The 143508-nt window shown below is 46.0% G+C and overlaps 1 protein-coding gene and 1 long non-coding RNA gene across 3 annotated transcripts; one reads left to right on the top strand and one right to left on the bottom strand.

Annotated features, from left to right (window-relative positions):
• Positions 1–63106: 63106 nt before the first annotated feature.
• SPRY4 (sprouty RTK signaling antagonist 4) lies at positions 63107–77156 on the bottom strand. 2 transcript variants are annotated; one of them, XM_058733163.1, is made up of 2 exons: positions 76953–77156; positions 63107–67737 (listed from the first exon to the last, which is right to left on the bottom strand). In XM_058733163.1, the coding sequence occupies exon 2, from the start codon at positions 67686–67688 to the stop codon at positions 66789–66791; it is 900 nt and encodes a 299-aa protein (XP_058589146.1). In that variant the 5' UTR covers positions 67689–67737; positions 76953–77156; the 3' UTR covers positions 63107–66788. The 2 variants fall into 2 exon arrangements, with proteins under 2 accessions (XP_058589146.1, XP_058589154.1); XM_058733171.1 differs by lacking the exon at positions 76953–77156 and adding an exon at positions 76000–76900.
• A 1988-nt stretch (positions 77157–79144) lies between these two features.
• Positions 79145–120975, top strand: LOC131513854 (uncharacterized). The gene is made up of 3 exons (XR_009262849.1): positions 79145–79472; positions 99354–99430; positions 120793–120975. It is a non-coding gene; the product is annotated as an uncharacterized LOC131513854 (long non-coding RNA).
• Positions 120976–143508: the final 22533 nt, after the last annotated feature.

Genomic DNA, 143508 nt, shown 5'->3' with positions numbered 1-143508 from the left:
ACCCACTCTCCAGTTCTTAGACTCCCCCTCTATCCCTACTTGCAGAGATACTTGATGCTGTTACCTCTGAGCCCTTTGCCCAGCTGCCTGCTTAGGAGTCAGCTTTCTGGGTCCTGCTGAATTGGTGACCATTCATCCATCTGCTTTCCATCTTTCTTTTTCTTTGTTTTTTTTTTTTTCCAATGTAGTTAACATGCAGTGTTATATTAGCTTCAGGTGTAAAATATAGTGATTCAGCGCTTCTATACATTACTCAGCGCTCATCAAGATGCGTGTACTCCAGCTTTCTTTTTCTTGTTGATACTGGGATGTTGTTTTGTGTTGTTTTGCGGTTGTCCCTCAGCTTTATGTATTTCCAAAAAAAAAAAATCCCATCTTATTTGAGTGGGCTTTGGAATGTTAAATACATGTGTTCAGTCCTCCATCTTTTACTGGGTGGGATTTATCCAGTTGGTAGATTTATCCCTTTATCAATCATCCAAAGCTTTTGGCTTTGGGTAGCAAAATGTTGTAAGTCCTGGCCCTTAAACACATTTCAGTTTGCAAATTAATTTTGCAAACAAGTCAGTGCACATTCTTTCTCTTCTCTCAGCTCTCAACATCTTTCCCTACAAAAACATTGGAGCCCAAAGCCCAGCACAGTGGTAGCCCTCCTCAGAGCATGGAGCATGTGTCTGTGACTGATTGAATGGCTTTGACCTAGCCAGCCCATATCACATGAAATCTTTCATCTGAGGAGAAACACTCAGCACACTGGCACAGTTAATTTCCATAAGCCTAAACTTCGTTAATTAGTTTTTATTATAAATGATATCGAAGATACCATAAAATCTATACAAGGTACATATAGAGTGGAAAGAAGAATAGTAGAAATACCACTGTTGCCAGCACCCAGCTTAAACCCCACAATGTTAGACACCCTGAGTGCCTCTTTCCAATCACCTGTCCCCCCGAAATAATCACTGTTTTTGTTAATCACTTGCTTTCTTTATAGCTTTACTATTGGTGCATGAAAACCTACATAATCCACTGTTTCCTTTTGAAATTTTTGTAAATGGAATCATATGTACAGTTTTCGTTGATTTGCTTCTTCACTCACCATTTGTGTTTCACTCAAATTGACCCATGTGGTTACAGTTCATTCGGCTATAATGTTCCATTGTGAGGTAACACCACATGTTCTACTGTTAATGAAAATTAGGATTATTGCCTCTTTTTACTCTTTCAAACAACAGAGCTTGGACTACAGTCAGGCAGGAGAGACACTATTATTTTCCTGTAGCTGTCTTAGTAAATGACCACAAATGGGATGGTTTCAAACAATAGAAATTTATTCTCTCCCAGTTCTGGAGACCAGAAGCCTGTAATCAAGAAGTCATCAGGGCCACGCTCCCTTCACAGGGTCAGGAGAGGATCCTTTCCTGCCTCTTCTAGCTTCTGGTGGCTCCAGGTGTTGCTTTGGCTTATGGCTTATGGCTCCCTTGTTCCAGTCCCTGCCTCTGTCTTCACATGACCCTCCCCTTCTTTCCCTGTGTCTCTCTTCTCTGTGTCTCTTACAAGGTTGCTTACCACTGAATTTAGGGCCCACCCAGATGATCCTGAATGATCTCATTTCCAGATCTTTAAATTACATCTTCAAAGACCCTTTTTCCAAATAAGCTCGCATTCACAGGTTTCAAGACAAGTGCATGTCTTTTGGGGAGCCACCATAGGTACAGGTGTGATATTAGAGGCACCAGCCTACAGCCGCAACCCTTGGGGTGATTGCAGCAGCCTGAGCTTTTGTGGCCCCATAGCCTCTCTTCCTCCTTCAGGCCCTGGATCTGCCTCACAGCCCTGTTATGAATATCTGTGCACATCACCTAGAACCTTCAGGCAGGAGTTTGTCTGGGATACATAACACAAATGGAATTGCTGGGTGGTAGAAAATGTGCGTATTAATTTTTGTCAGGTATGGCCACACTTTTTTTCAAAGCAGTTGTACGAATTTGTTACCATCAGCAGTGGATGGCAATTCCTCATGCTCCACGTTTTCTCCAGGACCTGGACTGAGCACCTTCCTGATTGTAGGCAGTCTGGTAGATGTGAAGGATTTGGAGTGATAAGATGTGGTGTGAGAGAATATCTCATCCAGGTTTTAATGTAAATTTCTCTGATGACTAACAAGGTTCAGCATATTCTCACGTGTTGATCGGCCATTGGTGTTTCATCTTCTGTGAAATACCTCCTTAAGGCCTTTGCTTATGTTTATAATTGATTTATAGGAGTACTTTATGTATTCTCTATATTAATCCTTTGTTAAATTGTTCCAAATATCTTTCCTCCTTTTAAAACAGTTGAATTTATCAGTTTCCTTTATGGTTTGGGGTTTTTGTTCTTGATTAGGAAATCCTCTCATTCCTTGAGCATATAAAAATATATCTCTATGTTGCCTTTGTTTTTATATTTATTTATTTTTCCTGAAAGAAAGAGCACGAGTGCGGGAGGGGCATAGAGCTAGGAGAGAGAGAATCCCAAGTAGGCTCCTCGCTCTCAGCACAAAGCCCAGTGTGGGTCTTGATCCCACGTGAGATCATGACCTAAGCTGAAATCAAGAGTCAGACACTTAACCGTCAGTCACCCAGGCGCCCCTCTCTCTATGTTGCCTTTTAAAGATTTTATGGTTTTGGGGTTCTCACTATGGAACCTTCTTAGCATTCTCTCTCTCCTGCCTCCTCCCCTTCTCATGCATGCTTTCTCTCTCCCAAAATAAATATGTTTTTAAAAATTTTTAAAAATACAGATTTTATGTTTTTTTCTTTCATACTGAAGTCCCAGGATGGATTTTTTTGGTGTATGGTGTGAGGCAGGGATGCAATTTCAGTTACTTCTATGTAATTAACTAATTCTCTCAGCACCATTTATTAGTCCAGGCTTTATCCACTATCTAATACAACTTCTTGGTCATAAATCAAGCTTCCATATACACATGGACATTGTTCTAGGTTCTCTGTTCTATGCAGTTGGTTCATTGGTCGGTCCTTGTTCCAGTGAATACTATCTTTATTATCCCAGTTTTAACAGTAAATCATAGTATCTGGTTGGGTAGGTCCCCACCAACCTACTCCTTTTCAAAAGTGTCTTGGCTTTCTTGGACAGTTGTTCTACTATATACATTTTTGAAACAACTTTTCAAGTCCTTAAAAATACTTGTTGGGTTTTTTATAGGCTTTGCATTAAAAGTATAAATGAGTTTGGCAAGAATTGATGTAATTATGATTTTGAATTTTCTTACCTGAGAACATTGTATTTGTCTCCATTTATTTAGACCTTTTAAAATGTCATTTGAGGGGTGCCTGGGTGGTTTAGTCAGTTAAGTGTCCGACTTCAGCTCATGTCATGATGTCATGGTTTGTGAGTTCAAGCCCCGCGTCAGGCTCTGTGCTGACGGCTAAGAGCTTGGAGCCTGCTTGGGATTCTGTGTCTCCCTCTCTCTCTGCCCCTCCCCTGCTTGCACTCTGTCTCTATCTCTCTCTCAAAAATAAATAAATATTAAAAAAGTAAATGTCATTTGGAATTTGATCGTTTTCCACAGAAGGTTTACATATCTTGATTTATTCCTACCTACTTAAAATTTTTTTTGGTGACCTTTAGAAATGAGTATCTTTTAAGACAATTACATTTCTAACTGATTATTGCTGATGTATAGAAATGTGTGATTTTTTTTGTGTGATTTTTATAGTCAGCAATACTACAGACCTCTCTTATTAGTTCAAATATTATATCTGCATATTATTTTGGGATTGTAATGTAGCCAATCATTTATTCATTCGTCTACAAATAATGACATTGTTACTCCATTCACCCTTTCTTCAGTATCTGGAATGTGTAATGAGACACTGTTAGTCCTGCAGGTCTAGTAAGAAAATACTAAGTAACGCTGAATTCAAAATGATCATTTTCCCGTTTTATATAAAGTCACCTTAGTATTTTAGAGGACCTAATCGAGATTTATAGCATCCAATGCCAAAATCATTTGGAGCGACAGATCTGAATGCCCGTTTATGAAACACATAGAATTCTGGGCAGAATTAGCAAACAGCCCATTGACTTAGGTCCTGAGGTTGTAGCGGCAGATCCTTCACTATATAGAGCAGGTCTGTGCTGCAGTGAAGTTGGCGGTGATACTTGCTGACAGAATGACTGCCTTGCAAGTTCCTCTCCTTTCTTCTAGCATGGTGGAGGATGGTCACGGGGTTTGGAATCAAGCAGATCACTCTATGTGGCCCTTAGTAAGTGGCTTAATTTGTCTGAGCTATAATGACGGCTCATTTGTAAAAATGATGTAAAATGATGATGTAAAGCGTCATCTCATGTGTAAAATGATGATGATAAACATTCCTCATAGGGTTTGGGGGAGGATTGAATGGGTCAATAGATATAAAGCCTGGAAGACAGCCTGGTTCCTGGGAAATGCTCCATTAATGTTGGCAACCAGAACTGCTCCCAAGCCTTGGACCCTTCAAACTAGGCAGGTCCTTGAGTCCTGTCAGTTGATAAGCCTTCAGCACAGGTGATAGAATACTATCAGGATGGCAAGCCTGAGCTTAGAAATCCTTCAGTCCTGGGGTTTCAAAAAAACTATTCATCAAGGAAACTTCCTTGAGACAAAACAAAAACAAAATCACAACAACAACAAAAAAAAACTTGAACAGCAATGGAAAAAAACAGCTAAAGTTCATGCTGGTTCCAACAAAGTGAGGAATGCATGATCAGGAGTCCCATCTCCCCAGTCTCTGCACAGCATGTGAGGCATCTCTGATGTACCCCTGCCTCCACAGCATTGATTCTGTCTGCCTCCTCCATACTCGTCTGCTTATATTGCCTTAACAGAATGCCACAGAATGGGTGTCTTAAACAACAGAAATGTATTTTCTCACAGTTCTGGAGGCTGAGATCCTAGATCTCAGACCAAGGTGCCATCAGGGTTGGCTTCTGGTGAGACCTCTCTTCCTGAGCCTTTTTGCTGTGTCCTCATATGGTCCCTTCTCTGTGTGCACACAGGAAGAGAATGAGCTTGGTGTCTCTTCCTCTTCTTACAAGGATGCTAATTCTGTTGGAGTAAGACACCACCCTTATGGCCTCATTTAACCTTTATTACCTCCTTATAGGCCCTGTGACCGAGTACAGTCACACCAGAGGTTAAGGATTTAACAGGAATTTGTGGGGAACACAGTTCAGTTCATAACACTTTCCAGTTTTCCAAATGGAGTAATGGAAGCTCCTCAAAAGTAGATGGTTCCTTCAGGCACATGTTGGAAATCAGGAGCTAAGGTTAGACCAGAGGCTGTAGCACTGGGCACAAGCACAGATACTCTGGTGACCTGGTGGCTAAGTGAAGTCCAGAGCTTAGCAGGGACCTCCTAGCCTCTGCTCATAACCCAGGACTCCACCTGTGTCCTAAGATGGGTCGGAAGCTCCAGGAGCACCTGTTTGAAGCACTGTTGGCATGGACATTGGCATGGATGTTGGGCATTTTTTACAAGGGGCTTTGTGAGCTGAAGCAGAAGAGCTGAGGGGATCCCACGTGGTGACTGAGGTCCATGCACTTGGGATTGGGAGACATTCACAGGGACCAGGGAGCATTGCGACTCTGCTGTTGCAGAACAGGGGAGTCTCAAGGTAGCAGACCTTTTGGGTTGGCTGCAGCCACTCACATTTATCATGTTCTGGCCATGTGCTGGCTGCCTGTGCCAGCTGCTTTATAAACTTAACTTGTGGGACCTTGTGCCCACCCTGTTAGATAGGAGCTCAAGTCAGCTCTAGTAGTGACATAGCTAGTAGTGGCGGGGGGCGGGGGGGGGGGGGCAGGGAGGCTGCCAGGGCTGTTTGCGATTGGCTCCAAAGTTTATGCCCTAATGCTGTGCTCCACTGCCTGGCCCCTCCCCATCCCTCCCTTCTTCTCTGAAAATAGAGAACAGCCTCTGGATGATGCTCCTGGGTTGGTCGGGCTTCTTTCCACAGTCTGGTCAGGCTTGGATGTTTCTCATCTCCAGGAGGAAGAATAGGGAAAGTAAATGTATGTTGTAGTTCTGCAGGCCCATCCAGGAACCAAGCAGATTGAACAGGGTGGGGGTGGGGCCTGCAATGTCCCAGGCTGCCTTTTCCCAAGTTGAGGAGCGGAAGCCATGACAGCTAAGGGGATTTGTGGAAATTCCTCGGCACATTGTTACCAGGCAGAGGAAGTGTTTTAGAGTGGAGCTCTCAATTTCTGCCCTGGGGAGCCAGGGCTCGTTTCCGCTTCTGAAACTTGATTGTGGGAAACTGAAGGGGCTGTTTCAGGTCCTCAGTGTGGGGGGCTCCAGGAACTCCCCATCTCTCTCTTCCAGAGGTGAAGGGGGCAAGAGAGTCCAGTGAGCCAGACAAAACAGCTCCGGAGTCTATTGCTCTTCTCTTTCCTTCCAGTTTGGGGTGGATGGCTCAGAGCCGAGGCAAACGAAAGAAACATTTTTTCCAGGCCTGCTGGTATTTGTTTCTGGCACAATCAGCACAAGCAGATTAGAGGAATAAATTGCATTTTTTAGTCTGTGTTCCCCCTCTGGACTGGACCTCCTCATGCTCCATCTGTGTGGCCCTCCACGGCTCACCAGTCAGTCCGTCCTGGAGAGATGGTCAGGCCTGACATCCCTGGCATGGCTGTCCAAACTCTGCCAGCTGGTGGGTCAACTCCCAGTGTCTTGGGAAGGTCGTAATTAACTCACCAGGAAAGATATACATGCCTCTATACATGTGTCTACATATGGAGGCTCCCAGTTACAGATGTACACGTGCGTATACTTAAGTGTGTCAGATGGCTGTTTCCTTTCTGTTGCCGTCCCAGCTTCCTCTGGCTCCGCTCTCTGATGGAGGAGCCCTCTGTGAGAGTTTTCGTCAGGACCCTGGAGGAAGGGGAGGCTAGCATAGGTCCCCCCTGCCCCCCCCGCCCCCCCCCCCCCCACCAGAAAGTCTTGCTGGGAGCCAGATACTGAGGACTGGACCAGGCTGCTCCACAGGCCCTGCCAGGAAAACGCTTTCCCAGAAAACCACCTTTGAGGTGTGACAGAAACCTGGAGGGGAACGAGGGGCATGTAGGCCCACAAGGTCTTTCTTAGCCCCCACACCGTCTCCGGTTGGAAAGTGAGGGTATGTCAGCTTGGCTGAACAAACCAAGTGGGAGTAACCAGCCTGAGAAAGAACTTCTACAGGATCACCTAACTGAGCAAGAGGTGCTCCCATGCCTGCCTTTCTTTCCTCCTCCCCTCCTCCCTCTCTCCCACCCTCCCATCTTCCTTTCTTCCTCCCTCCCTCCCTCCCTCCCTTCTTTTCTCTCTCTTTTCTTTTCCTGCCTTCTTTCTTTTTCTTTATTCTCTTTTGGAAAGAGAGGGCCAAGCACTCATCCCTTTTATTTATTGTTTTTAAAAAAAAAATTTTTAATGTTTGTTTAAACATTAAAGGACAGAGAGACAGAGTGCCAGTGGGGGAGGGCATAGAGAGGAAAGGGAGATACAGAATCTGAAGCAGGCTCCAGACTCTGAGCTGTCAGCACAGAGCCCGATGCGGGGCTTGAATCCATAAGCTGTGAGATCATGACCTGAGCCGCAATCAGATGCTTAACCGACTGAGCCACCCAGGCGACCCTGTTTTGTTTTGTTTTGTTTTTATATAAATGTTTTTATTTGTTTTTGAGAGAGAGAGAGAGGGAGGGAGAACGAGTGGGGGAGGGGCAGAGAGAGAAGGGGACAGAGGATCCAAAGCAGGCTCTGCACTGACAGCAGAGAGCCGAATGCGGGGCTCGAAGTCATGAACCATGAGATCATGACCTGAGCCGAAGTAGGATTCTTAACCCCCTGTGCCACCCGGGTGCCCCCCTCCTCCCTTTTAATCTCTCATTATGTCTGGCTCAGTGTGAGCACCAAGGTTGGAGGATGTGACAGGCCACAGCCCATGAACCCAAGGACTACAAAGTGTCTCTTCCCTTCAGAAAGTCCACCTCTGGGTGAGACTTCAGGATGGCTGGAAATGAACCTGTCACATGGTCAGCCTCCAGCTTTGTCCTTCTGCAGCGAGGAAAAGGGCACTGTGGAGCCCAAGCAGCAGGCTAAGGATGAGGATACCTAAGAGAAATGGAATTTGGGGTCATATGTCAAACAGCATATTCCACTTGGACAAATTATTATTTCAGAGTTAACAGAGTTTGTGTGTGTGTGTGTGTGTGTGTGTGTGTGTGTGTGTGTGTGTAATGGTTTACATCCATAAGGCTTCTGGGAAAGGGACAGTTTCCCAGCGTGTAAAATAGGAATTTTTCAGAGTCAACATTCCTAATGCCCAAATACACTTTAGGACTATGAAAACTTCATGTACAATGATATGTTCTTATGAACTAAATCATACTGAGCAGTTAGTTGTAAGAGGGCATTTTATGTTTTATTTTTATTTCCATGCGCGGTTTATTTTTGCACTGACATTTTATTATAATTTCTTCCTACAGTAGGTGAAGTGCTTGGGAAGTTAATTTAAACCAGCCTGACTCTCTGTGTGTTTTTTAATATTTGTTTAAGCTTTTATTGAGCTTGTCAGGCCAGTCAGTGTGCAAAAATGCAGCCGAAAACCCCTTTTTCCTTCTGCGGTGCCTGCCCATTAATACTAGGTGGTGACAAGATTCGCGCACACTTCAAATGGGGGATTATTCTGGGTTTTCAAGGAAATTTGAGCCACCTGTTTCAGAAACCTCTTAGTGACTTAGCAGGATGCTGAAGAGTGTCTCCCTGCTCAGCTGTCACTCAGAGTTCCAGCTCCCCGACCCCCTCTGACCTGGCCAGGCCCTGCAGGGGCAATTTGCATCACTGGTTGGCAGCCTGTGCTTGAGATGTCCTCCCAGCTTGTGGCTTGGCCTCAGCCTGGGCAAAAGAAACAGCTGCCATCTCTGCCTCTGGGGAACTTTCCAGATCCACGGCAGGCTGGCTTCCCTCGCGTTTGGGCTGCCCAGTCTGGAGCTGTTTATCATGGACAGCAGAACGACATGGGATCACCTTGAGGAAGTGGGTTGTGAGAGCCGATTGTGTGGCCTACGTGTCGAGGAGCCACGCTACCCACAAAATTTGGCCAAGGGAGAAATTAGAAAGTCAACATTTTCCAGCAGGCTGGGAAGCAGCTGGGCATCTCTGGAGCCCAGGACTGGCTGGTAAAAGGGTCTTTGTGGTGGCAAAAGCAGCAAGGTGGTTGAGGGGGCACAGTCTGGTCTCGGCTGGGCTCGGGAAAGACCTCCTCCCCAAACAAGAGGTTTCCTGGCCCACAGTCCAAACTCTCCGTCCAATGTAAGCCAAGGAGTAGGCTAGACTCGTAGCCTGTTACAGCTGGAAGGAATTTTAGTGAAGAGCAGGCCAATGGCTCTCAAAGTGTGGTGCCAGGTCAGCAGTGCAGCATCATCTGGGAACTTGCTGGAAATATCAGTTGTCAGACCCCTTCCCAGGCATTGCCGACTCAGAAACTCTGGGGGTGGGTCCTAGTCATCTGTGTTGTAATAAGTCTTCTAGGTGATTTGGATGTAGGGGGTAGTTTGAGAACCAGTGGCCTAATTCAGCCCAGTCATTTGATCAGTGGGAAAGCTGAGGCCCAGGCGTGATTGGGAGGACAGACAGTAACATGTATACTGTCACCTAGTCTGTTTGTGACAGAATCGGGACAAGTTCTGCCAGGCTGGATTTCTTTCTGTCCCTTCTCCTGCTGGTCCAGGTAGGAGAGGCTGAAATTTCTCAAATCTCACCATTTCCCATAGTTAGTCTGCTTATCTCTCCTTGGGGTGGGCTTGGTCCTCTGCTGACCTTATCCCCATCAGCAAACTCCAGGTGGAATCTCTCCCTCTTCTTTCAGGCATGTCAGTCATTCAGATTGCAGGTTTTGGCTTTTTGGTCAGTGTTGTGAATAAGAGAGCTAGAAGAATGCTCTCTGCCTTTAATAAAATACCAGGTCCCAGGGAGCATGGATGGCTCAGTTGGTTGAGTGTCTGACTTCAGCTCAGGTCTTGATCTCATGGTTCATGAGTTCAAGCCCTGTATCTGGCTCACTGTTGTCAGCTCAGAGCCTGCTTCAGATCTTCGGTCCCCCTCTGTCAGTCCCTACCCCCGTCACACACTCTCTCTCAAAAATAAACAAACATTTATTAAAAAAAAAAAAAAAAGAAAAGACCAGGTTCTTCACAAGTTAAGTTAGCTAAGTTCTGGCTCCTGCCCCACTGCATTTTCTTCTAAAGGAGGGCTCTGTGCGTGTCCCTTCTGTTGAGCGGACGACACATTCTGCTCCATATAACAGCGTCCCATGGTTGTGAAAAGGATCCAGGAGTGAGCTTCTGGCTGAAGGGAAGGGGGCAACTACAGGCTGGCCAAGAATCTCCAAGAGTCATAGACTTGAAAAGATGGTCTGAACCAGTCAGATTGATTCCGTGGGAGTTCAGAATTGGAAAACTTAGAAGCCAAGGCCATTAGCAATGGGGACCGAAGCTGAAAGGCTGTTTGGGATTGCATGATGTAGAAGTCTAGGGAGCCCTGAGGAACCATGTGCAAGCTGAGGGAAGGCAAAGTAAGTTGAGGACAGCAGGCAGTGGAGAGAACAGAGAAGAGACAGGGAGAAACAGAGACCCCTAAGAAAGATCTGCAGTTGTAATTTTAGTTCTACCAAGGCCTGATTTCTCTGTGACTTCTATCCCTGGCATCCAGCACATTCCCTCTTATGTCCTGACCACAGACATCCTTTGCTTGAGCTAACCTGGGTGGGCCTCTTTTCTTTGCAGCTCAAGGTGCTAGATCAGGGATTGGCAACTTTTTCTGTAAAGGGCAGATAGTAAATATTTTCAGTTTGCCATCCTAATTTTAGTCTTGCAACACAGTATCTGTTGAAACTCCTCACTGCTGCCTTCCTAGAGCAAAAGCAGTCATAGACAATATATAAATAAATGGGGATAGCTGTGTTGCAATAAAACTTTTTTTCAAAAACTGGTGACCAGCTCACAAGACGAAGTTGCCAAACTCCTGTGCTAGATTAAAAATTTAGCGTCACATAGACCTGGGGTGGATGAATCTAATTCTTTATAAAGACTGAAAATGTCCCCTTGTCCCTTTGAGTTCAGCCCAGGTCTCCTTTGACTGTGGATTTAGAGTAAGTACAGAGGTGCCTGGGTAGCTCAGTTGGTTAAGCTTCTGACTTCAGCTCAGGTCATGGTCTTGGGGTTTGTGGGTTCCAGCTCTGCATCGGGCTCTGTGCTATCAGCGCAGAGCCCGCTTTGGATCCTCTGTCCTCTCTCTCTGCTTGTGTGCATGCTCTCTCTCCCTTGCTCTCCCTCTCTCTCTCAAAAAGAAGTAAACACTAAAAAAAAATTTTTTTTAAAGAGTGAATGCAATATGGGCTTCATATTCCCCGTGTACCCTCTTTACTCATAGTGCTCTGTCACTTCTCCTGGCTGGCCAGTTACCCCAGACCCCAAAAGTTTGTAGGAGTCAGGATTACCCAACTGGCAGACCAAGCATATGGTCAAGGGACCTGCAAAGCAATTGCTCCCTAGACTCAGCTTCAGCGAACTATGCAAATTTTTACAAAATGAAAATCTAGAGGGAAACCTCGTCATTTCAACATACTTATGAGTGTTGTAATATTCTGAAAAATCAAATAAAATATTTAAATTACATTTCCATAATTACTAACATGAAGTAGAGTTTAAAAAATAAGGGAATAAGGGGCTCCTGGGTGGTTCAGTTGGTTAAGCATCCAATTTTGGCTCAGGTCATGATCTCGTGGTTCGTGGGTTCAAGCTCCACATTGGGCTCTGTGCTGCCAGCTGGGAGCCTGGAGCTTGCTTCAGATTCTGTGTCTTCCTCTCTCTCTGTCCCTCCCCTTCTCTCTCTCTCTCTCTCTCTCTCTCTCTCTCTCAAAAATAAATAAACATTAACAAAAATTTTTTTAAAAAATAAAGGAATGGTTGGGATACCCGGCTGGCTCAGTCAGTAGAGCCTGTGACTCTTGATCTTAGGGTTGGGAGTTCAAGCCCCACGTTGGGCATAGTGCTTAAAACATTTTTATTCTAGGGGGCCTGGGTGGCTCAGTGGGTTGAGCATCCAACTTCAGGTCAAGTCACTATCTCACAGTTGGTGAGATGGAGCCACGCATGGAGCTTGCTGCTGTCAGTACAGAGCCTGCTTTGGATCCTCTGTCCCCGTCTCTTTCTGCCCCTTGCCCGCTCATGCACATGTTCTTTCTTTCTCTCTCATAAATAAACATTTTTAAAAAATTAAAAAAGGGAACGATAGACTGGCAAACTGGTCTGAAGAGACCTGCCCATTCTAAAGTCAGTGACAGCCAGTACTCAGCTCTAGTTCACTGTTCCCTTGAGAAATGCAAGCCATCTGACATTGCCTGAGTTGTCAGTTCTTGGTATCAGAATTTTTTTTAAATGTAAAAACATGTAGATTTTTACAATTAGCAGCTAATTTAAGTTGGGAAGAAAAATTGTTGTTATTGAATAATGTCTACAAGTCAGTTTGAGCCCCTAGAGTCCTCAGAGCCAGGTTGTGCCTGTCCCTGTGCCCACGCTGGACTGCACTCCCTTGGGCACGTTCGCCTCTCCCCTTGGAGAAGGAAGGCCCGGCATGTGTGTTTGAGCTCTTGGGAAGGAAACGGAGTCCAGAAAGAATAGGTGCCTTGCTTTTTACTCCCTGAGCCAGAACCAGAGTTGAGCTGCAACCATTCAGGCTCCTGGTTTCTACTTGAAAACTGACGCGTCCCAAACTGAAGCCGGCCTTTCAAACATTTCTCCGCTCATTCACTCTTCCACATCTGGGCTGTGTTCACAGTGGTATCCGCCTGTGGTTGCTACAGTTGGCAGGAGGGGCTCTGACAAACCAAAAGAGTTGGATACGTTTAATAAGTCAGAACACCGAGCTGGGATCTTGTCCTGAGACGTGAGCAGCTCTCCGCTTGCCCTTCAAGCACGTGTTGGGGAACAGACCTTTCTCTGGTCCTCACGTGGAGTAGCTCCAGGGTGAATCATAGGTTGTTTTTTCAAATTCAAGAATATGTTTCCTCCATAAGGCCACAACAGGAAGAAATACTCTGTTTGCCAAACAAATGTCATGAGAGTTCAGTAAGATAAGTGACTTAAAAACAGGGACACGGCTTCCAGAGGTGTGTGTGGACATTCTTTTTTAGAGAATCTTAAAGATGCACTTTAAGATGGTTATCAGGGCAGCTTGGAGGACAGGGGCTAGATCCTCTGAGGATCTCTTCCAGAGAATGTCAAGCCTGGTTACAGATTGGGGCCAAGTCCAGATGGATTGAATGTAGCTGCTTCTCCAAGAGTATGTCTCTGGCTATATGCCTGAGCCAAATGAAGGTTTTGGGATTATGCAGGGTTTTTTTTTCCCTTTATTTAAAAGTTTTTTCCTAAGTGAGCTCCATGCCCAGCATGGGGCTTAAACTCACAATCCTAAATTCAAGAGACGCATCCTATACTGACCGAGCCAGCCAGGTGCTCCTCCAGTGTTTTTGTTTTTGTTTTGTTTTAATTTTTTAATGTTTATTTTCGAGAGAGAGCGAGACACACACAGTGCAAGTGGAGGAGGGGCAGAGAGAGAGGGAGACACAGAATCCAAAGCAGGCTCCAGGCTCTAAGCTGCCAGCATAGAGCCCAGTGTGGGGCTCAAACCCACGAACTGTGAGATCAGACTCTTAACCGACTGACCCACTCAGGTGCCCTCAGTGTTTTTGTTTTAATACAGGCCTCCTCTTCCTTCCATGAGGCCAGGTCAACCTGTTATCAGTATTGGTTCAGTAACTGCAAGTTGTCAGTCTATTTCTCTCTGGCCATTGGCGGTGGTGTTTGGAGTCAGACAGTCTGGGTTCTAATTTTAATTCTACCACTGTTAGCCATGTCGCTTTGGCATATTATTTAATCTCCCTGTATCTCAGCTTTCCCATCTGTAGCATGGGAACAATAACAGTGTCTACCTCTTAAGGTTCTTGTAACATTCAAATAAAAAATGCCTTCTTTCAATCCTAAATATTTATTGAGCACCTGCTTCTTAGGTGCTGGAAATAAAATAGAGAATTAGGCAATGCTTCTGCTCTCAAGATGTTAATATTCTCAGGTGTGCTCAGCAAATGTTAGGTGATATTCTTATTTTTGATGTTTTGTTGATGCTGTTGCTATCGATGTTCTCACTACCTAACTCACAGGGAGATGGAGAGAGAATCCCCATCTGTGGCTGTTAGTTTTCCTAAATAAGCATGCTGTGTAAGATCCATCCTTCACTGATACCCATTTCTTAGAGCCTGCTCCGTGTCAGACACCAGCTCCCAGAGTACCTGGACATTTAAAACGTGCCCACAAGTTATTTGATGCTTCTTCCTTCAAGAAGTAGAGTTGAACTCCTCTCCCTATGAATGTAGATTGTGCTTAGTAATTTCTAACAAATGAAATGTAGCCTAAAGGTTGGGGTGTGTGACCTCTAAGAGCAAGTCACAAAAGGCGTTGTGGCTTCCCCCTTCCTCTGGCTGGGATCACATGCTCTAGGGGGAAACCAGCTGCCATATTGTGAGGAGGACCCTCCAACAGCCCTAGGGAAGGGCTCATGCGGTAAGGAACTCAAGCCTCCTTCCAACAGCCAGCAGGGAACTGAGGTCTCCTGATAACAGCTGTGTCAGTGAGCCTCTTGGAAGAGCACCCTCCTTCCCCAGTCAAGCTGCTGCCTGCATCTTAACCACAACCTAATGAGAAAGCCTCAGTCAGAACCATGCAGTTTAGCTGCTTCTGGATTCCTGACCCACAGAAATTGCAACAGAATACATGTTTGTTGTTTAAGCCACTAAGTTGTGAGGTCATTTGTTACACAGCGATAGATAATGAAACATTGCCTTTACCTTGAACAGACTTTGGAGGAAGATTCTTTCTAAATACTGGGGTGGAAGTCTATAGAGTTATTTATATACCAAAATCTCAGTGGATTTCTGTGTTAGTACAAGGAGAAAATAAGGTAGGGGAAGCTGGAAGATCTTGAGTGTGGCTACAGACATCATAATTTCACTGGTGTGGAAGTCACCACTCAGATTGAAATCAGAATGCTACAGAGTTTGTGCATCAGGACAGATTGATATTAATTACATATTCCTGAGCACTCCTGCGTGAGCTGGAGATATAGAGGAAAAGATTTCAAAGGTTCCATTCCTGTGTGGGAAGATGGTACCCAGTGAAATCCAGCTTTGCAGTGTTCCAGTTGCTTGGTGATAATGTTATCATAGCCAAAGGACTCCATCATCAAGAGAGGAAATTGCCTCAGTAGTTGGCAGAGAGATACTTTTCTAGGGATTAAGGAAGATAGAAGCTGCAAGAAAGTGATAGGTCCATGCTAAGGCAGTGATTCTGCTTTTTTCTGCAACATCGTGGCATCCGCCAGCCTCTGGCTTCTCGGAGGTCTCCCGTCTCCACCCTTGTCATTTGGTCCTGATGAGACCCCTCATCATGAGCATGAGACCCCTCATTCCCTTCCTCTGTCCCTTACTCCCCACCTGCAACGGTGAATTTTGTGTCACCTTGCCTGGGCCACAGAGTAACCAGACATTGGCCAAACATCCTTCAGGATGTGTCCATGAGGGAGTTTTTGGATAGGATTAACATTGAAATTCATAGACAGCAGATTGCCTTCCTGAATGTGAAGGAGTCTCATCCAGTCAACTGAAGACCTGAGTAGAACCAAAAAAGCCAGGTAAAAATGACCTCCTCTTGCCTCACTGAATGAGCTAGGACATTGCTCCTTTTCTGAGCCTTTTGACTCAGACTAAGCATCAGGCCTTCTTGGGTCATGAGCCTATCAGCTTTAGGACTGGAATTTGCATCAGCAGTTCTCCTGGCCCTCAAGCCTTCGGACTCAGACTAGAACTACACATCGATTCTCCACTTGGCAACAGAAGATCATGGGACTTTTCTGTCTCTGTAATCATTTGAACCAATTCTATATAATTAATCATATATATATATATATATATATATATATATATACACACACACACACACACACATATCTATATATACATATATATGGGATTAATTATAAATACATATATATACATATATATAATTATATATATATACATATATATAAAATTAATCCCTGTCTATTTCAGTATACACATCCTACTGGTTCTTTCTCTCTGGAGAAGCCTAATATGCCACCTACCCAGGCCTTCTACTTTTCTCTGTTTCTACAGTCACTTCCTGTCTGGGCTCAGACAGCTCTCACACAGCCAACCCCGTCCCTCAGCATGCTCCCGTTACAGTCACTGTCTGAAGTACACCGAGCCCTCTCCTCTCCCATGTCTTTACAGTGGCCCTTCCATTTTGGTCCTTTGTCATCCTTCAGGTCTCCGTTTAAATGTTCCCATCCCAGAGAGAACCTCCCTACCACATCCGAAATGCTCTCCACCAGCCCCCTGTACGAATCACACCGTCACCATGTTTGTTCCCTTCATGCCTCCTGGCACTGTTTGAAATGAACTCGTTTGTTTATGTGTTAAATCTGTTCCCTGCCCTCACCATGGCGGTGAGGACTGTGTGTGTTCTGTTTGCCGGTGCATCCTCCACATCCACAAGAGTGCAGAGTGGCTTTTGACAGATGCTTGTAAATACACTCTTGCGTGACTTTCTTGTTTCTTTTCAGTCAACAGATGTATATTGAGCACTCAGTTTGTGCCAGGAGTATACCACAGCCAGTCTCAGTGACAATTGTCATGTATTTTTCCTTTTAAATTTAAATTGTATGTATTTCTTAAATTAGGTAATGCTGTGAATGGAATAAAATTCCAGAAGTAACCCAGCTATTCAGCTAACGCCTCTTTGCCAGGTATTCAGCTATTGTCTCTCAGGTCTAAACTTTCCTGCTCAGTTTTTGGATGCTGCAGCTGGGGCCTCTGCATGAGGCATTTCTGCTTTGGCAGCTGCCCCAGGTGAGACTCTCCCCATAGCAGGGACAGGGCCAGAAGGGGGCTAAGAAGAAACTTGCTCCTTCCCTGGGCTTCCTGTCTACTTCCTACACTGGGAACATCATGCAGCCTCACTTCTTCATCTTGGTATCCTGAAGCAGCAGCTGAATCCAATTTGTGGTTTCTCTACCACCAGCTTCATTGTATCCCTCCCCCTGCCCCCAAAGACACCAGACATCAGTGCCCCTCCTCAGATAGCACATGATAGGAGGTCCCCTGCCCCCCACGCCCCTGCAACTGCCATCTCAGCACATGATAGGAGGTCCCTTCCTCACCTGGGCCAACAAACCAGTTTCTTGTGTATCGTTCAGAGATCCATGTGTTTTTGAATCAGTGTGATTAAATATGAAATGAAATAAAATAGAAATCACCAAACTTTGCCAGTAATTAAGATAATAGCTACTAACTTTGTTGTTAATACCAGACTGTGTTAAGAACTCGGGATTCATCAGATGGGGAAACTCAGGCAAAGAGAGAGTAGGCATCCCATCCAGGTCACATGGGTAGTAAATGTCAGAGCTGGTGGTTGAATCCAGGCTCACTGGCTCCAGCATCCTGACATTGAACCACTCTGCAACATTGCCTCCCCTGTGGTGGTGGTGTCCAGAGCTTGGACTTTAAATCTAAGACAGGAGCCTTGATTACTATATGCTGGCTTGTATCCTTGAGCAAATTATCTAATGTCTTTGGCCCTTACCCAACATGTATGAAATGGGTAAAAATAAATACCTCATAGGACTTTTCTAAGATTAAGCAAGACAATGTATGGAAGCGTCTAATATAGCTTGTGACATATACCCCATAGAAGCTCTTATAATTAACATTATCACTATACTTTCCTTATTTACTGTTTATATCTATCGTCTTCTCTTTTAACACCTGTAGGCTGTTGTGTGCTGTTAAATGTTGAACAGTGAACTTTCTGAAAGTAAAACAGAGCCCTAATTTGTGATTTTTACTTACTGCTGTATTGTTAATACTCCCCGCATGGCCAATTTCAAGCTACCAGTATGATGACAACTGGCTTAGAAATTTCCTGAGAATTTTAAGATTCTGCTCTTGAGAGCTGGTACAAAAGGGTCTCACACAGCATGCTATATAGGGTTCTTGGTGAGAAACCTAGGATTGGAACATTCTTTATTTAATGAGAGCCTCAAAAACATCCATATTACAAAAAAAACCCAAAACAAAACACATTACCACTGCTTAGGGGTCAGGTAGGTGAATCTGAACCGCTGAAGAGCGCCTGTCTTTTGTTCATGTGTTCAGCATGTACTGCTGAGCTCCTGCTGTTTGCTCTCTCTGGAAGCACTTACTCAAGAATAAAAACCTGCAGCTGCCCTGTTGAATGGGTTTTGTCCTGGGCTGTGTTCAGATTCCTGTCCAGAGGGTGTCCTTTCCCTCCTCAGCCCACCCTACCCCCTTCCTGTCCACACCCTAGCATCTGTACAGAGAGCCTCAACTGTCCCCCATGGGCTCCTCTTTCCCTGCACATGAGAGCTGTCCCTCTCAACTCCTCTGGTGCCCAGGTTGTCCAGGTGGCTCTCCTGTTTGTCTGATGACCTGTTTGTTTACCCGGCCACCTCTTTCCATTTGTCTCTACAACCTTTCCCTAACTGTGCTGTTGACTTCTCTGCCCCAAGTACAACATCCCCCACCAGATGCTGGGTCTACTACAGATGAGATGAAGATCTGAGAGGCTATTGTGGTGGTGCGTGGTGAGTTGTAACCAGTGTTGTGGAGTCAGATGAACCTGGGCTCAGAACTCAGCTCTGTCATTTGCCAGAGTTGTGCACTTGGGGCTGGCAAGTTCGCTATTTTAATTTTTTTTAAGTTTTTATTTTTAAGTAATCTCTCCATCCATTGTGGGGGTTGAATCCACAACCCGAAGATCAAGAGTTGCGTGCTCCACCGACTGAGCCCTCCAGGTGTCTCACAAGTTAACTATTTTATTTTATTTATTTTAATTTTTTTTCAACGTTTATTTATTTTTGAGACAGAGAGAGACACAGCATGAATGGGGGAGGGGCAGAGAGAGAGGGACACACAGAATCGGAAGCAAGCTCCAGGCTCCGAGCCATCAGCCCAGAGCCCGACGCGGGGCTCGAACTCGTGGACCACGAGATCGTGACCTGAGCTGAAGTCAGACGCTTAACCGACTGAGCCACCCAGGCGCCCCACAAGATAACTATTTTAAAACTTGATTTTCTTTCTCTCTTCCTTCACTTTTTCTTGCCTCCTCCCCTCTTCCATGCCACCCTTTCTACCCCCTCTCTATTCCCTTGAGTTGCTGGCTGTCTTAGTCTGTTCAGGGTGCTGTAACAGAATGTCACAGATGGGGTGGCTTATAAACAGCAGGTATTTATTTCTCACAGTTCTAGAGGCTGGAAGTCGGAGATCAAGGTGCCAGCATGGTGAGGGTCTGGTGCAGGCCCTCTTTGAGATTACAGATGGATACCTTCTTGAGTGTCCTCACATGACAAAAGGGACTAGGAAGCTGTCTCTGGGCCCCCTTTTTTAAGGGCACTATTCATTCCCATTCATGAGGGCTCTACCCTCATGACCTCATCACCTCCAAAGGCCCCATCTCCTAATACCACCACCTTGGGCATTAGGATTTCAGCATATGAATTGGGGGGGGGGGGGGGCGCAGAAGTTACAACTGTTGAGACCACAGCTGTGGCTTTACCTTTATGTTTTGGTTAGTTTTTTGAATTAGTTTTTTAGCCAAACATGGTTTAGAGTCAAGTACTTCTACAAAAGTTATTTAAAAATGCCAGCTCTCCCCTCACCCCATTTTCTCCTCCCCAGAGGCAACTACTTTGAAGTTAGTTAAGTTATTTCTTCCGGTAATTACCTCTGCCTATCTAAATAACATAATTAGCTTGCTACTTTTGTGATTTCTGTGTTTCAGGCATTATCTTTGGCTTCTACCATGAAACAGGACCATATATATAGTAATATACACTGTGTGTGTCTTTCCATTAGGCAGTATTTCACATGGACTAAAATGAGAAGGTCAAAGGGTTAGCTTAGGTTTCTAGATTAGAACATGAGGATTGCTCCTTTGGCACCTTCATCCCTTCCTCTTGATTCCACACCCCCTGACCCTTCCTCTCTCCCAGGATAGTTCTATCTAATGTTTATTAGATCAGTGTTTAGCATGTGCTCTAATACTGTAAGTGCTCTGGAATGCTGTTCACAGCTGAGCCATGTAGTATCTGCATATATTTTTCCTTTCCCCTGTAGTTGCTGTTGTTTTCCCTGGTGTTAACACTTGTCCAGATTTCTTTGCTCAGTATTTAATATGAGTATCATAAATTCAACTCAGAGAATCCCTAATGTGAATTTCCTCCTCTCAATGCATTAAAATACACAAGACATTTTGTCAGCTCAGAGAAATGCCTGACCGTTGGGCCTGCCTGGCTTTGTTTTTTTCTGGGCCTCAAGCACAGTTATTGTCTCGGGTCTTCTGTATTGTCATCCAGGGTTCCTGTCACCTCCCTCTGCTGTTAGACCCACCTTTACCAGAATCTCACACCTACTGGTAGATCACATCATTCGGCAGCTTCCTCAGACCTTGTGTGTCTGAAGGTGCCTTATTCTACCCTTACCTTTAAGTGACACTTTGGGTGAGGAATTCTAGGTTGGAAATCATTTGTTATCAGAATTTTGAAGACATGGCTTTGTTTTTTTCTAACTTTGCAAATTGCGGTTGAATGACATCATGTCATAATGATTCTTTGCTGAAATATTTTTGGTCTCTGGAAACTTATTTTTTCTTTGTCTGCAGTTTTCTGAAATTTCACAGCAGTGTGCCTTGATGTGAGACTATTTTCATCCATTATTCAGGGCACTCTGCAAACTCTTTTAATAAAAACAATCTTATGGGGCACCTGAGAAGTTCAGTCCATTAGATGATCTACTATTGATTTCAGCTCAAGTCATAGTCTCATGGTCATGAGATCAAGTGAGCCCTGCGTTGGGCTCCGTGTTTGGCGAGGAGACTGTGTAATAGTCTCTCTCCTGGGGCACCTGGGGCTCAGTTAAATGTCCTTCTTTGGCTCATGTCATGATCTTGTGGTTCGTGAGTTCAAGCCCCACATTGGGCTCTGTGCTGACGGCTCAGAGCCCGGAGCCTGCTTCGGATTCTGTGTTTCCCTCCCTCTTTGCCCCTCCCCTGCTCGTGCTCTCTCTCTCTCTCTCTCTCTCTCTCAAAAATAAATAAACTTAAAAATATATATATTCTTTCTCTCCCTTTCCCTCTGCCGCTCCCCTGCTCATACTTTTGCTTTGTACTATGTCATCTTAGCTAAGCTAGAGCTATGTCTCCGAGAATTCCCTTCTTTTATGGTGTCAGTCTAGTGTTTGGCCACAAAGGACATTTTGTTCCGCTGGAAGGTGGAAATGAAGCAGCAGCCGTATCTATATGCTCTCGAGGTTGGTGTCCATTGCCAGGCACTGAGAATGTTCTGGCTTACCTGGTTGTTTTGGGGCAGCATCTGGACTCTCAGCTCCATTAGCTCCCACCGTATCTGCTCCTTCAGCTTCTCCAGCTTCTTTGGCTACGTGTGTGTAGCTCTCTGGTGGTGAAAAGGTGCCAGATTCTGCTGGAGGTCACACATGGCATTCAGGTGGGAAGTAAGAGAAAGACATGGGTACCAATTTGCTTTCTTGTGTTCCACATTGTCTTTGATCTTCTCCACATCCAGCTTTCCTTCCCAACTGCCAGTCTTTAGAAACTTTAGGCTCAGTAGAGTTGCAAAGACAACAGTCTGCATAGACAATTCTGCCAGCTCCACAACTGTGTAAGCTCTCAGCCCTGTAACAAATCCCTTATCCTGTATCACTTGTAGTTGTTTTACATCTCTGTGTGAACCCTGATTAATTTCTTTCATGATTTGTTCTCCTTCATTTCCTCTGTTCTTTCTTTCTGGAACCCCTGTTAACTGAAGATTGCCTTCCTGGATACGCCCTCCACTTTTCTTATTGTTTGTCTCTTATTCTTCACCTTTGTCATTTTACTCTACTTTGTAGGGGTGTTCTTCAGTTTTACCTTCCAATATTTCTGCTGAATTTTAAATTTATGCTGTGTATGTGTAATTTCCAGGAGTGTTTGTTCGTTTGTTTGTTTTTTAGTGTTAGGATCTTCCTTTTTTTTGTAGCATACTGTTCTTTTTCCGTGGATGTAAGAATATCCTAACACACAGAAAATAGTAATGATAGTTTGTAAAAGAGATTTCTTCTTCATGCACTCTAATTCCTCCGGAAAACTTTTTTTGAACATTTGTGTTGCTCTCGTACCTTTCATTTGCCTTTCCTCAAATGTCTAGTGACCCTTGTCTATTCATATTAAAGAATGAGGTCCCTGTTGCAAACTCTGAGTTTGTGGTACTTCCTGGCTGTGATCTTTACTATAAACTAATCTGGCTGGCTCCTTCATTGGGAAACTCTTGATTTTAGTATTTTGTATCATTTTTCTTGGGCTAGTCAAATTCTCCAGAGAAGGGGTTTCCATCTCTTGCCTGGAGAGCGCAGGACTGGCTGCTACCTCTCTGGAAACCAAAGTAGGAAGGAGGGGGGGGGGGGCGGGGATCCTGAGCATTCAATATGTCAGTGTCGCTTCATCCCTCTGTTTTTCCATGGTATCCTCACTCTCAGCTGTAGGGTTTTCTCTAATCCAGACTCCTCCTGTTCTCTCTCCTGAGAAGAAAGCTCAGTCTTCTGCTCTGCTCCCAGTTGGGGAAGTAGGAGTCACAAGGCGGACTGGAGTGGAGTAGGGGATCTGGGATCCCCTCCCTAAAACCAACACCACCCCTGTTTTTCTCTCCACCCCACTCCCACGTTAGGAGATGGATAGTGTTCCCTATCCCAGGCCCTTGTGGGGGAAGTCTGAGCTATAATCTGGCATCTGCTTGGCTTTCTCCACAGCTGATTTAGCATTCAGCTTTCTTGGGTCTGCAAAGTCCGTTAACATTCATTCCATCTTCTAAAGTTTTGTTGGTGTGAGCTCAATGTCTATGTTATTTACCTTGTAGGTTTTAAAACTTTTTTCATTCATCACTTAATTCATTTATTCCACCAATATTTATGAGTCCATACTATGTGCCAGACATTGGTTTGGCTTTTAAAAAAATCAATTTACTCTTTTAATGGAGTTTTGGATGGGAGCAAGCACATTTATGTGTATTCAATCCCTCATCTTTCCTTGGAAGTCAAAATTTTTTTTTCTTTAATTAGTTAAAAAGGAGTAATAATATTTACCCATGGGGTTGGTAAAGGATTGAAATAATGCATATGAAGTATCTAGCACCGTGCCCAGCACATAGTAAGGACCCAGTAAAATGTAATCAGTATGGTTATTTTAGTTTTTACTGGCCTCAAATAGACCCATTGTGGATGTTTAAGAATTATATAGACATTCTGTTTTGTTGAGGGCATTTATGGTCAGGTAGATTATGCACATTATGGATTGCATTGCAAATTTTCAATTTTTGGCTGACCTCTCATTAAGCCATTACAGGTGTGCTGAGAGGACACAGTCTCAGCTTAAGGCGAGCCCCCAAGCAATCTCGGTGGTGACTGTGCAATTTGGATGGAGAACAAATCCTACATGATGGTCCAGAGTCAGGTAGACATCATTTTGAAATTTTCACTACTGGTCTTCTCCATTAACATGACACTGGATATTTCCTCAATAAGTGATGCTCTACAAAGCACTACCACAATTATTCTCATTTTAGCCCTGACAGGTGGGGCTATTCCATTTTATAACTTGAGAATCTGTGTCTCTAAAAAGTGATAGACCTTGTCTGTTGACACATAGCCAACAAGCAACTAATTAAGCCAAGATTAGCGTACAGTTTTGTTCTTTTTTTTTTTTCTCTCCAATTCTACTAACTGAGAAGAACCCAAGAATCCTGAATTTCCATTGTGTATTCATGATGAGGTCTGGGAAATAAATGGTTTCTGTAAGTCAGGAATTTAGGAAGGTCTTGGCTGGGCAGTACACACTTCTTGGGATCTCTTGTGCAATTGCAGTCACATGTCAGCCAGATATGCAGCCATCTGAAAGCTCGATTGAGGCTGGAGGATCCAACATGGCTAATTCACATGCCTGGCACTTGGGTGCTCGCCGATAGCTTAGTGTCTATATTTGGCTCTTGTTTCAGCTATCTAATGCTGCATGATGAATGACCCCTAAATTTAGAGACTTAAAACCAATCATCTTTTTTTTTTTTTTTTAAATAGGGTGGGGGAATAGGGTGGTTTGGTTGCAAGATAAAATCTTTCTTGGAGGGGCACCTGGGTGGCTCAGTCAATTAAGCATCTGACTCTTGATTTCAGCTCAGGTCATGATCTCAAAGTTTGTAAGTTTGTGCCCTGCCTCAGAGTCTGCACTGACAGTGTGGAGTCTGCTTTGGATTCTCTCCCTCTGTACCCCTCCCCTGCTCTCTCTCTCTCTGTATCTCTCTCTCTTTCAAAAATACATAAAGTTACTGGGAGTGCAAACTGGTGCAGGCACTCTGGAAAACAGTATGGAGGTTCCTCAAAAAATTAAAAATAGAACTACCCTACAACCCAGCAATTGCACGACTAGGTATTTATCCAAGGGATACAGGTGTGCTGTTTTGAAGAGGCACATGTACCCCAACGTTTATAGCAGCATTATCAACAATAGCCAAAGTAGGGAAAGAGCCCAAATGTCCATTGATGGATGAATGGATAAAGAAGATGTGGTGTGTACACACACACACACACACACACACACTGGAATATTACTTGGCAATCAAAAAGAATGAAATCTTGCCATTTGCAACTACGTGGATGGAACTAGAGGGTATTATGCTAAATGAAATTAGTCAGAGAAAGATAAATACCATATGACTTCACTCACACAAGGACTTTAAGATACAAAACAGATGAACATAAGGGAAGGGAAGCAAAAATAATGTAAAAACAGGGAGGAGGACGAAACAGACTCTTTTCTTTTTTAATTTTTTTTTAAGTTTATTTATTTTTGACACAGAGAGGGAGTGTGAGCTAGGGAGGGGCAGAGAGAGAGGGAGACAAAGAATCCGAAGCAGGCTCCAGGCTCCTAGCTCTCAGCACAGAGCCTGACCTGGGGCTCGAACTCACGGACCGCGAGATCATGACCTGAGCCAAAGTCGGACGCTCAACCGACTGAGCCACCCAGGCACCCCAAGAGACTCTTAAATGTGGAGAACAAACAGAGGGTTACCGGAGGGGTTGTGGGAGGGGGGATGGGCTAAATGTGTGAGGGGCACTAAGGAATCTACTCCTGAAATCATTGTTGCACTATATGCTCACTAACTTGGATTAAAATTTTTAAAAATAAAAAAAAAAAAAAAAAAACTTAAAAAAAATCTTTCTTGGAAACAGCCTGGATGTCCCTGAGGGCGCTGACGGCATCAAATCCTGACAAAGATGCAGAGCAACACATACTCCCATTCACTGCTGGTGGGAGGGCCAAAGGGTAAAACCACTTTGGAACACAGGTAGTTTCTAACAAAGCTAAATACACTCTCACCGCATGATCCAGCATTTATACCCTTGGTGTTAATCCAAGTGAATTGAAAACCTATATCCACACAAAAACCTGCACATAAATGTTTATGGCAGCTTTATCCGTAATTGCCAGAACTTGGAAGCAACCAAGATGTCCTTCAGTAGGTGAGTGGGTAAACCAACTATGGTATGTCCAGGCAATGGAATACTATTCACTGATAAAAGGAAATGAGCTATCAAGAAAAAAATAAAAATAAATTTTAAAGAAGAAATGAGCCACCAAACCATGAAGAGACATGAAAGAAACTTAAATGCATACTGCTTAGTGAAAGAAGCCAATCTAAAAGGCTACAGTAGGATTCCAACCATAGGACATTCTAGAAAAGGCAAAACTACAGAGAGTACAAAATCAGCCGGTGGTTACCAGGGTTTTAAGTAGAGAGAGGCAGGGATAAATGGGTGGAACACAGGGGACTTTTAGGGCAACGAAATTCTTCTCTAAGGTACTGTAGTGGTGGATACATGATATTACACATTTGTTAAACCCCATGGCATGTACAACATTCTCTGTGTGACAAAGACTGAACCTTAATATAAGCCATGGATTTTAATTAGTAATAACGTACTAACTATTGGTGCACCAGTTTCAGCAAATGTACCTCACTAATGCAAGATGTTACTTATTGGGACATGAGGAAATAAAGCATATGGAAATTTTCGGTACTTTCTGCTCAGTTTTTCTGTAAGCCTAAAATTGCTCTAAAAAATAGTATCTATTAAAAAAATTATGCGAACACGGAGTGGGTTGGTTACAAGATAAAACCCTTTCTAGGAAACGTAGCCCAGATGTCCCTGCAGGCTTTGTGCTGCATGTTCTCTGCCATTCATCAGTCCTGAGGTAAAGATGCTTAAAGGATAATGATGTATTTAGGGTAATATGTGCACCGTTCTGAGGTGCAAATGAGGGTCTGATTTGGATGACTTTGAGACTCTTTGGAGATCTATATTTTTAATACATTTGAGCCAGAGCAAAGAAGAGAAGCTGTTCATGTCCCTAAGTTTTTCTCCCGTTCTTGTGTCTCTCTCTCTCTCTCTCTTTTTAAATTAACATTACAATATTTTGTTTGGGAGCCTGTGATGTGAAGACCCAGAGACCCAAAGGAGACTGGAAGCCTGTTCTAAAAAGGCAGAGTGAGTCATGCTCAATGAATAGCGATTGTCACAAAAGGGCATTATTCTGCAAAGCCGGTGTTGATACCTCCAGCCCCCGCTCCCACCTTGATGACTGGTGCCATCACCTTTAGATTGGAAGTGCCGCTGAGGGCACCATGCACACAGAGACTCTTGGGAAGCAGACTCCTCATAGAATCCAAGTGGCCATTGACATTTGTCACTGTCCCATGTAAACCTTGGAGGAACTGTGCCTGGCAGTGGCAACAGGACCAGTCCTCGGCTGGGGCAAATCTAAAGCCCCCTCCCTAGACATAGTGCTCAGTGGTTTATAGAATACTTCCATTTAAAAATCTTCTCACGGGGCGCCTGGGTGGCGCAGTCGGTTAAGCGTCCGACTTCAGCCAGGTCACGATCTCGCGGTCCGTGAGTTCGAGCCCCGCGTCAGGCTCTGGGCTGATGGCTCGGAGCCTGGAGCCTGTTTCCGATTCTGTGTCTCCCTCTCTCTCTGCCCCTCCCCTGTTCATGCTCTGTCTCTCTCTGTCCCAAAAATAAATAAAAAACGTTGAAAAAAAAAAAAATTAAAAATCTTCTCACTTGTTGAAAACTTCCTTGTTCACTAGAGAGATACATAATGTGCTTCTATATCAGAAGTTGTGCTAGACAGTGGGACACAAAGATTAATAAGGAATGTCATTGTCACCAAGGGTTTACTCCTTTCTGATGTGCTTGCAAAGTTAAATGGGGTCCCACAGCTGTCACGGGAACAGTGTAGAATTCAGTGCCAGTATGGTGGACATTTTATGCTTGTGTCTGTAGCATCTCTTCCACTATCAGTCCCCTTAGTCCTTTGGTCCAGTCATGCCTGCCCATGCTCAGCTTTGGGTGGAACTGACCTCCAAACCTAGCTCGAAGGGTGTGTCCTGACTGGTCCACATCCATTAGTATATCCCATCCCATGACCATGGTTATTGTTTGGAAAAGGGCATGTGTCGAGAAGCAAAAGTTCAAGCCAAAAGCAGAGAAGTAATCTCAACCTGTGTATAAGTCACTAGAAATACCCTCTTCCTTCTCCTAGAATCGGAGGTATAATGGCATATAATTTGAAACTGTAGTGACCAAGTGGTTACCATAAGAGGATAAAGATGACACTGTGAAAGACAGAACATAGAGACAGAAAGAAATGAAGTTTTTCATGGTAATCCTGGAAATGCTGGATCAAACCTCACCTGAAGGCAAATTCTCCATGACTTTTTAGCTTCCTCATTCCGTAAATTCTCTTCTTTGTTTGAGCTGGATTTTCCTAGCATTTGTAATGAATATGTCCTAACTTATGGTGAAGAAAGAAATATAGGGAACAGGATAAGAAAATTGGTGGATGATATTCCGTATGTCCAAGCACAAAGAAATTACTGTGCATAGGTAACCAAGGAGTTGGGGAAAACCAGCGTGTGATTGTGATAGAGTTCCCTGGGCTACCCATTACATGAACTGTCTCCCATTCTTGGAAATCTCTCACTATAAGAATCCTGGTGGAAGGATCTACCTCCCACTCCAGAAGTCCACCTCACCGAGGTTAGGGTGGGGCCGAGTGTTTGATGCTCAGCCAATCATATGCTCCCACTGGGACCCAGGATCCAGGATAGGCAATGTAGACCAGCAGGAAAAGTTGCAGTGGCAACTAGGTGCACTTCCAACAGCAGCAAGACTGGTGCCATTGTTCAGTGATGTAATGACGGCATTGATGTCCTCACTTAGTGGGTGCCTGGTTTCCCTTGATTCCAGCTTGTTTTCCAAGCTTGATTCTTTGCCTTCTTGGCAATTTTGTGAGCTGCCTACTAACTGCTAAATAGACCTCTTTTCTGCCAGAACAATCAGAATTGGTTTCTGGTGTTTACAGGTGAGGACCCTCCCCCGCCACCAAGTGACTAGCCAAGGTGGAGGTCAGTACTGCTAGACAAAGAAGAACTGGTCAGGGGAGAAGTTCGTGAAGGTCTCCCAGAGAGAAGTAGCCTTCATGTCAAGTACAGGGGATGTGGGAACAGATATACCGGGATTGAATCCCGGCTCTGTCATTTATTCATGTGACCATGGCAGGTAATCTGACCTCTCTGAGCCTCCATGTCTCACGTGCAAGAGCACTGTGATGGTAGGACCTAATGGACGGCACCTTTGGGGTGGCATTCCTTAGTCCAGATTGTGGCACAGACCTGGTCTTCAGAGTAATAGCTGTTCATGAGGTGACCTTGCTCACAAAGAGCCCCATTGCACCCTTTTTTGAGTATACTTGTCCTTACTCTTTACTCTTCATTCCCAGCAGAAAGGAAGAAGATATTCCCAATGTGTAGGGAAGAAATTTAAGTTGGATCGAGACGCATGTGTGCTGGTCAGTGTTGAACAACCAGCTCTCCAGGGAAATAAAAGCACTGATTTGTAGCATTTGCTGATTTCCACGGTGTAAAAACTCTCACCGTGGCTCATTTCAGGCAGCCAACATGCTGTCGCTAACCATGGAGGCGGGAAGAGATGTTCTCAGTCAGCTCTCGTGATCCAGCACTAGCACACCACTGGACCCAGGGAAATACCTTGAAATGTTGGAGAGTTGAGGGAAATAGGTGGTTCCTGAGCCCTGGGGCAGAATGGCAAATGAAACTCCATAAGAACTGTTGACAGGACAAGGGTGGCCACATAGTGTGCTTGGCTTAAAACTTGAGAGTTGTCTTTAAATGGTGCCCTTTGACACCCCCCACACTTCAGCTAGTCAGCTTATAGGGCCTGACTGTTCCTTCTTTTTTTTTTTTTTTTTTTTTTTTTTTTAACGTTTATTTATTTTTGAGGCAGAGAGAGACAGAGCATGAACCGGGGAGGGTCAGAGAGAGGGAAACACAGAATCTGAAACAGGCTTCAGGCTCTGAGCTGTCAGCACAGAGCCCAACGTGGGGCTCGAACTCACAGACTGCGAGATCATGACCTGAGCCGAAGTCGGCTGCTTAACCGACTGAGCCACCCAGGCGCCCCGACTGTTCCTTCTTTAAAATCTCTCCTGCAGAGGGGTCTGGGTGGCTTAGGCAGTTAAGCTTCCGACTTCAGCTCAGGTCACAAACTCGTGGTTTGTGAGTTCAAACCCCGTGTCAGGCTCTGTGCTGACAGCTCGGAGCCTGGAGTCTGCTTCAGATTCTGTGTCTCCCTCTCTCTCTGCCCTTCCCCTGCTCCCACTCTGTCTCTGTCTCTCTCAAAAATAAATAAACATTAAAAAAAAATTTTTTTTTAAATCTCTTCTGCATTTGGGCACCTACATGAGTCACTCAGTTAAACATCCGTCTCTTGGTTTGGGCTCAGTTCATGGTCTCACGGTTTGTGAGTTCAAGCCCCGCATCAGGCTCTATGCTACTAGTGTGAGACTGCTTGGGATTCTGTCTCTTCCTCTCTCTCTGCTCCTTTCCCACTCATGCTTGCTCACTCGCTCTCAAAGTAAATAAAATTTTAAAAATCTGCCCTGCATCTGTCAATCTCTTCTTTTTCATGCCCACTGTGGCCCTGCCGCCCATGGGCTCAAGTTTTCAACTCTGAAACATGACTCCCTTTGTTGTACTGGAGTGGACCCGTGTGCCATCCCTCAGCTGACTCTCATTGTGCCCTCCCCACTCAGGGTTTATTGTCATATGGCTCTACGTTAGCTGTCCCATCCACTGTAAATGCTGCTGCATGGCTGGCCCCACTCAGTCTGGAAGTGATGTGAGTGTGGGTCTCATATCTACTTACTAGCTATGAGTTCTGGGGCAAATTACACGACATTCCCTGAGCTTTAACTTCCTTACGTCTAAGATGGAGATAATAGAAGAACTTGCTTAGGGTTGTTCTGAAGACTAAATTCTACAAAAGGCTTGGGATGGCCCTTGGGCCGCTGTGCATGTTGAAGTGAATACTGGCTCCGTGACGATGACGATGATGGTAACTGCTCCTCTGATGGTAAACGGTGGCTGGTGGAAGGCTGATCTTCCTCCCGCCGGGACTTCTACCCTACTTGCCTTTGCTGTTTCAGTGCCACTTTTCCTTCAGCTTTGGTTCTTTTTTGGTCCGATAGGGTTTTTTTTTGTGCACTCATTAGCTGCTTTTCCTCTGAGTTTTTGAGGCAATTACACCCCATCGTGAAACATTAAATTCAGTACTGTCCCTTACTGTTCTCTCTTGATGTGAATCCTATTTTCCTGCCTCTTCTGTAATGGGTTTGTGGGGTGTGGCCTGTCTCCCTCTCTTTCTCTTGTGAAGGGTCTTGGATCAGCAACCACAGAGCAGCAGCCAAAGTGATAAATGTCATGAACGACCTGGGACTGTGCCTGCTATTGTATTTGCATCCTCCCATTTTATTGTTGCCATTCACCCAGGGTTGGTCTGTGCACCAGCTATTTGCTAGGCGCTGGGGTTACACACTGAGTGGGACAAGAGCCTCTGTCTTCCACGAGCTTACGGTGTCCTGAGGGGAGCTGTGCTGAAACATGTGATCACCCAAACCGGGGTACCGTGACGGATGGCACCGGGTGCTGGGGAGGGAAAGAAGAGAGTGTGACAGGAGAGTAAAACAGGAGCCTGATGTGGGTAGGGGCAGAGGTCAGGGCAGGGGCACTTAAGCCAGCACCAGAAGGAGTCGCTCAAGGAAAGAGACTTTCTAGGAAGCTGGCTCGCTAGGAGCTGAGTGCAGTGGCTCAGAGTGCTGAGGACCCGAGATAAGATGGAACAGCAGCAGGTCCCAGCAGGAGGGACAGAACAGCCCGCAGCAATGGGCAGGCAGGTAGCCCCGGGCCTGCTGGGCTTCCTAGGCCGGGTTGGGTATTTCTGTCTCTATCCTAAAAGTGGAAAGCACTTCATCCTCTCAGAAATCTTATGAGATAGTTGCTATTATCAGTCCCATTTTACAACAGAGGAAACAGGGGCCCAGAGTGATTAAATAACTTGCCCAGGGTCACACAGCTAGTTGGCAGCTCAGTCAGAGTGCCAGTATGGCCCAACATGGCCAGGACCCTTCCAGCGTTCAGTAGCCACTCCCTGAGTGACTGAGAGCAGCACTGACCACTGCAGTACCCACCAGCCTTGTCCTTCCCACATGCTGTTTGGAAACGGCCCTGGAATTGAGAATTTTCTCAGGGGTTGGCGGGGGACAGTCTGGGGCCTCCTGGGAAACACAAAACTAGTTTGGTGGGAATGAAGATGTCAGCAATTCTGCAGTCATAGCTGAGGGGTTTACAGCTGCCTTGCCTTCTAAGCACTAGGTCCCACGGTCACATCCCGGCTCATGCTCTGCAGAGCTATAAAGAAACTCCCCGTTCTGTTAGTCAGAAGTCTGAGGCTGTGGTGCCAAGAAAAGGAGGTGGCGTTTTATGGGGAGCAGTACCGTCTTGAGGAGTTGAGCCTGGATGGTGTGGGCGAAGAAGCCCAGGCACAAAGGGGCCTGAGGAAGTCTGGTGGAGACAGGATGTGCCCAGGAATCTGAAATAGGCAGCATTTGTCTTCCCAACTCCTCTAAGCCCCCTCCAGTCTAAGACCTTCTTCCTTTCTCAGCGCCGCCCCCCCCCCCACACCCACCCAGGGAGAGGTGGTCTGGAGTCCCTTCCCTGGGCCCCATCAAGGTTCCCAGCCTGCCTCCAGGACCCCTCCCAGAACATTAAAACTTACTTAAGATGCTAATAGGTGATAACAACACCTCCCAGGACCTGGGACCCAGGAGGTAGTTAAGAGTGGGAATTTCAGGCACCAAATGGAGGTGGCCTTTTGGCCCCCCTCAAGTCACCCTGTCACCCCAGGGAGATAACTCCTTTTATTTCCAGTCTTCTATAGTATGGTGATTTCTTTTCATCTGTCATTCCCCCCCTCCCCCTCCCGTGTTCTGTGGAGAGCAAAGAGCTCACAGCTCAGTGAGGCAGAAGAGCCATTGGACCAATGAGAGGTGGGAAGAAAATGAGGGAATGAAGCCTCTGTCTGCTTCCTGCCAAGGAAGGTCCCTTTGTTTGCCCAGAGCCTGGCCCTTCGGCCACAACATGACCAGAGGCCCTTGGGTCAGGAGGCTTGCCCCCTTTATGGCCTTCTAATGGACCTTCCTTCCGGGACGCTTGAGCAAATGCCCCTGCCTGCGGGGGAGGGGCAGCCCGTAGCTGTCCTGTTGGTTTGCCCAAGGAACCCTGCCCCCAGCCTCACTCGTGGAGAAACTAGCACCTCCAGGGCTGGAAGTGGAGGATGTGCCCAAGTTCCCACCGGCTCTTTTGTCCAAAGGGACGGGAGGATTATCTGACTCCCCAACCTTAAGGAGATGCCCTCAGTGCCTTTGTCTTTGTTGTTTGGTTATCTATGGGGTTATGGTATCCCCATGTCATGTGTTTTAAGCTCCACCATCATTTTGTGAGGGAAGCTGGCCTGAGGTTTCCATAATGCAGAGTGGTATCCACAGGTGCCAGGACCACTGGACCCTACACACACACACACACACACACACACACACACACACACACACACACCCCTACCTCATACAGTACCTTTAGCTCACCCTGACTTCTTGCCCCCTTTGCATCCATTTACTCCCTACCATGCACCTTGTATCCTTCCCTCTTTTTTTGTGTCCTCTTTGCCACACTCTAGCTCACTGCCCTACTTGGCTAATCTCGGACCTGTCTCCTGCCTCTCCATTTCATCCCATCAATGGCTAGCACATTCATTGACATAATAACAATTGCTACCTACAGTGAGTACCTAATAATTCTAGCTCACATTTAGTGACAGCGTCCTGTTAAGAAGTGTCCTAGAGGCTTACATTAAAGCTGTCCAGTATCGAGGCCAGGGCACAGAGGTGCCAGAGCACGTGGCTCCGGGGCATCCGGGACAGACCAGGTTCAGTCGCTTGCCACTGAAAGAATCCAAAGGCAGGGAGAGGAGTGGTGGTGAAACAAGACAGGAATTTAGTTCAGTGAGGCTGACACCAGGAAGACAGCGGACCAGTGTCTCAAAGACTGTCTCCAGAGTGCTGACAAGACTTCCAGGTTTATGTAGGGAAAATGTGGGGCAAAGGTCGGTGGGTGCGTGCAGGTGGGCAGTGAAGGTTGAATGATCGCCATCTTGGGGTCATAGCTACCCCAGGATAGTCTTGCTAGCTACCCCAGGATAGTCCGTGCTGGAGATGGTTAGGGTTTCCATCAGGGGATGCTTTGCCCTCGGGGTCTCCTGTCTGAGCCAAGAGACAAGCTGGAAAGAACCCAACTGGAAAGTTTTGAGGTGAAAATGGAGGCAGCCAAAGCCCTCTTTCAGTATTGCTGCCACTTTGCAGCGGAAGAAACAGACAAGGAGAGTAATTTGCTCAAAGTCACACAGGTAATAAGTGGCAGAGCCAGGATTTGAACACAGTCAGCTAGACACGAGCCTGAACTCCTAACTGTCATTAACATGGAATTTAAAAATATTTTTCCTAAAAATCTATTATGAAGAAAGCTATCCGGTAGGCGCTAAGAGCATTTAAACAGGAGTAGATGAAACTTGTTTCCTCCTCATGTCCTAGCTCAGGGAGTTAAATGATAGTAAAGGCCACCTAGGGAGATGAGTAAGACAAGTCCAGACATGACCTCCTGCCGGAGAGGGCAGAGTACGTGCCACGGAGAAGATACACAGAGGGCCTTTGGTACAGAGGACAGAGAAGTCACATCCGTTCAGGAGACTCAGGAAGTCAGGAAGAGTTCCAGGGAGGCCGTTGGGTGGGGGATGGTTTGGAAGGACAGATGGGTTTGTGGCAGGGTCCTAGGAGGTGAGGAAGGACTAGATTGGAGCAAAGAGGGTAGATACTCTGAATACTGCAGAACAAAGATCAAGAGACACAGAGCCAAGGTAAAAGCACCCTGACCACGAGACACAAACCCCTGAGAACTGAACCTGGTAGTTGAAGACTATATGAGTTCTAATTTCTTTTCTAGCACTTAACCAGCTCTATAATCATAGCCTCCCCCATGTTTCGGTCACCTCATCTGAAAAGTGGGTGTAATTCAGGGCAAGGACCAAGGTAAGGTGGATGAGGCATTTGCCTTGAGTATGATGCAGGCAGGCCGAGTTGAGAGGTGCCCCCCAAAAAGCTCTGTGATACGAAACCATATTGGAGCCTAAAGCAAAAGGAAAAATCAGTAAAATTGATCCTGTTTTTAGTTAAAATAAAGCCTCCCCCCTGGTCCTGGCCCTGATAATAACACCAGGCATTTCTTGATTGAATCAAAAAAGAATATCAGGCAGGCATTAATATTTAGGAGATATTTCCATGGGGCAGTAAGGCAAGTCTTCATGGAAAAGGTTGAAGTTAAGCTATTAGTTTATCAACATAGTTTTTAAAACATCTTTTATCTGGCACCAGAGAAATAACGATACATATGACATACACTACCCTTACTTTCAAGGTGTTTATACTTTAGCCGAGAAAAAAAATAATAACAAATACTTAAGAATAATTGATCAGCACAAGCATAGTAAGCATTAGATAGAGGTGCCACGGGACCATCAACTCCTGGAAGACAGGGAATGTCCACTGGATTTTTCTTTCTTTTCTGCTGTACTTACATAATTAAGACCTAAAGGATGGAAGTTTTTAATTTATAGATAAACTTTAAGCTTTATGTCTCTCTCTTTTTTTAAGTCCTTGACTTTTTTTTAAGTTTATCTATTTTGAGAGACCCAGAGAGAGCACGAGCAGGGGAGGGGTAGAGAGAGAGAGAGGGAGAGAAAGAATCCCAAGCAGGCTCCATGCTGCCATCGCAGAGCCCAATGTGGGGCTTGAACTCAACGAACCATGAGGTCATGACCCGAGCCCGAAATCCAGAGTCACACACTTAACCGACTGAGCCATCCAGGCCCCTCTGTGCCTCCTTTGAATAAGTGTTACTCACGTGTGGTGTATAGTCTAAAAAACACAAAAGGGTATATAGTGAAAAGTCTCCATGCATCCCTTCCCAGAGGTGAGTGATGCCACTGTCTCAGGTATCATCCCAGAGATGGTCTAGCTATACATAGTCAGGTAAACTCCTGAGTAAGTACATAAGTGGGGTCATGCCATCGTCACTGACTTTTGTCACTTACTTTTGTCTTGATGATTATTCCATATTAGTATGTGATTTTTATGACTGCATAGTACTGTGGTGGGTGATTCTGTCAAAGTTTCTTTAACCAAAATCCTATTGGTGAACACATTGTTGGTATTTTTTTTTCAATTAACATACTTTATTTTTTGAAGCAGTTTTAGGTTGGGGCGCCTGGGTGGCTCAGTCGGTTACGCATCCGACTCCTGATTTCGGCTCAAATCGTGGTCTCATGGTTTATGAATTCGAGCCCAGTGTCAGCCTCTGCGCTGACAGTGTGGAGCCTGCTTGGGATTTTTCTCTCTCCTTCTGTCTCTCTCTCTCTCTCTTTTCCTCCCCCACTTGTGCTCCCTCTCCCTCTCTCTCTCAAAATAAAGATAGATAGATAGATAGATAAATAAATAAGCAAGCAAGCTGTTTTAGGTTTATAGAAAAATGAACAGAAAGTACAGCGTTCCCACATTATCTCTCTTCCAGCCCATGCTCCCTATTAACATTTAGCATTAATGTGGTACGTTTGTTACGATTGATGAGCCAATATTCATACATTATCGTCAGCTAAAGTCTGTAGTTTACATTAGGGTTCTCTCCGTGTTGTATATTTTGTGGGTTTTGACAAATGTCTAATGACCTATATCCGCTGTTACAGAATGGTCTCCCTGCCCTCAAAGTCTCCCTGCCCTACCTCTTCATCCCTTCCTCCCTCCCTGGTGAAATGTCATTTGTAACATTCACAGTTATTTGTAGTTCAGCTTTCAGAGATGTGGGGGAGGAAAAATAATTTTCCCTCTACTCTTCGAGGTTTTTGGCAGAGATACTCCTCCAATAATAATTTTTAAAAGAGGATTAACAAGAGAAGAACAAAAGTTTAATAACATATAGCCCTTTTATCTGCATGAGAGACACCCAGGAAAGTCTAGTAACTCTCCAAAATGGCCCAGGCCATCACCTTAAATGCCATCTTTGGCTAAAGACAAAAGAAAGGTGTTAGGGGTGGTGGGGGAAGGCCACTTATGGAAGGTCACCAGGAAAGCACAGTAAATAAGCATATGGTTGTTATGAAGATTTAAATCATTGCCTTTGCCACCATTAAGAATTTCTAGAGATTTAGGGGTGCCTGGGTGGCTCAGTCGGTTGAGCGGCCGACTTCGGCTCAGGTCACCATCTCGCAGTCCGTGAGTTCGAGCCCTGCATTGGGCTCTGTGCTGACAGCTCGGAGCCTGGAGCCTGTTTTGGATTCTGTGTCTCCCTCTCTCTGACCCTCCCCCGTTCATGCTCTGTCTCTCTCTGTCTCAAAAATAAATAAACATTAAAAAAAATTTTTTTTAAGAATTTCTAGAGATTTGGACATCACCCTCTTCCTGGTACAGCAAGGGAGACAGCCTTACAAATGGGGATTTCCCTTATCCGTGTAAATGTTTGTTACAAAAGTAGAACCTTCTACCAGGTTTTCAGAGCATCTCCTGTGTTTGTGGTCTCTTAAAAAGAAGCAGCTTAGATTAATCCTTATGCCAAAGGGCATATTTTGGGGTGACAAATTCTCCCCCTCACTCCTTTCTTTTAAACTTTAAACTAGAAGTTTCACCGTCCAGAAGCTAAATTGATAGACTGCTCCCTATCTCACTGCACCAGTCACTCTGTCCTGAGATTAGGTCAGTTGAGTCAAACAGTTGTGTCACATTTCAGGAAGTGATGATGCAACTAGACTGCCAAAGTTAGGCCTAAATTGTGTGAGAAATCAGGAGTTTAATAATACATTTCTGTGCATACAAAAGAAAAACAAGTGTTAATGATTGGAGTAAATTGGACCAGTCTGAGTCCTAAGGGCAGTCAGTCAAGATTTCTAGATGTCAGGCTCAAAACATCTTTGGCAGTTTGACCATTTGCGATGGTCCCTGGGCGTTCAGATAAACTTTCTGAGTGGCCCATGCAGCAGCAGACCTGAAAATTGTCTAAAAGTGTGCTGGTGTGGCATTTGCTCTGAGGTTTATGTCAAGTCATTTTACCTCCGGGTTGCAGGGCTTTGGGGAAAATGGCGGTTTTTGGACTTAGTGATTCCAGTCAAAGAGGTGAGAGAAAGTTCAAAATGTTAGTTTGGAGACTTGTAGTCAGATATTTGAGGAAACTCCAGTTCAGGATCTGGTCCAGTTTACAGGTAGAAAATGGAAACTTCAAAGACAATTGACTGGAGTATGTAACCCCAAGTGTGTATTATGATTTCTAGTGCAACATAACTTCGCTTTCTAAAATGAACATCACTTCTACCAAAGATGGCCAAATTGAGACTGATTTCTTTGCAGAATAAGTCTAGTCTCAATAAACTTGGCCTGATTATTTACATAAATGCAGCAAGCATAGTGCTGGACCATATAGGCTTCTTTAAATCTGCTTTGCTGGAACTTTTCATAAGGACTCTCAGATCGAGCTTTTAAAAGCCTCTCCATGCTGGGGTGCCTGGGTGGCTCAGTTGGTTTGCATCCAACTCTTGGTTTTGGCTCGGGTCATGATCTCAAAACTCGTGAGTTCAAGTCCTGCGTTGGGCTCTGTGCTGACAGGGTGGAGCCTGCTTGGGATTCTCTATCTCCCTCTCTCTCCGCCCCTCCCCCTCTCTCTATCTCTCGCTTTCAAAAATAAATAAATAACTTAAAATAAAACTAAAAGCCTCTTCATGCTAAGAAACCAAGTCAAGGACTCACTATCGGATTTTGCCTATAGTATGTATAGATTTGGGTGAATTTTTCCCTTCTCAAGGTCCCCAAAATATCCTGAGTTTCTTGCATCTGCCCAGAAGTGACCTTCCTTACTCACCTACTTAGGGTCCTTTTTTTTTTTTTTTAAATATGAAATTTGTTGTCAAACTGGTTTCCATACCACACCCAATGCTCATCCCAACAGGTGCCCTCCTCAATGCCCATTACCCACTTTCTCCTCCCTCTCACCCCCCATCAACCCTCAGTTTATTCTCGGTTTTTAAGAGTCTCTTACGGTTTGCCTTCTTCCCTCTCTGTAACTTTTTTTCCCCTTCCCCTCCCCCCATGGTCTTCTGTTAAGTTTCTCAGGATCCACATAAGAGTGAAAACATATGATATCTTTCTCTGTATGACTTATTTCACTTAGCATCACACTCTCCAGTTCCATCCATGTTGCTACAAAAGGCCATATTTCATTCTTTCTCATTGCCATGTAGTATGCCATTGTGTATATAGACCACAAGTTTCTTTATCCATTCATCAGTTGATGGACATTTAGGCTCTTTCCATAATTTGGCTATTGTTGAGAGTGCTGCTATAAACATTGGGGTACAGGTGCTCCTATGCATCAGTGCTCCTGTATCCCTTGGGTAAATTCCTAGCAGTGCTATTGCTGGGTCATAGGGTAGAGCTATTTTGAATTTTTTGAGGAACCTCCACGCTATTTTCTGGAGCAGCTGCACCAGTTTGCATTCCCACCAACAGTGCAAGAGGGTTCCCGTTTCTCCACATCCTCGCCAGAATCTATAGTCTCCTGATTTGTTCATTTTGGTCACTCTGACTGGCGTGAGGTGATATCTGAGTGTGGTTTTGATTTGTATCCCCCTGATGAGGAGCGACATTGAGCATCTTTTCATGTGTCTGTTGGCCATGTGGATGTCTTCTTTAGAGAAGTGTCTATTCATGTTTTCTGCCCATTTCTCCACTGGACTATTTGTTTTTTGGGTGTGGAGTTTGGTGAGTTCTTTATATATTTTGGATACTAGCCCTTTGTCCAGTATGTCATTTGCAAATATCTTTTCCCATTTACTTAGGATCCTTATAAGCAAGATTCCAGGCTCTTTTTCTTTATTGGCTCTTATCAAGTCAACCTTCGTTTCTTAAAGTGTCTGGCATATCTGATTCTATGCACATTCTCAAATCTCACTTTGCAGTCAAAGCCTTGATAATATAACCAGTGTTTCCAGTTGTGTCCTGTTATAAGGAGAACTGATCGTTACTGAACTTATGCAAATAAATATATTGCCATGAAAATAGGAATGCTAAGAGTCTCCAAATTCTGGAGGGATCAGGTAGGGAGGAAAAGAAATTGTTTCATTCTTGTTTACTTTACTAAATTGCTGTAAGTCATAATTAGCTTAAGAGAAGATAATGTCCTAGGGCATCTAGGTGGCTCAGTTGGCTGAGTATCCAACTTGATCTCAGCTCAGGTCTTGATCTCAGGGTCATGAGTTCAAGCACTGCTTTGGGCTCCGCACTGGGTATGAAGCCTACTTTAAAAAAAGAGAGAGAGAGAGAAAATAATTCCCTTAAATCTGGAAAAATAAAACATTAAAGAACCAGCAGTATTTCCTACAAAAAAGTTATAAAAGTTATCATCCTCATCAGTTCTTTCAGTTATTAATGTTATTAATTATTGTTCTGTTTGGATGTAGTTTTTCCATGAGTTCTGGAAATTCTTACCCAGTTTACTTTTATGATCTTAAAAGTTATCTAAAGCCTGTGCTTGCCACAGCCCTTTCCATGAATCTCCTTGAAGATGAAGCACTTCTACAGGAACACTTTTGCAAAAGCATCACAGTAAAACAATCATTGTAAATGACAAGACTTAAAAACATCCATGCCTAGGGGCAGCTGGGTGGCTCAGTCAGTTGAGCGTCTGACTTCGGCTCAGGTTATGATCTCATGGTCTCTGAGTTCGAGCCCCGCGTCAGGCTCTGTGCTGACAGCTCAGAGCCTGGAGCCTGCTTCAGATTCTGTGTTTCCCTCTCTCTCTGCCCCTCACCTGCTCATGCTCTGTCTCTCTCTCTCTCTGTCAAAAATAAATAAAAACATTAAAAAAAATGTCCATGCATAAAGATCTGAAGAGTTCATCATAATGCATGGGACAATGAAATGTGCTGATTAATTCAAAATAATAACTAGAATTATGGCTGATAGAATTATACCAGGACCTACAGGAATTTCAGAAATGTCATACAATTTCTGGAATGCTTATATACATATGCAGATGTGACATAAAGAAGCCTTAGTATTACTTTCTTATTTGACATTGCTTCTTCTGCAGTTTAACATATTAAATAAGCATAATTAGTTTGACATCTCCCCCTTTTTAACAAAGAGAACAAATCTTTAGAGATGATCCAAGGACCTTCTGAAAAATCCCAAAGTTAGTCAGAGGTCAAGAAGACTTCATTTAGAATTTGATTTGGGGAAGTTTATCAAAAATATCAAAAGGTTTGGACACCTGACTAAACAGAATTACAGATCATTATGAAACAGTAATTATCCATTTAACCAAAGTGACAGAAGATTTTAAGGGAAAATACAGAAGGTTATATGGTTGTAAGCAAAAGTTAGCTTTTTTAATATTGAGAAGACCCAGTTTTCTTAATTAAAGACCTGATTAAGATAACATTGAAGCACAGGAAATCATTTTGGCAAGACACAAAATCTTTGATTTTTAGGCAGATTACTTAAAAGGTAAAGAAAAACCTTTTATAATCTCTTATCAGGAGCAGACCTGTAGTCCAAGAAAACTTTATCCTTTTAGCAAATGAAAGTGAAATTCCAGTTTTACATAACTACACTATTGATATTAAATCTTATTTAAGGGGTGCCTGGGTGCCTTAGTCAGTTAAGCATCCAACTCTTGATTTCGGCTCAGGTCATGATCTTGTGGTTCCTGAGATCAAGCCCTGATTTGGGTTCTGCACTGACAGAGTGGAGCCTGCTTGGGATTCTCTCTCTTCCTTTCTCTCTGCCCCTCCCCCATGCATGCATGCATGTGCATGTGTGCGCACACAGTCTCTCTTTCTGTCTCTCTTTCTCAAGGTAAATAAACATTTTTTAAAAAGAAAAAATCTACGTCACAAAGGCATAGAGAAAGTATCCAAATGTTTTCCAAGGAGTTTGGGAGTATTTTCTTTATCAGAGGTGTGAAGTAATTACTACTTAAATTTTTCCTTTTTTTTTTTTTTTTTTTTTTAAAGCATAGGGCAATTCTGTTTTGTAGTATCTCAGTATCAATAGCATTTTAGGATGAATAAGGGAGCTTTGGGGATTGATAAGGATAGGTGGACTTCGAATTGTGTCTAGAACCACAGTTCCAGTTTTGTAGACCTGCAAGTCAAAGACAGTTGTTTCTAATTCCTCAGAGAATCAGGTTTTTAGCCCAAACATCAAGTGGAGGATGCACCCATCCAACTAAACTTTGCTTCTTTTACCAGGGAGATTTCCACATTCTAGAAATTTAGGGTTTAATGCAGTGCACCTTTAAAAAGTCTAAAGTTGGGGCGCCTGGGTGGCGCAGTCGGTTAAGCGTCCGACTTCAGCCAGGTCACGATCTCGCAGTCCGTGAGTTCGAGCCCCGCGTCAGGCTCTGGGCCGATGGCTCGGAGCCTGGAGCCTGTTTCCGATTCTGTGTCTCCCTCTCTCTCTGCCCCTCCCCCGTTCATGCTCTGTCTCTCTCTGTCCCAAAAATAAATAAAAAAATGTTGAAAAAAAAAAAATTTTAAAAAGTCTAAAGCATTTAACAGAGGCCTTGTTTCTGCACAGTTCAATCTTGGACCAATTTACCTATCAGGGAAAACCTGTATTGCTTCTATCAGTCCCTGAATATCCACTTCTAGGTGACCGATTTCCTGATAATTTACAGTAAGTCCTGGGAAGAATTCTGGTCATCTGTTTCTTTGTGATGGGGTAGTTTCCCCAAGGAGCTGTCTGGCTTGTCTGATAACCACAGTATAAGTCATGTGTGGCAAGAATACTCTTTTACAGCCAATTGAGGTTCCTCTGAGTGGGATTGTGAATGTTTACTGCTCTAAATGTTCTGTTAATTTGGTAGGATCATCTCAAAGTGAAGGCAAAAAGGACTTTCTAATTTCACCTGGTTAAATAATTCCTTATGGCTAGCCACCTTTGTGTTCTTGTGTGTGTGTGTGTGTGTGTGTGTGTGTGTGTGTGTGTATCCTCTTTTCAGTTGGATTTTTCCATAGGCACCATTAAGATAATTGTTTAGAATGAGAGAGCTCTCTAGGGGCGCCTGGGTGGCTCAGTCGGTTAAGCGGCTGACTTCGGCTCAGGTCACGATCTCACAGTCCGTGAGCTCGAGCCCCGCGTCGGGCTCTGTGCTGACAGCTCAGAGCCTGGAGCCTGTTTCAGATTCTGTGTCTCCCTCTCTCTGACCCTCCCCTGTTCATGCTCTGTCTCTCCCTGTCTCAAAAATAAATAAAACGTTAAAAAAAAGTTTAGGATGAGAGAGCTCTCTAGGTTTTTTCAAGTATAGACGTTTGTTTAATAGAAAGGATTCATCATCTGGTCACTGATGAGTAGGATCTTATATGAATCTCAATAGCAGTTCAAACTAAATGCCTTCTTATGGTTTACCCATGGATGCAAGAGGGAATGTAAAAGATGCAACCCCCACAAGATCCAGAAAGTGTACTCCCAGAGTTAGCCTAAGAAGACACAGATCTTTGTTGTCACGGGCAATAAGGATGGTGTAGTTGAAACAGTGTCTCTGGTTTCCCATGCGAATGTGAGATGCCTTCAGTCCCAGACCCACTGATCTGTGACGCTGGATGGGCACTACTGGAATGGGACTTTTCCAGCAATAACAAGACAAGGAAGGTTGAGATGATAAGGACCCCTTATGACAAACTCCCCTGAGAACTGTCACAGTTGGACAAAGAGAATTCTGCTTCTCAGATCCACAGGCTGTTCGGCTGCCCGCCAGATACGTGCTGGTACATGTATCCTCTGGCTGGTAGAGACTGGGGAGGATATTCTTACTGGCTGCAAAGCAAAGACCTGAAGACATAGAACAAGACGAAAGGAAAAACCTCATCAGACCTATGGTGCTGCTCTTTATCTAAACAACACAGAAGACAGAGGCAAAAGAAAACAATGACCATCTCTGGGAGGAAGAGGATCAGTAGCAAACAGGAGTACTTGTAACAGATTTTTAGGAGATTAGCTATCCCCAAGGAACTAGTTCATACAAATATTTTCTCTCGGTGATGTCAATATAGAAAGGAAGAGGCAAAACATTGTTACCTTTCTCTTGACCAGGTACTGCAGAGTGAGCTCCAGGGGAGCTGGCTTTGTTAAGAATTCTTACCCTTCATGACTTCTGCCAGTTTTCTAGGATTCCTTCTGGAGGCCGCAAAACGAGTGCGGTGTATCAGAAAGTCCCATAGGGGACACTAAAACTATGGGGGAGGAAAAATAATTTTCATTCTACCCTTCTAGTTTTTTGGCTGAGATGCCTTTGTAATAAAAAGACAGATTAGCAGGAGAAAAACAAAGTTTAATAACATGTAGCCCTCCTGTGTACATGAGAGAGACCCAGGAAAATCAAGTAACTCTTCTTAAAAGAGGCCATCACCTTAAATAGTTTCTCCAGCTAAAGACAAATTATATATATATATATATATATATATATATATATATATATATATATATGTATGTATGTATGTTGGTGGAGGCCACCAGGAAAGCACAGTGAACAAGCATATTGTTGTTAATGAAGATTTAATTCTTTGCCCTCTCCGTTGGTAAGAATTTCTAGGGATTTGGTCATCCCCTTTTCTTTGTACAGTGAAGGAGACAGCTTTACAAATGGAAGTTTCTCTTTTCCTTCTAAATGTGTCTTACAAAAGGGTAACTTCTGCCCATTGTTTTTTTGTTTGTAATATAATTTATTGTCGAGTTAGCTAACATACATTGTATACAGTGTGCTCTTGGTTTTGGGGGTATCTGCTCGGTTTTTAGAGCTTCTCTATCTGCAGTGTCTGAAATACAACTAATGCTTATGCCAAAGGATCGGGCAACAGATTCTGTGCCCCTCCAGAGCCTTTATCCTTCGTCGCCTTGTCTCCTGCCCCCTGTCCTCTGGCCACACTGTATTGCTCCTACCCTCTGAAACTGTGTGTGGCCCCTACCTGACTGCTCCTCCTACAGGCACACTCAGCTGTCACCTTCTCTCTGAAGCCTTTTCCTGGTCTAATCTACACTCCCCAACAGATTCATGGTCCCTTCCTCTATGTGGTTCTTTTTTTATTAAATATTTTTTATGTTTATTTTTTACACGAGAGAGAGAGAGAGAGAGACTGAGCGTGAGCAGGGGAGGGACAGAGAGACAGATAGTGGTTCTTTTTTTTTTTAAAGATAACTTTTTCACTTTTTATTTTATTTATTTATTTTTAAATGTTTATTTTTGAGAGAGAGAGAAAGAGAGAGAGAGAGAGAGGAAGGTAATGAGTGGGGGAGAGCCAGAGAAAGAGAGGGGACAGAGGATCTGAAGCAGGCTCTGTGCTGACAGCAGCAAGCCTGATGCAGGGCTTGAACTCACAAAGGCTTAACTGACTGAGCCGCCCGGGGGGGGGGGGGGGGCCTCTATGTGGTTCTTATGTTAATTTATTCACTCGTGCAACAGATATTTAGGGAGCATCTTTTGCATGCCAGTCAGGGTGCTGGTGCTAAGGATCTAGTGGGGACACATGACGACGAAGCCCAGCTCTCAGATGATTGAAAGTTCTTTGAAGAAACTGAAACCAACTAAGGTGCTGAAAGAAGCCAGTGTAGTCAGGGAAGGGCTCTTGGAGGAGGAGACATTTATGAAGGGGCTAGAGTAGAGGTGCCTGGGTGGCTCAGTCAGTTAAGCATCTGACTCTTGATAACGGCTCAGGTCTTGATCTCACGGTTCATCCAATCAAGCCCTGCGTCAGGCTCTGTGCTAAGCTTGGAGCCTGCTTGGGATTTTCTCTTTCCCGCTCTGTCTGCCCTTCCCACACTCACCTTCATGTTCTCTCTCTGTCTCTGTCTCTCTCTCTTTCAAAATAAATCAATAAACTTAAAAAAACAAAGGGACTAGGGGGGAGGTATTAAAGGTGGGAAAAGCAGCAAGTACAAGGTCACAGAGCACTGCATGCAAACCTGAGGAAACATGCAGCTACCTCATACTCTTGGAAGAAAGCAGGCAGCCCTCCAGCCTGCGTTCATCCGTGCATGCCTGGTGACCAGCCCAGGTCAGGGATAGGAGAGAGAATAGTGAGACTGGGCAGGCCTGTCCCCGGTGGGGCAGAGTTGGTGGGGGGGCTCCTGCGCTTCCCGGCAAACACACTCTCCCCTCGTTCTCCCAGCTGGGCGCTGACGGCTTTGTTTGCTAAAGCGTTTGAGCCCTTGATACCAAACCCCAATTACCTGAGAGAAGGCTATTGCCTCTTTAAAGAGTTCAAAAGCCCAGACTTTTTATAAATAGCTCTGGCCTTTCACCAGCTCCTAAGACTGCGATTTATGGCCCGCTTCCCCAGAGGCAGACGGACCAACAGACAGGTTACTTCCCTTGGAGCCAGGTTCCTACAATTGTGGGATGCTCCCGCTTCCTCTTTGCATTTTATGACCTCCTGGCAGCTAATCCTGAAATGGGTTCCACGGGAAGGAGGTGGATCGTTCAGGGCTGCAGCTGCCTCGGAAGCCAGAGGCCCACCAGACTCAGGAAAGAACTGGCAGGCAGCAGGGAGGCCCAGGCAGCCTGGCCTCTTGGCCGTGGCTGGCTCCTCTGGTTCCCGGCCTTTCCCCCAACAAGATACCCAGAGTAAAGTCCTTAGCGTGACTGGTCAGCCGGGGGTATCTGCAGCAGAGGGACAGACCGAAAAAACCTCAGTTCCTAATCTCTTAATGTAGTGGGGCAATGTGGCAAGAATGAGAAATTTTGCTCGTCACGTAAACACATCACTGTTTCGGGGCATGTGCATATTCCTTATTGCCTTTAATTACACAGCTCCAGTTGGTCTAATGACACCTGTATGACAGACGAAGAAACTGAGGCAGAGACAAGCCTGGGTTACACAGCTAAGGAGTGCCAGGTACGGATCCTGATCTTGGCTTTAAATTCTGGGTTGGGGTCAGAGGCACCAAGAGCAGTGGGAGGTCAGGAACGAGAGTGGCCTTTGGGAGAAGGTGGTCAGCTTTGAAGAAGGGGAAGCGGTTGTAAGAGAGGATGCGGTAGAAAAGGCAAAGTCTGTCATGGGACAGCGACATTGGACTGGACCAGAGCGTGGGGAGGCACAAGCACCCTGATATCTCTCTGTAGGTCTTTTCCGTAGACCCCCAGCCTCACCTTTTCCGCAACCTTTTCTGTGGTTGCTCACCTCTCACCCTGATGGGCGCAGCAGTGATCGGGAGCAGGGGCTGAGAGTTCAAACCCCTCCTACCAGCCATGGGACTTTGAGCGGATGGCTTAACCTTTCTTACCTCCTTTTCCTCACCTCTAACATGAGCTTGATAATGACGGACTGGGGTGAACACAATGATAGCTTGACGATTGTTGCCCCAGTCCGTGTTTCTCGTTCTGAAGTACAGCTCCTAACTCGTCATTTGCTCTGCTCAAAAAATCAAGACTGAGCATGTTATTTTGGTTATGAAGGCCCTGTGAGGTCTGATCCTAAAATCCCCCACGGCCAGACCATCTTTAGACGGTTTGAAATCCTCAGAGGATGGGGATCTACTGCATTCATGGCCCGTGACACAGTGGAAAGAACATCAGGTTGGGAGTCAAGACAGGCCAGTGTTCAAATTCCAGCTCTTGCAGTTTGCCCCGCCTGCAGGGGAAACTAACGTCCCAGAGTCTCTGCAGCCTTGCCTGTAAGGAGTGGGGTCTTTCTCCACTGGCTGCTCTGAGAGTGTGGCACCACATGCTTTGCCTTCTGGACCACTGTGGGTGCTCCTTCAACGTGCCCCCTTGTCTTCCTTTCAGTGATGTATTCGTTTCATGCCATCTATATGAAAGTGGCTCTGCTACAAAGTCATCAGGAAGGAGCTCACCAGCAGGACACACACAGGGCCTTGCATTCAGCTTTCCCACCATGGCCATGTCTTGTTCCCCCACCCAGATGGCCAGGCTTTCCCAGGGTAGGCTCCATGTCTATCTTGTCCATCCCAGATCCTGGCCTGATGAGTAGTCAGCGCTCAATAAATATTTATTGGACAAATTAAGTATTGAAGAGAGGCCTCGAGCACCGTGTTCAGTGTCCAGGAGGTATGTTTGAAACATGCGCTTTGAATCTCAAGGGCCTCAGAAAGTAAATTCATGCTCCTAAGAATATGATGATGAATTAGAATCAGCAGGTAAGTCACAGCCATGGGATAGCAATGAATAATGAGCATGTCTACAGTAGAAAAAGGGGATTCCTTGTGTGAACAGCTCTCCTTAGCTCTGTTCTGGACCTCCTGGCTCAGGGGTCCCTCTCCCTCTGGGGAGAGGCACTAATGTGTTACAGTGTGCCTACTATGCCCTCTATCCTTGGCATTTTATAGCCACTATCCCTGTTAATCCCAACACCAACCCGGTAGGTTAGAATTCGGATCTCCATTTTACAGATGAGGAAATTAAGGCAAAGAAAGGACAAGCAACCCACCCATCTAGGTTACTCAGTCAGTGGGTAGTGGAGCTATGGTCTGAACCTAAGCAAGACCCAGCCCCCAAACCCATGGTCTTCGGACTAGCCCACACTTTCTACCTTGGCCAGGTTAGCCCACTGTGCCTTTCAAACTGCACATCTATCATTCTTTTCTTGGCACCCATTTCCCAGACTAGCAGGACCACTTTTGAAAGACTAGACCAACTCACCAGAGTGTGTTTCCAGCCTTGGACAAGCCCAAACTGCTCTGTGTGCTGGCAGCACTGGTCTGCGTGCTTCCGATAGTCCCCGAAGGGGGTTGAAACTCAGGGCAAGTGGAAACTTCCCCCAACGTGGTGTTCAGAGATGGAATTTTTTTCTCTCTCAATTTTGAAACAGGAGGATTGGGGCCTCTGTCTGGGCTGGGCTCCTCTGGGGTTGGTGATTTATTCATCAGGTGGCTTTGGTACTTAAATTTCTCTGTAGGAATTTGTTGTAGAGGAAAGTGGAGATACATGGGGACCCGTGGGGCTTGAGTCCCCCTTTGCCCCTCAACCCTTACCCAGAGGTGAACAGTGACAGTTCTCCAGCTCTGCACCCCCACCCCAAGCCGGGTGCCTGATTGCCAAACAGATAGCATCTGGGCAACAGGAAACAATTAGCTGCCATTGTGTTATTTAGACTGGAGACAGAGTGAGGTTAGGGACTTGGGGGGAAGATTTGCACATTTATTAGCTTTCTCCTTCCCTTTTTCACACAAATGTACACTAATCCCCTTGAGCCCTGGGTTGGCTGAGCCAATAGAAAGGTCAAGTTGACTTCCTCCCTCCCTCCCTTCTAGCTTGAATGCTGCTTCACCATTTACTGTTTGGGTGGCACTTTGCTTACGTTTTGAAAGCCTCAGTTTCCATCTCTGTAAAATGGCATAAAATATAGCACCTCATAGTTTATTGTGACACCTGGATGAGTGAATGCATTTTTAAGTGTTTGGCACCTGACCTCGCACCTTTATTAAAAGGCCATGCAAATGTAAGCTTTCACTGTTGCTATTGCTGACCTGGCAAACAGCGACTGGTAACGTACCGTGTGCCCTGAGTTGTGCTGGGTGTTGGATATAGTCCATGCTTTCCAATGATACGCAGCTAGTGGGAAGAGAGAGCTCGTGAAACAGCCAGCCGGAACACAGCGTGGTAGTAAGTGAAGTGACAAAGGAACCATAATATTAGGACTTAGTATATGCCAGACACTCTTTGCAGGTCAATCACTCATCTTATTTAATCTTCAAAGCAGTCTCATGAGGCAGGTACTATTGTTTTCTCCACTTTTTAGATGTGGGAACTAAAGTACGGAGGAATGACGCAACCTGCCCCAGTCCACCTATCTGTTGGAGGTGGGATGGGAATCCAGGCAGACTTTACAGGATGCCAGAGGGCTGCCTTGCCAGCCGAGGGCAGGAGAAGATGCATGGAAGAAAAGATGTCCGAGTTGACCTTGAAGGTCCAGTAGGCCAAGCAGGAATGAGCAGGGGTACAGGGAACGGCATGTGGGGTCCTCTCCACCTGGGGCTGTCCCTTGCCCAGCTGTGGAAGATTCAGCTTTCCTTTGTCTTTCTCCCTTCCTTCCCTCTTTCCTTTCCTTTCCTTTCCTTTCCTTTCCTTTCCTTTCCTTTCCTTTCCTTTCCTTTCTCTTTCCTTTCTCTTTCCTTTCTCTTTCCTTTCTCTTTCCTTTCTCTTTTCTTTCTTTCTTTCTTTCTTTCTTTCTTTCTTTCTTTCTTTCTTTCTTTCTTTCTTTCTTTCCTTCCTTCCTTCCTTCCTTCCTTCCTTCCTTCCTTCTTTCTTTTGTGTTTTTTTTTTTTTTTATTTTGAGAGAGAGAGAGAGCAAACAGGGGAAGGGTAGAGAGAGAGAGAGGGAGAGAGAGAATCCCAAGCAGACTCCCACTGTCAACACAGAACCCAATGTGGGCTCGAATTCACAAACTGTGAGATCATGACCTGAGCCGAAACCAAGAGTTGGAAGCTTAACCACTTAAGCCACCCACGTGCCCCATGTCTTTATTTTTTTAATGTTTATTTATTTTTGAGAGAGAGAGGGAGAGCAAGCAGGGAGGGGCAGAGAGAGGAAGAGAGGGGATACCAAGCCGACTCTGTGCTGGGAGCAGAGAGCCTGATGTGGGACTTGAACTCATGAACCATGAGCTCATGACCTGAGCCAAAGTCCAACACTTAACCAACTGAGCCACCCAGGCACCCCAACTTCCTTTGTCTTTAAAATATGAGTCCAGTTAGTAGTATGATATTTGTGAGGACTGAACAAGAGGGTGTGTAGTATGTAAAGTGCCTTCCACAGTGCCAGGATCATTAAGTGTTCAGTAGATTTATTCATTCATTGATTTGTTCATCCAACACATTTTTATTAAGCACCTACCATGAGCCAGGCACTGTCCTGGACATTAGGAATGTAGTGGTTAAACAGGCAACCTCTTGCCTTCTCATAGAGTTTATATTCTAGTCGGCAATACAGACAATAAACAAGTAGACAAAAAAATGTATATGTGATATAAAAGCAGGTAGTGGTGAAATAGAAAAATAGGATGAGAGGAGGTGAGAGGTTGAAGGGGGACTATTCTAGACAGGGAGGTAAGATAAGGCCTTTCTAAGGAGGTGATAATTAAGCAAAATCCTGAATGAAGTAAGGGACTGAGCCATGCAAATATCTGGGCAAAGAGCTTTCTCCACCAGGGAACCAACAAATGCAAAGGCCCTGAGGCATAACATCCTTGGGCAGATGGAGGAACTTCAAGGAAGACCACACGGGCAGGAAGGAAGTAAGTAAAAGGAAGGGGCATCAGAAGAGATGCAGGGACAGATCACAGGGAGCCTTCTGGGCCTTAGATACTGTTTGGAATGAAATGAGAAGCCAGTAGGGAGGGCTTGAGCAGAGGGATGGCTTGTGGTTTTGTGCTAGAAGTTAGGTATGGCCCACGCCTTCCAGTGACACCCAATCTAGTGGGAAGAAATGACTCTTGAAAAACTTGTCAGTGCACAGCATGCTAAGTGAAATGACAAATTGTCATAATGAGACTCACTATGGGCCAGGCACCCATATCTTACTTATCTTCACAATAGTCTCAAGAGGCAAGTATTATTACTTTTGCTGTTGATTAGAGGCAGCACAAAGGAGTGAAACAACCTGCCCAAGACCACCACCTCCCTTCCCCCAGGGGCTCCGTGCTCTCAGTAAGCTAACCACAGGGGCCGTAAGAGACAGCAGAGAGCAGGTGCGGTCATCCAGAGGAGACAGAAAGGATGGCGGGTGGCTTGGATGGAGGTGGTAGTGGTGGCATTAGATCAGATCCCCCATGTATTTGACTGTAAACCAATAATGATTTGCTGCTGTATCAGGTGTGGGGTGGGAAATAAAGAGAGAAGCCAACAATGAGCCCGAGATTTGGGGCCTGAGCTGCTGGGTAAATTCTGTGTTTACTGAGATAGGAGAAAGTTGTAAGAAGGGCAGTTTAGGAGAGAAAGTCACGACGTGGGCTTGTTTAAAACATGGAAAAACCCGTGTTTACTGAACGGATGAAATGGCCACCCCGTCCCATGCTCTTATTGTAGTTGAGGGGCATCTCTAGTTAAAATGGTTAAAAAATGCTTCTCGGTCAAGTACTTCCTGTCCTCCCACCCAGCTCCACCCCAGGGTTCCAGAGAGAGGCCATCCCTGTGTGACCTTCTCACATTGTTTTTTACACCTTTAACTTTGTTTTGGCAGCTTTGACCTGAAGAGAGCGGTTTCACCTCAACTTGTACTGGGGTCAAGGGGAGGCATCCTGCCTTGAACTCTCTCCCTGGCTTCCCCCAACCTCCCATCCCCCCACCTCCGGCCCCTAACCCAGAAGCGTTGTTTTGAATGTAGCTTCTAGTCCCCCTGGCCCAGGAAAGGTGGAGGTGGGTTGGGGGCCTGCGCTGGGAAGTGTGAAGTCTGTCTCCAGCCAGAGGAAACCCTGGTGATTCATTGAACTGAGGTACTCTCAAGGAAGGAAAATAGCACACAGCGGGGAGATCTTTATCTGAACCATTTGTCTGCCGCCCCCTGCCCCCCATAGAGGGCTTCCCTGGGGGCTCACAGCCACTTCCTGCTCTTGCGCAAGGGGAGGGGGCAACTGAGTTCTGAAAAACTGCCAACAGAATTAATCTCAGCCATGTTTTATCTGGGCAGTTCTTGCAGATTTTTCTTTGACTTTGTTTTATGGGGTGTGTGTTTGTGTGTGTGTTGTAAGGACCAGGTTCTGGGAGGGCCTGTTAGGGAAGACCCTTCCTTTATCCCATGGCTCACACCTCCCATTTCTCACTGGGGTTTCAGCTCAAACATCACGCATCCTCAGAGAGGCCTTCCCTGACCACTATGTGGGTCATTCTCCACCAGGTCACCTTATTTCTTTTCCCTGTAGCCCTGATAACTCACTAAAATAATGGAGAGTCAGTGACCTTCCACCAGGAGAGAAAGCTGCTTTGTCCCTCCTTTGCCCTCAGGACTTCCCAGTCACCCCAGACCTCACCTCCTCATGTCTGTCTCAGGATCTGGGCTCCATTTGTCTCTCCCCTTGTCCAGATCTCAGTGATTCTCTCTCTTTCTAACTGTCCTTTGTTTCTTTATTTCTGTCTTCCTCTCTCTTTCTTCTTCCTTGTCTCCCTGTCATCCTCTCTTTGCTTGTTCAGACTTTTCACATTTACTGAGTTCTTTTTTCATGGTAACTGCTGTATGTACACACTCTCACTGACCCCTGACAGGAGTCTGTGTGAGATAGGTCATTATGGTCCCGTTTTTCAAATGGGGAAATGGAGGCTCAGGAAGACCTTAGACTGGTCTGTTCACACAACCAGTGTATGGTCCAGCTGGGATTTGAACCCAGGTCTTCTGATGATCATGTTCTCTGTAAGGCCACGGTCCTAACAGAAAACAAATGCTGCCTGTCTTCTGAGGACGTGGTGATCTCCGGTCCACCGTTCCAACAGGTGGAGATGAGGCTGGGAAGGCCAAGAAGGTGTGTGGATGGGTGGGCTTGTGAGGTCACACTTTACAGTCACCCCTCATGCAACTCTGCCTCTCAGAGAAATGGGGAGCCCCTTTGGTCTCCATCCAGGTCCTGCCTGCAGGCTTGTTTCATTTAGTTGTAATCCTGAGGCCAGAAAAACTTGGGAAAATTAGAGCTGGAAGGAGAGAAACAGCTACAAACTTGTGTCTACCAGTTCATCTGTGACAGTTACATGTGGAAGTCTGACTCCAGCAGATCCTTTTATGGAAAGAACTGGCAAGAAGGACAGGAATACAACCCTCTTTTTACCCTACCAGAAGCACGAGCTCTCCACACTTCAACACGGGGTTAAAAGGTGACGCTGGGTCAGCCTAAACCACCATCTCTCCCAAGGCAGCGTTTTCAAGACAAGTTTGGGGCAGCTTTGGAAGTCGCTTCTCCCCGGCTTGCCTGACCTGGCAGGGAGAAGTTATTGTTGGAGAGCAGGTGGGAAGCATTCACCTGCCGCTCTGCCCGCCTCATCCCGAGTGGGCTGGTGAGCTTTCTTGACAAGGCTGGCTTATTCACACCACTGAAGCCAGGAGAGGCAGGATGGAGACAGATTCTAACAAACGAGTTATTTATATCTACATCCCAGACCTCACAAGGAAAATTCCCATACTTAGACATTCCTAGATGGCCTGCGACACAGGATATTTAAAGTAACAATGGGCCAAATTCTTGCTCACATTTTTGGCAGTGATCCAGTCTGAAAGTCCACAAGAGAAAGACTTGTCGGGCTGTGTAGCTTCAGCAGAGGGGGGGTGGGAAGACTGTTTCTAATTCGGGATTTATTTAAGATCTGACTTCCCCCTTCCTTCCTGGAATTACAAGGAAAACATGATTTTGATTTTAGAGACAACATTCTATGTAATCTCCTTTGGAAGATTTTAGGAGTTGTGGCTCTCCCCACCTTGAAAACGCGGGATGTTAAATCAACTAATAGGGTACACTATGAAAAACTATAGCACTCCTCCTACGTTTATTATTTTTCACCTGAGGGTGGATTTAGCTACTACCCATGGGCGGTCTAGTAGCCAAACTCTCTGAATGCTGCAGGTGACTGTATAGAGCTGGACACAGGCCTCTACTAAAGTCACTGGCTCATTTAAGACATGACGTGATAGGGGCGCCTGGCTGGCTCAGACGGTAGAGCATGTGACTCTTGATCTCAGGGTTGTGGGTTCGAGCCCCACACTGGGAGTAGAGATTATGTAAGAAAAAAACACCTTAAAAAAAAAAAAAAAGATATGACATGGTAGCATTAGTTCCAAGGAAAATCTCAGAAAGGGTTGAAAATGGTGACTTTCTTGTACTTACCCAGTTGTTAAGAGGATTTATGGTGAGGATGACTTAAGGCCCCTCCCAAACCCAGGATATTTCTAAATACCAGTCTTCTAAAGAAGTAGGGAATATTGAATCTCTGTTGGCTAGGATGCCTTTGACTACAAGTCATGAAAATTACCCAGCTCACACTGGCTTGAATTGTAAGAAAGGTGTGTTCATTCATATGCACCTAGTCTGCAGGTATAATGACTGCAGGATCAGCTAATTAGGCAGCCCAGCAATGTCACAAGGGTTATAGGTTCCTTCCATTTTCTCTCTCCCATCCAGCCTCTGGCCCTTAACCTCAGACCAGCTCCCTTAATGGCACTAAGATTGCAGTTCTAGTGTCACAAAGACACTACAGTGTGTTCCTTTCTTCCTTGTGTCTCCTTTTATGAATGAAGAAACTTCCCAGATTTCCCCTTGAATCCCATTGGTTGTCTTAGTACCACATATCCTTGCGGATGCGGTCACTGGCAAGGGAACTGGGGCCAACATGATTTGATTACACTCCTCAGGGGTTATCTATGAATAAAATTACTTTTCCCTTAATTACATGGCAAGAGGATTACATCTGAAAGAAACTTGGGGCAGGTTAGGCAGGGTCTTGTAGACTTTGGTAAGGAGTTGGGACTTTTGTTCTAAGTTCAATGGGAAGAAACTGAAGATTTTTAAAAATTATTTATTTAAAAAAACCTTTTTATTTTTTTTAATGTTTATTGTCGGGGGGCGGGGAGGGGCAGAGAGGGGCAGAGAGAGACACACACAGAATCTGAAGCAGGCTCCAGGCTCTGAGCTGTCAGCAGAGTCCGACATGGGGGTAGAACTCACAAACTGCAAGGTCATGATGTGAGCCGAAGTCGGACGTTTAACCAACTGAGTCACCCATGCACCCCAAAACATTTTTATTTTGAAATAATTTTATTTCAAATACAGTTAATTCCCTATGCTGTTCACCTAGCTTCCCCTAATGTTAACATCTTTGATAACCATAGTATATTGATCAGAACTGGGAAATTAACACTGGGAGATTACACCACTATACAGATTTTATTCCGATTTTGTCATTTTCCACCAAGTTGTATTTAGTTGTCATGTGTCTTCAGTCTTCCCTAGTATGTGACAATTTCTCCGTGTCGATGGTTCATTGCCTTGACACTTTGGGAGAGTTCTAGTCAGGTATTTTAGAGTGTCTCTCAGTTTGGGTTTGTCTGCTGTTTTCTCATGATTCCACTAAGGCTGTGAATTCGGGGGAAGCATACGAGAGGTGATGTGCCCTTCTTGTCATATTATTTCAGGGAGTATATGACATCAGTGTGACATTACTTGTGATGTTTAATGATCACTTGGTCAGGGTAGCGTCTGCCAGATTTCTCCACTGTGAAGTTACCATTGTTACTTTTCTATGCTCTGTTCTTTGGAAGCAAGTCACTAAATCCAGTCCACACTCGAGGGGATGGAGAAACTGGAGGGTTTTAAGAAGGGCAGTGACAAGAAGGGATTGGGTAAATAAATGATGGTCGCTGTGGAATACACTGCTCTAAGCAGTACAGACCTGGAGCTGATGGTCCAGTGAAAACCATGCATCTTAAAGACAGTAAGTAGCCTTTCTTGTGCCCTCCTGTTTATTGTCGTGGTCACCTTTTTAAAAAAATTTTTTTTAATGTTTATTTCTGAGACAGAGACAGAGCATGAGTGGGGGAGGGGCAGAGAGAGAGGGAGACAGAATCAGAAGCAGGCTCCAGGCTGTCAGCACAGAGCCCGACATGGGCTCGAACTCACAGACCGCGAGATCATGACCTGAGCCGAAGCCGGACGCTCAACCGACTGAGCCACCCAGGCGCCCTGAGTCGTGGTTATCCTTAAGGAGAATGTCATACGATCTAGGAGCTTGTCCCAACACAGCAATGTACCACCTGGCAGATTTTCTGGGGAGGGCAGAATTTCCTTTCCCACACGTTACCAGCTCCAACAGGCTGCCCTGTGTGCGGCCCCACCCTTTGCAACCTCCCTCTCCATACACACACACACACACACACACACACACACACACTCTCAACAGGCTGACAGGGCTCCTGTTTTTGACCCCTAGCTTTCTTGGGAGGGCAAGCAGAGGGTGTGTCTCTTGTGGTCCAGGTGAGGTTTGTGGCTGGGTGTGTAGAGCAGAGCTCTCGCAAAAGAGGTGGAAACAAGAGTGGTAAGGCTATAAAATGAAATGCCATGCAACACCACCTGTTAAAAAGGAGAAGGTAGAACTGTAGAGATAGGGAAGGAAGTCCATGTGTGTGGTGTGGAATGGTGTTGTGAGAGTGATCCCGTATACGGTTTGAAGATGGAAGTACAATGTCTGCAGATTATTTGTTAAATAAATGAATGGTCTACTCCAGAATGTCAAACTGAAACTGGGAATATGATGGGGAGTTTTATTTTTTTCTGTTGCTTTCCATTTTGCAAGTCATGTTATTTTTTAAAAAAAACCTATTTGACTCTTTAAAATATTTTTCAAAAATTAGGTACCACCTTGATTCTTTTTCCCGAAGCTGATCAGTAATAATTTTTCTTATAATTGCCTGGTCTAAGCAGTGAATGTTCAGTCTAAGAACTGACCATTAACAAACACTTCTGGTAACTATATTTGTTCTAGAAGGGCCAGAAGAACCAAATGGCATTAGTTCCTAACCTGGCTTCCTCTTTTTCTCTTTGGGGATATTCTGTCACAGGCAAGTGGTGAAGGGAGCTCGGAGCTGGGAGTTTGCCAGATTCACTTTTGCAAACTGCTGGCCCCAGGTGCCTTCACAGTCCATGAGTGATTCTACAGCCTGCAGGCAGGGCTTCCTCCTATGCAGCTAGGGCTCAGGCCTCCTCCGTCACGTCAACCGTCCCCAGTTGGTGGCCCAGACACCCTGCTGATGCCTCTTCCCAGTGTCCCCTGGGTGGGCACGTGAGTAGGAAAGCTGGGGCTCAGGAGTCAGGCCTGTGTGACCTTGGGCACATGACATCATGGCACATGACATCTAGAGCCTCAGTGTGTTCATCTGTAAAATGGGGGGAGATACAAGTACTAATGCAGAATGAGGATTAAAGTAAAAAATGGATAAAAAGCAGTTGATTGGCATGGTGCTAGGCATGTGATAAACACTCAAGTGTCAGCTGTATAAGATGGAGGCTGGTCTTATTATTTGTATCATTACGATTATATAGTGGAAATGCTGTGTCCTCTCATGTGGCTAGCTTTAGGACAGAAATAAAGTCTGAGGCCACGTGTTCACTTGTTTTTTACTCTCCTTTCAGTATATCATTATTTGATTACTACATTTGACAAATATTTATTGACTGCCCCTCATATGCCAGTTGCTTTGCTGGAAGCTTTCCAGTGGATGTGGGGTATATTGAATACTGATCCCCTAGAGGTTTGGGGCAGTGGGTGTACCTTGGGGAGGACAGAGAGAACCTGTGGACTCTAGTGCTGCTGCCCATCACTGACAAGAGACCTTGTTGGTTTACCTGAGTGGCCAGTTTCTCTGGGTGCTGTGACAAAGGCCAGGCGGCACTGATATCACGAACCAAAGAGGCCAAGTTTCACACTGTCACAGAACCCATCCACTAGTGGGGACAAGACATGCTGTGAGCAAGTAAACAGGTCATCAAATCGCTGTGTATCGCAGAAGTGGCAGGAAGAACCGAGTAAAGATTGGAGAAAGAGAGTTGGGGTGAGGTTGCAGGGGGTGATTACTGACAATATCATTACAGTTGAGGTCACTTTGGGGGAATTTTTGTTAAATTTTTTTTTTTTCAACATTTTTTATTTATTTTTGGGACAGAGAGAGACAGAGCATGAACGGGGGAGGGGCAGAGAGAGAGGGAGACACAGAATCGGAAACAGGCTCCAGGCTCCGAGCCATCAGCCCAGAGCCTGACGCGGGGCTCGAACTCATGGACCGCGAGATCGTGACCTGGCTGAAGTCGGACGCTTAACCGACTGCGCCACCCAGGCGCCCCTGGGGGAATTTTTGAAGGAGACACTATAGATGGGCTGATAAATGCTTAAAAATCACAAACTGTTTTCCTAGAAAGAAAACCTGGCTCCTGTTCTTCACAGCTAACCCGTTGTGTGACCTAGGACAAGTCACTCTCAGGATCTTCCATCCCCATCCATAAAACGGAGGTGGGTGGATTGGACTAAGGATTCCTAACATTTTGGACTAGTCACATGCCCCTCTGAGACTGGAAAGCACAAACATACAGAAATTTATCTAACAATGTCAAAGGGCTCCCTTAACCACCCCCTCTCAAATTCTGGGCTACGGACCTCCATGACCTTGGATGTCTTTTCTGGGATTAGGACTCTGGTACCTGTAACTGAGTGATATACCTGCAGGGTGGGCAGCCTTAGGAAGCCTCTAGATGGGATTTGGGATGTCGAACATGGTTCGAGTTAGAGTGCCCAAGAGCGCCAGCCAGACTTAATAGCAGCCAGCATCGGGAGTGGAGAGCTGGGCAGGTAATCTAAAAAGAGAAGCACGCTGGACTAAGAGACATCATGGGACAAACATGACCCATGCCGGCGGGGACCCTGCCCAGTTTGCAAAGGGCACTTGCCTTTCGGCTCCGGCCAGTTGTCACCATGGGGAATGAGGGCTCAGAGGCGCCAGCTATTTTTATTTTTTCAAGAGAAGCTTTATATCTGGGTTTGGGAACATCTTATTTTTCAAATGACGATAACCAACAGTTTTCAGAAACACTGTGGACCAGCAGTTAGTGACTTCCTGCCTCTACAGTCCAGGCTGCAGGCTTAACATGGAGAAACTGAGGCTCAGGAGAAGAGAGCCAAATTCCTCTTTTCCCTGCTGTCCCACGTGAGCCCCATTTTGATCTCTGATAGTAGGAACAGCATTTATCAGTGTTGTGCACAGCCATTATCTCATCCTTCAGCTGTTACTACAAGGGCAAGGATTCTCCCGGGGTTACACTAGTGAAGATGACAGGGCAGGGACCTGAGCAGTAGGGACCATAAGGCTCAGTGCTGTTTTTACCACATTGCCCTGAGAGGAGTGGCCTGTGGGGGTGGCCCCAAGGCTTGTGCCCACTCTGGGAACTAGCTCTGCCTGGATGGACACTAGTTGTCTAACTGGATTAGATCCAGCACCTCCAAGAGCCTTAGTCCAGGGCTGGCTGGAGCATTGCCTGGAAACCAGTCCCAACAGTAGCCTGAGAGATTGGGAGGTGCACTGCTTCTAACACGGGCCACCCCCTACCTTTGTCACTCTCACCTCCACCCTGACCACTTTGGCTCTCTGGTCTGTGCCCTATCCATCTACTCCAGCATTGGCACAAAGAGGAACGTGCCTTGGCCCCTGGACATGCAGAGCAGCGGTCTCTGCCCTTCACCCTGTGTGCTTATCCCTCCCCATGCAGGTGCGCCGCCCCATCCACCCAGGCCACACTTGTGAATTATATGTGGCAGCTTACAGCCTCCTCTCTCCCCTGTTGGGTTCTTGTCCCTGGCTACCACAGCCCAAATAATTCCATAGTCTGAGGATGCACCTCCTCTCTTGATGGCAGAGGAAATCGGGCAGGCTGGCCAGGAGAAGTGTCAGGAGGGTTCTTGTGGTAAGATCAGTTTGTCATGTGGTAAGATCAGTTTGAAGATGTGGCCTCAATATTTTATATGGGGTGTTGTGGTGCGGTGATTAGACCTGGACTCAAATCTCTTCTCAATTAGTCTGTGTAACCTTGGTTAAAGACCACTTACTCTGCCAATGGGTACAGAAGCACAAGTGGAAGGAGACCTTTCTGGGAACATAGGAAAGTGTCTCACGGGAGGTAGTATTTGGGTTGGATTTGGAAGTTTGAATAAGACCTCAGCCTGCAGTGCACAGGCTCTGGAGGCAGGCCCACCACTTACCAGCTGTGTAGCCTTGGGCAAATGACTTAACCTCTCTGAACCTCAGTTTTCTCAACTATAAAATGAGACCGATTATATCATACTAACTTGATTATTTTCAAGATTGCAGAGGATAATGCAGCATCTTTGCTTAGAAGCAGTAGCTTTTGTAAAGATGTCACAAGGCCACTTGACTTATCACCCTGTGCAGGCTTACCAGAAGACTGTAGGTGTTCCAAGTACTGATCTCATTTAGAGTGTCATCTGGAACTCCGTTATCTCGCTTTGTAGACGCTGAATGTTTTTTGTGCAGACTGACACCACTCCCCTCACCAAGCCAAGGGAGAGGAGTCAGTCAGTTTACCTGAGTCCCTTCAGGTACAGGAAAGAAAGGAGCCAGACCCAAGGGAGAAGGTGGAGAGGAAGAGAACAGGGAGGGTTCCAAATCTTGCAACAGTTAAATGTTAATGTAGGTGTCGGCATAGGAAGTGTCTTCTAATGGCAGAAGGAAACGAGGGAGTTTGTCAATCATCTCCTGCTTAACAGATACAGATGTATTCATAATTATCCCTTGCCTCAGGCCTCAAGGCCCAGGTGGGCTCCAGAAGGGCCTGTGTTCCTGCCAGACAAGAGTCCTTAAGGAATATCATGTAGACAATTGGAATGCCATTTATCGCACAAAACACAATAAAACCCTGAGCTCTCTTCCTGTCTCAGAGACCCATAAATTATGAAAATTATACCTGCCCCAGGCCATGGACATATTGTTTTATTAAAGTTCCGATGAATAAACTTCAGGCTCTTAAAAATGTCCTCTTGGCTTTCATCTGGCACACACCTCCAGCGTGGAGCTGTCTGCCGGGGTGCATTTGATTACCTCACAAATGTACTTTGGAAAGTGGAACTCATTTCAAGGTGCAGGTTCAGCAGGCTGGAAGGGCCAGCTGGGGAGCGGCGGGTGCAGCTTGGGGCTGCCTGGCCAGACTACAGAGTTGCCCGAGGTGGGGGTGGGGGTGTTTTGGGTTTTCTTGCCCCTAGAGCAGGGATACCCACCCTCCCCCTCTCTTGGTGGAATGGGCACCAGGCTTGTGGTGCTCTCTTAGGAGTATGTGGTTATCAGTGTGGAGGGTAGAAATTCTGCTTCTTCCCCCTTATTTTAAAATTCAGTCACCAGGGTCTATCTAGTCTATTGTCTGCTTCTGACCCAAATTGTGCTGCTAAACCCTCAACTCCCCGTTTTCCTCATCCACCCCCAAACAGGTGTCGGGCATGTGACCACATGTCGAACCTCAGTTTCTGCACCTCTAAGAGGGAACTAACAATGGTGTCTGCCATGTATTGTTCAATTCCTGGCAAAAAGAAACCATTCAGCAAATGCTAACCATTATTACCCAAAGCCATTTCATAAGCAGTCAGGAAGGGAAAGACAAGGGAGGCAAATGTGGAATTTTTTCTCTGTCCAGGAGTTTTTAAAATACAAGTGCTTGTTCATTCAAACAATATTTGGATTGGGGAGATGCTAAGCACCCAACACCCTGTGTAGATTTTTATTTTTAATCCCCAAACATTAGAAAACAACATAAAACCAGGGGCAGGCCAAGCGTCAGGAAATCCAAGACTGAACCAAAGCCTGGTATACAGCATTCGGGATTGAGGTGATTAAAGAGAAAAGCATCTGCAGGAGGACACTTATCTGGCCAGCACAGGAAGATTTTGGAGCACAAATTGTTCTTCGTCCATCATCTGGGAACGGGGAGGCTACATGGTCTCATCAGGGAGACTGGTGCCTACCTTTTATTAAAGTTCTAGAGCAGACAGGACCGCAGTGATTACAAACATCCTTTGTGCTCTCTTAGGCACTAACCAGGGGGTCCTTGGAATGGGTTTGGATATCTTAGAGGAACCTGAGGCTTGAACAAAGAATTGGAAGATGCCTTAACTGATGACCTCAGAGAAAACAAGATCTGGACCCAGGGCTTCTCATCGTCTCTGTCCATCCCTCTTGTCTTTGTGTGCTTCATGGCAACAGGAAAAAAACCAATAAGCATTCAATTCCTTGTCTTTCATTAAATAGGCATGTATTCACATGTTCACAATAAAAAATTTCCCCCAGGTCCATAAACTGAGAAGTGACCTGGTCTCTACCACGTTTTGAGGGGGTGTGACAGAGGAAACAGGTGGCAGGTACATCAGAAGGGCAAAGCCAAAGCATTCAATGGATGGAAGCCTTCAGAAGCCAAAGGAACTGCTTTTATATAATATCCAACACTCTGGTGGTAATAAGAAAACCACCAAGCGCTTTCCAAAAGGAAAGTTACAGAATTTTTGTGAACTGGGCAGGTCAGAGGACCCTTTCCCACTTCCACTGCCTCTCTGAGTTTTGTCATCCATGGGTTACAAATACACGCCTGTGTAGGGGAGGATTTAGCAGCACCTGGCAGAAGTCAGCTTCACAAGGAAGTGAACAAGGGACATTCTGGCACAAGGAGCCCCCTCCCTCTAACCCTTCGTCTTGCCAGAGCTGGGGTACGCACTTCCACTTGTTTTTGACAAGCTCGGGGTCTTGCTGGGTGAGGAGGTCGGGGGTATGAACACAAAAACACATGAGAAACGGCAGTCCTGTGTATATTTAACAATATATATTTATATATATTTTCTAGATCAGTACATTCAGTTTTTAACTTGTTTTTCTTCACAAACAGAAGAACTCTTACAATAGTAGACTTTCTAAAATAAATACTATTAAAATAGAGCTTCAAAATAAATATTCTATACAAAGGAAACCTTCTGTGGTAACTTTTGTTGTGGGGTGAGAAGGGGCTACAGTGAAGAGGGAAAATGAAGTAAGAATGTGGTGGGGTGGGAACCTCGAACAGCTTTTGTTTGTAACACGAAACCAAACTGTGGGGTAGAGAAGAGAAAACAAGGTAGACACCACACGGGAGTTACCCACAGCGAAAAATGGCAGCGCAAGATTTGTCATCAACTGTCACAGTAAGCGGAGGGCAGGAGAATGCTCACCGAAGGTATGAGCCAAAAGGCCGGTCAAGCTTGTGAGATGCCCTAGTGAATTGTACAGTGCAAAGTTGTGCGGCCCACACTCTATCAGACATCTCCTGGGGCAACGGGTGGAGAATATGGAGCTTCGAGGCGATGGGATCTGGGTGTTTAGTTCCAACCAATACTTTCCATGTCGTGCAACCTTGGGCAAGTCATTGTCTAACTGGGCCACACTCAATGTACGTTGGGGACCCACACAGACAGACTCCACAACACTGAAAGGACTAGTTGACATGTCACATGAAGGTCTTCCGTTTCTGTTGTTGAAGGGGCCCGTGCCAACAGCAGGGATTGGTCTTTACCTCCTTCCAACCAAGAACTGTGTGAGAAGCCTTGGTTGCACCCCGCCATCCATCTGGAAGCGTTTTGCTATTGCAGAGCCAGTTCCCCAGGGTTTCTTGGAGTGTTGGACCTTCACAAACCCACCCTCAGGGCAGGAGCAGCCAAGGTCCACTAGGACACGTCTTAGACCCATGCTTGTGGACCCTACCCCCAGTTGGAGGCAGAACCACCACCCACCCAGGCGGAACAGAAGCAGGAACCAACTGGCTCTTTTCCAAAAACGTCAAGACGAGGCACAATCCAGCCAAGCCAGCCGTTGGTGACAGAAACAATCAGCCAGAAGCAGCACCCACCAAAACGTGTTCCTCAGTGGACCTCGACTGGCCCCCAGGAAAGCCAGCTTCATTTTCTTTTGCCAAGAAGCTGAGAAAAACATGCCAAAGACTTGCCCTGCAACAGAGCTGGGAGAACCAAAGTTGCTACATGGCTTCCCTTTACCATGCAGCACAGGGGACCCCAGGAGCTTGGCACACATCCATCTAGCAGGTGAAATGCAAACCAAAAGAACAAGCCAAAATGGGGAAGCAGAAAAGTAAAAAGAAACCCAAAACCAGAAAAATCCGTGTTTATAACTATGTACACAAAACGTCAGGGTTCGTCAGGGGTCAGGAGGCTGTTTGCCAGGAAACAGGGTCTGTGTAGATAGAGGGTCGTGGGGTAGGTGTGTAGTTTGTGTGTGTGTATACACAGCTTATGTAAATTAATTCTCCACAGAATGGGTGTGTAGAACACCAAGATCACCAAAGTGCAACTTGCCATTGGGTCAAGTTCCCCATGGAGACATTTTGAGAGAGGGACCCTGGGAAAAGTTCTGAGGCCTCGCCAACAAGAGTGGACGCGTGCCCTTCCATTGTGGGGGTAACCTCTGCACACCTATTCTGAGGAAAACATCTCCAGTCCCTTCGGTACACATCTGATACATTCAGTTAGTAGAAGTGGTTGGTTGAATGTGTTTTTCCTACCATTCCCTCCTATTTGTGCAAGAACATCCATACATCCATCACGACTGTGGCAAGGGTAGCTACACGAATCAGCCTTAGAAAACGCAGATGCGATATTTCCTATTTTACAAGCTAGCAAACGTTATATAAATAAAGCCTAAAATAAGACCCTCCCCTCCTTTCCTCCAATCAATAAATACCTACAGTTACGAGGAACTTATTCTAAATCATAAGATGTTACTACTAGTCTTCAAGAAGGAAAAAAAAAAAAAGTCCTAGAGAAGCAGTGGGTGCATGCCAATCACAGCTACCTGCCTCCTTGCCTCCATCCTGGAGGTGGTTCTGTTCCTACAGAACAAACTGGAAACGCTGTGCACGCTCTGCCTAACACGCTTCCAGTTTCACCTGGGGTAGCTTTTCCCACCCAGGCCACTTCCTCTCATGGGGGTGGGAGGACACACAAAATACCACACGAAGCAAAGACCCCCCACACAACAACTGGGGAGGAAGGACCAGACACAATATAGCTTTTGCATGCAACAAGTACCTACCCGCTGGACGTGCTGCGCTGAGTCCTTTAGCACCTTGAGAGAGAGAGAGTTGCTACGTCTTTGGGGGCTGTTGGGAGGGGGTGTTGTGGCCACGCACAGAAGCAGGGCTCAATCCCCCAAGAAGCTCCTGGAGAATCCCCATCCCCCCTTGCTTTCTTATTCCCCCGCCAGGGCTTCCTAGCACTAAAATAGACTCTTTTTTTGTCATCTGTCTATTTACATTAAAGATACAGACACATCACTGTACACAAAAGGCTATGACAGCAAGCAGCAGAATCAGAAGAGAAAGAACCCACACCCAGCTCGGCCCTACTGTTGCTCTGCCAATGGGAGGTGCTGTCTCTCTTCTTTGCTGTGAAAATCCTCTTCTTGGTGGGAAGGGGGATTGTGTTCCTTGAGGTTGCTCGCCCCCCAGATTTTGAAATCAGCCCTTCCTGGGGGTGGCCCAAAAGGAAGCAAAGTGTTTTATTATTATTTCTCTTTAAAACACCGTTATAGCATCTGGTTTAATTGTTCTATAAAAACATAACGACTGGATCCAGAGACCACAGTCTCAGACTCATTGGCAAAATGATATTTGGTCTCGCATGTGCCGCCCCAGCCTTCTCTACCCGTGAAATTTCTGGAAAGGATCTAGGTAGAGAGAACACGGGACGCATAGTGGCAGGTGAGTCTGTGACTCGGTAAGAACCGAAGGACGGTGTTACGAGCTGAACACCCCCAAGAGTTAGTGATGAAGCTGGAGGGGAGGAATGCACTGTGCAGTGGCTCCTAAGTCCATCTGTGGCTCCAGGGAGGCAGAGCGAGGAATGAGGCCTGGACTCCCTGGCTCTCAGGGGCTCCCAAGTATATACAACAGGGATCACCAGGGTCTTCTCCGCCTTCCCCAAGGCGTTGGGGCAAACTGGGGTGGAGGGTGGGGGAGGAGAAGTATGAAAGTCAGGGCTCCAGGGGTCTTCTTCAAAGGTCCCCTGGTCACTCAGTAAATGATTCCTCCCAGGCAGCCAAAGAGAATGGAAGAGTAGGGGGAGAGGGGGAAGGAGGAGGAACTGGGAAGGCATTCAAGCAGCCGCAACTTCCGGATATGTGTCCACATCTGTGTTCCGTCTTCTGAAAAAGAACACCCCCCCTCCCCCCGCTCCCCTGCCCTGCAGCCACACCACGCCCCTGCCACTGTCTGCCACAAAGTTCCGGGACCCTGAAAAAAACCCAAAGTGCTTCTTCATCCTTTTGGGGAAGAGAGGGCGGGCGGTGGTGGTCTTCATTTCTTCAGAAGCTGAGGATGGGGAGTGGGGCAGACCAGCAAGGTCAGCCTCAGGACACTAAAACCTCTGGCCTCGCTGTGGTCTTCTCAGGTGTCAGAAGGGAACCGAGTTCCAGGGGTAGCAGCACGGGGGCTTCGACCCAAAGTGTCAGAAAGACTTGTCCGGTCTGCTGGCCTTGGCGTCGCCGGCGGCTGCCTTGCAGATGACGCTGTTCGTGTGCTTGCAGCGACAACCAGGGCGGCGCAGGCGGTCGTAGCCGCGCTGGGCCAGCTTCACACAGCCGGTGGCGGGCAGGTAGCAGAGTAGGCACGGCAGCACCAGGGAGAGGGCGCCCATGAAGGACCAGCGGGCGCAGCAGTTTGAGCGGGAGCAGGAGCAGGGGTGGTCAGCGCAGGAGCCCTCGTCGTCCTCGTTGGTACAGTGGTAGAAGATGCCTTGCACCAGGCACATGCAGGTGCCGTAGTTGACCAGGGTCTGGGCTGAGCACAGGCATTCCTGGTTGCAGACCCAGCAGGAGGGCAGTGTCCGGGGTGATGCACACTCCTTGCACTTACACTTCCCACAGGCCTCGCACAGCAAGAAGTGCTTGTCCAGCTCCGGTGGGACTGCTGGGCCCTTGAGGTCCAGTGGCTTGCAGTGGATGGCCTTGGGCTGGATGCGCACAGCCCTGGGGGAGGCCTGGTCGGCCACGGGCGGTGGTGCCATGTGGTCTAAGAGACGCTGGTCAGAGGACGTGCTGCTGCTGCTGCTCACAGAGCTGGGGCGCCCGCTGAAGGAGATCCAGTGGTGGGTGACATCCTGGTCACAGCGGGCCGGCGTCGGGGCCAGCTCTGGGGCCCCACCCCGGGTCCGCTTCGGGCCAATGGGGGGCACCAAGCCGGGGTTGTCTATGTAGTCATTCTCCACGTGGCTGGTCTTCATCTGGTCGATGGGGAGGATGGTGAGTGGGTGTTGGAGGCGGCCGTGGGGCATGCGGCTGTCAAGTAGGGGCTGGACCATGACTGAGCTGGGAGTCAAGGGGACGCTCTGTGGGATCGGGGGCTCCATGGGGCTGGAGAGGTCCTGGACTGTGCTGAGGAACAGGCTTCTAGGGGCCCTAGGTGGGAGGTGGGGAAAAGGAAGAGAGAGCGGATTCCAGGCATCAGTACTTGGCCTGTTAACACCCACACCCCCCATCAGGTCCTTGGGAGTCCAAATGAAATGGGAACCCGATTCCCTCAGGACTCTCCAGCATCCAGGCTTAGATGATTAATAATAACAATTAATAGTAAGTGGTAAAAATAACACTTATTCAGCACTTAATGTGAGCCAGGCAGTCTCCTAAGCACCATATATATTATGTCATTGACTCTTCACAGTCCTGGACTCTTCACCCTAAAATGTGACTACTATTATGCCTTTCCTAGTTACAGAAAACTAATGTTCAAAGTAACTTGTCCAAAGGCACGCAAAACTATGAACAGAACTCGGCAGGAGTTCAAACCTAGCCCATCCGATCTCATTCTTGGAACTGTGAAATACGCTCCATTTTTTAGTGAGTCCAGTGGTTATACACACAGGCTCTGGAATCAGATTCAAGTTTGAATTCTCACCCCTGCCTAGCAGCGATGCTAGAAATAAGGCTCTGTAACCTCTGTATCCTTACTTTTGTCATCTGTGAAATGGGTTCTTGTGAGAAGTAAATGAGAAAATGCATATCCAGTGCCTAGCATCTTGCCTGGCAATAATCTGTCACTACCCCAGAGAGCAACAGTGTAGATTTCCTGAACACCAAAAGGACTTTGTGCCAAGCATCGTGCTGAGGATGTAATGACCAAGACAGATAGCCCCTGTGTGCTCCCATCGTGTTATCAGCTGGGTAAACAAAACCCTTTATTCCAGATAGTCACAGAAGGAAGGGCTGCATATGATGCCTACACATCCAAGATATTAACTTATTACCAGCACTTCAAAGAGCAGCAACCTCCAGTGGCTAATAACCCCCGGCTAGGTGCACTTCTGACAACTTGGATGGGAAATCCTCTCGAGGGGCACTCACATCACCCATTTCCAAGTGCTGAGCCGAACATTCAGCCTAAATGCTATTTACTAGAATAGCTAAGCCAACTCTGGATCAGTTTCTAATTTCACCGAGAGAGTGCAATTTTAAGTTGGAATCTGGCCAGAGATTCAACTGCAGTGCCTGACACGGAACCCCAGGAAGTCACTTAAATCAAAGAGCGGAAACGGCTTGGTTCAAATTTAGAAAGTGCACATTGTTTTCTATTAGAAGTGCCATTTCCTCGCCTGCTGACCTTTACATTCGGAATTCGGCTGGAGATCAATTTAAAGAAATAGCAGCAGAAGGCCAAGACCTCTGCCCAAGGGGACCCGGTTTGGAATCCAAGAGAATTAGACTCTGGGAAGAGTCCACCAGGGGGTGGGGGTGTGAGACAGGACACGGTGTTGGGTAGAAGGGAAAGATAATGGTCTTTAAAAAAGGAACAGACCTTTGGATTAACGTGTTACAGGGTATGGTTTAGTAAATGCTTGTTCGCGATGCTAATAATGTTGTTTAGGAGAGCCGACCCTGCACCTCTGCTGTTAAGTTCATCTGGCCTCAAAGGGGATGCCTGAGAAGGTAGGTGGTGGATAGGTTTCCACTGCCACTTACCCTCCACCCCCGCCCCCCCCCTTCCAAACTGGGTACACGGTAGGCCCATCCCAATAGTCCAGTCACACCTTGCCTCAGGTGACTCATCCACATTTATCCATGTCTACAGTGAAGGGGAAAAGGCATTCAGGGCAACTCAATATTATGGTTCCCTACTTGGAAACAGTTCAAACAATATCAGAAATGGTTAAATTGTTGGCAGAGGGGTTTCATAGATGCTTTCTAACCTGTCTAAAAGAAAGAGCTAGCTCTAGATGCAAAGTTCACGAAGTAGATAAAAGGGAACTTATCCACAGGGTTCTCATCTGTATGTCCTCTACACTGCAAATGCAGAAAAGCATGAAGTCTTTTCTATAAGGTTCAGTGTTCAGTCAACGGATATTTCCCATTTGCACAGGGCCATGTACTATTGGCTTTGCTCCCGTGGCCCTACCTACTTAAAAGATGCTGGGATTTCTGTGTTTTTCTCATGTTGGAGAAAGTCTGCCTAATGGCAACACCTGCCTCCTATCTCCACATTCCCTTCAGATGTAGGGGGAGTGAGCATCTTCTTCAAATGGGAGACTTTCCTGTGGCAGAGTTAGCCTTAAGTGTCTGGCGGGTCTGCCACCAAGAATGGTCATTTCCCAAGGCAGCCTCCTGTGGGGAGCCCTGTGGTCAAGGCTGGATTGGGGGTGGGGATGTCAAATAAGCATCTCTGGCACAGTTTTTCCAAGGATCAGGCCAACCACCCAGCAGAGTCCACTTATTCTTTGCAGGGGTTCCATAGCCTTGCTTCTAGAAATGGGTTTGGGGTTGACAGAAGAGGGTTAGGAGACCCTGGGTCCACACCATAGGGACTTTGCCTGGAGGAAAAGGTGTGACTGAGCATAAGAATGGAAAATGTTGACGGAGGCACAGGAGAAGGATCTCTGGTGCCAGCCAAGAGGTGCTGCAGCCAGAACCCCTTAAGACAAAGCACAATTTCCCTTATTCCAGAAGCTCAGGTCATGAATACCCAGGGTCCTGCCAACAAAACTGTCAGTGGCAGTTTGAAGGCTGTGTCGTCCCATGTAGTTGGGCTTTTTGTCTCTTAGGTCTGGGGGCTGGGACTTGCCATGCTGTTGGAAAAAGTAAGGGAAAAGAAGATTATCCACTCCTCTTTCTCCAGTTCTATTCCTGGGGCTCTTAAAAACAGCCACATTTTTCTGTGGAGAAAGCAAAAGGCATGGGCAATGCTCAGGGATTTTGATAGGCCCTGGAATCAGAAGGCAGATTAATGGAAAAGTCCCACCAGGATGCCAGGGTGGGCGCAGCGCCTGCAGGCAATGGGGATATTGGCATTCGTGGGCTCCCATCACCCTCCAGAGGTAGCTGTCAACATCTGGGCCTGTAGTTGGGGCCAGACATGGGGTTGGGAGCTCAGTCCACGATGACTCAGCTCTCTTGGGACATGCTGCATCCAAGATGGCTCCAGCAGGCATACTCCAAAATGCATCTTCCCTATCACAACTCTGATGTCGGATTCCTTCCGGACACCAGCTCAGCAAAAAAACAGTGGCTGGCTCAGAGTTGTACTGCTCAAAAACCTCCTCAGGCCTCACTGCCTGCTCACCTCCCCATTAGCAGGGACTTCCACAGGAGGGTTGAATTCATTTGGCTGACAAAGAAAAACTACTTCCCGGGCAGCCTGTTTGATAACCCCTCAGCATAGCTAAATGAAGTCTCAAAAAAAAAAAAAAAAAACCAACCAAAAAACCCAACCCTCAGTTGGTTTAGAAGATCAAGCTCTACTCACTGGGACACACCCATCCTCCAGTCTAAGCAATGCTGACGGAACTTAAGTGCAGTTTAATATGTACTCTCTGCTTCCCCTGCAAGGAAGGAAGAGATTTATAATATAAATAGGAGAGAGGAGGCTTTGCCTCACTTAGGCTCTTTGGAAGACTGATGGCCAATTTGGAAGACTGTGGACAGAGAAACAAAGCCAGCACTCCACTTAGGCAGAGAAGCACCTCTATCAAGTTTTAGGTGGCATTATTATGGATTAGCATGAGGAAACTTTTACCTCCACTCACAACTTCTCATAATAAATAATAATAATTGTGGAAAGAGCGGATATTTATGAACATACCTTCATGTCAGGCTCTCTGCGCTAAGCCCTCAGTGATTTTCTCATTTAATCCTCACACCATCACCTTGGAGGATAACACCCATTTCGCAAGGAAGAAATGAAGAATAACGCTGGTAGGTGATGAGGGCAAGATTCGAACCCACACAGGGAGAGGCTCCAGAGCCTGCAATGTCAGCCCCACAGCCCTGACCAACAGTCAGGGCTAGGTATTCATGTGAAGACAGGAAAGCACCAGTCACTTTCACAGCTGTGAATTCTACTAGTCCGTCTCCCCCTTCCCCCTGCCCAGTCTGGCCACTAGCCTTTCGGGAGCCTCATCAGGCCATCCGCGGGCTCTTAACCAAGCCAGCAGGGAAATGAAGCCAGACAGGGGTTACATCAGATGAGCCCCTAGTTCAGGGAATTGTCATTGTTCAGAGTGGAGGCTGGGGGTTTGAAATCTGTCATTACAGGAAGGCTCAGGGCTCAAGTTACCTTCGTTTCCACTTCAGTTTTCTTTGCCGTCTCATACACCGCTACTTTACTGTGTTCATTTTTATTTTTTGTAGAGTCAGATGGGTCTCACCACAAAAGTCCCTAAAAGGAAGCCCTGGAATGGGAGGGAATCCCCTCTCCTTCCTCGTACACAGCTGAACTTAAATTAAGGGTCTCTAGGGCACTTTCTCGGATGGGGCTTATTGGTCCAGGTCTGTGCGGAAGGGAAGAAATAAGAGGAAGCCAGAAGAGAGTCCTAGAATACTGAATCAGCAGGATATGGAAAAGCCCAGAGCACAAGGTCCTGTCTTTGCCACTTGGTGGTCTGTGGCGTTTGTACCTGTGGGAGGGGCTGAGCGTCAGGATGGAGACCTTGCAAAGCAGGCTGGCTGAAAAGAATTAAGTGGCATTTTAAATGCCCACGCCACCCATCCACCCTTCCCCTTGACTTACCCTGGGAAGAGGAGTTGGGAAATACTTGGAAAACCTGACAGTTGTGCTTTGAAAACTATAGGTCAGCAAATGACAGACTGGCAAGAGGCTCTGAATGAATGGGCAATTTCTGCACCATTCAGTCTCGGTAGATTCTCCCAGCGAAGGCTATTTAACCCTTTATCAATTCAGAAGAAAAGGTCTCTAGGCTGCAGGGAGCCCGCCCACCACTACCACTTAGTTCTTTGTGACAACATCCCAGTTTAGTTAATTAAACTCCAATCAAATGATGACTTACTGCTTCAAAAAGACTTTAAAAGGTGTTTTTGGGGGGTGGTGGTGGTGTGTGTGGTATAAGGAAAGCCAGGGACCTGCCTTCCCTGTACCCCACTGAGGAAGACAGTCTCTGCATCTCTGCTGAGAACTGCCCCTGTGGGAAAACAAAGCACTTTGGCAGTTGGATTTGTCCGAGAACCTTGCTGCTCTCCCATCCCTCTCGGGCACCGGGCACCAGCACTAAGGAGCTCACCTCTAGCCAGAAACCGTTAGAGATCACAAGAGAAAACAGCTGCTTTTCATCCCTTTGTCTCAGCACCAGCTAGCAGTTCCCAACCCTCTTCTCTTTCTCGTCCACAACGAGTCAGCTAGCACCAAAGGCCAGCACAGGGATGAGCTGGAAAGAGTCCTGCTATACTAGGCTCTGGGCTGTCCTAGGTGGCTTCAAATGTTGGTTTCACTGTATATTAATATTAACCCCATAATCCTTGTCTGCTCATATTCCTTTAAAGAGGTAATAGAAGGCAAGAGTGAGGAAAGAATGGGGCTAGAAGCAGCCTGTTAGCCATCGGCACAGTTTGGGAACCCTGGCCCACGTCAAAGTTTGGAGGGGACCAGAAACCTAGACCCCAAGGGAAGGCCCCCTTCTCACGGGCACCAAGATCATTTGTCTTGCCATCCTCCACCATCGATTTCTAATAATAGACTCTAAAAATAGGCTTTAGCTTACTCCTGGGATGGGGCAGGAGATGACTATCCCCTTCTCCCATCCAGAAAAAGAAAGACTACCGGACAAGGGAAACCACTCTTCTGCAAATGGCCACCTGCCCCAGAAGGGCCCCTTCCCTCCTCCACTAGATCCAGCACATCTGTGCTCCTCCCCCAGTGCCCTTGCTTCCTCCACGGACTGTCCTTGGAAAGAACAATCATGATCACAGCTGAATGGTGGAGCCTCTTAAACACAGCCACATGTCCCGGATACATCCCCAGCCTTGTCAGCTGTCCGGATCTACAGGGTGGCCCCAGACCCTTGAGAGCCAAGAATACCCCACCTCTTACATCATGCAACACCCCACACCTCCTGTGTAGGATGTGGCTCCCTTACAACCAGCTCCTCATCCCAGGTGCCCAGTAGTGATAAGCAGCGCGGCCCAGCCCCCTGGGGAAGTTTCTTCTCCCCCCACTCTGCAGATGGAGAGACCAAGGCCCAAGGTAGCAGGTTTTCTAGCCAGTCATCTGCTCCCACTTGGCTGCTAGCTTAGTCTGGAAGGACTAATACACTTCTGTATGTTGCTTTTCATCACCTCTTCTTCTGGCTCTTTTGAAAGAGCAAAATTGCCCAGTAGGGCACTGCTTTCCCTTCTATCAGGGAGATCCAGGTTGGCCAGGAGATGGAAGCTTTCCACTCTTGCCCTCCCTCCACCCCGCCCCCCCACTTAAGAACACTTTGTCTACATCCCAACTCCAACATTTTCAACTATATCCCTAAATTCAGAGGTTTGTGCAAGAATCCTCTCAGTGTTCCTCACAAAGGAACTTCCAAATCGTTAGCGGTGAGATGACAGGCACCCTGGATTCAGAACCACATTAAATGCCTTAACTCTCTAAGAGCACAACTTCTCTAATAAAAGAAAGGGGGCTCCTTCTCAAGTTTCCTTGTTCCAAATAAGGAGTCCTACCCAAAAGGATGTCCTGAGGAAAGAAAAATGCCTCAGGGGGCCCTACACTGGGGAGTAGAGGTCGCACCAAGGGACTTAGCATCAGAATTGGAAGAAAGTCCCTACGTGTTCTCCCAAAGTATTAAGCAGAGTAAAACACCTCAGGGGCCACTTCTTGAGGCGTTAATGGATGTCTTTTCCTCCCTTTATTTTTAAATCACTCACTTTTAAATTTTGCTTTGAATGCCTGCCTTCATGTGTTATTCAAGTCAGCCAAACCTCTGGGCAGAGGCTACCCGAGTGGGGGATGGGGATGGGTAGGTAAAGAATATGAACTGGACAGAGGGTGAAATTCCAAAGAGCCCCATCTCGCCATCTATTCTGGAAGGATTAAAACAAAAAGGACATCTGTGAGCTCCAAATGATCCCCGTCCCCCAGTTTCTGTCCTGCTTTAGCTAGGAATCGTTCTTGTCTATGTTCTGTCTCCTCCCACCAAGCCCAACCAAAACTTTAGGAAGTGTTGCCATTTCAAAATGATGGCAATCTGGAAAAGGTCAGGGGAACGAGAAGGATTTCCACTTTACAAAAAGGGGAAGGACTCCTGGGTTCAGAATCTAAAAAAGGAAAATAACTAAGAGATGTCTATGAAAAGTCTTCCTCACTTTAACTGACAAACATTTGTCCATCAAGGAGATTTCAGAAATCTGCCATCAAAATGCCCCCTCCCTACCAGGTACTGGGCAAATGCATCTCAGTTGGTCAGTGTGTGCACTGCTCACATTAATGGATTTGCCTGAAGCCTGCTGGCAAGGGAGGTTGCTCCCAAGGGCTGGCAAAGGGAGGAAACTCCATTTCACACTGGACAGGTCTACATCTTTCCCACCCTTCTGCTGAGACTGAGAGCTAAAGGGGTCAACTGCAGCCCTCCCTTTCCTAGTCCACCCCACACCCACAAACTAAAGTAAAAACTGAAAATTCCAGATGTTTATGCTCCATTCGTGTGAAGATCCAGAGAACTCTAAACATTGTGAAATCACCAGTGCAGTATTGGGTAGGGCGTCAGGCCAGACTGAGCTTTATTAAGAGATTGATAACGCCATATTTCCTCAATACTCTAGGCCTTCACCTTCCAGCTTTGTATCCCCCAGAGGCTCGTCAGAAAGACTGGAGAGCCTTGGTCAGCTCCCACCCCTCTCCAACTGGAGAGAATCACACCACTGATTTGGAGGCATTCGGAAGGTGGGGGTTCCCACTGGATCTGGGTACCCCACTGAACCCACACTTTTCCTTTCAGCACTAACCATGTTTGGAGGGATCCTTGGAACCTCAGTGTGCCAGAGCACAGCCTCCTGCCCTCACCCAGAGTTGGCAATATGGATGCCCATCCATAGCTGCTAAATGAGGCAGCCAGCAGCTCTCCCCTCTCCTCACCATCCAGCCCCTCCAGCCCAGTTTCCTTCAACGCCCAAGGCTCAGCCTTCAAGCTGTGCAACCATTTTCGCTTCTCTTGCCTTCTCTGCCCACAACCCCCAGCCCCAATCAAAGAGAATTGGGAAATCGCCTTCTTGCACAAGAGTAGCTACTGTCTAAATGCCTTTTGATCGTCTGCATGGAGGGGGAACTGGGCACAGCTCTGGCCCCAGTGATGAAGCCAAGCTTCAGCAACCCTACTGCCCAAACCCGCCTTTGCCCCCCCCCCGCCCCCTTCTGTGCCCCTGTGGCCTTGGAGATTCGGAATTTTCAGAACGTACCGTCTGTATCTTCCTCTCTTCTCGGTGATGTCAAGCCTGGTACCACCAAGAAGGAAGGAGGGAAAGCGGGAGCCTTATCTCTCCTACGCACGCAACCTCTTCCTCCAGCTCCCACACGCCCGGCGTTATGTAAACGCACCTTCAGCCCCCACCACAGCCCCAGCGCGGCCCGGCCCCAGGGCCTGGCACAGCTCGGTGCCCCGAGAAGGGAGGCACGAGGAGGCCGAGGTGCCTCTGGCCCTGCAGAGGCCGGGAAACGGAAAGGCAACTGCAAGGCAGTTGCACAGCATAAAATGCAGCAGCAGAGCAAAGGTCAGACGGCGAGGAACCGCCTCGCCAAAGAGAGGGAGCAGAAATGCCCAGTCCCGGGCCAACCCCGTGCTGACCATCGGAGGGGGAGGCAGAAGGGTAGAAAACCCAGTCCGTCACGGCTCCGACGGGAGAAGAAAAACCTACGTCGAGCATAGGCCGCTGCAGTGGGCTGGGAAGATCTGGGCAGAGCTGGCACCGTGGGCACGGAGCCCGGGGTGGGCAAGACGCCCAGGGCAAGAGCGCCCGCCGGACCCAAGAGGTGGCTCCTGACCGAGCCCAGAGCCTCCTGTTCCAGCGCTCGAGGCGGGTGGTGGCAGGAGGAGGGAAGAAACCAGGCCAGAGGCAAACTCCCGGGACACGCACGGGGCTTACTGAGTCGCAGAGTGGAGAAGCCGGGCTTGGCAATGCCCCGGGGTCGGAAACTCCGGTGCCAGGCTGTGAACACCCCCGGCGCCGTGCCGGCCCAGCCGAGGGCGTCAGGGAGCTGCGGCACACCGCAGTGGCTCAAGGAGGCGCAGGGAGAGGAAAGGAGCACTGAGGCGCGCCTAGAAATAGCGCACCATTTGCCCCAGCCGAAGGGGAGGTCGCGTCGCGGCTCAGAGGGGGGCAGTTTCGGATCCCGAAACCGGCCAGGGACTTACTTTGAGGAGCCGCAGAGCCATAAGCATTGCTCCACGCCTGTATAAATCTCCGAACCCGGGCGGGTCAGACGCTGCTGTCCTCGCAGACGTCGGCGGGAGAAACCGATAGGGCTCCTTGCGCTCCGCAGCGCCAGCTCCGCGCTGTCAGCTCCTCTCGCTGCCTCCGCGGCGGTGTTGCAACCACTGCCTGGGAAAATGGCTTTTTTATGAATGGGAGGGAAGGGAGCTCCAGTGCGCACGCGCCCCGTTCGCGATTCTATGAATGGGTGGGCACAAGAGACCCCGCGCGCGCATGCGCCGCGCTCCTTTTTTTATGAATGGGGGGCCGGAAAAGGACTTAACCCCTGATTGCTGGGGCTGACTCTAGCTCCTCTGAGGCCGTCGTTCTTTTACAAAAAGGGGTGGAGGTTGTTGTTGCCTTTTTTTTTTTTTTTTTTTAATGAATGGAGGGCGGCGGCGACTGCTGCAGCTGGCTCAGCTGCGCGGGCTGTACCCCCTCCCAGCCTGCGAGAGGAGGTAAAGGCCACCTTCACGCCACTGCGGGCCTGGGCAGGAACCGTCAGTGTCGTTGGGGGGCGGGGGGCACTGAGGCCTCTGAATCCTGGGCGGAGAGCCGGGTGGGGAGGACACACCTAGATCTTGGGATCTCGAACTGCCGCAGGCTGTCGCGGGGCGTGGTGGGGGGGGGTGTTGGCGGGAGACGGGAAGACCCCTGCTGTGGCCCTTTCTCTAACCTAGGGGCGTCGGGTGGGGGGAGAGGTCTTGAAACTACGCTTACCAAAAATTAAAATGTCAAATGTCCGTAGCACCGAAGGGCATAGTGGGGTTGCTTGAGTGCATCTGGTTCCATTACTAAGTCTGAGTCTCCCTTGAGTGAGTGCAGACCATCCCACCCCCCACCCCACCATTTCTTGGGCGTGGACAGCGACAAGACAGAGACTTCTTCCTTTTCCAGTACCCTCCCCTGACCGACGCTGGCTACTCAACTAGAGGAGACCAGGCTCTCGCCTTGCAGTGCACGCCCTCCATGCCCCAGTGTATTGTCCGCAGTGCCCTGGCGCCTGCCCGCCCTTGGCTGCCCTCACTAGCTGCTTCACTCTCCACCCCCGTGCCTTTTCCAACCCTGAGGAGCCTATGTCCACCGAAGGCTATGGCCCCTTCCTCTGGTAGGAGCCTTTTCTCCATCATCCCCATCAGCGCCCTTCCGGGGAAGCGGGAACAGCCGAGAATTGGCCAGGTGGATGGGTGGAGTCGGCAGAGCCGAGGATGCTGCCGGAGTAGCCATGGGATTAAATAACAACAGGGTTCTTGAGCCGCAGAGGAAATGGAAATGGCCGGGGGTCCTTTCTTTGCAGTTAACGATGCTGATGGGGTTATCCCATCAGTCTAGGCCGTTGAAAAGAAAAGCCCCAGCCTTTAGGCCTGACTCTGTGAAGGCGAGGAGCCCTCACAACAGCCTCAGGCCCAGCTCCGCCCAGGAAAGGAGGATGCTGTAGCCTGGGGGGCACGGAGGGGGAAGTCCAGCGTTGGGGGTGGCTTTGATACAGGGATGTGAGCTGGGCCAGGGCCTGAATCCCCCTGTTTCTCTTGCTGGTGTTCTGGCTTCACTGCCAGAGGTTGTGAGCTGTCCTTTTTCTTTCTACGCCACCAAAGGACTGTGCTTGGCTGTTGTCAAAAGAGCCAATGAAAGGCTCCCAGTCCAGGCCAGAAATCTGGCCTGGGGCTGGGGCTGGGACTGGGGCTGGGGCTCAGGAGACTGGCTGCAGAGGGACATTTTGCAAACCCAGAGTAGAACTCAAGGTTACAGAGTCTCAGTCTAAAATGCCTTCTCACTACTCAGATGTAGCTTTGCAGTGTGATTTACTTAACTCAGCTCCTGGGAGCAGAGCTCCCCCTCGCCTAGGGGACCTCAGTCTTTGAGGGCCAAGACCTTACTTAAAGTCAAAAGAAAAACTCTTTACTATGGCAGTAGAGAGTATTACAGTTGTTGAGGATTTCTCTTTGCAGGTACTGAAGTTCAGTGTCATTATTACCATTTGTCAGATGTAGGAATTGAGGCCAAGCGTCCTTTACCTGCTCAGTGGAAGATCTAGTGAATATAGTGCTGATTTTCCAGATCTTTGCAACCTAGCTCTCCCTACTTTGCTACCACCCCTTCTCAGCATCACAAACATAAAAACCTGGTGTTTTGTTAAGTCATTTAAGCACACTAAACAAGGAAAGTTGGAGCAGTAATTTTGCAGCCAGTGATCTCTCTGGGATTTGCTTGAACAATTAAAAGGATGGCAGTAAATACATCCTTTCTAAACCATCAAAGGAAAGCAAGATGGTGGTAGTAGTTTGGGTTTGCTGTCCTCTTTCCTTTCTTTAGGGGATTTAGCCAAGAGACAGACGGGGTTCCATTCCTGATCTTTTCCCAGCTTTCCTGAAGCATGAGGTGAAGAAAGCACAGCCTTGGTGGGATGGTGAGAAGAAGGAGGAGCCCCCAGCCCTGGCCTGGGAGGAGCCTCTGATGTGTAAGTAGAGTGTGATCCCAGAGTGTCTGGGAGGTAAGTGATGGTTATATTCTGCTCCTATTTGGAACCTAAAGAGAGGTTTGGGGCATGTTCTGAGAAATGCATGTATGTATGTATGTATGTATGTATGTATGTATTCATTCATTCATTCATTCATTCACATTTCATTCTGTGTAAGAGTCCATCCTGACTCTGAGGACTCAGTGGTGAGAAACAGTGTTCCCTGCCCTTGTGAAGCTCACAACCTTTTGATGAGACAGACAGACCATGCAATTTGAGGCTGTGATAAGTGCCAGGAGGGGGTCTGACTTGAGACCTGAAATCTGAGAATGGGTGAGCCTGAGGGAGGTTGAGGGAGCCTGGTTGGAAGCCCTGTGAGGGGAAAGGGCCTGACGTGGAAGTGCTGATGATAGGGCTCTGTGGCCACAGCTTGGCAAGTAAGGTGGAAGTTGGCCTGGTGAGGAGTTCAGATATTATCCTCTTAAGGGTTTTAAGCAGGGTCGTGACACATTCTAGCTTGTGTTCTAAACCTCTGTAGCAGCCCAGAGGCCCGTGGCCTGGGGGTGAGGGGACAGAGTGAATGGTGACCGGGAGATGCAAAATGTTTGCTCCCCTGACGGGCTGAAGGTGCCATATTTGTTCTTTTGGGTTAGGTGGACAGTAGGCCTGTGCTTTTTTTTTTCTCTTCTGCTTCATCTGACTTTGTTTATTCCAAAGCTGCTGTCTCCTGCCCAGGTATAACTTTTCTGCTAGAGGCAAATCCTAACGGCCCTGCATTCCTGCCTGTGCTAATTATAGTCCTATCACCCCAACCTCAACGAAAACATCTTTACCCCTACCAGATCATGGCCAGGGAGTGGGTTCACTTCTGGGCTTGGCTGTCTTGTTAAGCCCTAGCCTTGCCAGGACCTGGAGCAGTTAGTGGGAGTTAGGAGAGGCAGGAATTCCAATTCACTGACACATTCATGGAGCACTTACTGTGTGCCATGCGGGTGCATGGCGTGTTTTCCTATGTACTGCTCCTTTAAAAAGCTGTATGCTGAGTCGTAGCCTTTCTCTTTGTCAGATAAGAAGTCAGAGGCTATGTCTTAATTATTTATTAATTCCACCAAAAATTTTTATGCACTCCCTGTGTGTCAGGCACAGTGCCAGGTATGGGGTTATCCTGAGAAAAAAAGATAGATACAATTTTTGCCTTTATAGAACTTTCAGTCAGGGGTGAGGTGGGTGGGGGTAGGATGTGCTTTCCCCCTGTTACCTTCATCAGTGCCCTCATTCATTTCTGTATTCACTTCACAGTTTTCAACCTTACATAAAGTACTAAGCAGTGGAAGCCAAGCCCCCCAGCCTAAACAGATTACCTGCCCCCCACTTGTAATCAAGTAGGGGAGATGAGACATTAAACAGATAATTGATCAAAGACTGATTTAATTACCGTGATGTGACAGAGAGTGCAGAGAGCAAAGTATGGGGACACAGCCTGGGGGCCCTGGGGAAAGCTTCCCTGCGGTTCCATCTACAGAATGCAACCTCAGCCAATCTGGTCTCAGTGGCAGAAAGCTCAGAAGTAGAAAGGGGTCTTGAGGAGTGCTCGAGGATGTGTCAGACCTGAGTTAGAGCTCTCTTCTGGCCTAGCTCCTAGGCTTTCTGGCTCCGTGTGTTCATTGGTTTCAGCTTTGAAGGCCGGAGACCTTGAAAGATACATGTGCAGACATGGAGCACGGATTGCTGAAGTCCTCTCCTACCCTTATAAGCTCCATAGCCTTGGACAGGTTCTCCAAACTTTGGATACCTCAGTGTCCTCCTCTGTAATATGAAAACTACTAGGTGCACTCACCACAAAGAGTTCACTGGAACCTGAATGGAAAAATGTACACAAATAACTTAGAACAGCATCTGGCGAATTCTAAGTGCAAAGCATACATTTAGATGATTCTTCAACACACCCGGCCGTGTTCATGCAAGGAATGAGTTAGAATTTTAAGAGGAGTCCATTTATGTGGGCTATTCCAAACTTTGGAAAGAGAAGGCTAACCTAAACTGTAAAGAAAGTTTTCATTGCTGATAAATAGTTAAAACAGTAATACTGTGGCCGTCATTGTTACTTTAGTACAATTTTTTTTTTTTAATTTTTTAAACGTTTATTTATTTTCTAGACAGAGAGAGACAGAGCATGAACGGGGGAGGGTCAGAGAGAGAGGGAGACACAGACTCTGAAACAGGCCCCAGGCTCCGAGCTGTCAGCACAGAGCCCGACGCGGGGCTCGAACCCACGGACCGTGAGATCATGACCTGAGCTGAAGTCGGCAGCTCAACTGACTGAGCCACCCAGGCGCCCCTAACTAGTACAATTTTTGCAGGACAAACGTTAAGCTAGATTCAGCTGTGTGGCTGGGTATTTTAAATAGTTCATCAGAGAGTTGATTTGAACCCTGGCCAATATAGATTCTTGAATTTTGGCGATAGAACACGTGTTACCAGTATAATGCTGAAAGTATGCTGAGTAATGATTCTGTTGTATCGGTAGGGGGAAGGGGTACTAAGCACTTGGTGACTTTGCATTATTCACAGTCTCTTCAAGACTCTATTGTAAAGAGGGCATAGCCCTAGCATCTGCTTCAGAGGGTTGTTATGAGCAGTAAGGGAGGGAAGTATGTTTTTCAAGTAACTTAGCTCAGAACCAAGTGCACAGCTATTTTTGTGGTCCTCTACTTGATCTGTGTAACAGGATATTTTAAAGGTTTTAACTTGGTTATGGTAACACAGGTCACTGGCTTCCTTTGCCCCAGTTTTCCTCAAAGATCCTTGGTTTTCACTCTTTGCCGAACAGGGCTATAGAATGGTATGCAAAAGAAGGATTCCACAAGACCTCACATAATTCAAGAATAATTTCCTCATAGGTGTGACGGTGAAGTCAGATTTGCACGGTATCAGTTTGGACTTCTGAGTCAAGATTTTTGTGAATATATTTATACGGCACGGTTCAGATTTGCCTTAGTTCAAGTTCACATAAAATGCAAGTGCCCTGTTTATTTCAGGTGTGGGAGCTACCTCCAGAGCAACCACTGAAAGAAGGAAAAAATGCCAGAAATAGCCCCCTTGGTCCTTTTTTGCAAATCACAGAAATCCCCTAGTAACTTGAAAAATCAGGTGGTAGAGTAGTTGGCAAATTCTGGCTTTAGGGACAGGCAGACTTAGACTATGCCCAAAGTAATGCCACTTAATTGTTGATGGATCTCAGGTGAGTTACTGGTCCTTTTTAAAAAAAATTTTAATGTTTACTTATTTTGAGAGAGAAAGAGAGAGAATAGAGTGGGGGAGGGGCAGAGAGAGAGGGAGACAGAGAATCTCAAGCGTGCTCTCACTGTCAGTGTGAAACCCCATGTGGGGCACGAACATAAAAACTGTGAGATCATAACCCAAGCCAAAATTAAAAGTCAGACACTTAACTGACTGAGCCACCCAGGTGCCCTGAGTTACTGATTCTTTAGATCCTCAACCTTATCTATATAATGGGCATGATGATTTATTCCTACTCCATAGGATGGTTCAGTAAATACCTCATAAATGTCTGTATCCTTCACACAACAGAATGGGGACCCTAGGAGAAACACAGGGATGAGGAATGGATGTCTACACCCCGGGGATCAGCAACTTTCCAGAGGCCTGATCTTGCTTCATGAGGGAGATGGGGGCGTTGCCCTTCTTCCTGACTTGACAGTTGTACTTTGGGCCACTTTTTTCTCCCCTGACCTCCATTTATGCCACTTCATTTGCTCATTTATTCACTTGCACATTCATTCATTCAACCAATATTTAAGCACCTTCTAGGTACCAGGTGCCATGCCAGCCCCCAAGGATACAACAGTAAATACATTCTAGGAATCCCCTGTTCTCCTAGGGCTTAGTGTAATGATGGGAACAGATAATAAAAAGTAAACACCCAAAAAATAACAATTTCAGATATTGGTGAAATCTACAAAGGGAATAATAGGGGGAGGTGACAGCGAATGGGGGACTGAGCTGGTCCCTTTAGGGAGGTCGGGGAAAGCCTCTCTAGGCAATCTGAAGGCTGAAGAGCAGGAGCCATGGAAAGGCCCAGGAAGCAGGGCACAGTGAGCACACAGGCTAGGGCCAGCAAGGGCTGGCATGTTCCAGGAATACTGACATCTTGGGTCTGAGGCTGGAGTTGCTCATCTCTGCTTGAGGACATTCTGGCCTCCTGCAGCTGACTTGCATCACACTGGGGCTGGCCCAGGCTCTGGACTCTGGAGTACACAGCCAAGTGCACCAGCCTCAGGCCCTGGGGAAGAATTTACAACCATCCTGAGCCTGTTTACCACCTGCCAAGGAGCCCTTGGAAGGCACAGGCTCTTTCTCAAAACCACTTTTTACAGAGCCGTGTACAAAGCAGTTCAACTGGATAGGATTTTTTCACCCTTTTCTTTAGTGATCTTTTTTTTTTTTTTTAAATGTATAACATATTAGTTGAACCACACGAAATTGCCGATATTCAACCACTTCTCATGTACAAAGATGGCAATTTCATGCAATTCAACGTAAATTTCATGTAATTCATTCAGAAAACTGCACAAATCAAGTATACAACTCAGTGAATTTTCACTAAATGAGCACAACTGTGGAATTAGTGGACAGGTCAAAAAACAAAACACTACCAGCATTCCGGAAGCCACATTCATGCTCCTCGCGTTGCTCACCATCACCATTCCCCACCTCCACCCGCAAGAGTAATCACCGTCGTGACTTTTAGCACCATAGATTAATGTAGTCTATTTTTTTTATCTTTCTATAAATGGAATTCTATAGTAGATTCTTTTTTGTGTGAGATTCATCCATGTGGTTGCATATAGTTGTAGTTTCTTTTTTGTTGCTATATACAATTCCAAAATAGAGTTGTACTGCAGTATATTTATTCCTTCTATTATTGGTGGGTATTTATATTGTTTCCAATGTTTACTTTTTTTTTTTTTTTAAGATTTTTTATTTATTTTGAGAGAGAGCGAGAGAGAAAGAGGGAGCAAGAGCAGGGGAGGGGCAGAGAGAGAGGGAGAGAGAGAGAATCCCAAGCAGGGCCCGACAGAAGGCTCAATCCCTTGAACCTCGAGATTAGGACCTGAGTTAAAATCAAGAGTTGGAAACCTAACCAACTAAGCCACCCAGGTGCCCCTCCAGTGTTTAGTTTTAAAAATACTGCTGAGGCACATGGGTGGCTTAGTCGATTAAGCCTGTGACTTGATTTCAGCTCAGGTCATGATCTCATGGTTTGTGGATTTGAACCCAATGTGGGGCTCTACACTGACAGTGCGGAGGCTGCTTAGTGTTCTCTCTCTCTGTCCCTCCCCCACTCGTGCTCACTCTTTCTCACAAAATAAATAAATAAAATTTAAAAAAAGAAAGAATACTGCTTCTAGGGGGCACATGCCTGGCTCAGTCTGTAGAGCTTGTGACTCTTGACCTTGGGGTCGTGAGTTTGAACCCCATGTTGGGCATGGAACCTACTTAAAAAGAATAAATAAAGGGGAAAAAAAAGAATGCTGCTTCTAGGGGAACTTGGCTGGCTCATTTGGTCAAGCATGCAACTCATGATCTTGGAGATATGAGTTTGAGCCCCGTGTTGTGTATAGAGATTACTTAAAAATAAAGTATTAAAAATTAAAAAGAATATGGCTTCTGTTAATAGTCCTGTATATGATTTTTAATAGATTTAAAAAAAATTTAAATTTACTTTTGAGAGAGAGAGAGCGTGTGCATTTGTGCGTAACCTGGGGAGGAGCAGGAGGGCAGGGGGACAGAGGATCTGAAGCAGGCTCTGTGAGAACAGCAGACAGCCCAATGCAAGGCTCGAACTCATTCATGAACTGCGAGACCATGACTTGAGCCGAAGTCTGTCGCTTAACTGACTGAGCCGCCCAGCAGCCCCATCCTGTAGCTGGCTTTTGTTGAAGACCTGTTTATCTGTTGGTGGATATACACTGAGAACTGGTTTGGCTTTAGTGAGTACTTCCAGTTTTCCCAAGCGGTTGTACTAATTCACATTCTCTGCACTGCTTTCTTCGCTGTTCCCTTGCTGTCTAGCTCGTGGGCCAGGTTCTGTGCAAGGAATGAATAGAAGGGAGATGATCGTGACATGCGTCATGGGATGAGTCTCAGTTTGTGCAGTGATTAAGAGCACAAGTGGGTTCAATTGTTACTCAGCACCTCTGTTTACCTACTACCTCTGAGGGCAAGTCAGCCAACATCACTAGGCCTTAAGTTCTTCATCTATAAAGTCAGATAAACATAGTAGTTCTTATCTCTCACAGGGTTTTTTACCCACTCCTTTAAACGTTTGTGGACTGCCTCCTGTGTGCTGGGCTCTGTTCTTGGACACTGAATTCAAGGGGTGAACAGAACAGAGGAGGCTTTGCTCTCATGGAATTTATACTCTAGTTAGAGGAGGCAGATAATAATGGAGCAAACAAAGAATTAAGATAATTTTAGATAGCAATAGATATTATGGAGGCAATAAAACAGGGTGCCATGATCGAGCATGGAGGGGAGGGTAGTAGGGAAGTCAGGGTGGTAGTAACTGAGCTGAGACCCAAATGACCAGAAGGAGGCACCTGTAGGTGGATCTGAGGGAAGAGCACTCTATGCAGCAGGGCTAGCTGGTGCAAAGGCCATGAGGTAGGAACAGGTTTCGTGTATGTGAGTTGCAGAAGGAAGGTTTATGCTGCTGGAGTGAAAGGACTAGTGGGTGGGCTGTTTGAGATACAGCAGCAGAAATAGGCAGCGGTCAGGTCCTGCAGGGCTTCGAAGGCCATAGTAAGGAGTTGGCATTTTATCTATTTTTTTTTTTTAAGTTTTTGTTAAAAGTGTTTTTTAATGTATATTTATATTTGAGAGACAGAGTCCAAGTGCAAGCTGGAGAGGGGCAGAAAGAGAGGGAGACAGAAAATCCAAAGCAGTCTCCAGGCTCTGAGCTGTCAGCATAGAGCCTGTCATGGGGCTTGAACTCACAAGCCATGAGATCATGACCTGAGATGAAGTTGGATGCTCAACGAACTGAGCCACCCAGGCGCCCCTAAGTGTTTATTTTTAAGTAATGTCTGCATCCGTTGTGGGGTTAAGACTCACAACCCCAAGATCAAGAGTATTCATGTTCTTAAAGAATCTAAAAATTTTCATCCTCATTGAGGATAAGGAAGCCAAGGCATAGAGCCATTACCATCCATGTATAAAGTCAATCAAATCAGACAACAAAGTGTAGATTTTATTAATCAAAGGAACTTCTTTTGGTCTCTTTCCCAAATGGGAATTTTAAGGCAGAGGAGTTTCTCTGTGGTTAGCAATTGTCTGAAGCCAACTAAACTCAACTCCTTCAGCCCACTGCGCCAAAATGCCCAGAGGTCAGTCACTTGGGTCCCATTGGCTGTGGCCCCATCCATCATTTAGGGCCCTTAGAAAGGCTCGTGGTTGATTGTTAATCCATCTACCTTTGCTCTGGGTCTGATGGGTCAACAATGGGGAGCCATTCCCCGTCCTCCACCTTCAGTGTCCTCCAGGTTTACTGAAACACTATCCACTGCTGTGGTTTGGAGGCTTTCCTACCGTGTTCTTGCCATATACACAGCCCAGAGAGTGTTTTTATGTTTAGGAAAGGCCTTTGAAGGCAGCTGCATTTAATTTTCTCTGACATAGAGAAATGACAAGTAAATAATCTTTGAATGAATGAATGCAGATTGGGTGGTGAAACTGGGGAAAGCTTCTTGGGGTATGGAACACTTGTTTCTGGGCAAAGTACCCTTCTCTAAGTGAGGATGTTGTCATTCCTTTACTCATCAGTATTTATTGAGCTTCTGTGAGGCTCCAGGTGCCAAGCACTGTGCAGATCTGTGAGTATAAAGGATGCCATTCTTCCCCTTATGGAGCTTACAGTCTAGTGAGACATACATTCATCAAACAATTGCACAAATGTAAATGTTAAATGACAACAGGGGCACCTGGGTGGCTCAGTTGGTTAAGTGTCCGACTTCAGCTCAGGTCATGATCTCATGGCTTGTGAGTTCAAGCCCCGTGACAGGCTCTAGTGGTTTGTGGGTTCGAGCCCCATGTCAGGCTCTGTGCCGACAGCTGGGAACCTGGAGCCTGCTTTGGATTCTGTGTCTCCCTCTCTCTCTGCCCCACGCTCTGTGTCTCTGTCTCTCAAAAATGAATAAACGTTGAAAAAATTTTTTAAAACATAAAATGACAGCAGTGATAAGTGCTCTGCAGGAGAGGTATTAATACCCTGAAGGTATATAATGAAGCTGAGGCTTTGGGAAGGACGTTCCTCTCCATATCTAGTGATACCTGAGTTTAGCCCAAAAGGATGAGTGGTGATAAGTGGGTTTGGAGGGTGGAGGGAGAAGTATTCCAGGCAAGGACAGCATATACAAAGGTCCTGAGGTAGGAGGGAGCATGCATGATGAACCCAAGGACATAAGATAAAGCCCACTGTGACTAAAGAATTGAAAATGAAATGGACTCTGGTCCCAGAAAAAGCTAGAGATAGGGAAGAGGGAACAGATCATTGAAGGTTTCGGAGGCTGTGCAAAGATTAGTAGTTTTATCCTGCTCAAGGATCATGGGATACTACTAAAAGTATTAAAGCTGTGTATGTTTGTGTGTGAGTATGCACGTTGGAGAATATGTCATTTTGGCTACAGTGTGGAAAACGGATTAGAAGGAGCCAGAATATATTCTGGTGATTTGCCCAGTGTTCCCTGGCCCTTCAGTCCTAGAGGTGATAACAAAGCCCATTTTTTCACAGTTCCACAGTGTTGCACTATCCTGAGTTTCCTTACACTCTGGCCACATGTCTGCAAATAGTTCCTTTATCAAACTGTCCTCAGATGACCGAATTTGTTCTGTTTGACTTTGTGGAGAAATCACACTGACAGGATAAAGCAGGAGGAAACTTTGGCAGTTACTTAGGCTCACTCCTTTATTTTTTTTTGTAACAAGCACTATTACATTTTTTTTTTAAGTGTACTTATTTTGAGAGAGAGCGAGCAAGTGCATGTGAGAGGGGCAGAGAGAGGGAGAGAGAAAATCCCAACCAGGCTCAGCACTAAATGTGGAAAAGGACAATTTAAAAAAATGTGTATTTATTTTGAGAGAGAGAGAGAGAGAGAGAGAGAGAGAGAGAGAGAGAGAGAGAGAGGCAGAAGAGAGGGAGAGAGACTTTCAAGCAGGCTCCACTCTGTCAGTGTAGAACCTGATGTGGGGCTCGAACTCACTAACCTCGAGATCATGACCTGAGCTGAAACCAAGAGTTGGGTGCTGAACTGACTGAGCCACTCAGGTGCCCTGGATTTTAATTTCTGACAAGCTTTGTGTTTTCGCTGCAGAGTGGTGCATTTCAGTTTGCATGTTTTTATATAAGAACTGAAATTGACTGAATTAGATTTCTTTCTGTCTTATCCTGTGCTATTTATCATATGTGTGTGTTATGACTATGTTTTAGAGCAATTTTAGCTTTATAACAAAACTGAGAGGAAAGGACGGAGATTTCCCATATACCCCCTACCTTCCACATGCATGGCCTTCCCTGTGTGCTGGTTTTTATTTTTGCTTTTCCTTCTACTTTCTTGTCGTGTGGATTGAGTTTTTTTATTTTTTAAAAAATGTTTTATGTTTATTTATTTTTGAGAGAGAGAGAAAGACAGACAGAGGGCAAGTGGGGGAGGGACAGAGAGAGAGGGAGACACAGAATCCGAAGCAGACTCCAGGCTCTGAGCTGTCAGCACAGAGCCCGATGCGGGGCTCGGACCCAGAACCCTGAGATCATGACCTGAGCAGAAGTCGGATGCTTAACTGACTGAGCCACCCAGGTGCCCCGGATTGAGTTGTTTAAAAAATCATCCGATTCTTTCCTACGGATTGCTTTGGAAGTTACAGTCTTTCTGTTTTTTTACTGGATCCCCTAGATGTTTAAAACTTAATCACAATTTCTGCCCTCTTAAACAATATAATACAGGGACCTTAGATTAACTTAAATCCTTAAGTCTCTACCTTCCCCCTCTTACCCCTTTATATTCTTTTGTAGTTCAGAGTTTTCGTTCTATCCTTTTTTTTTCTTTTTTAGTAGAGACTTACTATTGTTTCTTTATATGGACAGATATTGTCCATTGGTGGATTACAGACCCACCAATCTCTTTGTTCACTGTTTCTTTTTATAAGAGCATCTGTCTGAGATTGCTTTTCTTCTGCCTGAAATTCAGCCTTTAGAATTTCCTTCAGTGTCTGTTGGTAGTAAATTCTCTCAATTTTTCCTGGGTTGAAAATTCCTTTCTTTCACCCTCATATTTAAATTTTTGAATAAAATCCTTGAACAACAGTTATTTTGTTCTCAGCACATTGAAGATACCGTTCTGGTTTCCATTGTGACTGCTGAGAAGTCTTGCGTCAGTCTAACTGCAATTACTTTGTTGTTGATCTATATTTGTTCCAGGCCCTCTGCAGTTTCAATCTGATGTAAGTACTTGTGAATATATTTTTCTTCATCCTTCATGGGATTTCTGGATGCAGAGTTTTCTGTCTTAGAACAATTTGGAAAAACTCTCGGCATGGGCAGCACTAGTGTGAAGTCAGGGAGGCGTCTAGGGCACCAAATTTAAGGAGGTACTCATTCTTGAGTTTGTCTAAATGCAGAGTTGGTCGTGAGAGTGAGTGTCTAAAATAAATTTTATGCCCTTGGTACCTCACCCACTTCACTCCTATCCTGGTCCTGCTTCTACAAACACTCCTCTTTCTTATTCTTTCCTTTATTTTCTTCTGTAAATACAATTAAGTATATATTAGACAATCTTATTCTATCCTCCAATGTCACATATGTAGCTCTTTGTATTCTTCATCTCTCTGTATCTTTGGGTCACTCATTAGATTTCTTTAGATCCATTTTCTAGTAAATGAATTCTGCCTTTAATAGTATCTAATCGGGGTGCCTGGGTGGCTCAGTCAGTTAAGTGTTTGACTCTGAATTTTGGCTCAGGTAATGATCTCATGGTTGGTGATTTCGAGCCTGGCATTGGGCTCTGCGTTGAGAGTGTGGAGCCTGCTTGGGATTCTCTCTCTCCCTGTCTTTCTGCCTCTTCCCCGCTCACACTCTTCCTCTCTCTCTCAAAAATAAATAAACACAATTTAAAAATTAATTAAAAAAAAACCCTAGTATCGAATCTGCTATTTAATCCATCTTTGTTTTAATTAAAAACATTTAGGGGCGCCTGGGTGGCTCAGTCAGTTAAGCGTCTGACTTCAGCTCAGGTCACGATCTCGCGGTCAGTGAGTTCGAGCCCCGCGTCGGTCTCTGGGCTGATGGCTCAGAGCCTGGAGCCTGCTTCTGCTTCTGTGTCTCCCTCTCTCTCTGCCCCTCCCCCGTTCATGCTCTGTCTCTCTCTGTCTCAAAAATAAATAAACGTTAAAAAAAAAAAATTAAAAAAAAAACAACATTTAAAAAACATTTTTTTTTTTTTTTGAGAGAGAGGGAGAGAGAGCAAGCACTGGCATGAGCAGGGGGAAGGGCAGAAAGGAGACACAGATTTCAAAGCAGGTTCCAGGTTCTGAGCACAGCCTGATGCGGGGCTCGAACCCACTAACTGTGAGACCATGACCTGAGCCAAAGTCAGATGCTGAACCAATTTAGCCACCCAGGCAACCCTTACTTTTTTTTTTTTCAAAATTGGCTTGGTTACTTTTTATAGTCTTCTACCCCTGGCTCATATGTTTAAGGCTTATGTTTATTTCTTGAAATATATTACATACACTTACCCATTTTCTGTACTTGATAATTTTTATGTCATATTTTTGTGGATCTGATTAGACTGTCTGTTGTTTCTGCTGGTTCTCACTTATGGTGCCTTGTTTCCTTGTGTGTTTTGTGATTTTCAGCTTTAGGCCCAATTTCTTGGAATTTTATGGGCATTCCTTAATGCATCAGTTGAAATTATAGTCCTTTAGAGAGAATTTGTATTTGCTTTTACCATTACTGGGCTTTATTCCTACCTGGAGCTACTTAAATTTTCTGCTTGAAGTTTTCAAGTACACAAGGTATAGGTTGTATGAATTCAGTCTATAAACTCGTGAAAGTTGGTTTGTAGTTATGAATTTTCAGGGGAGATTTGTTTTTCTTTGCTCATGCAATGTCAGTGTTTGCCAAACAAATTTCCTTGCTGCCTCTTCTGTGCCTTGGATATATTTCTCACTCATCCCTTACACTGAGGCTGTAACTTTTTGTGGATCCTTTTGAGGGGCTTCTATTAGGCTTATTACCTTGTGTGATATTACCTTCTGCCTGCCTCTATTACCTTCTTATCTTGTATCTTCTGTTTTCCTCATCCTTTGTATTTATCAGAACGAAAGCTTTATGTCACCAGGTTACCGCAGATACCCTAAGGGGAAAGCTGTCTCGTGCACTCACTTATGTTCCAGAGTTGCCATTTTCTTTTCTGTTTTTCTTTTCCTTTTTTATTTTGGCCTCTGAATATTTCTTTCTTCTTTTAATTTCTTTTAAGGTTTATTCATTTTTCAGAGACAGAAACAGAGCATGAGGGGGGAGGGGCAGAGAGAGAGAGGGAGACACAGAATCTGAAGCAGGCTCTAGGCTCTGAGCTGTCAGCACAGATCCTGAGGCAGGACTCGAACCCACGAACCTCAAGATCATGACCTGAGCCAAAGTCTTCCAATTCAGTGATGTATTTTTGAAAAAATTCTATATTTTATTCAATACTTGGAATTATTTTCATTGAGAAAGCCATCCAGGGTATTTTGGTGACCATACCACCAGAAACTGAACCAATTCTTTTACATTCCCAGAGAAAGAGGTAGCATGGTGTAGTATGAAGAGTTGGAGGCTAGACCATACTGGGTTCACATCCACATTTTATTCTTTCAAGACTAGGGTGCCTGGTTGGCTTAGTTGGTAGAGCAAGCAACTCTTGATCTCGGGGTTATGAGTTTGAGCCCCAGTGTGTGATGTAGAGTTTCCTTAAAAACAATTCTTGGGGTGTCTAGGTGGCTCAGTCAGTTAAGTGTCCAACTCCTGATTTCAGCTCAGGTCATGATCTCGGAGTTTGTGGTACTGAACCTTGCATTGGGCTCTGTGCTGACAGTGCAAAGCTTGCTTGGGATTCTCTTTCTCTCCGTCTCTCTGCCCCTCCCCTGCTAGTGCTCTCTCTCTCAAAATACATAAATAAACTTCAAAAAAAATTCTTACAAGAATCCTATGATGTAGGTACCATTATTATCTTCATTTTATAGATCAAAAAAAACCTGCCTAAGGCCACAGGATGGAATAAGGAACCAAACCCATGTAAGACACTGGAGCTTATGTTTTTATCTTCACTGCTATTCTATCTTTCTAACAGAACAGTCCACTGAATCCTAAAAACTCAATACTTATCTAAATATAAATGCACTGAAATATTTAATCTGTGGGGTGGGGTTGGGGGGACAGAATAGAACTAGGGTTGTAGAGCATGTGGCTCTTGATCTCAGGATTGTAAGATCAAGACCCACATTGAGCATAAAGCTTACTTAAAAAAAAAAAAAAAAAAAAGATGGGCGCCTGGGTGACTCAGTCAGTTAAGCGTCTGACTTTGGCTCAGGTCATGATCTCATGGTTCGTGGGTTCAAGCCCCGCGTCAAACTCTGTGCTGACAGCTGGGAGCCTGGAGCCTGCTTTGGATCCTATGTCTCTGTCTATCTCTGCCCCTCCCTTGCTTGTGCTCTTTCTCTCTCTCTCTTAAAAATAAATAAACATTAAAAAAAAAAGTTAGAGCTAAAACACTGGACAACAGACAATAATTTTGAGATCCACTGAAAGTTTCTTTTTTTTTTTTTTTTTTTTTTTTAATTTTTTTTTTTTTTTTTTTCAACGTTTTTAAATTTATTTTTGGGACAGAGAGAGACAGAGCATGAACGGGGAGGAGCAGAGAGAGAGGGAGACACAGAATCGGAAACAGGCTCCAGGCTCCGAGCCATCAGCCCAGAGCCTGACGCGGGGCTCGAACTCACAGACTGTGAGATCGTGACCTGGCTGAAGTCGGACGCTTAACCGACTGCGCCACCCAGGCGCCCCCCACTGAAAGTTTCTTTATTGGCTATGAGGGAGGAAAAAGGACAGAGTAAAAGATGATTCCATATTTTTGAGTGACCAGATGGAAGGTGCTTTTAGGGACGAGAGCCGAGTTTGCTTTTGTTTCGTGCCTCAGTTTCCTCATCTGTGAAGCAAGGTGGTTGGGTTGACCTACAAAGATTTTGTGGTTCTAGACCTCTTGAAGTTTCAAGATTGGCAAAATGACTCAGGAATAATTGTCTCGTAGGCAGCTGGAATTTAGAACTGGGATCTGGATGAGCATCTAGGTTTCTGTGTATAGACATGTTGACCTGCATGGGAAATTGGGAAGGGGAGGGATGATAGTTTAGACCATGGAGATGAATTGATAGAGGAGGATGAGATCTTTGGGGATGATGGCTGTGACATAGAATACAGGGGGTGTATTAGTCTACTAGAGCCACTATAACCAAGTACCACAGACCCCGTGGCTTAAACAACAGAAACTTATTTTCTCACAATTCTGGAGGCTGCAAGTATGAGGTCACAATGCCAACCGAATTGGTTTCTTCTTAGGGCCCTCTGCCTGTGTCCTGATAAATCAACCAGTCATATTAGATTAGGGCGTACCCTAATGGACCTCATTAATTACTTTTTAAAGACCCTATCTCCAATACAGTCACATTCTGGAGTGCAGGGGGTTAGCAATTTAACATATGGATTTTGGAGGGATGCTGTGAGGCAAGAAGCAATACAAGGCAAGAATCAGGGGCGGGAAAGGGAGAAGAGAAGGGAGGACAATGGAGTATAGTCACCCAGAGAAACCAAAGGAGGAGAAAGGGGTGGAAATTAGGAACAAGCAGTGGGGAGGGGCGCCTGGATTAACAGCTGGTGAGCTGGTGCGCCTGAGGACTCCCTACAAGGAAGCCTTTTCAGTAGAGAGGTGGAGACCAGGCTTTGAGGGTTTGAGGCAGATGCCAGCATGGTAAGGGAGTAGAGGAGCAAGGCCAAGCAGCAAGTTTTTGGTTTCACTTCTAGACACAATAGATATTCCACATAGATATTTGTTGAATGAATATATTAATTTTCTTTCCTCCCTCATCTGATCCTCTATGGTCCTAGGACTTGGTTTCTCTTTAGAAACTGTGAGGTGAGGCCGCATTCCAGGACCTTGGGCCCGAGTTCATTCTTTGATGTGGCTGGATCTTGAGGACAAGCCACGGGGAAGAGAACATCTTTTCTGTGAGGAAGAGAATGAATTGCACGAACTGAACCAAACTGCATTATCAGTAAGCTGCCACATCGTAAAGAAGGGAATAGGGTAACAAGAGGTTGGAGAGGCCTTGGGGGTTATTTTGTAATTTTCCTGTCTGCCCTTCGGAAATGAAGAGGTTGTTCATTCATTCCCTGAAAGAAATTTTAATGAAGCATCTACTCTGAATTGGGCACTGTGCTAGGCAAGAGGGAGATATCATTGGTGCAAGTATGAAAGATTTATTCGCTGCTTATGTAATGTCGTGTCCTGTGTTAAGTACTTGGTATACCTCCTGCCTTCAAGGACAGTGTAAGGCAGGGACTGTACATGTTGCTTTTGCTTTTTTTCACAGGGGCATGGACTAACTGAAGCCTAAGATGGTGGCTCACTGTGGGTCACAGAGTTGTATGTAAGCAACTTGGATACATCTTTTCTTCCCCGCCCGAGTTTCACTCAGGCTCCTGGGCTTCCCCCAGGGCGCAGTAAGGGGCTTGGCTTGGGGTCCTGCGTGAGTCAGGCTGAGCTGGGGATAAGCACTCACAGTTCCTGCTGTTCCATCCTGTCCTTGGCCTGAGCAAGGACATAGTTGCAAAGGGACGGATGTGGGCTAGGATAATAATGCCGAGTCACTGCTGATGAAAGCCCTATGTGTTCACCTCCCCCCAGCCACCACCTGAAGGCTGTCTTCTCTGCTGTCCTTATTGTCATACTCACATCCCTCTCAGTCCCACTGAAAACAGCTGGGATTGTGTCTCATGAACCAAAAACGTGTTTCCTTCCTTCTCTGGGGCTACCTCAGGGCTACCTGAGAACACAGCCGGACTCTGAAATCTTATCCCCCGATGCCTGGGATTTCCCCTCTGGTTCCAGATAAAGGGACATACGTGGGTTCTGTGAGCTTCTTTTGAGCGGGATCGTGAGGAAACAGTCCAGTGACCTCTTTCTTCTATTTTGAAATGAGGAGGAACGTGGTCACACCGGTGACCAGTGAGTCAGTGAGTATAGGGACTGAATGCTATATTTGGGTAGAGACACGGGAGGTAGAACCAAATTTGATGACTCACTCCCAGTCTAGTCTAATCTGGCAATCAGAAGTCCTAAGACTTAAGGCGTCCATAGAGATATGTATACAAAGATGTTCATCACATTGTTTTAGTAGTAGCAACCTACATGCCCATCTGTAGGAGGTTGATTAAATCAATGATGGTTGCTTTTTTACAAAAGAAATCGAAGTTGCCTTTGAACAATGTGTGGTGAACCTATCAGGTATAGGTATAGAAAGGTGTTCAAGACTGATTGTTAGGGGTGTCTGCATGGCTCAGTCAGTTAAATATCCGACTCTTGATCTCAGCTCAGGTCTTGATCTCAGGGTCATGAGTTCAAGCCCTGTGCTCGGCTCTGCACTGTACATGAAGCCTACTTAGAGCGAGAGAGGCCGATTGTTAAGTGAATAAAGCAGGCCACAGAAAAATGTATGTGTGTATATGTTTCTATAGCCATGGATGTTTTCTGGAAATACACATGAGAAGCTAACTGGTTATTTCTGAAGATCAGGAATGGAGGTTTGGGTGAGGAGTGAGACATTTGCTATTCACTTTTAATATTTTAATGAACATGTATTGTTTTTATAATACAATGATAGTGATAAAAAAAAAAAAGTGGAAGAAAGAAAGGCTTAAGCTTCCAAACCAAAGGTACTAAAACAATTCAGCACCGAATCCAGGAGTGCTGAGGGCAGGAGGAACCACAAAGTGGGGCCCGAGATGACTTTGTATGATGGAACTTTCTCTTAACCACTGCTTACAGAGAATGCTTTGACCAGCCAAGGGTGGACACAGAGGTGGGGACTGGCAGGAAATCACTATTTGCAAGGCTGGCTCGGTGACAGAAAGTGTAAAGCAAAATCAAGGCCAAAGTTCAAATCCAAGAATAGGAATTGGAGTCTCTTATAACAATAGCTAACACGTACTGAGTACTACTGAGTACGTGTATCATATATGTGTCACACTGTCATGTATCACAACACTGTCCTAATTGTTTTACTTAGCATTATTTCATTTAAATTTTCACATCAAACCCATGAGGTAGCACTGTTATTATCCCAGTTTTACAGGTAAGGATACTGAAGCTCAGAGGGTCCAAATACACACAATTAGAATTGGTAGGGCTGAGATTAGTCCAGGTCTGTCTGTTTCTAGAGGCAGTTCTCTTACCACCTCCTGAATACTACTCCATGTCGAACTCTAAGGCCCTCGGGTCCAAGAACAGGACATCCTTACCATCAAGGCGCAGTCTGGATAGCTGGGGAATATTGCACTAATGTGTGTGGAATATATAGTGTCTTACATTAAGGCACACATTTGGATTTAGCTGGGCTGCAAAGATGATAAGCATTTTTGGATTTTAAATTTGGGGAGATCTGCAAGTTCTGAAGTTGTAAATAAAGGCATCTTGGAGGAGGAAGGATTTAAACCATAGGTCTGGAAGGATGGATTGAATTAAGAGAGGAGTACGGAGAACATTCCAGAGAAGAGAATGTGCAAGTTGTGCAGAAGTCTGCTCTGTTGTTTCAGAGACAGTGACACATCTTGCCTAATCAGAGTGAGAGTTGTGTACATGTGATAAGCGAGCTGCTGTGTGTGGGGAGGGAAAACAGAGCATCAGAAGTCATCCTGCAGGGTGAAAGCTGGCAGAAGAGTTGTAACTTAACATGGGAGGAAATCAAGAGAGTCTGAAGGTATTTTGGGGCAGTGAGGAGACACTGCAAAGTGATGCTTCAGAGAGATTAATGTGACAGAGGTGTCCAAATGCCTTGGAGTGAAGGAGGGAGCCAGGGGAAAATATCAGTGTGGGGTGACAGAGGCCTCAGCGAAGGTACTAGAGGGACGAAGCAGAAGGGTCGGGAGAAAGCTGCTGTAAAGGGAGAGAGGGAGGAGACAATAGGACTTGCTGATTGAAAAGAAACAGACTATGAAAGCAAGGGTCCAAACCAAATAGTTCTGGGCTTCAAATCCGTGTGTCCAAAGAAGGGAATGCCTATATCTGGAACAGGGAATTGGGAGAGGGTTTGCTATTGGAGGTGGGGTGGGAACAGATGATGAATTGTGTTTTCATTCCAAACCTTGCTTTTTCCTGTGACTGTAAGTCAGTATAGGGACTTTTTCTCTCTGTTTTCTTGGCTGTGTAATGCATAGGACTCCCTTTGTCTGGACCAGTTCATTCATTCAACAGTTCTTTATTAAGTTGTCATTATGGTCTGATTGTTGGGAACACAGCATTGAGAGCCAGAGCTGGTCCCTGTCTTCATGAAAGGCAGATATTGAGCAAGAAATTATAATGGTCCTAGTATCAGGGTGACATTTCTTCCCCAGACCAATCCTGCTCTCTACTCCCCAAGTCCGTAGCAGGCACCAACTGGTAAGGGCATTTGTCAAACATTTTACTATACATTGTATCTTGAAAAAAAAAAATCATCACAACCATTTATGTATTTCTTTGTTCTATAAATATTTATTGCATGGCACTGTGGCTATGTATTTTTAGCCCTCATGCTCACTCACTAGTGGAGAATACTGACAAGTAAACAGATAATGATAACATGGTGTAAGAAGTATAGTGAGGGATAAGCACCAGGTTGTGGGAGCAACTGGGAGGGATATGTGGCTGGCCAGGTAAGTTTCTCTGATAAGAATAATGAGGTATGGGGCACCTGCCTGGCTCAGTTGGTGGAGCATGTAACTCATGATCTCAGGATTATTGGTTCGAGCCCCACTTTGGGTGTAGAGATTACTTAAAAAAAAATAATAAATCTTAAAAAAAAAAAGGACACCTGGGTGTCTCAGTTGGTTGAGTGTCCGACTTTGGCTCAGGTCACGATCTCATGGTTTGTGGGTTGGAGCCCTGTGTCAGGCTGTGTGCTGACAGCTTGCTCAGAGCCTGGAGCCTGCTTCAGATTCTGTGTCTCCTCTGTCTGCCCCTCCCCCGCTCACACTCTGTCTCTATCTCTCAAAAATAAATAAATGTTGGGGCGCCTGGGTGGCTCAGTCGGTTGAGCGTCCGACTTTGGCTCAGGTCATGATCTCACGGTCTGTGAGTTCAAGCCCCGCGTCGGGCTCTGTGCTGACCGCTCAGAGCCTGGAGCCTGTTTCAGATTCTGTGTCTCCCTCTCTCTCTGCCCCTCCCCCATTCATGCTCTGTCTCTCTCTGTCTCAAAAATAAATAAACGTTAAAAAAAAATTAAAAAAAAATGTTAAAAAAATTTTTTTTAATAAATCTTAAAAACACAAAAAACAATGAGGCGTTAGCTACACAAGGGTGGGAGTGGGCATGGGATATGTGTTCTATGCAAAAGAACTTACAGTTCAAACACCTGGATGCTGGAGAGGCCTAGGGTTGTTGGGGGAATGATTTACAACCTAGAATTTTATACCTAGCAAAACTACCAGTCAAAATGTGAAGAGAGAACAGAAGGCAAGATATATGCTGATATGCAAGGTCTCAAAAAATTGACCTCTCCTGTATCTCTTATCGGGAAGCTACTGGAGGACCCACTGCCAAAATCAAGATGTAAATCAAGAGAGCAGATACATGGGAATGACTACTTGGAGCTCAGGTAGGTGGGAGCTGGATCAAAAAGGGTTCTAACGGCATAGGGAGGAGTTTGGACTTGCTTGTAATGACAAAATTACCTAAAGTAATAATAGAAAGATATTCTAAAATAGTGATTTTTTTTCCCCAAACTTTGAATTCTAGGGACCCGTTTGAGCAACGTTGTGATTGGTTCCTACCAGAAACAATAGTTTTAAATCTATTTTTCCTTTGTGTTCTTTGCAAAGAATTCTGCTGAATTTTAGAGTTTGGAAACAATTGTAGAAAAAAACCTAAAACTGTGTATAAGTACTTCTTAAACAGTCTCATGCAATTTGGCGGGGCCTCCAGAAGCCAGGGCTATGAAAATTCCTGGAGCAGTGCACTGTGGGATAGGGAGAGTGATATTGGGAGATGATAAAACGTTGTCACCAAATTTCAGCAGGACTCTTGGCTGGTCATTCTTCTATCCGCAGCAAAGGTGATCACTAGAAGAATATTTCTACTAGAACAGATCTGTTTACCAATTAAGTGTTGAAGCAGCCTTCCCCAGTGACTTCCAGACTGCCAGCAAATAAATTTTAAAAATGCAAACTTGGGGTGGGGGAAACACAGTGAGACCATAGCTCCTCTCCTACTGAGCTTTGTCACAGTTGGAATAAGGCAGAGTGTAGATGAGCGTGTGTGTGTATGTGTGTGTGTGCGTGCGTGCGTGCATGTGTGTGTGTGTATTCAGTGAGCTTAAAAGAAATTCATGGGTATGTTGTATGTTATATTGTAGCAGGGATCCAGTTGTTCCCTAAATCCGGAGCCAGGAGCCAAGGAGAACCTTTTCTTTATGGATTCAGCAGAAGGCTGTTTGTTTTCTTTTTGATATCTGTATTTCAAGCACTATGATAAAAGATCAGCCCAGAAACCAAGCAGCTTGTTAAGGTGTTTGCTGGTTTTGCTAACCATAAAAAAGGGCGTTCCCCAGTTCCCCATCAGCTGGGAGAAATCCTTCCCCACCCTCTCCTGACCAATGTCTTTCCCTCCCCCTAAGCAAGTGAATTTTAAATACCGCTCTAAAGTTGTTGGCTGGTGACCTGGAAAATTCCTTTTGCTTTGTTATTGTGCTAATGGCCCATCAGTTTAAACCTCCTATCCCCAGAAACAGTTCTTTCTCCTAACTAGACTAGACTGAGGAGGTAACGGAAGTTAAAAGAAAAAATGAAAGAAAGGATTCCTATTTCTAAGGGCTTTGGGAAGATTCAAAAATGGCCAGGCCTGAATGAATGGAAGGAAAGAATTTCATTTGTCTTGATTTGTCTGCACAGCACCTAGCAGACGTAAAGGCAAGTGTAAATTAAATTAGGGTCTCTACTGGATGACTTTAGAGGAAGGTGATAACTGTTGAATGTAATATTAGCTCTACTGTGTAGGATTTTGGTGGGCACAGGTCTTCTGGAAGACCACTAATTCAGACTTATGTTAGAGATGTGTAAGCTAGTAAGTATGTAAATGTCAATCACCTTCCTTATTTTCATCTGAAAGGTACATTTAAGGGGCACCCAGGTGGCTTAGTCAGTTAAGTTCCTCTTGACTTTGGCTCAGGTCATGATCCCACGGTTAATGAGTTCGAGCCCCACATCGGACTCTGCACTGACAGTGCGGAGCCTACTTGGGATTCTCTTTTGCGTCTCCCCTACTCATGCTCACACGCATGCTCAAAATAAATAAATAAACTAAAAAAAAAAAGGTACAGTTAATAATTGTTGGGGAATCTTGTAATTGTTAGTTACTATTTATTATTTTTTTTTAATGTTTATTTTTGAGAGAGACAGACACACACACAGAGTGCAAGCAGGGGAGGGGCAGAGAGAGGAAAAAAGGAGACACAGAATCCAAAGCAGGCTCCAGGCTCTGAGTTGTTAGTGTAGAGCCCAACACAGGGCTCAAAGTCATGGACCACGAGATCATGACCTGAGAAATTGGATGCTTAACCGACTGAGCCACTCAGGCACCCCAAACCATTGGTTACTATTAACTGCATGTACCCAGTACAGGGCTCAGGACTTTTCCGGTATTGTCTCATTTAATTCTCACTGGACAGTTCCATGAGGTAAGTACTATTATCATCCCCATTTTAGAAGAGAGGAAATGGAAGCTTAGGGAAGTGGTACAGAATCCCACTTGGGTTCTCTGTCTTCTTAGCTCATGCTCTTAACCACAACATTATGCTGTTTATAAACTACGAAGATCTAAGAAATCATAAAAAGGAAGCAGAGTGTGGCTAAATTATTCTTCCCTAGAGCATGACAGTTCACCTCGTGCTGTTCCTGCAGACCGCTCATTGGAGGGGACAGTCCTGCATATAATGTTCTAAGCAGACCCTTGCTCCTAGCCTTTTGGATTTCTGGGTTGAGGTTTGGGCCACAAAGAACTATGATCTGTCTTCAGGTCTTGGTCTGTCAAGTTCCATTTCTCACCTTCCAAAACAACACTTTGATGCGTAAGGAAGTCAGAGCCTTTGAACTTCAGTGCCACTCCCTTCACCTACCTCTATGGGATAGGTAGCACCTTTGGCAGTTTTCCCCTCCGAAGTGAGCTTTGTCACCTCTTCTATCAGCCGGGGCTTCTAGCTCTCAAATCCATCTTCTATCACCCAAAACTTCCACGGGGCATTTCCTGACTGAAGAGGAAGCAGCTGACCAGGTAAGAGATTGCCACTGTAATGGCATGCTGAGGACAAAGCGGCTGTGGGCAGCAGTGGCACTGTTAACACCAGCTGCAAAACCCGGCAGAGATGACATTGGCTGGGGACCTATCTTGGATAGAATTCCCAGAGCCCAAAGTAGGGTTTTATGCTCCCCTTTTTAATATTTATTTTTATTTTTTATGAATAGAAGTCCCTTTATCTAAAAAAATTAATACACATTTGCTGTCAACAACTTAAATAATATGGTGATTAATAGAGAAAGTAAAAGTATGCCATTAATGCAACACACTGCCGCACTGTTACCTCCACCCATATGCATCTGCCCAGTCATCACTAGAACAGTTGGGAATCTGTCCTTCCAGATGGTTCTGCTAGTTTCCGGTGTGTGTGTGTGTGTGTGTGTGTGTGTGTGTGTGTGTGTGTGGTGTTTACAGAAATATCAATGAGAAGATCTTGTTCTGTACCTTGTGTATCACGAGCATCTTTGGAATCTATCTGTACAGCTCTCCCTTTTTTAATAGCAGCACACTATTTCACTGTAAGATGGACCAGCAGCTTCCCTTTTTTCTCATCTCTGCTTTAACAGATCTTTCACTTCCTTGGGAACCTGTCTCAGTGCCCTTCTCTGGGTCCTGCCTCAGGGAACTGCACAAATGGGAAGGCGGTCAAAAGGTGGGAAGGGCACTGGTGGGCCCCATATGGGAGGGGGTGGGGGCGGGTGAGTATATTCTGTCCTGGCCATACTGGGGTGCACAGAAAGTTTTCTCCTCATCCTGCCAAATGGTTCCTCCGTCTGCCTGAGGCAAAACCGCACATTTTATGGGAATCATCTTTGAAAATGACCAAGAAGATCAATGCAGAGAAACATAAAAGGCTGTTTTTCTTAGAGTTACACTCCATTTTGGGACCTGCACTCTGGGCATGCACATCATTGTGCTGTCAGAATGACCAAAGGCCCTTCAGGCCAGTCCCTTGCCTCCATTCAAGGCAGGTTTGCAGCCCCAGCTCAGAGTACCCCAGGCTTTTTTTCTCTGTAGCTACTCTGTGTGATTAACAGCTCCGTGAGGTAGAAATTTCCTTCTTGTCACTGGAAAGACACTCCAGCTTAGAGGACTCAGGCTCTTGGCCAGATTTCCTCTCTGTACCTCGAATTCCTCATGTGTAAAATGGAGGTAATAACAGTACCCATCTAATTTGGTAGGGTTTTTCTCTGTAACTTAAATATGTGCATGGCATATTTGGTGTATTATATGAGAGATGGCAAACACTCAGTGTTGTGAATGATTATACCCTAAATCCAAGTAGCTCTTGCTGCACTTTAAACCTAGGCTTTAGAGATCATCTAGGTCACTGGCTCTTCACCCTGGCTGCACACTGAACTCAGCCAGGGAACCCTCAAAAAAATGCCAGTGCACAGGCTTCATTATCAGAGATTCTGATTCCCTGGGACTGAGGTGGGATCAGGGGGATCATTGTTTTTGAAAACCACCCTGGAGAATTCTAATTTGCACTTAGGGTTGAGAGCTACTGAATTTAGTTCAGTGTTCTGTTTCTAGGTGAAGAAACTGTGAGGCCTGGAGCAGGGAAGGGACTTGCTGGGGTTATACAGCCAGACCGGAAGGACCCAGGTCGCTCACATCCTGGATGCCAATTCCCAGGGCTTGTCTTGGGGGCGGGGGGAGGGAAATCCTCCCTGGGATGCCCTTCAGGTGGTCTTGGGGATGAGCAGAGATGCTGTCCCTGCTTCTAGTCTCTCTCTGCATAATGTTGCTGGACGTTTCAATTCATTCTTTGGTCACCAACTCAAGGAGTTTTCCTTTAGGAAGCCGTGGTTCTAGAATCTAGAATATGACCCTCTTTGATTACAGCACATACAGCATGTGAAATAATCCCATCCATCCATCCACTCATTCATTTTGAGAATCTAAGCCCCCTGGGGGCAGGGATGTTGTCTGTCTTGTTCCTGTTGTACCGGGCCTAGAATGGTGACCAGCGCTTAATTAAAAACAACAACAACAACAACAAACATTAAATGACTGAATGAAGGAAATCCCAGGAGGGTAGTTAAGTATTTTATTATTTTTCTGGCCCTAGCCATCTGATTCTCATTACTCCTACAGCCAGGGAAGCCTCTCTCCGCCTTGGCATTTTATAAACCTCGTGTGCGTACGTCGACATTTTAACCATAAATCCAGAGTTTGGGGGCTGGAAAATTCGAGGCGAGGGGATCGGGGGAGGGGGTAAAAACCACCCGGAGGTCCGAAGCCGGGCCCTGGAATTGGCGCGGGAGGGCGGGAGGTAAACCGTCGGGCGGGAGCGCCTCCGCCCCCCGCCTGCCCCCTCCGCGGGAGATGGCCCCGGGCCGCTGCATCCATCAGAGGGGTGCGCCGCCGCCGTCTCCTCCCGTCCGCGGGAATGGAAGGCCGCGGGGGAGGGGACGCGATCCGGGTCGCGGCCCGGGGGCGGCTCCGGCAGCAGCCCCTTCATTCCGGCCGCGCGCACCCCCGGAGGTGGCGCCTTGGGGAGGCTGTATTTTTTTTTTTTTTTCCTCGGAGCCGCAGGGGAGTAGAGGGGGGGGGGGTGGGGGGGAGGGAACCCTGTGTGTGTGTGTGTGTGTGTGTGTGTGTGTGTGTGTGTGTGTGTCCCTTTAAGAGCCGGAGCGCTGCCCCCGCCTTGCAGGCGCCCGGAGCCTCACAAAAGAACAGGATGTTGTTGATTTGTCACCAAACCACAGAGAGGAAATGATTGTAAATTTCCTTTAAACATCCCCACCGCGCTCCGGCCGCCCCCGCTTCCTCCTCCGCCGCCCCCGCCCGGCCGGGCGCAGCGGGGCCTCGGCGCTCCCGCGGGGCGCCCGCTCCCTGGCCTTCCCGGTCAGGCCACAGGCCCCGGGCCGGCTCCGGGGCGCCTGCTGGAGCGGCCCCCCGCCCCCGCCGCGCCCCCACTCGCGTTCCAGCTGATTTCTTCTGATTTTATTTTATTTATTTTTTTACACAACAGCTGTTGGAAGCGCCTTAGGGGACGCCCACCGTGTTTAGCCTTACTACTGACCTGCTGAGGCAGGAATCATTAGCTCCAGTGCTTGGGTGGAAACTGAGGCCCAGGGAAGTTCCCTGAGTAGCAGAAAGTCACCAGCTCCTGAAACGTCTTCAGGGCTTTTGGAACACCAAACATAGATTTGTTTCACCCCAGAGCTTATGTTTGTAAGCGATGCGCCATACAGCCATGGGAACATTCTAGAAATTCCCACTTATCAAAAGTGGCAGTGTCTCAAAGCAACAGTGACCTCAAACGAGGTTTTTTATGAGGAGCATCCCCCACCATGTTCAACTGGGCACCCTTCTTCAAGGAGCTGTTTGGGTCTCCGTTCCATCTGTGCCTTTGTGCATCCTTATGTCTCCTCACACCCTTTCCCATTGTTTGCAATGATTTTTTGAAACCCTCTGGTGGAGTTCATGTTTGCTCTCAACCTGCAGTCCGTGGTCGAGTGGTCAAGTCTGTCTGTGGTGCAGAGAAAGGCTCCGTTTGCTGTACAGAGTGTTCTTTTGGAGCAATTAATGCTTATGATTCCGGCACTGGCTGCAGTGGAGTTCTTGGCTTGAATATTCAAAGCAGCAGATAATGCCCCAGGCGCTGTGCATTCTCTCCTTTCTTTGTCACATAGCCCCCTTAGACATTGCTGGGGGCTTTCATACACGTAAGGAAACAGGTTCAGAGAGGTTGAGGAGTTGGACCAGCTCACACAATGTTTCCTTATTCTAATTACTGGTGGTGTCCTTCTTTGGCCCTTTAAAATTGATTATTTGGTTAAGAGAACAGATAGTGAAAGAAGCACAGGGTATTTTTGTTGGGTCCTTTCTCACCTTAACCCTTGGGGAACTCTAGGCCATATCTCACTTTCTGCAAAAAAGCATTTGAGTGATTCATACTGTCAGGCTGCAGTCTTTCCTTTGGGGCCTGATGAGGTTCTGAGTGGCTTAGAGGAAGAGGGGGACTGGTGTAGGGTCTGAGTTCTTTCCACTCTACTTGAATGGAAAGCAAAAAACATTATCTGGTACTGGATTCCTAAGGCTGAATAGTCCCTCATTTCCAAGACCCCCAATTCTAAACTCTAAGGGGTGGTGAGGCGGACAGGGGTTGGGGGAATGGAGGGTTGTGTTTGACTGCAGATATCATCGTGTCCTATGAGAACACTTAATGTTTTATCATGTCCCTGCCATGGACCATGCCCCGGGGCCGTGTGCTTTTTCATTTGATGCTAAGAAGGTCCTAACGGATGAAAAGTAGATACCCAGAGAGGTTGTACATCTAGGAATGGTATAGCTGGGGTTTGCAGCCGTCTGCACAGGGTCCCTTGTGTCTGTGCAAGAGGAAGTTACCCAGGCGCGCCAGAAATGGGACTGCAGTGCTTGTCTTCAGTCAGTGCAGAAAGCCACGAGGGTCCTGGATGCTGGTGGATTTTGGAGAGAGAAATGCAGTGGCCTTTGGCTCCTTTGTGCTGCAGCTGTCTGCACTTCTTCAACTCTGAGCACATTTGTCGATGGATTTCCAGAGCCACTGCAGTATCTCCACCTGTTCTTTTTGCTTTTATAGATTGCCAGTCACTGGGGCATCCGGGTCCTGAGCATTTGGGGGGGAGAGCCATCTGCTTAATTATTTCCATTCCCCAGACAAGGAACACAGGACACCAACATGCTGAGCTGTTGGTCTGGGCAGGCTGGCTTGAAGCAGAACGAGACAGCAGGAGTTAGGGCCCTCAGCCGCTACCACTGCTCAATTCTAGGGAAGCAGGAATCAGAGGTAGGTCATCTGATGTCTCTTGGCCTCGGTTTCCTAGCCTGTGTAGAACTTCGGCCAGCGTGGTCTCTGATGGCTCTTTCAGGCCTCATCATCCAAAGAATAGCTTCTATTTACTCATTCAGTTAATATTTATTAAACATCTACTGTATGCCAGGCATCCCTGCTGAAGGTGCTGGAGATACAGCAGACTACAAAACAAAAGCTCTGCCTTCTTGGGGTTTACCTTTTAGGTGGAGACAAAAAAAAAAAATTAAACACACAGATATATAAAATGTCAGATAGTTCTTAGTGCTATGGAAGATAAAGAACATAAGAGGGGGATGTAGTGTGTGTGTATGGAAGGAGGAGCTAGTGTTTTATTTAGGGTCCTAAGGGAAGGCTCACTGGTAAGGTGGCACTTGAGAAGGAAGAAAAAAGTGAGCCATACTGCCTTCTGAAGTTTGCTTTAGGTAGTTGGGATGGCAAAGATAAGAACCAGGAGATGGGAGTATGCGGCATAGCACTTACAGTGTGTCAGACGCTGTGCTAAATGCATTATGTTATTTAATCCTGTTATCACTGTATTTTATTTGAAGAAGCTGAGACTCAGAGAGGTTCAGCGATTTGCCCAAGGCCACACAGCTAGTGGGTAGTGGAGCTCAAATTCAACTGCTCCTCTTAACCATCATGCTGCTTCCCACTCAGGGACTCTTTTGGAACTAGTGTTTAATTCATGACCTAGTTCTTTTGATTTCTTGGGGATTAAGTGACAACTGTGGCAGTGACTCCTGGTCCCTGAGTTGCCTGTGTTGGGGAAAGAGCTCAGGGCTTGAAGTTCCTTTTTGTGAGTGGAAAAAGGTAATATGTTTGATGCTGGAAAACCTCATGTTGTGTTTATGGCAAAAGGGTGAAAAAACACCTTCAGATTAGTGTAAACAAGAGAAATGGGAGAATGGGGTAGCCTGAATCCCTCCACCCCCCTCCTTCGCTTTAATTTCCCCATGTTGGGCTCAACACAGCATGTTGTATTATACAGCGATAATTAAAACACTTGGATTAGTGAGCTGAGATTTATAGGGCAAACAGGAGCCAGAGGAGAAACGACAGTCATGTCTTTTATTTGCAGGCAGATATCCAAATTGCCACTTGCTTCCTTTTTCTTCCTGACACTATCACCTACTCTGCTTAATTAGATTCTTTTTTTTCTGTATCATTTCCAACACCCGCTCAGCCTGCTGTTCAGCAGCGAGTTTAGGGAGCTGCATACTGAACCCTTTCCCACAGCCCAGGGAAGCTGAGTCAGGAGCAAGGCAAATAAAAGCCAAGGAGGGTGCCTTGGCATCAGGCTTTGGAGCCCACCTGTCTGTCAGCATCGTAGAGCAGCCTGGGAGGGCGGAACCCAGGGCTGCAGAGAGGAAGCATCGCATATGAAACACCCTCTATCTTGTGGGGAGCAGAGAGTGAATTCCCCAAACAGCAGACCACCCCCAAGACAAAAAAATCCCGTTTCAAAACAAATAGTTAAATCATGTTCCCAAATTTTTATTGAATATTTTACTATATTCAAAGTATCATCATAGACTCTGTGGGGGGTGAGGGGTAGAGGGTACTGAGATGAAGAAACTGCTGTCCAAATTTATCATCTAGCAGAAAGAAGAGTTGAAAATAACTGATGAGAATTATGGTCAAATTCATATGTTTGATAAGTACTTCTTGAATATCTAGTACATGTCAGGCATTGTTCTAGGCACTTAGGGGATACAGTAGTGGCTAAACACTGGAAAATCCCTGTCCATGTGAATTTACCAGCTCTTGGGCTGGGGGATGGGGCAACAGTGAATTCATCACTAAAGAGCCTGAGAAGTATGGAGAGGGTGCCTGGGTGGTTCAGGTGGGTGCACGTCCGATTTCGGCTTAGGTCATGATCTTGAGTTCGTGGGTTCTGGCCCCATGTCAGGCTCTCTGCTGTCAGCACAGAGCCGGCTTTGGATCCTCTGACTCCCCCTCTTTTTGCCGCCTGCTTGTGCGCTCTCTCTCAAAAATAAATAAACTTTAAAAAAAAAACTATGGAGAAAAATTAAGTGGAAAAGGTGGCTAGGAGAGTCCTGGGGCTGGTCATTTTATTTTATTTTTTTTAATTTTTTTTTTTAACGTTTATTTATTTTTGAGACAGAGAGAGACAGAGCATGAACGGGGGAGGGTCAGAGAGAGGGAGACACAGAATCTGAAACAGGCTCCAGGCTCTGAGCTGTCAGCACAGAGCCCAATGCGGGGCTCAAACTCACGGACCGACCGTGAGATCATGACCTGAGCCGAAGTCGGCCGCCTAACCGACTGAGCCACCCAGGCGCCCCAAGGGCTGGTCATTTTAAAAACAAAAAGGGTGAAGGCAGCACGCCCTGGTGCAGACTGACAGATCTGATAGGGGATCTGGGCTTCCGCACCTGCTAGCTGTGTGACCTTCACGTTTCTGTAATCAATTGGTCTGAACTTTATTTTTCTCACCTGTACAATAGTAGGACTGGTCATAGACACTCATAAAAGGATTAAATGAGGCAATATATATATATATATATATATATATATATATATATATAATTTATATTGGCATATTTATATTGGCATATATATATAGGCATATATGTATATTGCCATATATATATTGCCATATATGTATATTGCCATATATATATATTGCCTATATATATATATATATATATATATATATATATATGAAATTAGGAGCACCTGGGTGGCTCAGTCAGTTGAGCGTCTGGTTTTGGCTTAGGTCATGATATTGCAGTTCGTGAGTTTGAGCCCTGAGTTGGGCTCTGTGCTGACAGCTCAGAGCCTGGAGCCTGGAACCTGGAACCTGCGTTGGATTCTGTGTCTCCTTCTCTCTCTTCCCCTCCTCCACTCATGCTCTGTCTGTCTGTCTCTGTCTCTCAAAGATAATAAATAAATATTAAAAAAAGAAATATATAACAAATATAAAAATATATTAAATACATATATATAATCCATACCTAATTAGGGCTCGGTGAATGCTTGCCGTTTTCAGCATTATATGCTTATAAGAAGGTCATGCAGAGCTGAAGGCACAGTGAGTAGTTACAGTTGGAAAGAAAAGGGTCGTTAACCACGTCCCCCTTCCCTCACAGTTTGCGCATCCACCCAGAAGGCAGGAGTGTGGGTGCGCTCCTGTGGCAGGCAGCATCAGGACTACAGAGGGTTTAGGTCCGGGTTTGGTACTCAGGCTGTATAGGCGGGAGCTGGAGGATTGTCGAGTTCTGCATTCACTCTTAAAAATTATTTTCCACATGCTTGGTGTTCACCCTGATACTCCACAACCAGCGTGGCAGGGGGGTTGGGGCTGCCCACTTGACAAACGGGAAAAAAGGCACAGGATGTGAGTGCCTGGCCAAGGTCACCTCCAGTCTCCAGAGGAGATCTCCTGCCGGCCTCAAGATGAGTCATCCTGGAGTGTTGTTCCCGGGGTGAAATCACAAAGGAAGGAAGGCTTGGATTTATTGCAGGCAGCCCGGGAAGTTTCCTGTTCTTGAGAAATCTCAGAAGCAGTAACTCCTCCACCTGCAGGGCTTTGTTCTTCCTAGATCAACCTACTCCCGAGCTCCCCGAACCTCCAGAAGATACAGGGTCTGATATGGGGCTAGGGCGAGGGCAAGGGTCGAAAGCCTTTGACATAAACAGAGGAGGAAGAAAGAAGAAGCCGTGTAGGGGTGGAGAGCTTGGGCCCTGGGGTCAGACACATCTGGGTTTGGTGGTTCTGCCACTTACCAGCTTGGGCAAATCACCTAGCCCTCTTCGAGCCTTAGTTTCCTCATTTGTAAAGCGGAATAGTAACGGCCTATAACTTACAGGTTATTGGGAAAGTGAAATAAGGTCATGTGTGCCAAGAGTTTAGCCCAGTGCCTGGCAGTAGGAGGAAAAGGGGGCAGCTGGGTAAGGGAGAAGGGGTGAGAGGGCCCTTGGGTTGTGCATCCCTCCAACGCCAGAGCAGTTAGATGAGGTCTTGGTGAAGTTCTTTCCACCCACGGCTTCTGGAGTCAGTCCCACGGGAGGTGCGTCTTGACCCCCTAGGAGTTTATGCTGGGCCCAGCAGAGCAGGACCAGTCAAGTCTCCAATGTCTTCCTGCTGTTGCTCACCGCATCGTGGTTCACTGGGCACGGCAGGCCTGGGGGGTTGAGGGCCCCCTCGGTTCGCTTGCTCCCCCTCCCTTTAACCTTTGCTTCTCTGGCTCAGACCCATTATTCGTCCTGTTGCTGTTGACTCTATATAATGAAAATAATTGAGCCTGTCTCCACCGATGACTGTCTAGGAACAAAGCAAGCCTGGCCCAGTCATCTGCCTCTGATTGAACACACCCCACCTGCTGCAAACGGTGCTGCTGGAGCCTGGGTTTAACCCGGGCTGCACTGCTAGGTGCACTTTGCAGCGTGGCTGATGCCGTACTGGACAGCCTCATGCTTTGCTGAAGGGTGTCTAAAGGTTCTGGGACCAAGGCGCAGAAGCTCTGAGGACACCTCTAAGCGTTATCCAAAGCCCTAATTGTGTTCTCCAGTTAAGCATCTGCTTTTCATCCACCAGCCCAACTTCCTTGCCGCGCCCTGTCCCATTGGATGTAGATTTCTCGAAAAGAGATAACTGAGGGAGCTAAAGAGTTAACCTGGGCTTGGGGTGGGGAAGCTACTGACGCTTCTCAGATTTTTCTGATTTTTATGTAAATGTTCCAAGAGCAGATCTCAGAGGAACAGCATTGCCCAGCAAGAGTGGGCAGGGTTGTTGATTGGAGGGATCTTATTTAATTGTATTAGTCTAGTCCAAAGTCGCATTTGTATCTGTATATTTTGCTAAGATAATATCACAATCTTATGTGAAAACAACCCCACCACCCTGTCTTCCTATCTCTGAAAGGACCCTGCCCTTTTGCCTGGGATCCACTCTCCTCTTTACCCTTGCACATAATGTGAACTGGCTCTCCCGGGGCCAGGACTGTGCTAAATGTTTACATATTTTCCACTTCCACCAAATGCTTGCAATAATTCAAGAAGGAAGGAATTATTATCCCTGTTACTTTAACGAAGAAAGTGAGGCTCTGAGGTCTGGTCATCATAGTTAGCAGAACAAGGATTCAAACCCAGGTTTGATTCTATCCCAAGTCTGCAAATTTAGTGATAGATATGAGTGTTTTCCATTCACCATGATACTATAAACATTTCCCCATGTTCCTTTATAGTCTTCCTAATTCTTGTTTAAAATAGGAACCTCAGGTATTGGGCTACATGACATAAGCCAGTCAGAAAAAGGCAGATGTCATATGTTTTCACTCGTATGTGGAATTTGAGAAACTTAGAAGACCATAGTGGAAGGGAAGGAAAAATAAGTTACAGAGAGGGAGGCAAACCATAAGAGACTTTTAAATCCAGAGAACAAATAGAAGGTTGATGAGGGTGGAGGGACTGGAGAAAATGGGTGATGGGCATTGAGGAGGGCACTTGTTGGGATGGGCACTGGGTGTTGTATGTAAGTGATGAATCACGGGAATCTACTCCTGAAGCCAAGACTACACTGTATGTTACCTTAAGTGACAATAAATTATTTTTAAAAATAAAATAAAATAAATAAGATAAGAACTTCAGATTCCCCGAACCATCACTGTGTGACCATCTTCTCCTTTTGGGTGTTTGTGGACAAGGGCACTGGCTAAGGGCTGCTGAGCAGTGGTAGTAGCAAAGGGCACCGTGTGGAGGGTGGAGGGCTGGGCTCTTGGAACCTGGAACACATTGCCGCTGAGAGGAGCACACGGACCTGCTACCACGTCCGCTCGCTTTGACCCCGGCCACTGGGGCAGGCAGCCCCTGCATGCTCGCTCTCTATTTCACCTGTGTGATTGGGGTGGGGACTGGGTCAGGGCGGCAGCCGGTCTCTGCCCGGGTGGGGGTGGTAGGGAAGGTGCAGTCCCCTTGAGGTGGACGGAAGTAGAGTTTCTATCCCCATCTTACAGAAAAGAAACCTGCGTCTCATGGATGTCAAGAGACTTGCCAAAGCACAGCTCTGACATGGCAAGGTGAAGAGCAAGGTGTTGGCATCCTGACTCCTGTGCCATTCTCCTCCGTCATCCTGACATTTGTCTCTGCTCTTCTGGGTGTCTCCTCCAGACCACTTCTCTTCCTGGTACATGGGGATGCTCCTCAAGTAAAAAACCGCGTCTGTAAATCCACACCAGATACTGGTGGTACAGCAAGGCTAGCCCCGTAGAGAAAACAATTTCTTTTTCTTTTTCTTTTTTAAGTTTATTTATTTATTTTGAGAGAGAGGGAGAGCGTGTGTGTGTGTGTGTGTGTGTGTGTGTGTGAGCAGGGAAGGGGCAGAGAGAGAGGAAGAGAGAATCCCAAGCAGGCTCTGTGTAAGCACAGAGCCCAATGCGGGGCTTGAACCCACAAACCATGAGATCATGAGCCAAAACCAAGAGTCGGATACTTAACTGGCTGAGCCACCTAGGCATCCCGAGAAAACGATTTCTAAAGAAGGGCAGAGTAGCTGGCAGGGAAAACCAGGAACCTATTTCTGAAAAGCTTCCCAGAAACAAGGTGGAGTTTTTCATCTTGTTGGCCCAGGATCATGGCTCAGATTCCTCCTGTAAATCTTTAGGATTTAATGTGGCCACTCAGCCTCTGTCCCAAGAAATGCAGTGCTGCTAGAAACACCTTTTTCAAGTCTAAGTAATGATCCTGCACAGTTTTCTTTCATAAGAGAAAAACCTGAGACCCTTAAAAGAGTGTTTGCAAACAGCATTGAGTTCTTAGAATGACAAGACAGTTTTAAGACAACAACAACAACAACAACAACAACAACAACAACACATTGTCTATGTCAACTCTTCAGCTCATCAATATGAAATGAAGATGAAGATTCATTTATGTGAATAGACCATTTTTTTGGTTGGGGGGGGTTGTTAAAAATTCATATATCTTTGTTAATGGAATCATTTTCACATGCACAATGGGGGAAAAACACCAAACAAAAAAACTAGGGTCATAAAACCTTTCCTGGAACAATCAGCAAAGGAGTGAGTCCCTGAAAATGCAGATTTGTGGTATTATCTTTGCATATTGGCAAAATTCTCCTAGCCCTCCGATAGTGTGTTATGGACCTAATCTCCTGTTATATTGGTTTAGCATCCTCTTTTAAATTATGCTTTTCCTAGACCATGTTTATCTGCCCTCACTCTGAGCCACCTGTGTTGGCCACTTTGCACTCACCATGGCCTTGAATCCTTACAACCCTTACCCCTTTGAAATAGCCAGGGTTCCTCACTCTATGAAAACACAATGAGAAACTAGAGTTTTGCAACATAAGGGCCCCAGAGCTGTAGTTAAGAGTGATGACCAAACTCTGAAAGGCTCCTAATGGGAAGTTAGTGGGAAAAGCAGGACCTGAATCCAGCTCTGGATGACCCCTAACACATACTGTTTTGCACTGCTCAGTTCTGCCTTAAATTAGCAAACCTGTGCTGAGCCCCTTCTGTGGAGTAAGGTGCCCTGTTAGGCACGTTGAAGGATATGCTAAGGTGAGTCAGAATGTTTATCCTCTTCAAGGCACCTGCAATCTAGCCTGGGTTGGAGGGTTATCCTTTCTTGTATAGAAACATTCATTAATTTGTGTTTTTTTTAATGTTTATTTATTTGAGAGAGATAGAGAGTGAGTGGGAGAGGGGCAGAGAGAGAGAGAGAGAGAGACAAAGAATTTCAAGCAGGTTGTGCACAGTCAAGCTGAGCCCGATGTGAGGTCCCAAACTCATGAACTGTGAGATCCTGACCTGAACTCAAACTGAGAGTGGGATGCTCAACCGACTGAGCCCCCTAGGCACCCGAAACACATACCAACTTGTAATCCTCATTTTACAGTAAGAAACTCAATCAAAGAGGTCAGGTGACTTGCTGAAGGTCACATAGCTATGATGTGACAAGACTTATTAAATGGGTGTTGGCCAGAGGCCCACAGTAGTCCAAGCCTCTTATGTGGGCCATCACATTCCTACCTGCTAGGCAGGTGGTAGGTCAGAGCTGCACTTAAAGGGCAGACAGAGGCCAAAGTGGCAAGTACTTAGAGGGTATGGTGCTCAGTGCTCCTGAACTGGCGAGAATTTCCAAAAGAGCCCTATCCCTTCAAGATGCCTGTAGACTCCTGGGTCCGTTGTCTTACGTGCAACAGAACTCATGGGCTCACCTGCCTGGCTCCCTGTGATGAAGAGTCCCTGCTTTGGCAAGCAGACGCAGGAGACTTCTGTCCCCAAAGATTTTCCTGTAGGACAGAAGCTACCAAGGCCTGCTGAGTTGGGCTAGGCTGTACTTGCTTTAGGCTGTGTAAGCCAAGGAAAGCCTGGAGGAGCAGAGGAAGGAGGGCAGGCTTGGTAGATGCCCTTTGCTGTCAGAGAGCAGTTAGCTCCACCCTCCCCAGGCCTGGGTTTTCCAGGCCCCACCCCCCCGCGGGGGTTACTTGAACTCTCAGCTTGTCTGCTCAGCTCTGCGTGGGCACGAGGATGACTTCGACTCCCTTTGCAGTGTTGGGAGGGGAGATGAGAAACGATCGAGTCCATTGGTGGACTCAGGGTTGATGCTTCTCATGTTTCCTTCCTTTGAATTTCTAGCTGGTCAATAAGCCCTATAGGACTTTTCTGTCATCTTCACATCTGCAGTGACAGCATTTCCCTGTCCCACACTCTAGGCTCCTTGATGACTGCCCCGCTATACATGGATTTCATTGGAGATGTGCACATTCAGAGTTAAAAGATGCTGGGGTGCCCATGTATCATACCAGGCATGGAGGCAGTGAGGCCATTCTTTTATTTGGCCTTTACAGTCACCTAGTTTGGGTGTTCCTCCTATCTTCTGCCTCATTGGCTGTGTGACCTAGGTTATGTTATTTAACCCTCCTGTGCCTCTGTTTCCATATTTGCAAAATGGAATGAGAATAGTACTTTTTCCCAGAGATGCAGGAAGTATTCAACACAATAGTGCCTCAGAGCCCCGTGGCACTGGTACGTGCTAGGAAATGTTATCTAAAACACCAAATCCAGCTAGAAGGGACTGTAGACATCAGGGCCCACCTTTTAATTTGTTTAAATTAATTTATTAAGTAATTGACAATACTGATAAGTAATAGCAATCACTGATTGGGGCTCTTGCCACGTGCCAGGCACTGGGCTGCGTACTTTCATACATTAAGTTACTGATAAATGTGAAGGTGCACCAAGTTCTTTTCCAAAGAGGCAGCCACCATCACCAATACTCTGTGCATCTTTACCTTTGTCCTCTGTGAGCATCCAGATATTTAAATCTTTTTTTACCCCTTCAGCTTCAAATTTGAGAAATCTCGACAAATTGTCATAAAAGTGCTTATGCTGTGGAGCTCCTGGGTGGTTCACTTGGTTAAGCGTCCAACTTCAGCTCAGGTCATGATCTCATGGTTCCTGGGTTCGAGCCCCATGTCAGGCTCTGTGCTGACAGCTCAGAGCTTGGAGCCTGCTTTGCATTCTGTGTCTTCCCTCTCTCTCTGCCTCTCTCCTGCTCACACTCTGTCTCTCTCTTTCTCTCAAAAATAAATAAACATTAAAAAATGTTTCAAAGAATGTAAGTGACTGTAGGGGTGCCTGGGTGGTTGAGTCAGTTACGTGTCTGACTCTTGGTTTCAACTCAGGTCGTGATCTGAAGGTTCGTGAGTTCAAGTCCCACATCTGGCTCTGTGTTGATAGTGTGGAGCCTGCTGGGATTCACTCCTTCCCTCTCTGTCTGCCTCTCTCTCTCTCTCTCTCTCTCTCTCTCTCTCTGAAAATAAAAAATAAACTTTAAAAAAAAATAAAAGAATGCAAGGGACTATTTAGTGTGGTCAAAGAAATACAGTATTGTATGTCAGCTGTGCTTGAAATTAAAAAAAGGAAAGAAAAAAAATAAAGAGTTCCAACAATTTACATATTTTAAAAACCAACAAATACCTCAAACATTAGCAAATCTAAAAGAATCACATTTTTATTAATTAACAGCCTGACACACCTCTATCACACTTTCTTTATTATTTTTTTTAATGTTTATTTTTGAGACAGAGAGAGACAGAGAGACAGAGCATGAGCGGGAGATGGGTCAGAGAAAAAGAGGGAGACACAGAATCCGAAGCAGGCTCCAGGCTCTGAGCTGTCTGCACAGAGCCCGACACAGGGCTCGAACTCACAAACCGCGAAATCATGAACTGAGCTGAAGTCGGATGCTTAACTGACTGAGCCATGCAGGTGCCCCACCTCTATCATACTTTTTATTCCTACTTTTTCTAGCTTCATATTCTTTGCTCCCTTCTTCATATAATTTTCTAAAATAATCTGTGGAGAGACTAAATGATAATTCAGCCTTTTTTCTAGCATGGTTGATCAAAATTTGTCTTTTTCTTGTAGTTTTATAGTTTTATTAACACAAACACGATGTGCATATAAGCCGTCTGTTCATTTTCTTTGCTGTGCAGACTGGCATTGGGATTGGTCACTGTGATGGCCAGCGGGGCTGCTCTCTCCACAATGGTTCTGCGGTTCCTGGAAGAGATGCTGTGAAGCAATGTCTGTACAGTAAGATCTGTTGCACATCAGCAGCACTTCAAGCTCTTGTCAGTGCCTCTGGGTTTCCACCAGTTGTGCTTGATTTCAACGTGTCAGTCTGACTGGTGTTGGATGAATTTCTTGGTCCTCTTTTTTTTTTTAATGTTTATTTATTTGTACGTGTGTGTGTGTGTGTGTGTGTGTGTGTGTGTGTGTGTGAAAGAGAGAGAGAGAGAGGGAGAGAGAGAAAGCTCGAGTCGGGGAGGGGCAGAGAAAGAAGGAGAGAGAATCACAAGCAGGCTCTGCACTGTCAGCACAGAGCTCGACTCGGGGCTCCATCTCATGAACCGTGAGATCATGACCTGAGCCAAAATCCAGAATCAGATGCTTAACTGACTGAGCCACCCAGGCGCCCCTTCTTGGTCCTCTTTTTAACAATCTTGGGCTTCACCAGCGGTTTGAGGGCAGCCATGGTGCCAAGTAAGAGGTGGCTGGTGAGATTTGTCTTTTGTTATTAACAGTTGAGGTGCAGGAAATGAGCGAATTCACATAGCTACATGCACCGTTTGTAGTATTAATACATGTTCGTGTCCCATAAACAGGAATTTTGGTCAATTCTGTTTTGTGTGATTGTCATCAAAAATGAAATAGGAGACTACGGTGCACTCTTACTGTGTGCATCAAGTGCATTTGTGAGAGAAGAGAACTTCCCCTTTGACCACGGGAATGGAATCCTCCCCTTACAGTTTTATAGGTCTCACGGTGAAAAGCCTTTCTCACAGGCTGGCATCTGGCTCTGTACGTTTTAAACCTGTCTCTCTCTTCCCTACCACATGCAGTAGTCTCTTCAGTGTTGGGCCCCGGAGCACATGTTCATGTGGTGTTTCCCCCGCTGATGTGGCCGGTGTCGGGAGCTGGGTGGTGGGCACTTGGGTGCAGGAGTACTCGGGAGCTGTGTCTGCCTGGAAAGGTTTGCGGTAACTTGTCATATGTGGGGGTGACTGCGAACCACATCGATCTCTCCTGCCAGAAGCTCAGTATCTCACCTGTCTGACTCTTGCTTGGGCATTCCCTGAATGCCAAGGCCACTGTAACACCACACAACAGGAGGGCGGGCATAACAGAAGGGAAACTGGGGTGGGGAGAAACAGGACTGTTTCTACTTGTGGTTGAGACTTGACTTTGGCAGAACTTAGAGAAACCCAAGACCATGTGCACATGTCTCTTTCCAGGGCCCTGGAAGGGGCTACTGTGAGCCAGGGCTCTGAAGCTTTAGCTCTGTGAGCTTCACAGTGATCTGGGTAGCCCTTGCTTGTATTTGTGGTTAGAGAGAGCCATGCAGCCCATTTAGAAGCTGTGTGACCTTGTCTCTTATAAACATGGGTCCCGCAGTAGTAAGCATGATACTGTTACTAATATTTACTTCACTGGGAATGTAAACACGAGGGCGGGCGCCAGTCTGATTGTTTATTGCTGTGTTCACGGTGTCTAGAACACACAACCCACACTCAACAAATACCTATTTTGTGAATTTCTTGAAATGCGGGGTGTTGGGTGTTTAGCCCCAGGCTCTCAGAGAAAAGGAAACTGAGGCACAGTGCGCTTTCCTGTGCTATACACTGCCCCTGGTTACACCCAAGGGAAACCCTGGGTGTGTGGACCTCCTTTCCCTCCCGCTGACCCTCTCACATGTGCTGCATAGGAAGGGGAAGCTTAACTCACTTCCAAGTGCCTGAGATAATCATCGGAGTTATTCCCTCTGTTATGGACATGAGCCAGGGTCCCTGAGTCTCATCCCTGGAATTTGCTCTGATCCGCAGAATCCAGTGTTCCAGAGATTCTCCTGTCTTCTCCCCCTCCACTCCCGGCCCTAGGTCCCTGGGAATGGTGGGAAGCAAGGAGACAGTTGAAAGAACAAAGGTGAATGGTTTTGAGCCATAAAAAAGTGAGCCTGAAAAACAAGTTTGGAAGATGAATGGCTTTGGGCTTGCAGAGCTTAGCAGGGGCAACCCTGAGAATTGCTGACATTCCCGCCCAAGAACTCCCGGAGGCCCTGCATGAGCCACAGCCCATGTCTGTGCAGCTCCCCCTCTATTTGGGGAGGTCCTCAAGCAAAGCTAGAAGTCACCCTGTGCTGTGGAACGTTGGAGATGAGGCCACAGGGGCCTCCTCAGTCAGTGGTCATCTTGTCATCACGTGATGGGAGCCGTGGTCTAAAGCGCCAGCTGGTTGCAGGTGGTCACTCTGCTAGAGACGCAGAGCCCGTGCCAGAAGTGCAGTCTGGGTCCTGTAGATGGAGCATGCCTCTTTGCCATCCTCTGTCTGATGTGGATTTCCAGCCAAGCTCTGCACCGGCTCCCACCTCTGCTTTATGCTAAGCTGCCCCGATGGATGGTGTGGGCCTGTTCTGGGATGCTTCCCCTTTCTAGGGGGAGCTCAGGAAAACATGAGGACGCTTACTGCTCTTGCACCCCCCCTCCCCCCATTAACAAGACAACCGGGATGCTGCAGGCTCTCCTTCCAGCCTGATTCCTTCCCCCCCCCCCCTGCCCTCTCCCCCCCACCCCCAAGCCCTGGGATAATATTTATATACAAATGCTGGCTCCGGTCTCCACCCAAGAAAACACCAGCTGCTATTGAAAATCTTTTTTGCATGTGATAGAGAGCAGAGCACTGGGCCTCACGTGGGCCCCCTTGAGCTTCTCTGGAGGGTGGTAGGGAACAGCAAGTGGGTTTTATTTGTGTTTTTCAAAGTCGTCCCAGGGCTGTGTCCAGGCAACTGAAGGCCTGTCAGAGCCAAAAACGCCCCATTCCTTTTTAGAATAGACAAAGGGATTAGGTGTCCCGGGGACTTTAACAAATGCATTGTTGGTGGTTTTGATTGAGGTTTCATTGAGGGAAGGCGAGTGCAGAGAAGAGGATGCCAGAGTTCCTGGCTGCCAGTGTTGTGAAGATGCCTGGAGACAGGCATGCATAAACTCTTGGCCGTGATGTAAATTAGTGCAGCCTCTTGGAGAGAAATTTGGCAGCATCTTTCATAAAAAATGAGTGTGACCTTTGAGGCAGCAATTCCACTCCTTGGAAACTATCCTAGAGTGATGTTTGCCCCTGTATACAAGGATCTCTGTGCAGAAATGCAAAAAAGTAGGAAATCACCAATGTGTCTCTCAGCAGGGGATGATGGGCTTAGTAAATGACAGTTCATCCAAATGATGGAACACTATATGACCATTAAGGAAGACAACAAAGTAAATACAGTAGTTCTCCCCCTCCCCCTCCCCCACCATTGAAAGGTTTGCTTTTTAGAGTTCCAGTTACCTGTGGTCAACTGAAGTTCAGAAGCAGCTGACCTTCCCGAAAAATCTGCAGAAGTAGCCTGATGCTATGTCCCGATGCCTGCGCCATTCACCTCACTTCATCTCATCACGTGGGCATTTTATCGTCCCACATCATCACGAGAAGAAGGGAGAGTACAGTACAATAAGGTATTTTGACAGAGAGGGAGACCACACTCACCTAACTCTTATTACAGTATATTGTTACAATTGCTCTATTTTATTATTGGTTGCTGTTGTTAATCTGTTACTGTGCGAGTTCTTTTTTTGTTTGTTTGTTTGTTTATTTTTGAGAGAGAGAGAGAGAGAGGGCATGAGTTGGGGAGAGGCAGAGAGAGAGAGGAAGAGAGAGAGAATCTCAAGCAGACTCCATGCTCTGCACTGAGCCTGACCCAGGGTTCGATCTCACAACCGTGAGATCATGACCTGAGCTGAAATCAAGAGTTGGACACTTGACTGTCTGAGCCACTCAGGCACCCCTGTGCCAAATTCTTAAATAAAATTTCTCACAGATATGAATGTGTAGGAAAAAACAGTATATATAATGGTTTCTAACCATCTATGGGTGTCTTGGGATGTATTATTGACTATGAATAAGAGGGGTTTGGTGCAGTGGGAATGGCCGACACACAGACAGTTCTTACTCCACACAGTATTCTAAGTTCTATACTTATTTTATAATATTTATGTATTTATAATATTAACTCATTCAATCTTCACAACAATCCTTTGGTTGCTATTAGAATGATAGACGGGGAAAGAGATGTAAAGTTATTTGCCTAAGATCCCATACCTAATGAGCTGGGCTTCAAGCTGGCTGGCCTCAAGTTCTAGAACCACCACACAAATGCCTGTAACTCCAGATAAAGAAGGAAAGATGCCCTTGAGTTATTTTTTTTTTTAATTTTTCTTAGTGTTTATTTATTTTTGAGAGACAGAGAGAGACAGCATGAGTGGGAGAGGGCAGAGAGAGAGAGAGAGGGAGACCCAGAATATGAACCAGGCTCCAGGCTCTGAGCTGTCAGCCCAGAGCCCGACGCGGGGCTTGATCTCACAGACCGCGAGATCATGACCTGAGCCGAAGTCGGACACTCAACCAACTGAGCCACCCAGGCGCCCCAGCCTTGAGTTATTCTTAAGTGAAAAATTTAAGTAGCAAAGAGTGTGATTTTATTTATGTAAAAATAATTGTTTGTGTATGTGTATGTGCACACACATGCATGCACATGTGAATGTATCACATGTATATGTAAAATTCAAGATCCGGAAGAATACATATACCCAGGCAGTAGTTCCCTTTAGGGAGGCATAGGAGATGGGGTATATAAAGAGTACTCTTTTTTTTTGTATTATTAACTAGATATAGCTTTATATTTTCTTGAACTAGTGCTTTTTGGAATTTTAGGAACAATAAGCTTGACCACACTATCAAGGTAATGATAATAAAATAATCATTTTTTAGTTTCTTTTCTTTTTTTGTTAAAAAAAATTTTTTTTTAATGTTTATTCATTTTTGAGAGACAGAGAGAAACAGAGTGTGAGTGGGGAAGGTGCAGACAGAGAGGGAGACACAGAATGCGAAACAGGCTCCAGGCTCTGAGCTGTCAGCACAGAGCCCGATGCAGGGCTCAAACTCATGAACCACGAGATCATGATCTGAGCCAAAGTCGGGCGCTCAGCTGACTGAGCCATCCAGGCACCCTCGTACTTTAGTTTCTATTTCTAAATGGTCCTTAGAGGGGCGCCTGGGTGGTGCAGTCGGTTAAGCGTCCGACTTCAGCCAGGTCACGATCTCGCGGTCCGTGAGTTCGAGCCCCGCGTCAGGCTCTGGGCTGATGGCTCAGAGCCTGGAGCCTGTTTCCGCTTCTGTGTCTCCCTCTGTCTCTGCCCCTCCCCCGTTCATGCTCTGTCTCTCTCTGTCCCAAAAATAAATTAAAAAAAAAAAAAAAAAAAAAAAATAAATGGTCCTTAGAAAGGAGAGACTTCCTATAATCATGGGCTCAGAATAACCCTTGTGATTAACTCCAAAGTAAAAGATGCATTGGCAGCCTAATAGACAGGGCTTGTGATAAATTAGATGAAGGTAGTCCAAGTTCTTCGGATTGGCTGAAAGGCATCCTGAGATAATTATTCTTACTCTCATTACCGTTGAAAGTCTTGCCTTCTCCTCGAAGCCTTTGCCCAGACATTGGAAAAGTCTGGTGATTTTTTTCACACACAACCCCTCCACATGCCCTCCTCACTCCCCTGCCTCTTGCATGTAATGTGTTTGTGTAATGCATTATTGTACCTCACATAAATACTCTAGGCATTTGAGCCTTTGTGTCATCACTTTCCCTTCAGGGTCATCCTGTCCCAATGCACTCATGATGTATTACATTTTTAGGTACTTTGCAACTTGCAAATCTTATTCCCATTTCATTATTTCAATTAACTGAGCATGGTGCCTTGTCACTGTAATGCGCTTCACCCAACATCTTTTTTTAGAGGTAAAGCAGGGGCTTAAGAGAGGATCTGATGAGGAAAATGAAGGCTATCAAAATTTTGACACCTATTATTATTAAAAAAAATTTTTTTTTATGTTTATTTATTGGAGGGGAGGGGAGGTACAGAGAGAGAGAGGGAGAGACAGAGAATCCCAAGCAGGGCTTGCACTGTCAGCACAGAGCCCGACACAGGGCTCAGTCTCATGAACCATGAGATCATGACCTGAGTCAAAATCAAGAGTCGGACGCTTAACCTACTGAGCCAGCCAGGCGCCCAGACCCCCCATTTTTAAATCCCAGTGTTTAAGTATTGATTTGTGAAATGTGACCTATCACAGACAATACAGAAAAATAACCAGAACGGTTCTACTTGTTATGTCTGGTTGCAATGTACCCAGTGTTCCCACATGTTTTATTTTAATTCTCGAATTAAGATTAGGGGGTAATTTTTATCTCCTGTTATCTCCATAAGGAACTGAGGCTCAGGGAGGTTGCATGAGGTCCTCAAAGTCGTATGTGTGGAAAGTGGGAGATGGATTTCTCACCCAGGTCTGTCTGTCTGTCTGTCTGTCTGCAAAATCTGAGTGCTGAGCACCCAACAGAGGAAAAATAGAACAGTTTCACTCAAATAACACCTCCCTAACATACTGTTAGCAATTTAGTTTTATTTCCATAGTTTTATCTATTTAAACAAAATTAAATTAACAAAAATAAAAACTTGGTAATGGAGGGTATATAAAATGTTTATACTGGTTTTCTTTTTCACTAACATCACAAAAACTGTCATCTTTGTTGCTTTGTGATGTCATTTTATTTTATTTTTTAATTTTATTTGTTTAATTTATATCCAAATTAGTTAGCATATAGTGCAACAGTGATTTCAGGAGTAGATTCCTTAATGCCCCTTACCCATTTAGACCATCCCCCCTCCCAAAACCCCTCCAGGAACCCTCTATTTGTTCTCCATATGTATGAATCTCTTATGCTTTGTCCCTCTCCCTGTTTTTATATTATTTTTGTTTCCCTTCCCTTGTGTTCATCTGTTTTGTCTCTTAAAGTCCTCATATGAGTGAAGTCATATGATATTTGTCTTTCTCTGACTGAGTAGTTTCACTTAGCATAATACCCTCCAATTCCATCCACGTAGTTGCAAATGGCAAGATTTCATTCTTTCGGAGTGCCGACTAATACTCCATTGTATAGATATACCACATCTTCTTTATCCATTCATCCATCGATGGACATTTGGGCTCTTTCCATACTTTGGCTATTGTCGATAGTGCTGCTATGAACATGGGGGTGCATGTGTCCCTTCGAAACAGCACACCTATATCCCTTGGATAAATACCTAGTAGTGCAATTGCTGGGTCTTAGGATAGTTCTATTTTTAGTTTTTTGAGGAACCTCCATACTGCTTTCCAGAGTGGCTGCACCAGCTTGCATTCCCATGTGATGTCATTTTAAATAATTGCATACTTTTTAAAACTCAATACCAAAAACCCATAATTACCTGATTAAACTGGGCTGGGACATGAGAGGGCATTTCTCTAAAGAGGACAAAGAGGCTGACATGTATTTGGCAAAATGATCAATGTCACTACTTATCAGGGAAATGCAAATCAGGCCACAATGAGATACCACCTGACACCAGTCAAGATGGCTACCCTGAAAGAAAAAAAAAAAAAACAGTGTTGGCAAGGATGTGGAGAAATTGGAACCCTCGCAACTGTTGGTAGGAATGCAAAATGGTGCAGTTGCTATGGAAAACAGTATGGAGGTTTCTCAAAAAAATTGAAAATAGAAATACCATATGATCCAGTAATCGTGCTACTGAATATTTACTGAAAACTATTGAAATCAGGATCTCGAAGAGATATTAGCACTGGTATGTTCACTGCAGCACTATTCACAACAAAGTGTTCCATCAACAGACGAATGGATAAAGAAACTGGTGTATTCATATAATGGAATACTGTCTAGCCTTAAAAATGAAGGAAGTTCTGCAATATGTGTCAACATGAATGAACCTTGAGGTCATCATGCTAAGTGAAATAAGCTGATGACAGAAAGACAAATACTGCATATTCCACTTACGAGGTATGTGGAATAGCCTTCATAGAATCAGAGTGGAACAGTGGTGTTAGGAGCTGGGGGGGGTGGGAGGGGAGAATGGTAATTACTAATCAATGGGCATAAAGTTTTAGTTATGATGAGTCAGTTCTGGAGACCCGCTGTACAACATTGTATCTATAGTCAACGGTAATGTATTATATATACACTTAAGAATTTGTTAAGAGGGTAGATCTGATCTTAAGTGTTCTTACCACAGTTAAATAATAATAATAAAAAAGATGTGTATTGTTCCAGGAGAGAGCTATTCTTGGGAGGGATTCCCACACATGGAATTGGTAGGTCATAGAATATAAATGTTTTTATGATTTTTGCTATACGTTGCTAAATTGCTTTTCAGAAGGGCTGTATTAATTTGCATTTCGGCCAGTAATTTTGAGTGTCATTTTCATCACATTGTAGGCCTAAGTTATTAAAAATGAAAACACACAACGAATCTGACTTGCTTGCTAATATATACCAAACTATTTCCTGCTGGTTAGTCTGGAGAGTCGGATGAGGCTGGTGGTGGAGGGGAAGGGACAGTGAAGGGGACGTCTGTTTTCTACTTTCCCTAATGTGGTTCTATTAAAAATATCTTATTATGGGCACTTATTATTTTTGTCATATGTATATTTTAAAGTTTTTAGAAATAATTTGTCTTACAGAAGAGTTGCAAAAGTAATACAAAAAATTCCCTCTATGCCTGTCGCAATTTTTTTTTTAAAGGTGAAATAATTAGAAATGTTCCCCAGATGTCAATCCTTACATCCACAAGGCAGACTCCTGGGCCTGAGAAGAATCTATGAAATCAGAATGTTTGTCGGTGAGGCTGAAATGCATTTAAACAGCCTCTCCCGGGAGCACCTGGGTGGCTCCGTTAGTTAAGCATCCGACTCTTGGTTTTGGCTCAGGTCATGATCTCCTGGTTCGTGGGTTTGACCCCATGTGCGGCTTCATGCTGACAATGAGGAGCTTGGTTGGGATTCTCTATCTCTCCCTCTCTCTCTCTCTGCCCCTCCCCCGCTGGTGCACGCATGTGCTCTCTCTCTCTCTCTCTCTCTCTCTCTCTCTCAAAATAAATAAACTTAAAAAAGCAAAACAGAAAAAAACCAACCTGCCTCTCCCTCAGGTAAACTTCCCAGAGCCCTCAAGGGCTGAGAGCCACTGTTGAAAGCTTCTTCCTTTATATTTTCTTTTCTCCAGCAATATTATGGCTTCCTTCCTTGGAAAGCCCTCCAGTGTGCAAAGATTGGGAAGAGTGAGTGAAATCTGAGCATCTTTGTTGCAACTTTTCACACTTTGTGTTGCTGCTGCTCTGCTGCTGCCAAGCTGTCTTGTAATTCGTTTTCTCAAAAGCCTCCTTTCTCTCTCAAGCTAGAAAGAAGTACCCCGAGGGAAGCCAGGTCCAGAGTGGCAGTGTGGAGGGTGGTGGTCCTAGTCACCCTTGCCACTTCTTTGCTGGGTGTCCCAGGGAGTGGTGGCTGGAGCTTTTCCCGTTACCTGGCTCCCTTGCAGGAGCAGCCCGGGGGGGGGGGGGGGGGGGCTGATGGGGAGGCATCCCTCCGGAATCTGGCGCCAGATCCTCCTGCCGTTTCTTTTGTTTAATGCTGATGCTTTTCCACAGTCTTTGTCTCTTGGACACCGTGGGCATGTCCTTTCCACACATGTGTTACGTACTGGCCATTTGCCGGGTCATCTCCATAGGGGCTACTTCACTTGCCCCCATGACCTCCACTGTCCTCTCCACCTTCTTCTCTGCCCCAGAGATGTTCTTTCCAAACCATAGATCTGACCTTGTGAGCTAACAGCTTAGTGACTTAAGGACTGTGAGAAAGAAGTGTGGGAAATGTGGCCAGCAGGGAGCCAAACTGGGGTGGGTGGAGGGAGCTTTAAGATGAAGGAAGGTTTATTGTTGTTAAATGTCTTTTAGTCCTAAGTTTATTGTTTCCCACATTAAAAAAAATACACAACGTACCAAGTGTTATAAGCCTATATTACCTTAGAAATGGGAAAACAGTTTTTTTTTTAAGTATTTATCTATTTTTGAGAAAGAGAGAGAGAGAAGACTGTGTGCACAAGTGGGGTTAGGGACAGAGAGAGAGGGAGACAGAGGTTCCATAGGGGCTCCACGCTGACAGCACAGAGCCCAGTGTGGGGCTTCAACTCACGAACCACGGGATCATGATCTGAGCCAAAGTCGGACGCTTAACTGAGCCGCCCAGGCGCCCCTGGGGAATTTTTTTTTTTTTTTTTAAACAGTGTCCTAATGGCTAATATAGACAATTTGGAAAATAAAAAAAGTGGAAAGTGGAGGGGGGAAGGTTGCCAGCAGTCCCACCAGCCAAATCAAGCTATTGTCTGAACCCAGGTGTGGAATAGCCTGGAGGATGAGGGCACAGGCCCTGAATTGGGCAAATCTGAGTTCAGATCCCTTTTCTCCCCCTTATTAGCTGTGGGCAACCACTGTGCAGCTTCATTATCTTCTCGGAGCTTGAATTTTCTTCTTGATAAAGGGAGGCCCTCCTCACTGCCATGAAGGTTAGGTGAGATAAGAGCAAAGCAGTTGGCAGGACGCTCACAGAGTAAGTGCAGGTTGTTTACCAATACGGCATAGTTTTGTTAACCATTTCTTTATTGTTTTGTAGCAATTACTTCACGTTCCTTGTTCCCAGAACCCTATGTATGAACACTTTAAAAATTTGTTTTCTTTATGTTTATTTATTTTTGAGAGAGAGAGAGAGTGTGTGTGTGTGTGTGAGCAGAGAGAGGGAGACACAGAATCCAAAGCAGGCTCCAGGCTCTGTGCTGTCAGCACAGAGCCCAATGCAGGGGCTCGAACCCACGAACTGTGAGATCATGACCTGAGCCGAAGTCAGACGGTTAAATGCCTGAGCCACCCAAGCGCCCCTATGTATGAACACTTTCATGTGTATGATGTCTCCCTCTTCCCAGTCACTGCCAGTTACAACCATTTCCTTGGGGAAGAGTCTTACAACCAGGGAGATTATAAGGTCAAAGGGCATGAACTTGTATCAAGGTTTGTGACCTATACTGCCAAATTGGTTCTTGTAGAGTCCACTTCTGTTTTCAGGGCAACTGATGAGACTGGGCTGAGGGACCTGGATTTTACTACTATGCATTGTAGCTGCTGATGTGCCTGACAGAGTTGGAGGAACACAATCAGATATGGAGTTTGAGTGGATTCATCTGGCTGCCATTGGGAGGGTGGATGGGGGCAGGGTCAATGTTACAGAGTTCTGTGGTGAGGCTCTGGCACAGGGCATTTGTGCCATAACCATCCATGAACCTGGTCAACGCCCCCATCTTTGGGAGTATCTGTGGTCACAGTCTCACAATCCCGTTTTCTTGATAAGTTACTCTACTTACGTATCCTTTGTCAGTCTAGCATAAGTAACTTCAGGTTGTTTCTGTCCTTTGTGATCAAAACGAGAAGGATTTTTCATCTTCAGGGATCACAATATAAGACAGTAAGTTTGGGAGCTCTGGGATCACTGCTTGGATTGGGATCCCAAGCTTACCACTTATTAACTGTGATTTTGGGCTTCAGTTTCCCAGTCTGGGAAATGCTACCTACCTCACAGGATTAAACAAGGCGTTGTATATTCAGCAGAGAAAGTGCTGAGTGGTATTATTCTTTTCTGTCTCCTTTTTATTTATGTTTTTAAATTTTATTTTATTATTAATATTATCATTATTTTACTGTAGGAAAGGCCTTTATTGTTTGCAACGGCAAATTAAAAGAGGAGGGGGACACGACAGCTCTGGCTCCAGGGGCGGCTCCCCGGACCTACTCTTTCGCTATCCCAGGATCTATCTCCTTTTTAAATTAAGGTTTTTGGTTGAAAGAAACTCATTCAACGTCTAGCTTCACCACTTTCCTTCCTTCTAAAACCTAGCAAGTGCATGAGGATTAGGGAACAATACCAGGAAGCCCACTTTCCCCAAATATGTGCCCGTTCGGAAATCGTGGGGAGGGAGGGAAGGAGCTTGAGGAAGCCACAATGATGGACCAACCATCCTGGGATGTGATACTCCAAGGGCTAAAACCAGAACAGTCGCTGACAACCGAGGATGCTTGGTCATCCTAACGTGATGGTATTGGGTGACAGGATCCGGTGAAGTTCTCTCCAATGGAGAGAGAACCAAAATCTGGAGTATTTGAGAAGTATTGTCTTTTCCTTTGGTTGTTGTTTGGCAAACCCACTTGAGCCCTCATTTCACCTGGAACTTCTGGGGATGAATTAGCTGCCAGAAAGGAGACCCACCCACCTGGGGTGGGAGTTGGGTGGGAGATAATTAAGTGCTTCCCAGGAAACAGGGCTGGGCCCTTTAGTAGCTCCCAGACTCCTGGGTGTGAGTGAAGGCTGGGGGTTAGTGCACAACGTATCCCCAGTCCCGGCTGGTTGTTCTGCTCTCCAGAAGCTCTCTTTCTTGGCCCGAAGAGGAGTCAGTAGCCCTGAGTGGACAAGGGTTTGTTCTCGCTTCTGCTCCAGGTCCCTTCCTAGCCCTGGGTCTCTATGTGCAGCACCCCCGAGACAGAGGCTGCAGGAAGCGAAAGTGACCATGTTTAGGCTGCAGGCGAGTGGAGGGGGTCAGAGTCTGTACTTCCTCTTCCAGCCCTTTGAAAGCATTTTTAATCCGATTAGGTTTTCAGCAAACACTTGAAGGTTTGCCCTCCTCTGAGAGGCTCACAGAGCTGAGGAAGAGCCTTCCTCTGTTTGCTTTTCCTTTATGTGGAAACCTACTTGGGAGGTTTCTACAATCAGCTCCCCCCTCCCAGACTACCCCTGCCCTGAGATTCCAAGCAGGCCGGAATTCACCAACCACTAGGGCCCTGGCCTCCCGTTGCTTTCCGGGCCTAATGAACCCTCATGCCCTCCAGGAGCCCACTTTGAACAGTGGGCCCAGGCCACTGCTCTGACCCATACTGGCCTCGTAAGTGTGCGGGGACTGGAGAAGTGAGCTGACGGCCACTGACACTGTAGACTCACCTCTCTCTTTCCTCCTGTGTGTGGAGAAAGCCAGGAAGATGGGGGCCAAGATGGGCTTGGTTTTGGAAGGCAGAGAACTGACTTTCAGCCTCACACAGCTCCTCTTCCTCCCCCTTTTAATTAATTCAATTTTTAACATAAGCTCTGTGCCTACTGTGGGACTTGAACTCACCACCCTGAGATCAAACACACACACAGACACACACACACACACACACACACACCCTTTTTAATTAAGCCCCTGCTAGGGGTAAGGCTGGGTGGTGTGGAAGGGAAGGAGGGCAGATGGTCAAGATAGACTTCTATGCTTTATTCTGTATATCAGTGTATTATGTAAGTAACGCATTAAATATACATATTAATGTATATATTAACATACATATTAAACCAGGAAGTTATCCCTTGTGATCAGGAGGCTCACTGCTAGGTAGAGTACAGGGTCAAGCCTTGGAAGATTCAGGAATGACTTCCCAGAGGAGGTGGCAGGTAAATGGTAAGTAGTTAGATTTGTTGATTCAACAAATATTTGAATGTCTGCTGGATGTCAGATACTGTTCTAGGAGCTAGGAGGCTAGTGGAGAGCAAAATGCGTATGGACCCTGCCAGTCCAGTGGAGAGAGACAGCTGAAGGAAAAGATCACGTTAGGTGGTGTCGAAGAGAAATTACTGACACGGGTTAAAATGGTAAGGAAGACTTGATTCAGGACTGTTTTAGTAGGAAAGAGAGTGAGTTCAACTCTGAATATAGCAAAGACAGCTGGACATCCATAACCCACAGAGTTGAGGGGGCCTGTGTATGGAGGAGACATTGAGGGTGCGGGAATTTTTGTCAAATCATCTGGATTCTTCCAGAAGGCCGGCCAAGCAGTTACACATCACAAGTGGGGGTGGAGGAACTTGGTCAGGTATCAAGGGTAGGGGCTGATTTAGCAGGACTCTTTGCTGAGAGCAGACCAAGGTCAGGCCGGGTTCAGAAGAGGGCTAGTAGGAGCCTGACTAAAGTGTACTCGGGAGTGCTTGGTGACAGAAGGTGCCGTGAATGAAAATAAAGCAGCTGTGGCCTAGAGCAGCTAGACAGAGACCGGGGTTGCTTTTTATTAGACATGGTTAGCAAGGCCTCTTGAGGGAAGTAATTACCCAACAGAAATGTAGATGGTGTGAGGGAGCCAGACCTTCCAGCATCCCAGGTGCCCCAGGTAGAGGAGACAGCAAGCGGGAAGCCCGGGAGAGTGGTTGGGGGTGTTAGAGCAACTATGTGGAGAAGGTGGTCTGTAGGGAAAGAGTGGTAGGAAGTAAGGTCAGGGAAGGGGTGTGAGGCTGGGGGTATAGATCCTGCAGGGTCTTTCTTGTAGGATGTGATTAGAGGGGGTGAGTGGGTGGCTGGAAGGATAATCTGGGCCCAGGGTAATGAGAGGGAGTTTTTCTCAGGGGTTCTCTGTTGCCCGGGCGTAAAGAAGGAGCATGTGCCAAGGTGAGTGTCTGCCAGGGGCCAAGAAGGTGGAGATAGAGGTGGCTGGAGGACTTGGGGGGGCGGGGGTGGGGGAGATTGAGAGCTGAAGGGAAGGGGTGGACCATGTGGGACTTTTTCCTTCCCTTCAAGTCAGGGTTTCTCAATCATTTTAATGAGAGCCTCCTTCCCAGCGGAAAAAAATCAAGCAATAAAGGGAGGAATGCCTCTCCATTTAACGTAGGAGAACTACAGGAGACAAAGGAGGTTTGGTTGGAATAAAGTTGGAGCGGGCCTAGTTTGGCCGGCTGCCGGTCCTATAAATATCGCCCTCCTGGTCCTGGAAAGGCATCAGCGATGGCTGTTGCGAGCTACTGGGTAACATCCTTCCTGTTCAGATGGCCAGGAGTTGGCTGCCTGTGCACATCCGCGCGCAAAGTGCCTGGAAGCAGGGGGTGAGCGCGCAGAACAAGAAGTTCGGGAGTTTGAGCCCACTCCTTTTACCCTCGGGGCCGGCCCCACTTCCTCTGGGGGCCCGGGCATCCCTCTGGCAAGTCTTCAGCTAAGCAATCTGCAGAAGTCGTTGGCCAGACTTAGAAGTAATCCTTTGTGCCAAAGGGGTTGGTGGAGGGGAGGGAGCTCTTTGCCAGAACCAGGATGTTCCTTGCTAGTGGTGAACTCGCCTGCTGCCTCCCAGCCATCCCGCTGCTTTTCTTTTGGAAGTGGGGGAAATAGGAACGAGGGGCCAGTGTAATTCGGCAACATGGGAGTTAAAAAGCAGATGAAAACCCACAGAGTAACCAGACATTCTTCTCTTTGCATGCAAGATCCTGCTGAATGTTGGAAGAGGAAGGAATATTTTTCTTGCTTTTCAGACATTACATCCTGTGAGGAGAAGATTTGGAACAGATGGGGGCCAGGGGGACCTCACTGCATTTGCTTGTTTCCCCCTACCCCCTCCCACAACCAGAAATGGTTCATTTATTTTTTCCCTAGTGAAGTTAATTTTTTTTTTTTTAAGAGAGTGTAGGAAAGTAAGATAGCAGGGGTCAGGGAGAAAAATCCACACTGTTCCAGAAAAAAATCTACTTTTCATCACAGAGGCTTCTTCTAAGGCTAAAGATAGATAATTAACTAAAAATGAAATTTTTTGGTTCATGGGGGTGGGACAGGGGATAAAGGATCCCTTACCAGATGTAGAAAGAGGCTTTCTGAGTAGTGAAAGGTAAGGAGTGCTTCTGAAATCCTGGGTACACAATGTGGGGAAAACAAAGTTGATGGTGTTTTGTGGGAGCAGCTCGGGTGTTGGAATGGTTTGTCCCCCCACTTTTGTTGGAGTGATTGCCTTGGGGAAGACCATGAGATTGGGGATGTTAAGTGGGCTCTGGTGTATTTGATTGGCTGCCACGGGGTTCCTGGTAGAGTGGGGTCCCTGACCTGGTTGCAGGCAGCGAGACGTCTGGTGTGATGTTAGCCCCCAACCACAGCCGGTCCTTTTTGCTGAAGACAATTCAGACCACAGTTCTCCTTCCCCTGAACCCTGAAGGGGGCTCTGCCAGCGGAGTCTGATGGCAATAATTAGCCAGGGTGGGCCTGCTGAACTACCTCTGCTGTTGTATCTCTTCCCCAAAGGGAGTGTGGGGTGATGGCATGTGAAAACGGAAGGGCCGAAAGAAGAGCATGGGGCCTCTGCGTTTTCCTTTATCGTCCTTCCTTTCTGGCTCGTTGAAGCCTGTGACCGGGCTGTCTCTTTTTTGGGAGGGGATTGTGAGGTCCAGGTGTGGTCCGCTACCTGCCTCTGGCGTGCTGTTGCTGAAGAATGTTCTCCAGAGTCGGTTCATTGAGGCAACAGCAACAGCAAGCTGATTCGGGAAGGGAAGAAGGAGGAGGTAATGGCTGTAATCTCAGGTTCCCAGTGGATAGGAAGAGCTCTCCTCCCCACCTAAAAGACCTAATTTAAAAATCAGTTGACAGGAGGGGCGCCTGGGTGGCGCAGTCGGTTAAGCGTCCGACTTCAGCCAGGTCACGATCTCGCAGTCCGTGAGTTCGAGCCCCGCGTCAGGCTCTGGGCTGATGGCTCGGAGCCTGGAGCCTGTTTCCGACTCTGTGTCTCCCTCTCTCTCTGCCCCTCCCCCGTTCATGCTCTGTCTCTCTCTGTCCCAAAAATAAATAAAAAACGTTGAAAAAAAAATTAAAAAAAAAAAATCAGTTGACAGGAGAGAAATAGGGCCCACGTGCCTCCAGTGGGATCTCCCATCTTGAGTCTTTGTTTTTTGTTTTTAAGTTTATTTATTTTGATGCATATATATGCATAAGCGAGGGGTGGGGGTGGAGAGAGGGAACCCCAAGCAGGTTCTGCATTGACAAGGGGCTCAATCTCACAAACCATGAGATCATGACCTGAGCTGAAATCAAGAGCCACTCAACCAAACGAGCCACCCAGGTGCCCCTTGAATCTTCTTTCTTAACTTTTAGAACTAGATAATGCAGTAGATGATATGTGATGGAAGCAGTAGGTTCTGCCTTCCTCTGTAGGGTTCAAATCCCCACAGACATAATGTGGCCGTTGGAGAGGATGCTGGAAGAGCAGCCCATATTGCTTGAGTACCATTACCTACTGGGCACTGCAGTTAGGACTTCAGGGGACACATCAGTGAATAAAATACACGTCCTGCTTCCCCAGAACCCAAATGCAAATATAAGAGCAATTAATTCACAGTGGAATCACCAAGGTTAGGCAAGCATATACACATGAGACTGAAGAACCTCAGTCTGCAAGAATTAACTGAGCATCTGCTTATTGGTGAGACCCTGTGGATCCACCAGAGGATGGGTTGGACAGAGTCCCCACCTTGTTGGATCTACAGCCTGGTGTGGTAGATGGCCTAGTCAAAGGCTCTGGGGATGTCTTCCTGGAGAAGTGATGTTTAAGTTAATCCATTAGTAAGAAGAGCTGACATTTGTTGAGTGTTTACTCTTAGTTGGCCTGGGCAGTCCTTTGGTCCTGCCATTTTTATTCCCTCTTTCACTTGGAAAAGTGCTATGTTGGTATCGGGAATCATATGGCACTCTGCTGTGTGCCAAGCAAGAGCTCCACCATTAGAGTAGTTCTGGCTCATTCCAGGTGATCGAAGGTGACCTGTTTGCTGGTCATTTGATTTATCTCATTTAGTCCTCATAACAACCCTGGGAGTGGTAGTTTATTGGTTAGGAATGCTTTTGGTTGCAAGTAAGAGAAATCCCATGTAACAGTGGTTTTAGGAAGAATGGCATTTATTATTAACAAAACAAGAATGCTGGGGTTGGTAGTCCCTCATGTTGGCAGTGGCTCACCCCCCTGACATCGAGGACTCAGATTCTTGTTCTCTTTCTACTCCACTATCAAGGTTGGCCACATAATTTGTGGGTCCCAGTGCAAATGAAAATGTGGGATTCCTTGTTTAAAAGGCAGGAAAAAAGTGCCATTTTAGGTACTAAAATGTAAAGTTTTTTCCTGTCTTTGTAATATTTGAGTGGTAATTTTTTATCTGCTACTTAATGTTGTAAAAAAAGAAATTTAAATATTGATAGATTAGCATGAGTTTTACCACTTATATTGTGCAGTGCTGGTTTTAAATGCAAACATGAGAGCATTTAACTTCTGTGCAAAATTATACACTTACATTCAAAGATAAGAAAATATTCAAGATACCTTTTTTAACGAGATGTTTTTCTAAAATGCTCACATTTTGTTTCCAATTCTGTGTCTCCCTCTCTCTCTGCCCCTCCCCCGTTCATGCTCTGTCTCTCTCTTTCCCAAAAATAAATAAAAAACGTTGGAAAAAAAAAATTAAAAAAAAAAAAGGGGCGCCTGGGTGGCGCAGTCGGTTAAGCGTCCGACTTCAGCCAGGTCATGATCTTGCGGTCCGTGAGTTCGAGCCCCGCGTCAGGCTCTGGGCTGATGGCTCGGAGCCTGGAGCCTGTTTCCGATTCTGTGTCTCCCTCTCTCTCTGCCCCTCCCCTGTTCATGCTCTGTCTCTCTCTTTCCCAAAAATAAATAAAAAACGTTGGAAAAAAAAAAAATTTAAAATGCTCACATTTATCGATGAGATGGAAAAAGCAAAACAAACTTTGTAATTAGTGTTAAAATTGTAATCAAGATTATTTTAAAGCTGAAAAAGTCCTTTCAAATTTGGACTTAGTTTTTTTTTTTTTTTTTTTAAATTTAATATCTGGGGCATATGGGTGGCTCTGTCGGTTGAGCATCTGACTTCAGTTCACGTCAATAGCTTGAGTTTGTGAGTTCGAGCCCTGCGTCGGGTTCTGTGCTGACAGCTCAGAGCCTGGAGGCTGCTTTGGATTCTGTGTTTCTCTCCTTCTCCCCATGCCCCTCCCCTGCATGCAGTCTGTGTGTGTCTCTCTCTCAAACATAAATAAACATTTAAAAAAATTTTTTTTTAGTTTAACATATGCAGTTACAATGCTCAATGTCCATTTCATTTCCAAAGAATTAGTATTGGGGTGCCTGGGTGGCTCAGTCACTTACACGTCTGACTGTTGATTTTGGCTCAGGTCATGATTTCAGTTTGTGACTGGGAGCCCCACATGGAGCCCCGCTGTGAGTGCAGAGCCTGCTTGGGATTTTCTCTCTCCCTCTCTCTGCCCCTCCCCTGCTTATGTGGGCATGCGCACGCACATACGCTCTCACTGTCTCAAAGTAAATAAATTTTTAAAAATAAAAATATGAAAATAAAAATTAATATTATGCCTCATGCATGTCCTCTTTCATATGTATGTGAGACACACATACACGCAGTATGATGTTCTTTCGCAAAATGTTCCTTAACCACCATGTGCAATTGGGGTTAGTGTAGCTCTGATTTGTGATTACCTGTGGAACCATGAATAGGAACAGAAGCAAGAAAATGGGTATTCAGGACTCTTGAGTTTCTATACTTCCTATACAAGAATGTGCTGTCTTTGTGCTGAGAGGAAGGACCCAAGGAGATCATTTGTCTTTTGTCTTCCCGAAGCGCTCCTGGCACTCAGATCCTCCCCACATTCATAGCAGTGTTGGTTTCGCATGGTGGCCAAAGCACAATCCACAACTTTCTCATTTGGGATGCATCCACCTTTTTTTTTTTTTTTTTTTTTTTTGTGGATATAGGCAAGAGATATGACGTGTTGCTCTGGCATCTGGATGGTGTTAGCCCTCACAGCAGATGTTGAGGGTTATAAGTCATGCTGTGTGTGACCCTCAGGGACAGAGGCACCCATATATTCTTTAACTTGATATGTGTGTTGGTGATGAGATCCTCTAAAGCATGGGGTTTAGTGCAGGGGCCTCTCTTGCCTGGTTCTAAGGGTAGTACTGTGTTCCCAGAAGTCCTCAACTGACTTTCTCTTAAAATTAAAAAACAATTTTTTTTTTTTTTATGTAAGTAAGCTCTACCCCCAACATGGGGCTCGAGCTCATGACCTTGATATCCAGAGTCACACGTTCTTCTGAGTGAGCCACCCAGGTGCCCCTTCTCCTTCTCTTAAATTCGACTGGCCAGGATTAATCACTGGCAAAAGGAAGGTGGGTTTCTATAGCTTACTGATACCGGTCAGGATGCACTCCCTGGAATGAGCACGTGGCCTCTGAACAGAACTTGCTTTCTGTTAGTGAGGAAGCAGGGAGATAGCTGGGTAGTGAACCAATATGTCCTCAATTATTATTCCCATTTTTTTCTGAAAGGGAAAGTGAAGTTTAGAAAGGTTAAAGTCACACACCTGGAAAAGGATGGAACTGTGGTTGGAACTCAGGAAGCCTGACTTGGGATGTGTTTTGAACCATTCTCCCTACTGCTTCCCATGGCTGATGAGCCTTGTTGGAGAGTAAGGAAGTAAAGAGGTCTGGAAGAAACATTCCACACACAGGTGCAAGACCAGAGGGAGGCAAGAGAAGACATGATATAGCTGAGGATTGAAAGGTATTACGAGAACTGTGAGCATGTTGTATGAAGGGGGGCTTTGGGGGATAAGGCTGGAGAACAGATGCAGCCAGGGCTGTTGGGTGGAGATAGGAGGTGGCAAGATGAGAAGCAGGCATGGGTCAGGAGGTTGTTGAAAGATTACAGTAGGGCAGACACAGTGATAACTGAAATAGCGGAGGGAGAAGGGAATGTATGCAATCAAAAGATATTTAGAAAGCAGAATTGATAAGATTTGAGGATGTACAGGTGCAGGAGAAGGGAAAATCAAGAATGACACCTGAGTTTTTGTCTTGGAACTGGGTTGGTGGAGTGCCATTCAGATACAGAAAACAGGAGGTGGTGCCAGGCAAGGTGGTGAAGGAGAATGAGTCCACCTTTTTTTTTTTTTTTTAAGTGTGATATTGAACATGTTGAGTTCAAGGACATATAGTGGAGCTGTCCTATGGACTTTAGAGTCTGAAACTCAGGATAGAAGTCTATGCTAGAGAGATGTGGGCTTCTTCATGTACAACCTGTGGATTCCACTGTAGGTGAATGTGTAACACGTGAAAAGCAAGTCTAGAACAAGCTTCAGAATCCCAGTATGTAAAGAAAGGGGGCCCACAGAAGCAAGTGGGAAGTTGCTGCCTCCATTAGAAGCCAGGAGAATTTGGTGTTACTAAAGCCAAGGAAAGATGGCTTGAAGGAGGGAAAGGTAAGGCCTGGGAAATGAGTGCCAAGGTAATGAAGGATTGTAGTGAGGGGTGAGTCCTAGAGTGGCCACAGCCTGAGAGCAGCCAGGTGGCAGGACTCTGGGATGTGAGAAGGTAGAGGGGATGTGGATGGAAGGTAGTGGTAGGTATAGAGCTATGGGAGGATCCAAGGAGGTTTAAAAAGAAAAAAACAGGAAAGCCTTGAGTGTGTTGAATTCCTGGTGAGAAATAGACTTCTGGTAGACCGCAGTTACAGATACAGAGAAGAGGTAGGTAATGAATAGCACAAAGTCCTGCAGGGGGGTTAGGAGGGGGTGGGATCCAGGGCTCAGATGGGGAGGGTACTCTGTCCCAGGGAAGGATGTGGCTCCCTTTGGAACAGGTGGGGAGGAGGCAAAGGAGGATGTACACGTGGGAAAGTGTGTGGCACCAAGAATTTGAGTCTCCTTTTGGATGGTTCCTTTGCTTTGTAAGGCAGCAGAAAGAAAAGAGGAGGCGGTGGGTCAGATGGTTAGGAAAGCTGAGCTCTGAATCGTGGCCTGTAAAGAGAACTGACTGGGGAGCAGGAGCAGCTCTACCGTGGGCTGCTTGCATAGCCACACATGTCTCCGGTTTAGAGGGGTTTTGTGTTTTGTTTAACGCTCTGCTGCCACAGTCTTGAAATTATTATTTTCTAAAGTTTATTTATTTTCAGAGTTGAAGAGAGAGAATTTGACTAGTTTAGGAGCAGGGAGAGAATCCCAAGCAGGCTCCACACTGTCAGTACGAGAGCCTGAAGCAGAGCTCGAACCCACCAACTGTGAGATCATGACCTGAGCCGAAATCAAGAGTCAGGTGCTTAACTGAGCCACTCAGACGCCCCCTTGAAATCCTTAATTTATCTAATGAAGAGCCCCTCATTTTCATTTTCTTTTTTTTTTTTTTTTTTTTTTTTTGGTGTAAATATATCCCATGTTATGCTTGGGACACACATGGAAAATGACTCATTGTGCATGTGAAATTCAGATTCCATTATATTTTGTCTGGTGACCTTAACTGCAACTGGGATATTATGTGGCTGGTCCTGCTGGAAGGCCTAGGATGACAGTGAGGTGGTGTCACAGGCCCCCGGAGGTTTCCTCTGTGAAGCACCCAGTGGTGGTGGGTGTGGAGACCTGTTTGGTCTGGAGACCTGGTGGGTTTGTGGTGGCTGTTACTTATGAGGCTGTGCAGCAGTCTTCCCAGGTCCCTGCCACCTGCATGTCCGTGTGGAGAAGGCAGACGGTGCAGGATGCCTAGATTCAATAATTTACCGTGTCCCTTGGGTGAAACCCAAAGGCTTTACCTTGGTTTGTGAGGTTCTGTCTTCCCTCCCCTTTCAACTCCCACCAGGCTGTTCTTACTGCAGCCTCTGGTCAGCTTGCTGCTCCTCAAACACTCCAAGCAGGTTTAGCCCCTTGCTGCTGCTGTGGCATTCCTTCTGCCTGGAATGTTCTTCCTGCAGGTAACCTCAAGGCTCATGGTCCTTATTCCCTCAGGGTCTCCCAGAGACTTTCCCTGACCACTTTTTTACAAAGCATCACCACCTCCACCTTTTGTACTGTTCCCTTTTGACTTCTGTCATTTCTCACTGCCTGATATACATTTATTTTGTCTCTGCATTAAAATAAAAGCACCATGAGAATAAAGACTTTATCTTGCTTACTACCCCTGTTCCTAGGCCTAAAAATTTGTTGAACTAATACATAAAATAATGTTATATCTTATCAGCATTTTTAGGTCAAGCTTTTATAGGTGAATTTTTAAAAATCTTTGTGTAGGGGCACCTGGGTGGCTCAGTCAGTTAAGCCTCCGACTTGGGCTCAGGTCATGATCTCGCAGTTTGTGAGTTCGAGCCCTGCATCGGGCTCTGTGCTGACAGCTCAGAGCCTGGAGTCTGCTTCAGATTCTTTGTCTCCCTCTCTTTCTGCCCCTCCCCTGCTCATGCTCTGTCTCTCAAAAATAAATGTTTAAGAAAAAGTAAAATCTTGGTGTATATGTATCAGTGATGCTCAACAATCAAAGGAATGAACTGATAGGTACACCAACATACATGAATCTCAGGTACATTATGGTAAGTGGAAGACTCAAAAGGCTGCACACTGGATAACTTCATGATATTCTGGAAAAGGCATACTAAGAAGGTCATAAAACAAATCAGAAGTTGCCAGTGGCTGGGAATGGGGGGAGGGATTGGCACAAAGCACTTGTTTGGGGTGATGGAAATGTTCTATATTTTGACTGTGGTGATGGGTACACAGCTCTGTGCATTTACTAAAATTCATGGAACTCTTTACGACAACGGGTGACTCCTGTATGTAAGTCAGACCTCAGTAAACTTAACATTGTTCTCAACATGGATTTTTGTTACAGTATTCGGGCATTTCTTGTGTGAGTTAGCTAGAAATTCATTTTGCCTGGTGGCAAAGTGACCCCAGCCCTCTGGTGTCACTCATGTGTACTGCTGCCATTGAATGCCTGTGCCAAGGAACTGGTTTGTTCTTCAAGACAGAGAGAGAGATTTGTTTGGGTGGAAACGTGTTGTTGATTTCATTCCCAGGATCTCCCACTCCCTTCTAGGAAGAGAACACCTTTTCCTGTGTAGTTGGGTGGGGCTGACCTTTGCCCTGTGTCCCTAGGAGTGGTTATGTGATCTGAGCAATTTGAGTCCTATCTGGCACTGTGCTGCCAGAACTCTGGAGGAAGATGGTCTATTTTTGTGGGGATTGGTAGGATGTGAGTGTGAGGCTTTTAGTGGGTATCTTGTTCACCAAATGGAGAAAATAGAACAGATCGGGCGCTGGCATTTGAGCCCCTGAATCTAGCCATGCCTGAAGCTAAATATCTCCCTGGGACTCCCCAGTGACATAAGCTAATGAATTCCACTTTCCCCCACTTAAGTCAGGCCAACTTTGGTGGCTTCTATCAATCACAGCCGAGCAAGTTCTGACTCACAGTATTGTGGTTGAAAATGAGAAGTTCTTGGGGCGCCTGGGTGGCGCAGTCGGTTAAGCGTCCGACTTCAGCCAGGTCACGATCTCGCGGTCTGTGAGTTCGAGCCCCGCGTCAGGCTCTGGGCTGATGGCTCGGAGCCTGGAGCCTGTTTCCGATTCTGTGTCTCCCTCTCTCTCTGCCCCTCCCCCGTTCATGCTCTGTTTCTCTCTGTCCCAAAAATAAATAAAAAACGTTGAAAAAAAAAAAAAAAAAAAAAAAAGAAAATGAGAAGTTCTTGACCTATGCAGTGATAGGAGATTAGACTACTTTAACTGAATTAACGAGTTGTGAGAGGAAGTTCTGTTTTCTCTGAACCTTTTTATTATGGAAGCACAAGTACAGAGGGCTGAGATGGGGATGAACGAGGGAGATTGAAGGGTGAGTGGCAGGCATCCCCCTGGATAAATGGGGCTGGGGATGCTAGGATGTCATTCCCTCCCAGTTGGGGGTTCCCTGGCTGGCTGAGGAGGGCCTGGAGTCAGCAGGCAGAGGGATTAGGGGAGCCCAGCACTATAAGCCAGCTCCAAGCTCTTGACTTCAACTTTGTATACCTCATTACTGATGGCTTGCTCACCCCAGGGCTTGTGAGACCCTCATCAGAGGGGACAGCCTCCTTTGGCGACACTTTCATGAAAACCATCAAGCATCTATAGCTTCATTTGCTCAAAGGTAAAAGGCTGGGCTAGACAGGGGCTTGAGAATCACTCAGTGTCTCTTGTAGACTTGGGCTTTGATCTGACCTTTGCGTGATGACAGATGACAGATCATTTTGGGTAAAAGGACGAGAGGAAGCATAAAAGTAGGGCCTAGGGACTGAAACTTGGTTAGGGGTCAAAGATGGCAGTGTGGAAGGAAATTTCTGAATGCTAGCCTGGGCTCAGGGCCTGGGGCAGGCTTCTGGCTAGAGTTGTTAAGTGCCTTTCACGAACTGGAAAGAAGGAAAGACCCCCCCTTTTCAAAAATGTCTTTCTTTTTAGATATAATGTAGAGTTTTTCTGAATACAAAGTAATCATCTGTTTAAGAATTTTGAAATACAGAAAAGTACACATAAGGAAACAAAACCACCTGTGATCATGATACTTCCAGAGATAACACTGGTAGGATTTTTGTCTCTTTCCAGTATTGATGTCAGTACCCTTGTGTGTATTTTAAATATATGAGAGATGGCCTATAAATAAAATTTGACTTTACTCTGTATATAGGTTTAGAATCTGTGTTTTTTCACTTAATGTATGATAGAAGCATTTTCCTATATATTTTTACATCTCTTTTTACAGCCTGATTTTTAATTGTTATATTCCACATTTAGATGTATTCCTTTTATTGGATAGAAGACTGTTTCTAATTTTTTAGGATTATAAAGCAATATTGTGGTTAAATCCTTACAGATATCTTTGTGCACATCCTTAAATAATTTTGTAGGACAGAGCTTTAGAAATGGAATGGGCTTAGAAGTCAAATGGGATGTCCACATAAGAATTTTTGTTTTTATCTGGCCAGGTTACCCCTGTTAAGTTAGGTGGTGCATGGAGATTCAGAATTCTCAATATCTGGCCCTTGCTGGATATTGCTGAATTTTTAGGAACTTGCCAGTTGATATATGGGAAAAGCTTTTTCTGTTTTATTTTATTCTTTTCAAATGTTTATTTATTTTTGTGTGAGAGAGAGAGTGCATGCACGCACACGCAAGGCTCAGGCAGGGGAGCAGCAGAGAGAGACAGGGACAGAGGATGTGAAGCAGGCTCTGCCCTAACAGCACAGAGGCCAAGGCGGACTTGAAGTCACAAACCATGAAATCATGACCTGAGCTGAAGTTGGATGCTCAACCGACTGAGCTACCCAGGCGGACCAGTCAATTTTATTTTAATGTGTCTTTTTTCTGGTTACAGTAAGGCTGAATTTTTTTTTTTTCCATAGAAATAATAGCTGTGTGTGTGTGTGTGTGTTTACTGATTTATAGGGATTCTG

This window comes from Neofelis nebulosa, chromosome 1, assembly GCF_028018385.1.
Source record: "Neofelis nebulosa isolate mNeoNeb1 chromosome 1, mNeoNeb1.pri, whole genome shotgun sequence".
NCBI lineage: Eukaryota > Metazoa > Chordata > Mammalia > Carnivora > Felidae > Neofelis > Neofelis nebulosa.
The sequence above is the reverse complement of the archived record's forward strand: the minus strand, read 5'-3'. Positions and strand labels throughout refer to the sequence as shown.

Coding starts and splice junctions, on each gene's coding strand:
- SPRY4 (XM_058733163.1), bottom strand. CDS start 67,688: ATGGAGCCCCCGATCCCACAGAGCGTCCCCTTGACTCCCAGCTCAGTC.